The 120093-nt window shown below is 46.9% G+C and overlaps 1 protein-coding gene across 1 annotated transcript; it reads left to right on the forward strand.

Annotated features, from left to right (window-relative positions):
• The first annotated feature begins 22460 nt into the window (after nucleotides 1–22460).
• On the forward strand, nucleotides 22461–119716 carry LOC119978135 (peroxisome proliferator-activated receptor delta-like). Its single transcript, XM_038819558.1, has 7 exons — nucleotides 22461–22562; nucleotides 37069–37303; nucleotides 40708–40856; nucleotides 63369–63507; nucleotides 71157–71359; nucleotides 105550–105997; nucleotides 113548–119716. Exons 2-7 carry the CDS (start codon nucleotides 37180–37182, stop codon nucleotides 113793–113795), a joined length of 1311 nt encoding a protein of 436 aa, XP_038675486.1. The 5' UTR covers nucleotides 22461–22562; nucleotides 37069–37179; the 3' UTR covers nucleotides 113796–119716.
• The last annotated feature ends 377 nt before the right edge of the window (nucleotides 119717–120093 follow it).

Consider the following 120093-nt stretch of genomic DNA (forward strand, 5'->3'; position numbering starts at 1 on the left):
CAAATACTTCTCCTCCTTCCCCCCCCCCCCCCCCAACCCTTTTCTGTCCTTCCTCCCGCCACACCCAATCCATCTACCCCGGCATGTGGCCACCCCCGGCACGCAGCCATCCCAATGGTACATGGTATCTGTCACTTCTTGGTGCATTGGTGGGCCGCCAATTGGGATATCCAACAGATGCCTCCAGATGAGCCCTGGAATGATTCTGAGGCTTAACAGTTAAATGCCATGGTCACCTTTGCTGCATCACATTGGTCTCATATGTTCATAATATATAGGAGCAGCATTAGGCCATTCAGCCCATCGAGCCCGCACTGCCATTCTATCAACTTCTCCAGAGTCCTTCACGTGTCTGCTACCACCTGCCTGAGCAGACCCAATCTTTGCACACGGGTGTTCTGACATCTCCATGAAACAGAACCTCTTTTTTTATTCTCATGAGATGTGAGTGTTGTTGGCTAAGCCAGCATTTGTTGCCCATGCCTAATTGCTCTTGAGAAGTTGTTTGTGAGCTGTCTCCTTGAACCATTACCATCCAACTGCATAGGTACATCCACAGTGTTATAGAATGATAGAATTCCTACAATGCAGAAGGAAGGTTGTTCGGAAGGGAGTTCCAGATATTTGACCCAGTGACAGTGAAGGAACGGGTCGGTGCTGATCCCTTGCTATTTGTAGTGTTTATTGATGACCTACACGTGAATGTGGAATGTATGATCAGTAAGCTCACAGATGATATTAAAATTGGCGGTGTGGTAAATAGCGAGAAGAAAAGCCTTCGATTACAGGACAATATAGATGGGCTGGTCAGTTTGGGCAGGACAGTGGCAAATGAAATTTAACACTGAAAAGTGTGAGGTGATGCATTTTGGGAGGACTAACAAGGCAAGGGAATTTACAATGGAACGGTAGGATGCTAGAAAGTACAGGGCAATATATAAGTAAGTTACTGTACCGATCAGACCAGTAAAGCCGAGACTGCTGGATTCTCTCCGGTTCAGGGATCATTGACTCCTGCTATGTGGCTATCACTGAACAAGTGTGCAAGATGCCCAGGAACCTACCATGACTTGCACATCATGGGACTGTCTGGGGTGCCTCAGCTTTTCAGGCTAACCAATTTACATTGTGCTTGGATATGAAGGAACACACACTGTTAAATATGGAGCTACCTTTGACCTGCTGGAATTTCCTCCCATCTGTATGACTCCACAAGCCACATTAAGCCCCAATCTAATCTCTATTTTGCTCAAATTTGGCCCAAATGCCTCTGAAAATATTGTCCTTTGGATTGGTTCGGGACTTGTCCTTTTATCCAATAGCTTGCTCAACATGTGAAATAATTATTTGGATCAGGTTGGTACTGAACTTTAACTGGGGATGCAAAATTCAACCACTCCACAATTTTGCTCCAATTTGTTCATTCCTGTTATAGATTTACTATAGCTTGAAGAACACAAAGAAGGGAATCATTTTGCGCTCCATTTAAGTATTCAGGGTGAAATAAGACCATTGCAGTTATGTAATTTAGCAGAAAGAAATATTCAAAAAGGGATGAAGGGGATCTAAAATGATTTAACAACATTCAATTTGAATGATCATAAATGATAACATGGAAATGAGTTCATTGCAAGAGATTTAAAGTTATTGATTCATAAAATGTTGATAAGATATTAGTTTCTCTGGAGTGGATTAAATTCCAAGTAAACAGAATGAATATTGTCCTTTTACAGGTACTGTGAGTAGTATAATCATATTTATTCTGAGACAAGCACCGCTGTAACTAAACATGATTATGAGATAAAAGTATAATAATTACTGTCAGTGCTTGTGTAATTGGATATGTATTACTGATTTGTGGAAGTAATTAGTTATAGGTTGCTCTTTTATGCTGCTATAAATGGTTACTTTAGATAAAGTGGAAACAAGAATTCTGTTCCATTTAGCATTGTGCCGTAGTCTTATGAATCCTTTGGTGGAAATTGTACATGTCTAGGTCAAATGTGAAGCTCCATCCTACTTCAACATGTTATATGGTTCTTGAACTGGGTCCAGTAGCTGAATTCACACATCAGTTCAAATTGTGTTCCTTTTTCCAAAAACCCTTCTTAAGTTTGAGTGCACACAGATCAATGGCTGGACTGTGATTTTATGAAATTGACCTGAAACTGACAGATTAGTTGGTGACCTTGGAAATATTGTAGTTTCAACAGAGGAAAGAATTGACATTAAAAAGGCATTTCAAGAATAATTTGCAGTTATTACAACTTTTGCGTTGCACAAATATTTTGACAGTCATTGTTTTCAGTTGTTAAATATAGAATAGGATGGCATTAGTTGTGTATGGCCACATGTTTAAATGTGCTTCTTAGGCAATTTTCTTTTTATCTGAGATATTGTGCTGAAATCTGATTTTTTAAAAAATGTTTAAGGTTTTACATTTTAGAGCATGATGGAACAAAATTACAAAATCATCATCAGCAAGGAAAATACCTTCTCAAGATACATGAGTACAGAGAGACAGGAGGGCATCACAACTGGCTTGATACAATCATAAGACATAGCTAGATACCTATGCAGCCCCACCAGAGACCAAGGGAGAAACAGGATGAGGCCATGAATACATGGTAAAATGGTGTATACCCTCCCATGCCATGTCAGCTTGCAATTACCATGAGAATTTCAGGATCAATTTTCTGCGCCACGTTCGAGTGCACCAACATTTTTTTTAAAAGTTAGAGTACCCAATTCATTTTTATTTTTTTTCCAATTAAGGGGAAATTTAGCATGGCCAATCCACCCAGCTTGCACATCTTTGGGATGTGGGGTGAAATCCACACAAACACGGGGGAATGTGCAAACTCCACATAGACTGTGACCCAGAGCCGAATCGAACCTGGGATCTTGTCGCCGTGAGGCCGCAGTGCTAATCCACTGTGCCACCGTGCTGCCCAACGCACCAACATACATCCCCCTCAACTCTCGTAGCACCAACGACCCATCAGAGCCTCCTTTCCTCCGAGATACCAGATCCATCTGCACCCATGCAGGAGCAAAGCATGGATTCTTCAAATCCACCCTTACAAAAAACAAAGAAAATACACGAAATCCCCAGTTCTAAGGGGAGTTACATATATGCCACACAGCGCAGCTTAACCCCACTCTCAGGCCCCATGCTGAATCAACATCATTCCATACAGTTATGCAGAGAGGACTGGCAACAGCATGTTCGGATTATGATCAAATCTTCAGGGCCACCCAAGAAGGGAAATAAAAACAGGGAGAAAGAGCTTCAGCTACTAGAACTAACCCACAGGATCCAATCTAGTATTTCCCTGATGAATGCTGAGCACCCATCAGTGAAGAAGAGAACCAAGAAAGCATCCCACTCCCAGGGGGAAAGCAGGATATACACCAAAACGCAGGACCCGGCTCATTCCCATGCTTTCCCATGCACCGAAGAGGCAAAACCCAACCTCTTAGGATATCCCTAATAAGTTGCTTTGAGAAGGGACATCACAAGCCCCCAGGGGGAACAGGTTAATAGCTACAGCACTGAACCTGGCCTCGTCCAGCACACAGGAAACTATATCCCCAGCGCACCCCACAATTTGCATCCCAGTCGAATCTACACCTCTCAAGTCCCATCCAGGGCAGTGCACTGCCCCGACTTATACTGAGAAGGAAAGGATAATTACATAAGCCCCCTCCCGAGGAGAAGAAACATTGTCAAGACACCCAACAATAGGGTCCCCTGGGCGGGAGAGAGTTCCTCCTCCTCAACACAACCGGGCGTATCTCCCTGAAATCACTGGGTCAGGATTAGAAACAGTACCCTGCTCACCCTGAAAAAAGAGGGGAAAAAAAAAATGCCAAGGGAGAGATGCCCGAAATGTCCCAGAACCATCCACTACCGCTCCATACCATCCGCCATCACAGGATACCCAGAGAAATACCCTCTCCACAACAAACCAACTACTGATTAACTAACCTTGTTTCAGTGAGTACCATTATTAAATCTATTCATTTGATAGCTCCAAGGGGGAATAGAGATAGCCCCAAAGTAGAAACTCAAACTCAAGGAAGAGTCGGATGGAACCCAGTTCACCCTAGGATACGGAATCTGCCCAAGCCATTGAAAGAGAAGCGCACGGATTCTTAAATTCAAGTAACATTTAAAAAAATATGGCACGGATTTTACTGGAAAGCTATCCTCAAACTCGCTGAGGACTGAACTAACCCTACTAACCCCAACCATCCACCCTTCACTCCCCCATGGCTCCACTCATCATCTTTATAAATGAGACTGAGTGACAAAAAGCACTCCCCTCTCGCAACCTTGAGAATTATATGACATAATTACAGGAGTAAAACTGTGCACAGACCACATTCCACATAATCAACTAAATCTGATTTTGATAGAACAGGATAATCAAGTGACCCCTGAAACCTAATGTTAAAAAAATCCCATTATGTAACTGCTGTTATCTTGTGTAATATTAAATAGTAACATTATATTGCATAAAGTGAGTGTGTCAATCTGAGTCACTTTATCTGGAGCTGAACAGGTGTTTTCTAATGTTTAGTTTAGAAAAAATGATTTTTCAATATTTCTGGAGAGCGAGAGGTGATATTACATCCCACTTACAACGTTTTCTTATTTACTAAGCCCAAAAGCATCGTCGCACCAGAATAGACCAAGTGAGAACTGAAGTCTTAAGTGGGTTTGGTGTACAATAAGGCCTAGATTTGCTTACATGCATGAATGTTCACTATAAAGCTGCTATTATACTGAGACAGCACAAAATCAACTTCTGCAGGTGGTATTTCACCTTCTGCATTCATGTGATTGGGTGATTACGCATATGGATTGCATTATATAATTAGATTTAGTTAAGTTCTGTGACATTCTGAATCAAGCAGCTTAATAAACCTAAAATGTTATATCACAATGATGTGATTTTCTATATTGTACAATATTATACTATGATGTACTGTTAGCACTGAGAACATAATTTTTTCCCATAGAACCAAGTGAATTTAGGCCTCAGCTCAGTGGAGCTTCCCTTGAAACCATTTTTAAACACTTTGTGTGCTTGTTAGTGAACATGCCAACAATTTATGACTCTCATAGGGTTAAAGCTGAGATCTCATTACAGGCTGAATGTGTTTATAGTTTATCTTATGACTTGCTACAATATGCAGTCATGTAAATAGACTCTGCAGTGCCTTTGCCAAATCACATGTCACCTAAATTTGAAGCAAGTGCTTCAGTAAATCTTTTTGGTTTGATTGCTGAATAAACATGCCTTTCTAAGTTTTATTAGTGAATTTGAATCTTACTCTTCCAACTGGAGGAGGGTATGTGTGGTACTTGCAAGAGAGGGAAAGGGAAAATGGGCATAAAATGGAACTTCAAAAATAAAATATAGTTTTCTGACTCCAATTGAGTTCTTGGGTTCCGTCTCAATCTATTTAGAGTTAGTAGATCTTCACCACAGAACAAGGACTTGTGATACAGCAGTTTTAAAGTGACAATGCCCCATGACACTTAAAGGAGCATTATATAAAGGAGGACATTGAGCTAGAGAGGTGAGGGAAGAATACTCGAGCTATGGGACAAGGCCACTGATGGCATGGCCACCAATGGTAGAGCGATTCAAATCAGGGATGCCCAAGTGGTCAAAATTATATAAGCGCAGATATACAGACGTATAAATTAGGGGCAGGAGTAGGCCACTCGACTCTTTGAGCCTGTTCTGCAATTCAGTAAAGTCATTGTAACCTTAACTCCACATTCCTGCCTATCCCGATAACTTTTCACCTACTTTCTAATCAAGAATCTATCATCCTCTGCCTTTAAAATATTCAAAGACACTACTTCTACCAACTTTTGAAGAAGAGAATTCCAAAGACTCTATCCTCTGAGAGGAAAAGATTTCTCCTCATCTCTATCTTTATTTTTAAACAGTGGCCCCCCGTACTACATTCCACAACAAGAAGGTTGAAAGGAAAATCATGGAATTGCAGACCAATTAGCCTAACATCGGTGGTGTGAAAATTCTTGGAGTCTATAATCAAAAATAGGGGGCGGGATTCTCCTGAGCCCTGTGCTGGGCCAGAGAATCGCCGCAACCGCGCCGACGCCGGCACGCGATTCTCCGAGGAGCGGAGAATCAGCACCATTTGCACCAGCGCGTTTGGCGTGGCGCTGGTCGTGGGCCACTGTCTGTGGCCGCGCCGCTGATTCTCCGGCCTTGATGGGCCGAGCGGCCGTGCGCAAACGGTAGAGTCCCACCGGTGCCGTCCACACCGGCTTGCAGCCGGTGGGAACTCTGCGCGTAGGGTCGGGGGCGGCCTGTGGGGGGGGGGCCTTCACTGGGGGGGGTCCTCCGAAGGGGTCTGGCCCGCGATCGGGGCCCACCGATCGGCGGGCCGGCTTCTCCAGCCCCGGCCCTAATTTGTTACGCGGCTGGCCCCGAACCCCCGCGCCATGCCCATGTTGCGTCGGGGCCGCGCATTGAGGAAGTCCCATGTACATGCGCGGGTTGGCGCGGCACCACTGCATGCGCGGGTTGGCGCGGCGCCACTGCATGCGCGGGTTGGCGCGGCGCCACTGCATGCGCGGGTTGGCGCGGCACCACTGCATGCGCGGGTTGGTGCGGCGCCACTGCATGCGCGGTTTGGCGTGGCGCCACTGCGCATGTGTGGGTTGGCGCGGCGCCCAGTTTGCACCGGGAAGGGAGGCTGGAGCGGCGTGGACTGCTCCAGCTCTGTGCTGGCCCCCTGTGGGGGCCAGAATAGTAGTGCCCGCACCCGTTTCGTGCCGTCGTGAAACGCAACGGCGTTCACGACAGCGCGGCCACTCTGCCTCCATTTCGGAGAATCCCACCCAGGGTAACTGAATACTTAAATGTTCTGTTAATCAGGGAGAGCTTGCATGGATCCTTGACAGATAAGTTATGCCTGACAAACTTCATTGAATTGAGGTGACTATGGTAGTGGACAGGGGAATTTCTATGGATGTTGTTCATATAGACTTCCTGAAGGCATTTGATAAAGCCCAACATGTAGCAGCCCACGGAATTGAGGACAAATTACTGACATGGTTGAGAAATTGGTTGAGCGGCATAATGGGTAGGTACTCCTATTGGCAAGATGTGACTCGTGGTGTCCCACAGGGATATGGATAATGGCATAGAAAGTCATATGTCCAAATTTGCTGATGACACAAAGTTGGATGGCATTGTAAACCGTGTAGAATTACATTAAAAATTATAAAATTACAAAGGGATACCGATAGACTAAGTGAATGGATAGGATGGATTTCAATGTAAGCAAGTGAGAGGTTATCCATTTGGACCAAAAAAGGATAGATCAGGATACGTTTTAGATGGCACGAAGCTAAATTCAGTGGATGTCTAAAGAGACTTGAGGTTTCAGATGTTTAAAATGCTATGCACGGTACGATAGTGGCACGGTAGCACAGTGGTTAGCACTGTTGCTTCACAGCACCAGAGTCCCAGGTTCGATTCCTGCTTGGGTCACTGTCTGTGCTGAGTCTGCACGTTCTCCCCATGTCTGCCTGGTTTTCTCCGGGTGCTCCTGTTTCCTCCCACAAGTCCCAAAAAAGACATGCTTGTTAGGTGAGTTGAACATTCTGAATTCTCCCACTGTGTACCCGAACAGGCGCCAGAGTGTGGAGGGAGTGCAACGTAGGTTTACAAGAATGATACCTGAACTTCAGGAGTTAAGTTATAAAGAGAGATTTTGCAAATTAGGCGTGTTTTCTCGAGAATTAAAAGGTTACGGATGATCTGATCGAAGTCATCAAAATATTAACAGGAAAAGACAGGGTAGATAAAGATAAACTGTTTCCACTGGGTGGAGAATCTAGAACAAAGGGGCATAGTCTCAAAATTAGGGCCAGACCATTCAGGAGAGATGCTAGGAAAAACTTCTGCACACAAAGGGTGGTACAGGTTTGGAACACTTCCACAAATGGCAATTGATGCTAGATCAGTTGTTAATTTTAAATCTGAGATAGATAAATTTTTGTAAGCAAACGCATTAAAGAATATGGACCAAAGGTATATGGGGTTAGACCATAGATCAGCCATGATCTCATTGAATGGCGGAGCAGGCTCAAGGGGCTGAATGGTCTACTCTTGTTCCTATTTTCCTAAGAGCAAACAACCTCTCCGCGTTGACCCAGTCAAGACATCTCAGGATCTTGTATGTTTCAATCAAATCACCTCTTACTTTTCTAAACTCCAGGAAAGGATTGTGGAATTGGAGAAGGTTACAGGGATAGGGATGTGTGAGGCCATTGAGGGATTTGAAAGCAAGGCTGGGAATTATAAAATCAAGGTATTACTTTACCAGGAATAGTGTAGCAAGCACAGAGGCGATAGGAGAATGCTGGTGGTACTTTTCCTGTGCTTTGATGTGCTGGCCATAGTTTTGCAACACTCTGAAGTATATAGGACGACTGGGATCACCGCTGCCCTGTAATCTGTGACCTTGGTCTCAAATTTTAGGTCCTCAAATGCTCTCTCAGTCGGTCGAAGGCTGAGTTCGCTCATTGGGGACAATGGTAAATTTTGTTATCTATGTCTGCCATTGTCAAGCAGAGGTCCCAAAAATGGAAAATGATCCACATTTTCAAGGACATTTCCATTGATCTTAATTAATGAGGGGAGGTGTTGTGCTGTGGGAGCTAGATGGAAGAGGAACTTAGTTTTCCTACGGCAGGCATCTCAAAGCACTGGCAAAGTACCACCTTTGCAAGGTCCTCCAAATCTAGTGGCAAGAAAGACAGTCCAACAGCAGTGTCTTCTCGTAAGCGAGCAGGCCCAGCATTGAAATGCAATTCACTGACAACCAGCACTAATGGGAGGGATATTGCCTCACACCAGACTCTTGAAGCAAGAGTTCTACTTGGAACTCGGTCATGATAGGAGACTCCCAGGAGGACAATGACAACATGTTTTGGGTGTATCCTGAAAGCATGTGTGAAGATATTGAACATCCCGCTGACTTGTAGCCCTTGGCTTGCGATTGACCATAATGGAGAAGGTTCTTTCAGGCACCAAACACATCAAGAGACTTTGCGGGCATGCAAATGCAAAGTGCATTGGAGAGTGTACAAACCTACAAACGCTAAATTTGAGGAAATTTCTGTTCACCCAGTACTGGATATCAGATAAGCAGCTGATGATTTAACAACAGTGGCAGAGTTGAATGAGGTGATGATGAGGTAGAGTTGAGCATTGTCAGCATACATCTGAAAACGAATTCTGTGCTTTCTGATAATGTCGCCATGGAATAACATGTAGATGAGGAATGGGAGGGGACCAAGGACAGATCCTCGGGGGACAATGGAGGCAAAGGGGCAAGAAGTAGAGATGATATGGATGAGAATGGAACCATATGGGGATAGTCTCACCTTGCTTGACAACCGTGGAGAGGCATTGGAAGAATAGTGTGATCAGCCGGTGTCATGGACTGCAGATATCAAACACGGCTAGAAACAAGAGCAGGGATGTACTTCTGAGGCTATACAAGGCTCTGGTCAGACCCCATTTCGAGTATTGTGAGCAGTTTTGGGCCTCGTATCTAAGGAAGGATGTGCTGGCCTTGGAAAGAATCCAGAGGAGGTTCGCAAGAATGATCTCTGGAATGAAGAGCTTGTCCTATGACGAACAGTTGAGGACTCTGGGTCTGTACTTGTTGGCGTTTAGAAGGATGAGCGGGGGATCTTATTGAAACTTACAGGATAATGCGAGGCTGGGATAGAGTGGACGTGAAGAGGATGTTTTTATTTGTTGGAAAATCTAGAACCAGAGGGCACAAACTCAGACGAAAGGGACAATCCTTTAAAACAGAGGTGAGGAGGAATTTCTTCAGCCAGGGCGTGGTGAATCTGTGGAACTCTTTGCCACAGAAGGCAGTCGAGGCCAAATCACTGAGGGTCTTTAACACAGAGATAGATAGGTTCTTAATTAATAAGGGGATCAGGTAGGGTTTAACACTCAAGAACTCAACACCATCCAGGACAAAGCAGCCTGCTTGATTGCTCCTCCTTCTACAAACATTTAAAGCCTCCATCACCGATGAAAAGTGACAGTTATGTGTACAAGATGCACTGCAATACCTCACCAAGTTCCTTAGACAGCACCTACCAAATCCACAGCCAAGACCATCTAGAAGGACAAGAGCGGCTACCTGGGAGCCCCACCACCTGGAGATTCCCTCCCAAGTCACTCACCACCCTGACTAGGAAATATATCGCCGTTTCTTCGCTGTCGCCGGGGAAAAACCCTGGCACTCCCTCCGTAACAGTACAGTGGATGGAGCAGGGACATCTCAAGGACTGCAGCAGTTCAAGAAGGCAACTCACCACTCTCTTCTGAAGGGCAACTAGGGATGGGCAATAAATGCTGGCCTAACCAACGCCCACAACCCATAAATGAATTTTAAAAAGTCAACTTTATGGAGTTTAGCCACGCATGACTAACATATGGGAGCGTATGCTTGGAAGGACTGATATGCCTTGCAAGTAACCGCTCTGCTTCACATAAAGTATATGCCTTTACACCATATAGGTCAAACTCAAGGCCCACGGGCCAAATCCGGCCCGCGGTGGAATTATCTTTGGCCTGCGAGATAATATCTAATTACCTTTTTAAAAAAAATTTAGATTAGCAAATTATTTTTTCCAATTAAGGGGCAATTTAGCGTGGCCAATCCACCTACTCTGCACATTTTTGGGTTGTGGGGGCGAAACTCACGCAGACACGAGGAGAACGTGCAAACTCCACACGGACAGTGACCCAGAGCCGGGATCGAACCTGGGACCTCAGCGCCGTGAGGCGGTTGTGCTAACCACTAGGCCACCGTGCTGCCCTAATAATATCTAATTACTATTAAAGCTGGCCCCAGCAATTGAAGCGCCTATGGCGTATGATATGGCTGATGCCGAGTTTATTCAGGTATAGTATGAATCACAAAGTGTTGGCCTGTGGAAAAATGTTTTCATTAGAAATTACTCTGGAAAAGCTCCAGATAAGAAAATAAGAAATAAATGCAACTAATTTTTTTATTTATTTAATATTTAATGTTGTTTTTATAGGCAATAACCTAAGCTTTATTAGTTCCAGGTTCAATAAGTTCATTTCAATAAGTTTTGCAAAAAAACATTGAACCAGTCCAGCCCTCGACTTGTCCCGATTTTTAAATTTTGGCCCACGGTGTATTTGAGTTTGACACCCCTGCTTTACACAATCATTGCCCCAGTCATGAACCAGCCCAACTCCCTCTTGAAGGATGCAGAAAGTCAGCACCCACCATCGGCCATTTAATGTATTCCAGAGACACTCTGGAAGAACTGCCTAACTTCCAGTTTATTCCTATTAATTTTTATTTATTTTTTTTTATAAATTTAGCGTACCCAATTATTTTTTCCAATTAAGGGGCAATTTAGCGTGGCCAATCCACCTAGCCTGCACATCTTTTAGGTTGTGGGGGCGAAACCCACGCAGACACGAGGAGAATGTGCAAACTCCACACGGACAGTGACCCAGGGCCGGGATTCGAACCCGGGTCCTCAGCGCCGTAGGCAACAATGCTAACCACTGTGCCACCGTGCTGCCCTTTATTCCTATTATTAAAGTTAAACTCATGACCCGGTCCTCAGTTTGTTTAACTCGAATAATCAATTAGCACACTATATAGCCCTTTGTTTAATTTATTTACCTCTTAATAGGTCACCTCTAAATCTACAATAGCAAAATACAACAGATGTGGAAATATTTAGCTGGTGAGGCAGTATCTGTGGAGAGCGGAAGAGAGTTAATTTTTCAGCCTGATGACCTAAGTTTATTGACTGGAAATGTTAACTCTGGCCCTGATTTCGCAGTCAGCGGTAAAGCAGCAGTGTTGTCCCCACACTGCACTGAAAAATACTCACCTAGTGAGTAGCTACAGCAAGATTTATAACTTCTGGCTTCAAGATGGAGGAACAGTGAGCCCCTGCATTAAAGCGTTTTCTAGCTGATGGCATGCACCTAGCCCCTGACAATTACCTTAATGGATTTGTCTTCAATTCATGATAATATGTAGATTAAAGGCAGTATAAATTGAACCCCCCTTACTGCAAAGAAGAAATGCTATATTCATTCAGAGTCGGCCTCAATTTTCCATCTTAGAAATGCATGCTTTACTTGCCTTAAGTTGAAGCAGGGGATCAAGTAGGCAATATGGGCGGTATTGCCAAGAAGATGCTCAGAAGCTTAGGACATGCTCAGAAAGCAGACAAATGGGTCCGCTGACAAAAAGAGTGAAATATGAAGCTGGCTTTGAGCTAAAAGTTGTAATTTTTGCCAACTTGTCAAATAATTGTGTTGCAGCGAGGGAATTCAGTGTTAATGAAAAACTGGTGTGAGAATGAAAGGAGGAATCTGTCCTGAAGATGTCCAAGACCAAATCAGCCATGAGAACAGTGAACAGTGACACTCTGCATTTGGAACAATTTCTCGAGGCTTCAAAAGGCAATTTATATGCCACAATCTACTTTAAATGGGAAGTGCATTGGGCAAAGGGCAAGTAAAACTGACCATTAAAGCTTATTGACTTCAGAAAGGGTGGTAGTGCAAGGGACAAGAGAGGAGGAATAGGCGTCATAACTTAAGACCTCAACACATTTGTTATTGAAGTGGGCGGACAGTGTGTTCCAGGATAAATGATGTCAAGTGGTAAAAAATTTCAATTACCTCTGTAGATTGGGCTCACTTATTGCTTGTAAAGATCTCTTTCTGTACAAATTGAGGAAGTGTGAAATTGCCTCAAAACCACCCAACATGCCTTATCCAAACTGACAAAGAAGCCCAAAGTGATGTTTATTTTGCATGTCTGTTTGAAGAAAGCTCAATGCCCAGGGGAGTGAGGTGACATTTCTGTAGGATCTTGATAGAGGGCCAGTCGATGCTCTGTTAATTAATGAAAGTTATATTTATAAATGACTGCTCTGCTTTTCTTTTATTTGTAATTATGTTGTATTAATGCTAAACTATACAAAATAATTTTTTAACAGAAAGATATAACCATTAAACAGTAGAACAATAGCTAATTAGCACATGGCATCCAACGTCTTGCACTAAGCACCTGAAGCTTATTAGCAATAACACTTTTTTTTATCCATTACTTTATCAGAGTTACAAAGCCAGAGCTCAGTGTGGACAAGGGCGAACCCCTAATTCAGCTCCTTGCCTGCTCGAAAAAACAATTCAAATTGAATCCAATTCATGGTCTCCACAAGAGAGACATACCATATCCAGGCATTACACGTGATCCCACGCTCATCTTAGCCAAAAGGCCAAGCTGCGCTAAGCTTGATCTTAGCCAAAAGGCCGGGAAACGATAGCAATAACACTCTTAAAAGACTTGCAATGATACTTTGCTAGTAAAATAGAATTCTCATTTGTTTCACTTTCCATCTACACTGTTCTCTTATCTGGAGGAGAGAGAAGAATTTTGTCACTCTGTCAACATCCAAATTCACCAGCTGTTCTCTAACTGCCTGATGGCTGTAGCTGGGGTTTCCTCAGTTGGTCCGTAAGGCATAGCACAAATGGCATCCATTCTAGAGCCCTCCAGTTTTAGCACAATCCTGAATGCGGGGTGGAGTGTCACTCCTTGCTGCAGGACAAAGGTTTTTTAATAAGTGTTTTTTATTGGGTTTTTAAACAAAGTATATTTACCGCTATGTACATAGAATAAAAAAAACTAATACTCCACCCTATCCCCATAACCCAGTAACCCCACCCAACACTAAGGGCAATTTTGGACACTAAGGGCAATTTATCATGGCCAATCCACCTAACCTGCACATCTTTGGACTGTGGGAGGAAACCGGAGCACCCGGAGAGAACCCACGCACACACGGGGAGGATGTGCAGACTCTGCACAGACAGTGACCCAAGCCGGAATCGAACCTGGGACCCTGGAGCTGTGAAGCGATTGTGCTAACCACAATGCTACCGTGCCATATTGCTAAATTGGCAATATTATTTTAAACACTTAAGTAAGCATCTGTTTGTGGGGTGGGGGGGAACTGGGGAGGTACAATTACAGAGGACAATACGCAAATGGATCTGGTGTTGGTGTTGTCACTTGCTTCTCCTGGACGGATTTCACTGCCGTTGTCGTCTCGCGTTCACCTCCACTTCAGCCGTTCGTCCCGTATTACGCCTGTATTTTCCTTGCTCTTGGTTCTTGATGCCCAGTTTGTTATCGTTTCCCGTGCCCTCCTTCCGGCTATCATTCCCTTGTCTCCCCCCCCCCCCCCCCCCCCCCCACCTCACCTCTGGTTCCCCTCTATTGTTCCCTATCTCCTCCCTCTTCTCCTCCTCCCCTTCTGTGGTTTGCCTTTCTTTTCTCTTAGGTTTATCTGTCCCCCCTGGTCTATCCCTCCTTCTCACGCCTTGGCTACTTTCCTCTGATTCTTGGCTACCTGGCTATTCTTCTGCTTGTTCGTTGGCCACAAACAGGTCCTGGAACAATTCGGTGAATGGCTCCCACCACATGTTGTGGAAGCCGTCGTCTGACCCTCGGATGGCGAATTTGATTTATTTCAATTTGGAGAGATTCTGAGAGGCCGGACAGCCAGTCTGCAGCTTTGGGTGGTGTTGCTGACCGCCAGACGAACAGGATTCTACGGTGGACGATCAGGGAGGCAGAGGCAAGGGTGTCTGTCCTCCTCCCCAGGAATAGATCTGGCTGGTCTGATACCCTGAAGACCGCCACTTTTGGGCATGGCTCCATCCTTATCCCTGCCAGTTTGGACATTGCCTTGAAGAAGGCTGTCCAGTACCCCGCAAGTCTGGGGCAAGACCAGAACATGTGGGCATGGTTGGTTGGGCCTCCTTGGCACCGTTCACATCTATCCTCCACTTCCGGGAAGAACCTACTCATACGAGTCTTGTTAAGTGGACTCTATGTACCTCTTTTAGTTGCATCAGGCTGAGCCTTGCGCACGTGGAGGTGGAGTTGACCCTCTGCAGTGCTTCGCTCCTAGTCCCTATTTCAATCCCCAGGTCTTCCTCCCATTTCTTTCTTGTTGCGTCCAGTGCGGTGTCAGCCCTTTCTACCAGTCGGTCATACATGTCGCTACATTCCCTTTATCTAGGGTGCTTGTGTCCAGTAACTCTTCCAGTAATGTCTGTTGTGGCAGTTGTGGGTACGTCCTTGTCTCCTTTTGTAGGAAGTTTTTGAGTTGCAGGTACTTTAGCTCGTTTCCCCCTGTCAGTTTGTTCAGTGTTGTGATCCTGCCATCCGTGTATAGGTCCCTCCGTCCTGTTCCCATTTTTTCTGCAGGGCAAAGTTGTACATTATTGCTTCCTGATCAGCCTATTGGTACAGAGTCTGACGGTTGATCCCCTGTATTGGGATTTCATGTAACAGAAATTGTACAAAACTGGTGGAATAGGCAAGTTTCCTCTCTTCAGGCGGCATGGTGGCACAGTGGTTAGCACTGCTACCTACAGCGCTGAGGGCCCAGATTCGATCCCGGCCCTGATCACTGTCCGCGTGGAGTTTGCACATTCTCCCCGTGTCTGCGTGGGTCTCACCCCCACAACCCAAAGATGTGCAGGGTAGGTGGATTGGCCACGCTAAATTTGCACTGGAGTGCTGAGGTTTGCACTGGAGTGCTGAACTTGTGGCATTTGAGTGCTACAGTGAGAGTTTGGTGACTGAGGGAGTATAAGGGTTCATTTTTATTTAAAGTCTAGTATTTCTTTTATTTAGTTAATTAACTTAAAAGTTGCTGTTTGGTCTATAAGAAGGTGAATTTTGAATCAGCTTTAAACAAGGTTCTACTTGGACTTACTTGCAGCTGGAGCTTGTTAATTAGTTAATTGCATTAGGCCAGTTTTCAGAAGCTAGAGTCACAGCATAAATAGGAGCTAGTTACAGTGCAGACTCTGTTTGCACTGGAGTGTTGAACTTGTGGCATTTGAGTGCTACAGTGAGAGTTTGGTGACTGACGGAGTTAGGTGAGGAGGGAGTAAGGTGCTCCTTACATTTCATTTCCTATATTTATCAAAGAACGTGAAGGGAGCCAGGAGTTTAGAGTACAGCTGACTGGAAGTAGAGTCGGAGGGCGGAGGTCCAGTTGGTCCAAGGGGCAGCTAATTCTGTAAAGTAAGAGCGGATGGAGGCTAGGGCAGTTGCATGCTCCTCCTGTAGGATGTGGGTGGTGAGGGAAACCAGTGGTGTCCCTGCTGACTAAAACCTGCAGGAAGTGCACCCAACTCCAGCTCCTCAGAGACCGTGTTAAGGTACTGGAGCTGGAGCTGGATGAACTTTGGATCATCCGGGAGGCAGAGGGGGTTATAGAGAAGAGTTACAGGGAGGTAGCCACACCAAAGGTACTGGACAAGAGTAGCTGGGTTACAGCCGGGGAAAGAAAACTAACAGGCAGACAGTACAGGGATCCCTCGTGGCCGTTCCCCTTCAAAACAAGTATACCGTTTTGGATCCTGTTGGGGGGGATGACCTACCGGGGGAAGGCCCCAGCGGCCAGGTCTCTGGCACTGAGTCTGGCTCTGGGGCTCAGAAGTGAAGGGGGGAGCATAGAAAAGCAATAGTAATAGGAGATTCAATGGTTAGGGGAATAGATAGGAGATTCTGTGGTCGCGAGCGAGACTCCCGAAAGGTATGTTGCCACCCGGGTGCCAGGGCCAGGGATGTCTCGGATCGTGTCTTCAGGATCCTGAAGGGGGAGGGTGAGCAGCCAGAAGTCGTGGTGCACATTGGTACCAACTATGTAGGTAGGAAAAAGGGTGTGGAGGTAATAAACAAGTTTAGTGAGTTAGGCTGGAAGTTAAAGGCCAGGACAGACAGAGTTGTCATCTCTGGTTTGTTGCCGGTGCCACGTGATAGCGAGGCTAGGAATAGGGAGAGAGTGCAGTTGAACACGTGGCTGCAGGAATGGTGTAGGAGGGAGGGCTTCAGGTATTTGGATAATTGGAGCGCATTCTGGAGAAGGTGGGACCTATACAAGCAGGACGGGTTGCATCTGAACCAGAGGGGCACCAATATCCTGGGGGGGAGGTTTTCTAGTACTCTTCGGGAGGGTTTAAACTAATTTGGCAGGGGAATGGGAACCGGATCTGTAGTCCAGCAACTAAGGAAGACGATAGTCAGGACGCCAAAGAACGTAGTGATGCAGTGGGGAAGGTAACAATGACAAAGGAGAGTACTTGCAGGCAAGGAGATGGGTTGAAATGTGTATACTTTAATGCAAGAAGCATCAGGAATAAGGTGGGTGAACTTAAGGCATGGATTGGTACTTGAGACTACGATGTGGTGGCCATCACGGAAACTTGGATTGAAGAGGGGCAGAAATGGTTGTTGGAGGTCCGTGGTTATAGATGTTTCAACAAGATTAGGGAGGATGGTAAAAGAGGTGGGGGGGGGGGTGGCATTGTTAATTAGAGATAGTATAACAGCTGCAGAAAGGCAGTTCGAGGGGGATCTGCCTACTGAGGTAATATGGGTTGAAGTCAGAAATAGGAAAGGAGCAGTCACCTTGTTGGGAGTTTTCTATAGGCCCCCCAATAGCAGCAGAGATGTGGAGGAACAGATTGGGAAACAGATTTTGGAAAGGTGCAGAAGTCACAGGGTAGTAGTCATGGGTGACTTCAACTTCCCAAACATTGAGTGGAAACTCTTTAGATCAAATAGTTTGGATGGGGTAGTGTTTGTGCAATGTGCCCAGGAAGCTTTTCTAACATAGTATGTAGATTGTCCAACCAGAGGGGAGGCCATATTGGATTTAGTACTTGGTAATGAACCAGGGCAGGTGATAGATTTGTTAGTAGGGGAGCATTTTGGAGGTAGTGACCACAATTCTGTGACTTTCACTTTAGTTATGGAGAGGGATAGGTGCGTGCAACAGGGCAAGGTTTATAATTGGGGGAAGGGTAAATACAATGCTGTCAGACAAGAATTGAAGTGCAGAAGTTGGGAACATAGGCTGTCAGGGAAGGACACAAGTGAAATGTGGAACTTGTTCAAGGAACAGGTACTGCGTGTCTTTGATATGTATGTCCCTGTCAGGCAGGGAAGAGATGGTCGAGTGAGGGAACCATGGTTGACAAGAGAGGTTGAATGTCTTGTTAAGAGGAAGAAGGAGACTTATGTAAGGCTGAAGAAACAAGGTTCAGACAGGGCGCTGGAGGGATACAAGATAGCCAGGAGGGAACTGAAGAAAGGGATTAGGAGAGCTAAGAGAGGGCATGAAAAATCTTTGGCGAGTAGGATCAAGGAAAACCCCAAGGCCTTTTACACATATGTGAGAAATATGAGAATGACTAGAGCGAGGGTAGGTCCGATTAAGGACAGTAGCGGGAGATTGTGTATTGAGTCTGAAGAGATAGGAGAGGTCTTGAACAAGTATTTTTCTTCAGTATTTACAAACGAGAGGGGCCATATTGTTGGAGAGGACAGCATGAAGCAGACTGATAAGCTTGAGGAGATACTTGTCAGGAAGGAAGATGTGTTGCGCGTTTTGAAAAACTTGACGATAGGCAAGTCCCCCGGGCCTGATGGGATATATCCAAGGATTCAATGGGAAGCAAGAAATGAAATTGCAGAGCCATTGGCAATGATCTTTTCGTCCTCGCTGTCAACAGGGGTGGTACCAGAGGATTGGAGAGTGGCGAATGTCGTGCCCCTGTTCAAAAAAGGGAATAGGGATAACCCTGGGAATTACAGGCCAGTTAGTCTTACTTCGGTGGTAGGCAAAGTAATGGAAAGGGTACTGAGGGATAGGATTTCTGAGCATCTAGAAAGGCATTGCTTGATTAGGGATAGTCAGCACGGATTTGTGAGGGGTAGGTCTTGCCTTACAAGTCTTATTGACTTCTTTGAGGAGGTGACCAAGCATGTGGATGAAGGTAAAGCAGTGGATGTAGTGTACATGGATTTTAGTAAGGCATTTGATAAGGTTCCCCATGGTAGGCTTATGCAGAAAGTAAGGAGGCATGGGATAGTGGGAAATTTGGCCAGTTGGATAACAAACTGGCTAACCGATAGAAGACAGAGAGTGGTGGTGGATGGCAAATATTCAGCCTGGAGCCCAGTTATCAGTGGCGTACCGCAGGGATCAGTTCTGGGTCCTCTGCTGTTTGTGATTTTCATTAACGACTTGGATGAGGGAGTTGAAGGGTGGGTCAGTAAATTTGTAGATGATACGAAGATTGGTGGAGTTGTGGATAGTGAGGAGGGCTGTTGTCGGCTTCAAATAGACATAGATAGGATGCAGAGCTGGGCTGAGAAGTGGCAGATGGAGTTTAACCCTGACAAGTGTGAGGTTGTCCATTTTGGAAGGACAAATATGAATGCGGAATATAGGGTTAATGGTAGGGTTCTTGGCAATGTGGAGGAGCAGAGAGATCTTGGGGTCTATGTTCATAGATCTTTGAAAGTTGCCACTCAAGTGGATAGAGCTGTGAAGAAGGCCTATGGTGTGCTAGCGTTCATTAGCAGAGGGATTGAATTTAAGAGCCGTGAGGTGATGATGCAGCTGTACAAAACCTTGGTCAGGCCACATTTGGAGTACTGTGTGCAGTTCTGGTCACCTCATTTTAGGAAGGATGTGGAAGCTTTGGAAAAGGTGCAAAGGAGATTTACCAGGATGTTGCCTGGAATGGAGAGTAGGTCATGTGAGGAAAGGTCGAGGGTGCTAGGCCGTTTCTCATTAGAACGGAGAAGGATGAGGGGCGACTTGATAGAGGTTTATAAGATGATTAGGGGAATAGATAGAGTAGACAGTCAGAGACTTTTCCCCCGGGTGGAACACACCATTAGAAGGGGACATAAATTTAAGATAAATGGTGGAAGATATAGAGGGGATGTCAGAGGTAGGTTCTTTACCCAGAGAGTAGTGGGGGCATGGAATGCACTGCCTGTGGAAGTAGTTGAGTCAGAAAAGTTAGGGACCTTCAAGCGGCTATTGGATAGGTACATGGATTAGGGTAGAATAATGGAGTGTAGGTTAACTTCTTAAGGGCAGCACGGTAGCATTGTGGATAGCACAATTGCTTCACAGCTCCAGGGTCCCAAGTTCGATTTCGACTTGGGTCGCTGTCTGTGTGGAGTCTGCACATCGTCCCCGTGACTGCGTGGGTTTCCTCTGGGTACTCCGGTTTCCTCCCACAGTCCAAAGATGTGCAGGTTGGGTGGATTGGCCATGAAAAATTGTCCAAAATTCTATGATTAACCTAGGACAAAAGTTCGGTGCAACATCGTGGGCCGAAGGGCCTGTTCTGTGCTGTATTTCTCTATCTAAATTGCCCCTTAATTTAAAAAGCAATGTTTCTCTCTCTTTATCTTAATCTTTCAGAACCTGTTAGAAAACTAGTTTCGGTTATTGTAAAGTTAGAAGGTCAAATTCGCCCTGAGAGGATCGGTGCAAGGGTTCTTTAAACGGTGGCAACCTTTCCTCGACTTTCTGGCTCAACGATAGGGTACTGGGACAGTAGCAGCAGCAGCAACCCGGTGGAGGGGGGGGGGGGGGGAACGTTGATTATGTTTGCTTATTTTATTTAAATTTGATTTATTTAATTTTAATTTATGGTTACGTTCTCTTGTTGGGGGTGGGTGGGGGGAGTGTGATACATGTGATGTTACGGTTTGGGGGGAATTGTAGGTGTTATGGGGCTGTTAGTTGCATATTACTGCTGGTTGCTATACTTGTTATATTTTTATATTTTCTGTAAAAAATTCCAATAAAAAAATTATTTTAAAAAATAACAACCGCGTGGCATAGTCATACTCAACGAATTGTACCTTACCGATAACGTCCCAGACGCCACCATCCTAGAATATATATCCTGCTCCACTGATGGAATAGTTGCAGCACAGGTGGTGATGGCATAGTGGTATGCAATTGGAAGGGTGTTATCCTGACAATCTGCAACATTTGACTTCAGTACCCAAGTGATCTTGTGGCATCAGGTCAAAAAAGGCAAGGATTACCACTTAAATGACCCCCCCTTTTCTCAACTGATGAATCACTACTACTCCATGTGAGCACCAATTGGAAGAAGCGGGGGGAGGGGGGGGGGCACAGACTGTACTCCAGGTTGGGGGACTTTAAATGTCCATCACCAAGAGTGACTCAGTAACACCACTACTGACTGAGCCCTAAAGGACATGGCTCCTCGACTGGGTCCGCGGGAGGTGGTAAGGGAATCAACAAGAAGTTGTTCCCATAACAAAACAAAAGCCTGAACTTCAGAAAGACATTGACTGGAAGTCATCAAGGAACCTTATCCTTTTTATTTATATTTTCTTTCCCTTACTTACCACCCTTTTCTGTTTGTGTGTCTGAGGGGACTGGGAAAGGGTTAGCAGATAGCTACATTTTCTGTCTGTTTAATTATAATACTGTAAATAATAAAAAGTTACTTATGTTAAATTACAAAGCTGGTGACTGTAGTCTATTGGGCTCAACCAAAGACCTCAGGTATTTTAAATAAAATCTAATTTCACCTCTGTTGTGACTCCGGGTTAAGTGGAACTGGAATTGACCAGGCACTAGCACAGGGTGTCGTAACAACGTTATACAAAAAAACAGCTGAATGGACAGGAACTGCACAGGCTATGGGCCTTGACAACATCCTGGCAGTATTACTGAGGACTGGTGCTCCAGAACTAGCCAAACCGTTCTGGCACAGCTACAACATTGCCATCTACCAGGCAATGTGGAAAATTGTCCAGGTATTTTCAGTCCACAGAAAGCAGGACAGTTCCCGTACCAGCCTCCCCGAACAGGTGCCGGAATGTGGCGACTAGGGGCTTTTCACAGTAACTTCATTTGAAGCCTACTTGTGACAATAAGCAATTTTCATTTCATTTCAAATCCAATCTGGCTAATTACTCCGCATACTCTCAATCAGCAAAGTGTTTGAAGTGGTGGTTGACAGTTGTGACGAATGCAGGATTTTAGATATATTGGATTATAAACATTTGATAATTCAAGTTTAAATGCCTGGGTGAGAGTGTGATTGACTGCAGTAGTCATGGGTTTAAAATAATCTTGTTTTGCAAGACCAGAAAGCTTTTAGGAGCCAGAGTTGAAATCGACAGAGTAAAAAGCCTGAGTGAATGCACTATTGTTTGACTAAGAGGGGGGAGGGGGGGGGGGGGGGGAGGTGGGGGTGTTCCCTGGGGAGTTAGTACTTTCAGCCTAGAGAGTTAATTTATTTTCAGCTTGGGGAGATGATATCATTGCTAAGATGTGGAGCTAAGATATTCAGACATTTTGAGAAAGCGTTTTGAGTTGAGTTCAGATCTGGCTATCCTTTACACCACAAGTAAAGTCTTTTGCTCTCACTGTAGGTTAGTAAATAAAAAAGATTAATAGTATTTAATGCAGTGCCGACTTTTCAGAGGACAAGAGGGAAGCTGAAACAAACCAGTTGAAACAGCTTTTTGAAGACATTCAGCCAGAGCCATCAAGAGTTCTATTGGAGCCAAATTTGTTCTGGAAAGCAAGTATTACTTTTTTCCATTGGGTTGTAGGATTGAGAGCTGTATGTCTTTCCTTACTTGTTGTTTAATTTGGAATAGAGATAATAATCAAAGGTATTGCATTCACTATATTGAGTAGTAATGTTTAAGGAATAATTGTGAGCTATTTTCGTGTGTGATCTCAAAGAGTTTAATATTGTGTTCATAATAGTTTTGTTTTTAAAATACCAAATCCCTATTTCTTTTTGTAGTCACTCCTGGAGAAAAGTATTCTTACAAAATAAAACTAAAGTATTGGGGTTTCGGCCAGTATCCTAGCCACTGCTGGGATCCAGTCTGGGCTCGTAATACAGTGCTATCAAGTGCACTTAGCAACGGTCTGCTCACTGAAGCTCAGTTTAGGTTCAATCAGGGCCACCAAACTCCTCACCTCATTGCAGCCTTAATTCAAAAACGAACAAGAGAGTTGAACTCTTTTGAGTAGAGCCCATTAAGGATCACAGTGGTAACCTGTGTGTGGAGCCGGAGGACGTAGGTAGGGTTCTGACTGGATGCTCTGTGTCGGCGTTTACTATTGAAAGGGCTGGTATAGGAATCATGGAGGACTATGATAAAATTGAAGAAATTAGCAAAGTCAGAGAGGAGGTTCTGATTGGGCTGTCATGCTTAAAAGTAGACTAATCTCCAGGGCCAGATGAAATGTTGAGTGAGACAAGGGAGGAAATATCAGGGGCCCTAGTAATTATTTTCAATGTCTCTGACCACAAGAGAGGTGTCGGAAGACTGTACCGTTATTCAAGAAGGGAGGAAGGGATAAACAGGAAACTACAATCCAGTCAGTCTAACCTCAGTGGTAGGGAAACTATTAGAAGCAATTCTGAAAGACAGAATTGATCTGCATTTGGAGAAGCCAGGATTAATTAAGAACAGTCAGCATGGTTTTGTTAAGGGGAGATCATGTCTGACCAACTTGATTTAATTTTTTGAAGAGGTGACCAGATGAGGGCATTGCATTTGACGTAGTCTCCTTGGACTTCAGCAACACTTTTGATAAGGTCCCACAAGGGAAACTGATAGCGAAGGTAAGAGCCCATGGGATGCAAGGAAATTTGACAAATTGGATCCAGAATTGACTGAGTGGCAGGAAGCAGAGGGTGATGGTCAAGGGTGTTTTTTTTGACTGTAAGCCTGTGTTCAGTGGGGTCCCGCAGGGATTAGTGTTGGGGCCCTTGCTGTTTGTGGTTTATATTAATGAATTAGACATGAATGTAGGAGGGTTGATCAGTAAGTTCGCAGATGATATAATTGGTGGGGTGGTAAATAGTGAGGATAGCCTTTGATTACAGGAGGATATAGATGGGCTGAACGGTGGCAAATGGAATTCAAGCTGGATAAGTATGAGGTGATGCACTTGGGAGGACAAATAAGGCAAGGGAATACATGATAAACACCAGGACCCTGGGAAGCACCTAGGACCAGAGGGACCTGAAGGGTAGGTTAATAGTGTGGTGAAAAAGGCATAAAGGACACTTGCCTTTATCAATCTAGGCATAGATTACAAAAGCAGGGAGGTCATGTTGGAGTTGTCTAGGTAAGGGGCAGGAGGTTTAAAGGGGATGTGAAGAAAAGCTTTTTCTCCCAGAAGGTGGTGGGAGTTTGGAATTCACCGCCTGAATGATGGTGGAGGCATAACATTTAAGAAGTATTTAGATATGCACTTACGATGCCAAGGCTGTGGGCCAAGTGCTGAAAAATGTGATTAGAATACTTAGGTGGGTTTTTTTGACCGGCACAGTTGCGATGGGCTAAAAGGCCTTTTCTGTGCAGTAGACCTCTTATGACTCTAACTCAAGGCAAGGTGAGTGTGACTGTCCTTGACATCAAGGCAGCATTTGACCAAGTGTGGCAGCAAAGAATCTTAGTGCATCTAAAGTCAGTGGGAATTAGGATGGGGAAATGCTTCACCTCGGGGGTCATATCTAGCACAAAGGAAGATGGTTGTGTTTGTCAGAGGTAGAGGTCAATCATTTCAGTTTCAGGACATGACTGCAGGAGTTTCTCAGGCTAGTGTCCTAGGCCCAATCATCTTCAGCTGTTTCATTAATGTCCTTCCCTCCATCATAAGGTCAGAAGTGGGAAGATTCACTGATTGCACATTATTCTGCACCATTCACGACTCTTCAGATACTAGAACAGTTCATGTCCAAATGCAGCAACACTGGACAATATCCAGGCTTGGGCTGACAAGTGCCTGGTAACATTCCTGCCATACAAGTGCTAGGCAATGCCAAATTCCAACAAGAGAGAATCTAACCCTTGCCCCTTGACATTCAATGGATTTATCATATCTGAATCTCCCCACTATCAACATTTTGGAAGTTACCATTGAGCAGAAACTAACTGGACCAGCCATATAAATACTATGGCTACAATAACAGGTCAAAGGCTGGTGATTCTGCAGCAAGTAACTCATATCTTATCTCCCCAAAGCCTGTCAGCACAAGTCAGGAGTGTGATAGGACACTTTCCACTTGGCTGAATGTGTGAAGCTCCAACATCCCCCAAGAAGCTTGACACCATTCAGGACAAAGCAATCACCACCACCTTAAATATACACTTCCACCATTGACGCACAATGGCAGCAGTATGTACCATCTATAAGGTGCATGGCAGCAACTCACCAAGGCTCCTTCGGCAGCACCGTCCAAACCTCTGAATATTACCACCTAGAAGGACAAGGTTAGTTGATGCATGAGAACACCACAATCTCCACCACACAACATTCTGACTGGAACTATATTGTTGTTCCTTCACTGTCGCTGGGTCACAATCCTGTAACTCGCTAACAGCAATGTGGGTGTACCTACATCACATGGGCCTGTAGCGATTTAAGAAGGTGGCTCACCATCACCTTCTCAAGGGAAATTAGGGCTGGGCAGTAAATGCTGGCCTTGCCAGTGACCCACATCCTGTCAACGAACAAATAAAAGTTTGTAGTTACTACAACAATGAAGTACATTATCAGATGTCAGTCAGTGTGAATAATACATGATGTGGTCGGCGTTGGACTGGGGTGGGCGGCATAAGAAGTCTTACTCACCTGATGAAGGAGCTGCGCTCCGAAAGCTAATGATTCCAAATAAACCTGTTGGACCGTAACCTGGTGTTGTAAGATTTCTTACTATGAATAATACACGTTTGGTAGTTTTGAAGAACTAAGACCTGTGAAACACTACAACGGTGAGGAAATTAGGGCTTTGAATGCACAGGAGAGTATAGGACAGAGTGTACACACTAACACTGGGAAGTTTTGTCTGCCAGCCATGCGTGCATGTTGGGAATGTGCTGGTTTATTAGTTAACACATGACCATATGGATTTGGCAAACAGGGAGAGACCAGCTGGTCCAAAAACATGCCCTATGCCATGCTGTTGGAGGACCATGACTTAAACCCCCCCCCCCCATCCAAAAGTACTCTTCACTGCTTCAGGTAATTGAAATCAACCAGGGGGATCACATGGACTGGGTTGTTTTCTGTAACATTTTACATCAAATTTACAATGTTTCTTTTTAATTTACCTGTGGGCAAGGATTTACTGCACGACAGCTATAAACAAACACTAATCTAAATATTAATTTACATGTCATTTAAAAAATAAATCTCTGCAACCAATCTTCTTTCATAGAATCGTAGAATCCTTACAGTGCAGAAGGAGGCCCTTGGACAGAGCGCCCTACTTTAGCCTACGCCTCCACCCTATCCCAGTAACCCCACCTAACCTTTTGGACGCTAAGGGGCAATTTTGCATGGCGAATCCACCTAACCTGCACATCTTTGGACTGTGGGAAGAAACCGGAGCATCCAGAGGAAACCCACGCAGACATGGGGAGAAAGTGCAAACTCCACACAGACAGTAACCCAGGTCCCTGGAGCTGTGATTAAGGTGCTGTACCAGCTCAAATAGTCCAGGGCAGCAGGCTGTTTTCCTAAAATCAGATCAGAGCCTAGCTAATCCTAACCTTGCCTAATCTGTACATTATTATGATTTTCCCCATTCACTAACTATCCATAAACAGAAAGGTTTTTTAAAAAAAATAATTTTTATTGGAATGTAACAAACCCCCCCCCCCCACCTCCCCAAACCCAATAAACAACAAAATAATAAATTAAAAATAAGCAAATTAACTTAAACAATACCCCCGTGAGACCCCCCCCCCCCCCCCCCCCCCCCCCGGGTTGCTGCTGCTGCTGACCTAGTTCCTTATCGTTGAGCCAGAAAGTCGAGGAAAGGCTGCCACCTCCTAAAGAACCCTTGTACCGACCACCTCGGGGCGTATTTGACCCTCTCCAGCTTAATGAATCCCGCCATGTCATTGATCCAGGTCGCCACGCTCGGAGGTCTCGCATCTTTCCACTGCAGCAAGATCCTCCGCCGGGCTACTAGGGACACAAAGGCCAAAACATCGGCCTCTTTCACCTCCTGCACTCCCGGCTGCACTCCAACCCCAAATATCGCGAGTCCCCAGCCTGGCTTGACCCTGGACCCTACCACCCTCGACACCGTCCTCGCCACCTCCTGCCAAAATTCCCCCAGTACCGGGCATGCCCAAAACATATGGGCATGGTTCGCTGGGCTCCCCGAACACCTAATGCACCTGTCCTCACCCCCAAAAAACTTGCTCATCCTCGTCCTGGACATATGAGCCCTGTGCAGTACCTTAAACTAGATGAGGCTAAGCCTCGCACATGAAGAGGAGGAGTTCACCCTCTCCAGGGCGTCCATCCATGTCCCCTCCTCAATCTGCTGCCCCAGCTCCACCTCCCACTTAGCCTTCAGCTCCTCTACCGGCGCCTTCTCCACCTCCTGCATCACCTGGTAGATGTCAGACACCTTCCCATCCCCGACCCACTCCCCTGAAAGCACCCTATCCCTTACCCCCCGCGGGGGCAGCGAAGGGACCCCTCCACCTGCCACCTAGCAAACGCCTTGACCTGAAGGTACCTGAACATATTCCACGGGGCGAGCTCAAACTTCTCCTCCAGTTCACCCAGGCTCGCAAACCTCCCGTCAATGAACAGGTCTCTCAACTTCCTAATGCCCACCCTGTGCTACCCCAGGAACCCGCCATCCATGTTCCCTGGGACAAACCGGTGGTTCCCCCGCAGCGGGGCCTCCACCGAGCCCCCCACTTCCACTCTGTGTCGCCTTCACTGCCCCCAAATTTTGAGGGTACACCGGGCTTGTAGTGTACTTCGTTGGAGGGAGCGGCAACGGCGCCGTTACCAGTGCCTTCAGGCTCGTGCCTCCACAGGACGCCATCTCCATCCGTTTCCATGCAGCCCCCTCCCCATCCATTACCCACTTACGTACCATCGAGACGTTAGCCGCCCAATAGTACCCAGAGAGGTTGGGCAGCGCCAGCCCCCCTCTATCCCTGCACCGCTCCAAAAAGACCCTCCTTACCCTCGGAGTCCCGTGCGCCCAAACAAATCCCAGAATGCTGCTGTTCACCCTCCTAAAAAAGGCCCTCGGAATGAAAATGGGGAGGCGCTGAAACAAAAACAAAAACCTCGGGAGCACCGTCATTTTAACGGACTGTACTCTACCCGCCAACGACAACGGCAGCATGCCCCACCGTTTAAACTCTTCCTCCATCTGCTCCACCAACCTAGTAAAATTAAGCTTGTGCAGAGTCCCCCAACTCCTAGCCAACTGAACCCCCAGGTACCTAAAACTCCTCACTGCCCTCTTTAGGGGGAGCCTACCAATCCCCTCCTCCTGGTCTCCCGGGTGTACAACAAACAGCTCACTCTTGCCCAGGTTCAATTTATAACCCGAGAAACTCCCAAACTCAGCAAGAATCTCCATCACCTCCGGCATTCCCCCCACCGGGTCTGCTACATACAACAGCAAGTCATCTGCGTACAGCGACACTCGGTGCTCCTCCCCACCCTGCATCAGACCCCTCCACCTCCCCGACTCACTGAGAGCCATGGCAAGAGGCTCAATTGCCAACGCAAAAAGCAAGGGGGACAGGGGGCACCCCTGCCTCGTCCCACGGTGGAGCCTGAAGTACTCGGACCTCCTCCCATTTGACGCTACACTCGCCATCGTGGCCTCGTACAGCAACCTCACCCATTTAATAAACCCCACCTCAAACCCGAACCTCTCCAACACCCCCCACAAGTACCCCCACACAACCCTATCAAAGGCCTTCTCCGCATCCAATGCCACCACAAACTCCGCCTCTCCTTCTGCCGCCGGCATCATTATCACATTTAGCAGCCTTCGCACGTTAGTGTTCAGCTGCCTCCCCTTCACAAAACCCGTCTGATCTTCATGTATCACCCCCGGCACACAGTCCTCTATTCTAGTGGCCAAGATCTTCACCAGCAACTTGGCGTCCACATTCAGCAGTGAAATCGGCCTATATGATCCACACTGCAAGGGGTCCTTATCTCGCTTCAGGATCAGGGAAATCAGTGCCCGTGACATCGTTGGGGGCAAAACACCTCCTTCCCATGCCTCGTTAAAGGTCCGGACCAACAGGGGGCCCAACAGGTCCGCGTATTTCTTATAAAATTCCACCGGAAACCCATCCGGTCCCGGCGCCTTCCCCGACTGCATGTGGCCAATCCCTCTAACCAGCTCCTCCAACTCGATCGGTGCCCCCAGTCCCTCCACCTGCTCCTCCTGCACCCTTGGAAATCGCAGCCTGTCCAAAAAGCTTTCCATTCCCCCTCCCACCACCGGCGGCTCCGACCGGTACAGTTCCCTGTAGAAGTCCCTAAAGACCCCATTGACCTCTGCCCCCTGCCACACCACATTCCCACCCCTATCCTTCACTCCACCAATCTCCCTAGCCGCGTCCCACTTGCAAAGCTGATGCGCCAGCATCCTGCTCGCCTTCTCTCCATACTCGCAGACCGCTCCCTGCGCCTTCCTCCACTGTGTCTCCGCCTTTCTGGTGGTCAATAAATCAAACTTGGCCTGCAGGCTTCGCCGCTCCCCCAGCAATCCCTCATCCGGGGCCTCCGCATACCTACTATCCACACTCAACAGCTCCCCCACCAGTCTATCCCTCTCCCTCCTCTCCCCCCTCTCCCTATGGACTCGGATAGAGATCAGCTCCCCCCTAATCACTGCCTTCAGAGCCTCCCACACAATCCCCACCCGGACCTCCCCAGTATCACTGACCTCGAGGTACCTCTCGATACATCCCCGGACCCTCCTACACACCTCCTCATCGGCCAACAACCCCACGTCCAGACGCCAAAGCGGGCGCTGATCCCGCACCTCCCCCATCTCCAGATCCACCCAATGCTGAGCATGGTCCGAAATCGAAATAGCCGAATATTCGGCCTCCTCCACCCTCGGGACCAGTCCCTTACTCAGGACAAAAAAATCAATACGAGAATACACCCTGTGCACATGGGAGAAAAAAGAGTACTCCCGAGCCCTCGGCCTCCCAAACCTCCAGGGATCCACTCCTCCCATCTGGTCCATAAACCCCCTCAACACCTTGGCCGCCGCCGGCCTCCTGCCTGTCCTTAAACTAGAATGATCCAGCACCGTATTGAAGTCCCCCCCCCCCCCACCCCCCCCACCCCATGATCAGGCCCCCACCTCCAGGTCAGGAATGCGGCCCAACATACGCCTCATGAAACCAGCATCATCCCAATTTGGGGCATACACATTTACCAACACCACCCTCTCCCCCTGCAGCTTACCGCTCACCATCACATATCTGCCGCCACTATCAGCCACCACCTCAGACGCCTCAAACGCCACCCTCTTCCCCACCAGGATCGCCACCCCCCTGTTCTTCGAGTCGAGCCCTGAATGAAAAACCTGCCCCACCCACCCCTTCCTCAGACGGACCTGGTCCGCCACCTTCAGGTGGGTCTCCTGGAGCATGGCTACGTCCGCCTTCAGCCCCTTCAGATGCGAAAACACCCGGGCCCGCTTAACTGGCCCATTCAACCCCCTCACGTTCCACGTGATCAGCCGGATCAGGGGGCACCCCGCCCCCCTCCCCCGTCGACTAGCCATGGCCCATCGACTGCTCGCCCCTGACCAGCACCCATTCAGCCCGTTTCCCACGGCGATAGAACCTCACCCCGACCCCCCTGACCCACACCAGCTCCTCCCTGGCCAATCCAGCGGCAACCCGGTATCTCTCCCCCCCCCCCCCACACACACAGGCTAGGACCCCTCCTAGCCGCGACGCTCCCTCCATAGTACTCCCGTGAGCCAGCTGACTTCTGCTGACCCCGGCAGCTCCCGCCCTAACTCCGACCCCATCCGATATGAGGTCTCCCCCCCCCCCCCCCCCCCCCCCCCGGGCATCAGCTCCTTGGCACCGCTTCAGCGCGGGAAAACGGATCCGATATCCACGCCCCTTGTCACCAGCTCCATCCCCCTCGTCCCGCAGCGCGGGGAACCAGAGGAAAGCCCGCGCTTTCACACTGCCCCACCCCACCCCCCCAACGCAGCTCTCAAACAGCAGTCCCAACCCTTCCTCCAACCCCGTACAAACAAAAGCAGATCAACCACAAACCCCAATACCCCCCTTAAGACACACAACCATAACCCACATCATCCGACAGCGAGAGAAAAAAAAACAACAAACAGAATAACCAGCAACACCATACACAGTGAGACAAACAAAAACTCCCACAGCCCCCAATCCCTAGTTCGAGTCCAACTTTTCAGCCTGCACAAAGGCCCACGCCTCCTCCGGGGACTCGAAATAGTAATGCTGGTCCTTGTAGGTGACCCACAGGCGCGCAGGCGGCACTGTGCCGAACTTCACTTGCTTGCCGTGGAGCACCGCCTTCGTCCGGTTAAACCCGGCTCTCCGCTTGGCCACCTCCGCACTCCAGTCCTGGTAGATACGCACTACCGAATTCTCCAAATTGCTGCTCCTCACCTTCTTGGCCCATCGCAGCACACGCTCCCGGTCACTGAACCGATGGAACCGCACCAGCACCGCCTGCGGGGGTTCATTCGCCTTAGGCCGCCTGGCCAGTACTCTGTGGGCCCCCTCCAGCTCCAGGGGCAGATGGAAGGATCCTGCCTCCACCAGCGAGTTCAGCATCACGGCCACATAGGCCGGCAGGTCCGACCCCTCCAGCCCCTCCTCGAGGCCCAGGATCCGCAAGTTCTTCCTCCTTGATTGAAACTCCATCTCCTCGAAACGATCTTGCCACTTTTTGTGGAGCGCCTCGTGCATCTCCACCTTCCCCATGAGGGCCGAAACCTCATCCTCGCGCTCAGGGGCCTGCTGCTGCAACTCAAGTATCGCTGCACCCTGAGTTGTCTGGGTCTCCAGCAGCTTACTTGTCGTTACCTTCAGGGATTCCAGCAACTCCCCTTTCAGCTCCGTAAAATAGCGCAGAAGGGCCGCCTGCTGCTCCTCCGCCCACTGCCTCCACTCCTCAGGGGCTCCACCGGCTGCCATTTTGTCCACCTTCCCCCGCTTTTCCAGTGGAGCTGCTGCCGTTTTTCTCCTCGCCCCACTCCGGGTCCGCACCATACATCCCGGGGGGTTTTGCTCCAGACCCCTTTATCCACCAGGAATTGTCGAATCAGCGCCGTTTGGAGCCCTTAAAAGAGCCCACAAGTCCTATTAAAGCGGGAGCTGCCGAACGTGCGGCTTAGCTCCGCATAGCCGCAACCGGAAGTCTCGAAGGCCTCATTTTTAATGATGACCGTTTCTGCGTGCACTTTCAGCCTTTAGGGTGTGCTGTTAAAAAGGACTACAGTTCTTCATGGTCCTTAACACTCCTCTGCTACCTCAAGCTGAGCACGACAGCTTTTATGAAATGTTCCTGGGTGAAGTCCTTCAATTTGTTATGATTCTGGACGGGATACCCCTTCCTTTGTTATGCTCCTGGGTGAGGAAGGATGAACTGGCTCCCCTTCTTTATTCAACCCTCTTGGTTGATCGCAACAAGGTTAATTTAAAAGGGATCTCTTCTCTTGTGGATACCTTTTTCCAATCTAAGCTTCTTGCTCCCCCTCAATGGCATGGCATCCGGGCCCTGCTTGTAAACGCACCAATTTGCATGGGCCGCTGGCGCGGGGTGTGCAACTCGCTGCCATTGCAAGCGGGTTACAGGATCATTGCAACAGTGCTGATCCCATTTTAAGCTCAACGCTCGATTCTCCGCCCAATCGCGAATCTTGCTGCCGGCATCGGGCAACAGAAAGGTTTTTTAATATTCTGATTTCCTTTATGGCCTATTCAAAGGGACGATCGCCATTTGTTGATCTGAGTGAGACCCTTCAATTTGTTACCGTATGGATGGGACACTCCCAAATTGCTGCAATCCCGATAAACAGGGATGAACTGACTCCCTGTTTTCATTCAATTCCTTCTGTTGGTTGCAACAAAATTTGATCTAGAAAGTAATCCTTTTCGTAAATGCTCTTTTTCCTAGGCCCAATAGTTATGTTTTAAAAGGGGTCAATTTAACCAAGCTTTCTTGTTAAAGATAGCATAAATTTATTCATTACTAAAGGCAAAGAAATGGTAAAACACGTGCATATACGTACATACAGATTAGAGGGGTGAATTGAGTTCAAGGTAAGTAAATGGGGAAAAAAAAAAGGTATCGGGTGTAATCCTTTGACTTATGATTAGATGATTAAGCGCTGCGATTTGAGATTCCAACAGAGTTGACTTCAGTAGGCGAATAGTCGGTTTTGAGATTCCAGTAGAGTCGGCTTCAGCAGGCGAATGGTTGGTTTTTTGATGCCAGAGTTCTGTAGTTTGGCGGCGACGTTTCCAGTTCTCTTTTCAGCTGCAATCTTCCACAGTCAGAGAGAGAGAGATTTGATATACACCTGTGAAATGGCAAGTGCAGGGACAGTGTGTGTGTTTGCTGGCCTTCTGTGTCCTTCCAGCACTTGTTTTCACAGCACAAATGGACAGACAGGTATCCTGGGACAGCTTTTAAGTTGGTTTTTAACCCATTCTTCGTATCGTTGAAGTGGGAACGCAGATCCACAAAAGTCCATCTGGGCATTACACAAGGAATCTCATGATGAGATGGCCATTATGTCCCATTGCTTTGACCGGAGATACTTTTAGAAGTACGTTGTCTGGTAATAGGGTGGGGTTCCATTGTCTCTTTGAGAATCACCCTGCAGAAATTCAGCCAGTGGTTTGTGTGTCCATTTTAAAGAAAAACTCTAGTCTTATTTAAAGTCCAATATTTTCAGACTTAATTTGGTGCTTTTTCCTTCATTATTATGACATGGTATTACTAATGAAGACGTATTAAATTGTTCTTAGTTAATTAACAACAGTTAATACTGGTTGAGAACAAGCTATCTGTCTTTCACTTGAAGTCTTTAGCAGTATTGTTATTATTTCTCAGCTTGGCTGCAACTACAGAAGTACACAGATGTATTTTGATCAACCACATATAAAGCCCACAGTTTCCTCCGAGATTTATGTTTTGGGAGCCTAGTGTAATATGTTTGCTGCGACTATTCAGTTCAATAAAACAACAGCTTGTACTTGTATTTTGTGTTTAACTGAAAGCAACTCTCTATGGTCCTTCCCAGGTGCACAAATAAGGCTCCAAGCCAAAGGTGGAGATGTTAAAACAGGTGATCAAAAGCTTAGTGAAAGAGGTGGGCTTTAGTGAGGGTCTTGTGAGGAGTGGGAGGTTAAGAGGGGGCGACATTATGGGGAAGATTTCAAACCTTGAGGGTTAGGCAGTTGGAGACATGTCCATAAATGATTAGGGAGTGGGTTTGGTGTGTGTACGAAGCCATAGTCAAGAGTGCTTGGGTAGTTGCGGAACTGAAGGTGGTTGAAGGTGGTTCGGGATGAAAATGTGATGTCATGAAGATATTTAAACATGAGGATGAGGATCTTAAATTGGTGGTGGCTGGGGCCAAGTGAGGTTTTGGTGATGGAACGCAATGGTGCACCTTGATGCAAAAAAAGATTTTCGTATGAGCTGAAGTTTCAAATTTCTAATAACCTAATCTTTGGCCATCGATTTACTTGTGATTCTTCAGCTGCCTATTTGTTCAAGTATTTCATTACCTTGGCAAAACCTTTTACTGTTTCTCATCACCTTGGTTTAAAACCCTTCATCACTCAAGTCCAAACGGCATAGACTTCAACTTTTCTGGTGTGTGATTGCTGTAACATATCATTGAATTTAGCTGGAACTTATCAAGTGCTTCTGGGCCTAATTATTCCCAATTGCTATGCTAGGTGATATGGTAAATGGTTTCCGCTCTTGGGACACCCTTTCAAAAGTGCCATCCTTGTGCCTTCCCTAAATATAAATTCCTTTCTTGACCCCCCCCCCCCCCCCCCCCCCCCCCCCCACATTGCATACTGTTACCCCATTTCCAAAATGTCATTGCTCTCCAATATGCTGGCGTTTCCTAAATCCGTTACCAGTTCTCTGGCAGTATTCCAATAAGGTTGCCACCCTGCCACAGAACTAAAATGAACCTAACCAAAGTCACTAATGGGAGTTTTTGTGCATGACTGTGGTACATTTTGCTCTTTCATTCCCCTTGATCTCTTGAGGTCTGTGACATATCAGCAACACAAACAACTTTGTAGCATAGTGAAGTGCCCTAAATCATTAAATGCCTAAGTGTCATTGGGACAGATGTCCAAAAGTTTAGAGGTAAATTTTAATGAGCATCTTAACAGTGGTGAGCACTGCTGCTTCACAGCTCCAGGTTGTTGTTACAACTCACACCTCCACCACGTGGCTAAGAGCTAGTCTGGTTCAGTCAGAGTAACCACACTTAAGTTAGCAGAGAGTTAAACTCACAGAGAACTGTGCTATTAGTTCAATAAACCTGATTGAACTAACTTCAAGGTCTGGCGTATCTTTCTGATCTAAACTGCATCCAGTTGCAGCCAGTGTACCTAACACGACAACGATGTGCAGGTTAATTGGATTGGTCATGCTAAATTGCCTTTGGTGTCCAAAAAGTTTGGGCGGGGGGGGGGGGGGTCACTGGGTTGCGGGGATGGGATGGAGGTGGGGGCTGAATAGGGTGCTCTTTCCAATGGCCAAGTCCAGATTCGATGGGCCAAATGGCCTCCTGCACTGTAAATTCTATAATAAAGGACAGTGAAGCATATATTTAGGATGCAAATTCTAGAGCTTAAAGTCACAGCTGTTGTAAATAGGGTCACTCGTGGTGGAGCGATTAAAATTGGGAGTTGTGCAAAAGGCCAGAATCGGAGTGGTGCAGGTATCTTGGTGTATTGGGGGCTGGAGGAGGCGGTTTCAGAGTTAGAGAAAATGGCACTTCTAACAGTGCAGCTCTCTCAGAGTATATCACTGGAGTGTCAGCCTAGATTTTTGTACTCAAAGTCTTTGGAGTAAGATTTGAACCCACAATCTTCTGACTCGAAGGCGAGCTGAGCTACAGCTAACATTGACAAGGATTCAGTATTTTCAGAAACTGAGGGGACAAATTCCTTTTTCATATGTTTGACGTTTGATTTTTGTTTCCAAAATTGGGAGGTAAATGCTGGGTTTCTCCCAAGTAAAACAGGTGTTGTAAACGTCTAATAATATTATTGCTTTATAGAGGTCTCGCTATCTACTTGGGACTTTGTGAGTAATCTGCAGAGCAGATATGTCAGGACGATCTCTGCATGGATATCCTCATACCAACTAACTGTACTTGCTTCACCAAATATGCTCTCTGTCTGCAGATGACACCTTTCACAAAGTTTCTTCATTTCGGCACACCGTTTGTACCACTGCATCCTGTGCAGACAAAAGACAAAAAAAAAATTATTGCTTTAATTTGTTTTAAAGTTGTCTTAAATATTTTAAATACATGCTTTAAAAGTACATGGAGTTAAAGTTTATGCAGAAAAATTTCCATTCAAACAGCAGGACGTACAAAAAAAATGTTCATTTAACTTTCAGCAATATTTTGTTTGTGCCAAATCAGACACCACACAACGTTTTTTGATTAATGGCTGACCACAAAGTCGCCTGTACAAAAATACAAACATGTCACTCACTGCACAACAAAAAACTGTTTGTGATTGACAGATCATAATCTGATCAGGTACGTACAATTTAAGGGGAGCGTACGTTATCTTTTAAAAATGTATATTACTTGGCTTCAGCTGTTCAGAGTTTTAAAAAAAAATGATGTACAGTGTTATGACATGTTGAGGCAATTGCAGCTGCTTTGAACTTCCTCTGTGTGAGAACGTGTGGATATGTTGTCAGCATTTTTACAATGTGATATGAGCCTGTACTTTAATTAAAATGATACATAAGCACGTGTGTGTCGGCTAATTTGTCACTATTATAAATAATGAAATGAAAATGAAAATACTGATAGAAAAGATAATGTCACAAAGTGATCCAATCTAAGAATTAATGTACAAATAATCCTTCCTCGTTTTAAAAGATCAGTTCATTGCCAAAACTAAGTTTCTATGACATTTTTTAAATTCTTGCGGCGAAACATGTTCTAAAATTATATGTTTGTATCTCATCAGGTCCATGAATGTTTTTTATCGGGGCTTTGACTGGTTTGCGTTTGGGCCAACAATTCACACGGAAAAGATATGACTCAAAAGTCAGATTGCTGAGGAAGTGGGTAGTAGGTCATGGAAAAACTACAAGATGCGTCATCAGATTCTAAGGAGGAGGGGGATGATTGGGTGGATTCAAAGACTGCAGAATATGAAACTCTGGGACCAGACACTGAAATAGCTTCCAGTAGTCAAAAAGGTAATTAAATAATGTTGGATGTTTTTTTTAAAGTATTATAGCTATTATATAGTTCTTAGTGCTCTAAATTGGCGAATAGTAACATTTGTTTGCTAGTTATATGTGAGGGGATACTTGCGTCGTGTAGACAAGGCTGAATAATGTACAGTGCCTTGTAACTAATTTTAAAAAAAAATTTAGTGTACCCAATTCTTTTTTTCCAATAAAAGGGCAATTTAGCGTGGCCAGTCCACCTACCCGGAACATTTGGGTTGTGGGGGTGAGACCCATGCAGACATGGGGAGAATGTGCAAACTCCACACAGACAGTGACGCGGGGCCAGGATCGAATCCTGGTCCTTGGCGCCATGAGGCAGCAGTGCTAACCACTGCACCACCTTGCTGTTCTTCCTTGTAACTAATTTAGAATATTTGTTGTTTCACTCTGCTTCTCCTAGGAATATGGTATTTACTGAGGTCAAGTTGTATGTCTACCTTTATTAAAAAATAGAAGCATTGTACATTATTGATCACCACTAATTTTACAGATAAGTTTCCAGCAATTTTGATTATCGTTTTTTCTATTGAGATTGAACTGACAAGAAACACTTTATGGTTGTTAACATTTTTGAATAATAACACAAAAAGACTTTCATGGTGCTCTCAGTTAGCATTCCAATCCCACTTTTGGGATTTGGATTCAAATGTAGCCCATTTTAATTTGTTGCAAACGGCATAGGGTCCTTAATGGCATCAGATTAGACATGTCAAATCCCTTTCATAATTTATCAATATTTTTCTCTATTACATACGATACAAGGAAACAGACAAAGATGGTAACAGGCAAGTAGTTCCATCAAGTCTCAATCTTAGTCGCAGTGGGTTAGCCCTGCTGCCTCACGGCGCCGAGGTCCCAGGTTCGATCCATGCTCTGGGTCATTGTCCGTGTGGAGTTTTGCACAATCTCCCCGTGTCTGCGTGGGTTTCACCCCCATAACCTAAAGATGTGCAGGTTAGGTGGATTGGCCGTGCTAAATTGCCCCTTAATTGGAAAAAATGAATTGGGTACTCTAAATTTATATTCTGAAACTTATATATTAAAAAAAAGTCTCAATCTTTGTGTCATAAATAGCCTAAGTCCATTTTTGGTACTGACTCAGTTAATTAACTTCATTCAAGATTGCCACAATACTTTGTGAAGAGATAAAATCAACCAGACTTTGCACTGTTGGCCACTGGATAGCAGCCCCTGACTGGAATTCTGTATGTGTGGATGCTGACTGGACGAGATAGGGCTAAGATGTTGTTAATAAATAGATAACTTTGCCACTCACTGACAGAACTACTATGAGAATAAAGGCTATTTGATGATGTACTGTGAAAACCATACTCCAATGAGGAGATAAAATTGTTGCTGGGACAGTAGACAGAGTTACTCCACCAAATATGATTTTTATCCTTTTTTCAAAAACTGGGTTTTGTTTTATGGAAGGGAAAACAATGGCACAGTGGGTTGCTTCTAATCATGAATTAAACCAATGAACTGCAAAGGTTATGAAACTGTTATGGAGTTAAGTTCCCTAAACAAGATGGATAAAACTGGCATTCTGAAGCAATTTCTGAAACTAAACATTGACTTTAAAAACACCCTAATAAGGCGTTGCCTAAACAGGTTGATAGTCAGCCTCTGTTATTTTACTCATTAAATACCTATTAAAATAATACATGGTAGCTTATAAAAATGTCTGGTTTTTGGATAGCTGGATTTGAGACACTTCGTAGTTATGTGTCTGTATTGGAATTTCTTTTACTTTCCCCTTCACCTTGTGTAGAGGCACCTTATAGCGCAAGCATAACAGCTTTTAGAAAACAACATGGTTTAAAATTAAAAGTCAGTGGTTTGAGAATTCAGTTCAATTAATAAGAAACTTAATATTCTGTGTGAAGGTAAGAATCCGTATAATATTTGGCAGTTGTCATGACCACGTAAAAGGCAATTCCCCAAAGTGGTCCGTGAGCTAAGAATGTGTTTGCATACATGTAGCTATATTTTGCTTTGTGAGTGATTCAGTTTATTTAAAAAATGACCCAGTATATAAGCTTCAGGGTGCGATTTACTGACCAAACCACTACGTGTTTTTCGGAGGTGGCCCACCAGTTGAATTTACCAACACCGCCGTTGAAAACAGGATTTCCTGGTGGCTGCACCCCTCATTGCCGGGAATCCCATGTGCCGGCATGGGACCAGAATATCCCGCCAGTGTGAACAGCTGGTAGATCGTACCTTTAGTCTTAAACATGATAAAGGTTAGTTTATTACAAAACTACAAGTGGAAGTTACACAAGGAAAAGTGATAAAAATTATTAACTAAAATACAGATACAAAGATTAAAATGCAGATAAAGAAAAGGAGATACCAAGATGACTTTCAAATCTGTGTCTGTGAGATATTATTGCAGGCTCATTGTCTGAATTCCTTCTTTCTGAAGTGAAGGCGATGAAAATTGAGGTGCAGTTTAGCAGCTGAGATGGTTTCTATAGTTAATGAGGAGTTGGAGTTTGCCTTTGCAGGTGGACTCAACAAGAAGAACTGGTCATGGGAGAATGTGAACCTCCGTATTTTACTTTTACTATTCTACAGGCAGTGGCCCTTGGTAGCCTGAGTGAGTCCAATAGCTGTTTCTGGAAACCTTCATCAGTCTCTCCCTGTTGAGAAGCAGTTTCTGTTTCAAGGTGTGTTCATCATGATGCTCAAGGTGGATCTCTGTTTCGGCATCTTCCAAACTTTTCTTATAGCATGAAACCCAATTATAGCAGCTCCCCAACTGAAGAATCATGCTTCCAAATTGGGTATTGGCCATTCAAACAACCTTTCTCCCACAAGGGGTTCTTTTTTAGCTTTTCATTAAGGTCCTTATCATTAAATTGTCTTCATTCTGAAGGAAAACCGGCAAGTGGAAGCATCTAAGTTACACTTGTGGAACACTCACTGAATAATGTCTTTTGTGATCCTTCTTGAGATAAGTCGTTTGACAAGGTTTTGAAACCGATACAGAAAGGTGCCAAATCATCAATCCGTACATCCCTTTTCTGAACAAAGTTTTTTTTAAGCAAACGTGCTTTTCAAAATTTATGATATCATAACTATATGTTTGTGACAACAATCTCTAATTTAGACCTGGACATCTCTTACGCCTCTCAACCTATACTTTCAGCAATCTTCAGACGAAAGCAGTTTGTTTCCCATTATCTTACTCTTTAATGATATGTGGCTGTGAGAGAAGAGGGAAAATAGCTGAAAATTGGGCTGTGAATTAGTAGTGATTTATGGATATTGAATTAATTTATGTCCGATATATTTGCATGTAACAATTTAAAAAATTTTGAACAGTTTTTTTTTTGTAACCAATGTATTCCCTTTGTTAGATGTAATGGAAGCCACAAGTCCATCAGTTTTACAAGCCAAAGTTACTAATGAGGAGGCCACCACGTCTGGAGTGAACGTTGAATGCCGAATATGTGGAGACAAGGCTTCAGGCTTCCATTATGGTGTGCATGCGTGTGAGGGTTGCAAGGTCTGTTTCTACATTATGTACTTAAAATAAAATATGCTATCGTGAAAATGTTCTCTCAAATTTTATGACAAATATAAAGACCTGAAACTTCCTTGAAACTTCCTTCTCATTTTTGATGTTGCATTAATGATCAAATTAGTTAAAATATAAAGATTTCTGTTGTAATCCAAGATACTAGATGGCTTCGGGTAAACATCTGCTACTTTGAAAAATTCATTACGGGATGTGGGCATTGCAAGCTATGCCATGCTGGTGTGAAATCGTTAAGAGGTACGACATCAGAACAAACATGATAACCTGATTCTACGCATATTCCTTAATTACGCCCTCATATTTTATTTTATTTTTTTTGTAAATATTTTATTGAAAAATTTTGAATTACACAACAATAACGCACCATAGTAAAATACCAAAAATAACAATAATATTAACAATCATAAACATTCGCCCCACCCCCATGCACAACACAGCATTTTAACAACAACGCAAATTAACACAATATAAAGTTACAGAATAGAAACTACAATAAGGAACACCCCCCCCCCCCCCCCCCCCCCCCCCGGGTTGCTGCTATTGACCAAGATACCTATCTTTGCGCCAGGAAGTCCAGAAAAGGCTGCCATCGTTTATAGAACCCTTGTATTGATCCTGTCAGGGCAAATTTGACCCGTTCCTGTTTTATAAATCCCGCCATGTCACTGATCCAGGTCTCCACACTTGGGGGCCTTGCATCCTTCCACTGTAGCAGAATCCTTTGACGGGCTACTAGGGACGCAAAGGCCAGGACACCGGCCTCTTTTGCCTCCTGCACTCCCGGCTCTACCGCAACTCCAAAAATTGCGAGTCCCCACCCTGGTTTGACCCTGGATCTGACTACCCTCGACACCGTCCCCGCCACCCCCTTCCAGAATTCTTCCAGTGCTGGGCATGCCCAGAACATATGGGCGTGGTTTGCTGGACTCCCCGAACATCTGGTGCACCTATCCTCACACCCAAAGCCCTGATATTTTATTACATGATATTTGCACTTCGAATGCTTGAATCCGCCTTTAATTCAAAAATGCTTAATTCAAATGATTAAAATTAAATTAGAACATAGAACAGTACAGCACAGAACAGGCCCTTCGGCCCTCGATGTTGTGCCGAGCCATGATCACCCTACTCAAACCCACATATCCACCCTATACCCGTAACCCAACAACCCCCCCTTAACCTTACTTTTTAGGACACTACGGGCAATTTAGCATGGCCAATCCACCTAACCCGCACATCTTTGGACTGTGGGAGGAAACCGGAGCACCCGGAGGAAACCCACGCACACACGGGGAGGACGTGCAGACTCCGCACAGACAGTGACCCAGCCGGGAATCGAACCTGGGACCCTGGAGCTGTGAAGCATTTATGCTAACCACTATGCTACCGTGCTGCCCGTGCTAAATTCTTAGCTGAACCGTTGAATTCGTTATCTACATCACTTAATTGTAATTATTTTAAATAGTTCATTTTAAACACAAAAATCCTAAATTGTCAGGAGCAAACTCTTGCACAGATATTTTATAATTGAAAGTCTTTTAATTAAATAAGTGGAAATCCTAAGCTTCAATAGAAGTATTCTACATTATGGTTTGTTTCAATTTATTTTCAATTTCATATCAATTCGTTATATATCATTCATTCAGCTCAGTCCCTAAATCGTACAAATCATGTGTAACATCTGAATATGTTAGGATATTGACAAGACTGAATGTTCAGTCTTGGCCTTACCTTCAGTGAAGAATAGTAGGCATTACTCCCTATAAATAGAGGGAAGGAAGGCTGGGGCAATCCCAGCATATTATTTGTACACCGTGTAATTAATTTAAGCCCAAATGGTAGAGATTAGGAGCAAGTAAAGGAAGGGAAATAAATGAAGATATCCTCAATTCAACAGAAACCTAAATTAATATTAAATCATTTTACATATTGTTAGCATATACACTAGATTCCCTCCAGTCCAGAAATCTATTATTTGGAAACCTCAAGTTGCCCGGAAATTCTTTGAGCAGACTAAAGCATTCCCTCAATGTCAATGACATTATTTTAGTGTAGTATTTTGGGAGAAAATGGTAAATATTTGAATGAGTAAAACAATTTTTGTTACTGCTCTATAATACTTTATCATTAATACTTTATCACTATTTTATGTTTAAGGTAAGTATACCTACACACTTGTGGTTAGGCATCCTAACATAATTCTATAATCCACAAAATTTCAAACTCCAGAAATGGCCTGGTCCAAGCATTTCATACTGGCGAGATTACAGTGTATAGTCATAAAATGAGATTGTGTTGAGCGGAATGGTGTAAAGCTTTGTATACTGTCTGTGAATACTGGAATTGTAAATTACATTTCAATGCACAGAAATTGCTTAATCGCCTATTTACACTCTTATACCTTGGTTAGATGAACTTAGATCAAACAACTAATGTTTTCCCGCCCTTAAAAGCGATACTTAGTTATTGTACCTCAATATTATTGCAAGAGAGAAATTCTTCATCTGGTACTCACTTCAGCTTCCAGTATCTGTGTCAGAAATGGCTAAGGGGTGATCATTTATTCATCCTCTCAGGTAGTGCTTGACATGGAGATGGAACTAAAGTTAATCTCAACCCTCCTGCTATGCTATGATGTGGAATTGACGGTGTTGGACTGGAGTGAGCACAGTAAGAAGTCTTACAACATCAGGTTAAAGTCCAACAGGTTTGTTTCAAATCCTGAGGAAGGAGCAGTGCTCTGAAAGCTGGTGATTTGAAACAAACCTGTTGGACTTTAACCTGGTGTTGTCGGACTTCTTACTATGCGAACCCTCCTGCTGTGATAGGTAGAAATACTAAAAATTAAAGATGCAGGTAAAGTACCCAGTTAAAGTCTCCAAACATATAAAACAAATTGTGTGGTATCTTTATAGAATGTGCTGTTAATTAGTTACTAGGTTTTCTTTCACCTATTGGAGTTTATTTGAAGAATGTTTTGGAATGAGTTTTTGGGAGATGGATCCCTCAATTAGTGAGATTCAGAATATACTGCCAGAGAATACATATAAGGAACAGGACATCTTGTTTGTTAATCCATAAAAGTAAAAATTACTCGGGGGAATGCTGCTTAATCTATGCCAGCAAATTGACTTGATTACTTTTCTTTCTTATTAATTATTTTGAAAAGTACTTTAGAATGAAATAAAGCAATTATGGGACACAACAGTTGTACAGTGCCTTGAGCATGCTGTTTGCTTTGAAAATGCTAACTTGGCTTTGCCATCTTTGCTTTTTTAAAAAAAATTTAAAGTGCCCAATTCTTTTTTTTCCAATAAAAGGACAATTTAGCATTACCAATCCATCCACCTGCGCATCTTCGGGTTGTGGGGGTGAGACCTAGGTAGGCAAGGAGAGAATTTGCAAACTCCACACAGCTGGAATCGAACCCAGGTCCTCGGCGCTGTGAGGCAGCAGTGCTAAGCTCTGTGCCACCGTGCTGCCCCTATTTTTGCTTGCCTTTAATTTAATCTGTGATTTACTTCCTGATTAGTTCAGCCACCAAACCCTTGATATTGTAAATTCTACTTGAAACCTAAAAGGTGATTATCAGCATTATACATTTTACGTAGGTTGAAAGCACCAGCAGTCAGCAATTTGGATAACATGTAGACCAGGAATGTTCCAGGTTTGACCCCAGTCGCAGCTGAATTTCCTAATCTCAGCTAGTGCAGCAATTGGGAAAGTTGGTGGTTAACCACACCTATGCGCTCGTGAATGTCAAGAGACAGAACTAGGCTCTGCTGTGATGCCCTGCCTGGTTGAGTAGCTTTCTGAAATACACTTTCCAAGTTTTCTATGAACAATGGACACTTTGAGTAGTTCATGGAAGCTGATCATTAGTCCAACCAATCTACAGCCTCAGGAGGAAAGAGGGGGGCAAAAGAGAGAACAAATCTTGCAAGACCAAAGAGACCATGGAATCTAAATGGGTTTTATTGGCTCTCTTTGAGACTCTGAAAATCGTTCCCTCCCTAAAGTCTCTGACTCTCCACTTTCTATTCCTGCTTAAAGGTACTCCTTGAAACCTACTTATTCTGTTAAGAGTTTTGCGCTGACCCGAGTATTTCCAGTATTTTTTGTTTCTATTTCCAATTTTCAGCATTCACAGTATGTGAAGCTTCTGGCAATGTTTTGCATTCTTGCTAATTTACTGTTTACTGTCTTCTTTGTCTCTCTCAGTTGAATTTTTATTCGAGTTCTAACAAGTTAAATTACAAGCAGGTATTTTCATGGACTGTTGGGTTAGATATTAAAAGCTGCACAGCAGTCAATTTTATTTACATGATGGAGAATTATCAAAGAGTTTGACTTGAATGTCACTTTATTTAAGTCTGAGTAAGAAGATTGGTGACCTTTATTGGTTTGCTTTCTCAGAGTAAAATTTGTTTCAATAGATAATTGTGTTTATAATAATAAAAATACTAAGTGGGTAAGTGGTTTGTGCAAATAATCATATAACAGGTGCCCAATGAAAGCTGGTTAAGAACATAAAGCCTTTACATTTAGTTTTTGTTTCACTCTGGACAGGTTTCAGATTGACATCTGGGTCTAACTTTAATTTCACTGCTTTAATGCAGAATAGTTAACAAAGCAGACCTTTTTGAAAAATATTTTATTGAGGCATTTATATATTTACACGTCAAACACAATCACAAAACAAAACAAGCCAACAGGGCAAATAACCAAATCAAGTAAATACTTAACACCCCACCATCCCGTCACCTGCTCTCTCTCTCCCCTGCTGACATCTTTTAAAAAATAATTTTAGAGTACCTAATTCATTTTTTCCAATTAAGGAGCTGCACATCTTTAGGTTGTGTGGGCGAAACCCACGCAAACACGGGGAGAATGTGCAAACTCCACACGGACAGTGACCCAGGAACGGGATCAAACCTGGGACCTCAGCGCATTGAGACAGCAGTGCTAACCACTGCGCCACCGTGCTGCGCGCGCCCGCCCCCCCCCCCCCCCCCCCCCCCAGCTGACACCCTAACTACTCTCAAAGAAGTCTTCCGGGCAAACCCCTCCACAGACCCTCTCAGGGAGAACTTTATTTTTTCTAGCCTGAGAAACTCTGCCAGGTCACTCCCCAAACCTCCGGTCTCGGGGGTCCCCGAGTCCCTCCATTCCAATAATATCTGTCTCTGGGCTACCAGGGAGGTAAAAGCCAAGACATCGACCTCTTTCGCCCTCTAGACTCCAGGGTCTTCTGACACTCCAAAGATCGCCACTTCTGGACTCAGGACCACCTTCACCTTCAGGACCTCTGACATTCAGCGACATTGCCAATGGCTCTATAGCTAAGACAAAGAACAATGGGGAGAGTGGACATCGCTGCCTCATTCCCCGATGCAGCCTGAAATATTCCGAGCTCACCCGGTTTGTTCACACACTCGCTACCAGTGCCCGTACAATAACCGGACCCAATCCACAAACCCCTGCCCAGAGGGTCTGTGAAGGGATTTGCTCGGAGATGGCAGCCATTCATTGACTTCTTCGCCCCAGCACCTCCCACAAATAGTCCCACTCCACACGGTCGAAGGCCTTCTCCGCATCCATGGCGTCCGCCACCTCCTTACTTCGTCTCTCCGGGGGCATCATTATAACATTCAACAGCCGCCTGATGTTGGCCAACAGGTATCTCCCCTTATCAAACCCCGTCTGGTCCTCCACTATCACTCCCGTTACACAGTCCTCAATCCCGGAGGCCAAAATCTTGGCTAGTAGCTTGCTGTCTTCATTTAACCCTGAAATTGGCCTGTAGGGCCCACACTGCTCCGGATCCTTGTCTCTCTTTAAAATTAAGGAGATTGAGACCTCCAATAACGTTGGGAGGAGCACCCCTTGCTCCCTCGCCTCATTGAAAGCCCTTACCAGCAGTTGCCCAAGGTCCCCTGAAAAAGTTTTGAAATATTCCACTGGAAACCCACCCAGGGCTGTACCTGCCTGCATCGCTCCCATACCCTTCACTATCTCCACCAGCCCAATGGGGCCTCCCAGTCTCTCCACCAGGTCCTTCTCCACCCTCAGGAACTCCAATCCCTCCAAAAAATGACTCATTCCCTCCACCCCAGTTGGGGTCTCCGACTCATACAGCCTCCAAAAGCATCCCCAAACAGCCCATTTACCCCCACCGGGTCCAAGACCACCATCCCTCCCCTCTCGTTCACCTCCCCGATCTCCCTCGCTGCCTCTTGCTTCTTCAATTGATATGCCAACATCCTACTCACCTTTTCCCCATATTCATGAACCACCCCTTAGCTCTCCTCAACTGCCCTACAAAATTACCCATGGATATCAGCCCAAACTCCATTTGTAGTTTCTGCCTCTCCCTTAGCAACCCCGCTTCCAGGGCCTCCGAATACCTCCTATCCACCTGCAAGATCTCATCCGCTATCCTCAATATCTCCGCCCGCTCCGTCTTATCCCCCCGTATTGAAATGAACTCCCCTTCACAACAGCCTTTAATGCTTACCACAGCGTGGCGGCCGAAACCTCACTCATGTCTTTGAGCTCCACATATCCCCAAATGGCAGCCTCGCCTGCTCACAAACCACCTCATCCGCAGCTTCTGCTGCGGGCGTCGACCCCCCCCCCCCCCCCCGCCAATTTACCTGCAAGTCCATCCAATGCGGCGCATGGTCCGAAACTACAATTGCCGAGTACTCTGAATTGACCATCCCCAACAACAACGTCCTATCCAACACAAAATAATAGATTCGGGAGTACACTCTGTGAACATGGGAGAAAAACGAGAATTCCTTCACCTTCAGCTACCAAACCTCCACGGGTCCACCATCCCCCATGCGCTCCATAAACCCGCTCAGTTCTCTTGCCACCGCCGATACTCACCGATCCAATTTTGGCTGCAAAACTGTGTTAAAATCGCCCCATATTATCAACCAGTGCGAGTCAGGTCCGGAATCTTCCCCCACACTCTATGTCGTCCCAGTTTGGGGGATAAACATTCACCAATACCACCAGCATCCCTTCCAATTCCCCACTCACCGTAACGAACCTCCCCCCGGAATCTGCCACTATATTCCCCACTTCAAAAGCTACCCGCTTATTTATCAAGACATCTACCCCCTCGTCTTCAAATCCAATCCAGGGTACCTGCCCTACCCACCCTTTCCTAAACCTAGTTTGCCCCAGAAATGCCACATCCACCTATCGGCTCCTCAGATGCGCGAATTTGCGAGCCCTCTTGACCGACCCATTCAACTCTCTCACATTCCATGTGATCAGCCTGGTCGGGAGGGGGGATGTCCAGCACCCCCTCAGGCCCGCCCTCAGATATCCACAGTCATTGACCCCTCCCATACCACATTTCAAAAGCCCCTCCCCTGTCAGCAGTTCCCCCCCCCATAAAATAACAATCCCAACCCCCATCAACACTCTAACCACCTGCTCACCCCCCACAACTAGCCGGTAGCCCCTGCCCATGGCGCCTAGCATCCTACCTCCTACTGATTCCCCTTCCCCGCTCAAACACTATCTTGGTGCAAACAACAACACCAACAATGCAAGACCATAAACAAAAAAAAAAAGCAACAACTCATCCCCCACAAAAGTACACAGGACAATGGCCCCTAAAGAAAAAAGAATACCTCCTCCAAAGTTCAATGTCCTTCTCCTGCAAATCCATTGTCCCTCACAAACTTCATCGCTTCCTTCAGCGACCCAAAGTACACTTCACGGCCATTGTGGGTCACCCAGAGGCGAGCCAGGTACAGCATCTCAAATTTCACTCCCTTCTTAAAGAGGGCAGCCTTCACCTTATTGAACCCTGCTCTGCTCTTGGCCAGCTCCGCACCCAGGTCCTGGTATACTCGAAGATCACTGCCCTCCCAAATACATCGCCTCGTCTACCTATCCCACCTCAGGATCTGCTCCTTGTCCAAAAACAGATGCAGCTGCACCACCATTGCCCTTGGTGGCTCGTTACCCTGCGACTTCCTCATCAGTGCCTTGTGCGCCCGGTCCACCTCCAGGGGCTTTCAAAAGCCCGCTCTCCCAGAAACTTCTTGAACATCCTGGCCATGGACAAGCCCGGATCTGCTCCCTTGGGAGCCTCATAATCCTCAGGTTCTGTCTCTGGGACCGGTTCTCCACCTTCAGGGGCAGCAGGGTAGCATGGTGGTTAGCATAAATGCTTCACAGCTCCAGGGTCCCAGGTTCGATTCCCGGCTGGGTCACTGTCTGTGTGGAGTCTGCATGTCCTCCCCCTGTGTGCGTGGGTTTCCTCCGGGTGCTCCGGTTTCCTCCCACAGTCCAAAGATGTGCGGGTTAGGTGGATTGGCCATGCTAAATTGCTCGTAGTGTCCTAATAAAAGTAAGGTTAAGGGGGGGGGGGGGGGGGGTTGTTGGGTTACGGGTATAGGGTGGATACGTGGGTTTGAGTAGGGTGATCATGGCTCGGCACAACATTGAGGGCCGAAGGGCCTGTTCTGTGCTGTACTGTTCTATGTTCTATGTTCTATGTTCTCCTTTAGCCTCCTCTAAATATCCCGCATCACCCCCATCTCAGCCGCCATCGAAGAGAGCTGCTCCTCGTGCTGCCCCCCCCCCCCCCCCCCCAAACCTCCTCCACCTTCTGGGTTGCCTCACTCTGACACACCAGCCTCATCTCCACATAGCTGATCCCTGCCTTAATCGGATCCATCATCCTCGCCAGGTCCTCCAGAGTCTCCTTTCTCTGCTGGGTGAACTTCTCGTTCAAGAAGTCCACCAGCTGCTCCATAGACCACTGAGACGTTAGGGCCAGTCTCATACCCTCCGCCATCGTCCTCTGTGTCCCAGGTATAGCTTCTCGCTCCAACTGCTCCTTTCACTTAAACCACTTCTGGTCCACAAATCCATCCACCGGTGGAACACCCTCTTCTTCGACCAATCCTGAACCTTTTTTCATCAACAAGTCCGCCGGTTGGCTGGGGAGAAGGTCCAAAAACACCGCTACATGCGAGAGCTACTAAATGTGTGACCAATCACACCATGGCCGCCACCAGAGGTCAACAGAGCAGACTTCTAACAAATATATTGCTGAGGTAAAACGATGAGCAATAGCAAGATCATAAGAGGCTAAAACATATATAAACTTCTGTGGCAATTGCCCAAATTCATGTTTATGCCGAAAGCAGCAATGACTTGGAGTCATATAAAAGTGAATTAGGACTGGTTGCTCAGCAAGTTTATTTACTTAGTAAGTGGGACACATCGGCCAGATAGATTTAATCTCAGATCGCCTGTACTTTACAGAGCTCAGCTGCACTAGTGGTTCAGAGTGCTTCAATTGTCTTCACCCTCTCTGGTAATAAAGAGGAAAATCGGGGGAAGATACGCATTATTGATAATTTTCCAGTCCCTGCTGGAAGTGCTGAATTAATCAGTTCAGTATTGGATTAGTCTAGTCTGAAGAATAATCTAAAAGTCCACCTTTTTCATTCTATCTGTCTTTCAAAAATCTTACGTATCCTGAAATATTTATTTTCCAACCTTAATAACCTTGTAACTGTGTTTCTTTGATGGATATTAGATCTCAATCATTTACCTCTATTTGTGCCACTATTTTATCTGTCTTTTGCAGATGCTTTGTGCTTTCAGATATGGAGCCTTTAATTTCATATTTTTACTTAAGTTCCCTGCAGTGACCTTATTTGCTGTTGTACATTCTTTATTCAACTTTCTGTCTCCTCTTGTCCCATTCTACTTGCCTTTACCCACATCACCATATTGTTCTGATGCCTTAGTTTTTCCCTTTGGATTTCTAACACTCCCTTCACCCAAACCATCTCCCTTTCCCTTTAACAGTGCAGTCCAAGGCGTTGTACAGCCTGCTGCTGCTCCAATTTCTTATGTTTGGTTCTAATGGCATTGCCAACAGCAGAACCTTACACTATAGAAGGAAGTATTCAGCCAATCACCTCTGTGCCAGCTCTTTGGAAGAGCTGTTCAGGTTAGTCCAAAACCCTAATGATTTCCTGCTAACTCTGAAAATGAGTCCTCCTCATAGACATGTCCAATTGGCCTTTAAAAGTTCATATGGAATTTGATTACAACATCCATTCAGGTAATGCGTTTTAGATTTAACTCTATGTGAAGAAGTTTCTCCTCATAGGGAGTTACTAATCAAGGGGGAAAAAATTATTATAGAGCCACCGAAGATTGTCCCCAGGCATTTTCTGCCACAGGATTAAGTTACCAACTTGAAACTTTAGCTAAAGTAATCGTGGGGTTGAGTATAAGTTTCTTTAGTAAAACAACATTTCTAGTTTCTTACACATTTACTACAAATGCTTATTGATCAGAATTCATGTTTTGATGAAAAGAATGATAAGGCTATTGGAATAAAATGCACTTGGCTAGGTCGGCGCAACATCGAGGGCCGAAGGGCCTGTACTGCGCTGTTATGTTCTATGGAGGTGGAAATGGATGCTGACTTTAATTGCCATAGTTTCCAAGATAGCCATTGACCTCCTTTCCTGTGGCAATCTTCCCTCCACAGCTTCCAACCCTATTCCCCCAGCCTGAGCAGTTCAATTCTATCTCCTCCTTAAGATCAGCAAACAGGAATGCCCTGGTGAACCCATCATTTCAGCCTACTCTTGCCCACATAACTTGGCCAGGATTCTCCATTTGGGAGTCTAAGTGCTCCTGCCAGGGATGAATTGGGACTGGTCTCTGCTGGTGCTAAGAGCAATTGGAAAGTTTTATTTTGCAAATACGGTTTTCCGTGCCATTCCATAGCAGACTGGGATCTGCACTGCAACTGAGAGGGGCGCGGCCTAATCTCTTGACCCTTCAGCCTCATCACCCCTTGGTAATGCCAGTGCCAACCTGGCACCTTGCAGTCTGAGGGGTAGCAAGTTGGTAGGTACCCGCCCAACAATTGACACAGGGTGCAGAGCGGGGGTCCTTCATGGGAGATGGCGGCCAGGTGGGCTTGTTCTGGGCTGGAGGGGCTCAGGTCAGAGGTCTTCCCTGGACTGTGGCTCCTTTGGGTGCTCTCTCCATCTGCAGCCTTTAAAACCCATTAACAGTCACTAAATATGTTAAAGGAAAAGTTTCCCCAGAATAAAGTGAAAATGTCCTCATCTGCACCCCAAAACCCTTTAAACAGTAAGTCAGTGTGTAAGAAATAAATATTTCTCATAATCAAGTGAAAGTGATCTCGTGTGTACCCCTAAACCCTTTAAACTTGGTATACTGACAGAGCTTTTAAAGGTCTGTGAGATGAAGGTGAAAGTTATGCCTTTAAAGTGGGGGAAAGTAGTTTTAACAAAGTCAATTTCCCACTTCGACTTTCCCATGCCCTGTCTCTTCACACCTACATCCATAGCTCTTCTAATATGCCCCAGCACTTTAACAGTTTCCACTTGCCTGGTCATAGCTCTACAGACATCCAATCTCTCTACACTTTAATTTCCCCACCAGGACAACCGGAAGACTCTGAATCTTCCATGAATGGAGGCCCAGCCAATTCTCATTCATCACCACTTTCGTCTACCTGGCTGGGCTTGTTCGCCACATTGAAAAACTTCTCCTTTATCTTCATTCATTCCTCCAAAGAAACTATTGCGACAGAAACTTTAAAGGCTCCTAACTATGCCTGCCTTTTCATGAAATTGTGGAACATTCTTTTTTCCAATTCTTCTTGGGTCCTCATCCTCATCTTTTCCAGTTCTTTGATGACTGTCCCGTATCGGCCTCTCCGAACAGGTGCTGGAATGTGGCGACTAGGGGCTTTTCACAGTAACTTCATTGAAGCGATTATTATTATTATTACCAGTGCTGTTTCCTGCTCTCACCCCAAATCGGAAACGTTGAAAGTTATGTCTTTAATTCGCCCCAAACTGGATAATTTCATCAACTTTAATCAAAGTTATGAATTTCAATTCCCACCTTGCCTATACATGGCCCATCTCTGACTTTTCCCTTCCTTGGAATCTCTACCTCTATTTCTGGGGATAAATCCATTTGCCCTCATAGCTGCTTTGACAACATTTCTTCACACCTTTCTTTCTGCAAGGACTCAGTTTCATTCCCCAGTTTCTCCCTCAGCATCCAATCTGATCTAACAATGCTACCTCCCATACCAGCACTTTGATATGTCTTCCTTTTTCCTCAACTCAGGATTCCCACCCCCTCATGGTTGCCAGGGCTTTCAACCATGCCTGTACCATTTCATGTACTTCTACCCTGATCCCTTCACTTCCCCGCCCTCACACTTTACCTCACCAGCCTCCACATTCAAAAGGACATTTTCTCCTCTATTTCTGCCACCTCTAGTGTGATATCACCACCAAAAACACCTTCACTTGCCCTTCCCATTTTAGCCTTCCAAGGGTACACTGGAGATGCAGCACGTGACCCTTGATAGGGTGACACTGCTTCACAGCACCAGGGGCCCGGGTTCGATTCCCGGCTTGGGTCACCTCTGCACCTTCTCTCCGTATCTGCGTGGGTCTCTTCCGGGTGCTCTGGTTTCCTCCCACAAGTCCCGCAAGACGTGCTTGTTAGGTGAATTGGACATTCTGTGCACCTGAACAGATGCCATAGTGTGGCGACTAGGGGATTTTCACAGTAACTCCATTGCAATGTTAATGTAAGCCTACTTGTGACACCAATAAAGATTATTATTATTATCTCCACTCTTAATGCCCAAAGCCCCAAACAGCCCTTCTGGGTGAAGGAACACTTGTACCTTTTAATTGAGCATACTGTATTCACTGATGATATGCAGACTTTACACTGGGGAGACCACCGTAGCTTGGATGAACACTTTGTGGAGTACCGCCATAATCCGGAAATATGATCTCAATCTTCCAGGTTGTTTTAATCACTGTTCCACTTCCACGATTACCTTCCTATCTTCAGCCTCCAACAGTGTTCCACTGAAGCTCACGTGAAGCTTGAGAAACAGCACTTTACCTTTTGATTAGGCTCCTTAAAGCCTTCTGGACTCTATGTCTAGTTCAACAATTTCAATTTTCTTTGTAGCCAATGGTGATGATTTTGCATTTCTCATTCACATCCCCTCTGGACTCATCTTTTCTTTCTTGTTCATTACCATTTCCTTTTGCAATACACTATCACTGTCATTTAATCTCTCCTCCCTTCTACTCTATTCACAGACTTCGCTGTTGTTCACCCTCAGCACCCCCCACCGCCCAACATACTCTACCTCTCTACTTCACTAAAACTGTTGCATTCCGTTACTTCCGTGATGATGAATGTACACATAGAACACGAAGATGTAGTTGCTACAAGTATTTATTCTTAGTGGCAACCATGCATTACAATGTACAATTCTGTCTCTGTTACTGATGTCTGTTATCTTGTCCGTCCTGCTACCAAGTGCTTGGCTCCCGTCCGTCCTCTGACATATACATCTGTGCGGTCTGGTTCCACCTGATGGTGGGAGGGTATAGCTGTCCCTCCATGTGTTGGTCATTGTCTATATACAGTGGCACTGTTATATACAAATATATACATTGATACAACTATGTACAATTATTGATAGATATGCCTGTATGCATATCACCACAAAAATCTGTTAATGTCTGCATTTTTCCAGTTCTGATGAAAGGCCATTGAGCTGAAACTTTTAATTCTGTTTCTCTCTCTACAAATGTCACTAGAAGATTAATATTTATAGTCTTTTTGTTCTTTTCAGATTTCCAGCATCCATGATATTTTTTCATTTGACTTTGTTGGTTAAAAAATTGAGTTAACTTGAGAACAAAAGAAATTCAAAAGTCTTATTGCTTATTTTTTTTAATTCGAAAGTGCATTACTGAATTATGAATAGAGTACCAATGCATTAGGAATAGACAAAATAAATTAGAATGATTCAAGGAAAGGAGAATAAAGGGATATGGGAACAGAATGAGCACAACGGATTAGGATACTGCCTCGTGAAGGATAGGAGCCAATATGGACTGGCTGGGTTAAATGGGCAGTTGCTGTGCTGTAATTTCTTTGTAATTTTTTTTTATAAATGTTTTTTTATTGAGTTTTCATATTTTATATATGACAAATTACAAGTTATTAGAGAGAGAGAAAGAAAAAAAAAAGGAAAACACAAAAATTTTACATGAATATTTACAGGTAAGCATCTTCATAACAATAATTGTGGCCGCCCGCTTTAGCCAGCATACATATTTTACATTCCTCAATATGGCCGAGGCACATGTTTATAGGCATTTATTTATAGTTTGGTTTTGGGCCTTGGCTTGCCATCAAACCCCCATACCGAGCCCGTAGCCCCCTCCCCCCCGGCTACCTTCCCCCGATTCCCGCCCATTTTCCCCTGGTTCTTGGCCACCCGACTATTCTTCCTCATGTACGTTGGCCACAAACAGGTCCCGGAACAGTTGCATGAATGGCTCCCACGTTCTGTGGAAGCCGTCGTCCGACCCTCGGATGGCGAATTTGATTTTCACCATTTGGAGAGATTCCGAGAGGTCGGACAGCCAGTCTGCAGCTCTGGGTGGTGCTGCTGACCGCCAGCCAAACAGGATTCTACGGCGGGCAATCAGGGAGGCAAAGGCAAGGGCGTCCGCCCTCCTCCCCAGGAATAGATCTGGCTGGTCTGAAACCCCGAAGACCGCCACTATCGGGCATGGCTCCACCCTCACCCCCACCACTTTGGACATAGCCTCGAAGAAGGCTGTCCAGTACTCCACAAGTCTGGGGCAAGACCAGAACATGTGGGCGTGGTTGGCCGGGCCTCTCTGGCACCGCTCACATTTGTCCTCCACCTCCGGGAAGAACCTACTCATACGGTTTCTCGTTAAGTGGGCTCTATGTACCACTTTTAGTTGCGTCAGGCTGAGCCTTGCGCACGTGGAGGTGGAGTTGACCCTATGCAGTGCTTCGCTCCAGAGTCCCCACCCTATCTCCATCCCCAGGTCGTCCTCCCATTTCCTTCTTGTTGCGTCCAGTACGGTGTCGTCCCTGTCTACCAGTCGGTCATACATGTCACTACAGTTCCCTTTCTCTAGGATACTTGCGTCCAGTAGGTCTTCCAATAGTGTCTGTCGTGGCGGTTGTGGGTACGTCCTTGTCTCCTTTCGTAGGAAGTTTTTGAGCTGCAGGTACCGTAGCTCGTTCCCCCCAGCTAGCTGAAATTTCTCTGTCAGTTCGTCCAGTGTTGCGATCCTGTCGTCCGTGTATAGGTCCCTGACTGTCAGTGTCCCCCCGTCCTGCCTCCACCTTTTGAAGGTGGCGTCGGTCAGTGCTGGTTTGAACCTATGGTTGTTGCAGATGGGAGCCTTGTCCGACATTTTGTACAGGCCAAATTGCTGCCGCAGTTGGTTCCAGGATTGGAGGGTGGCTGTCACCACTGGGCTGGTGGAGTGTTTTTTGGGTGGGGATGGGAGTGCTGCCGTGGCGAGGGCCCGGAGGGAGGTTCCCATGCAGGAGGCCTCCTCCGCACGCACCCACTCGGCTTCTGGCTCCTGGATCCATCCCCTTACTCGCTCGGCTGTTGCTGCCCAGTGGTAGAATTGTAGATTCGGGAGGGCTAGCCCCCCCCTGGATTTTGTTTTTTGTATGACCTTCTTTGGGATCCTAGCATTTTTACCCCCCCATACGAACGCCATGATATGTTTGTCCAGCGCTTTGAAAAAGGCCTTGGGGATGTAGATCGGAATGGATCTAAACAGGAAAAGGAACCTGGGCAGTACGTTCATTTTGATCGTCTGGACTCTCCCCGCGAGGGAGAGCGGGAGTGTGTTCCATCTTTGCAGGTCCTTTTTAACTTCCTCCGTCAGGCTGGTGAGGTTCCGTTTGTGGATCCCTTTCCAGTCATGGGCTATTTGGATCCCCAGGTAGCGGAATTTATTTCGGGCTTGTTTGAATGGCAGGCCCTTTAGTGCTGCCCCCCCCCCCCCCCCCCCCCCCCCCCCCTTGCGGGTGTACTGGGAAGATCTCACTTTTGCTCATGTTGAGTTTGTAGCCCGAGAAGGCTCCAAACTCTTTCAGGAGCGCTATGATTCCGTCCATGCTGCTTTGTGGGTCCGAGATATAGAGGAGCAGATCATCCGCATAGAGTGAGACTCTGTGCTCTCTACCTCCCCTTCGGATCCAATTTTTTGCTGCCCTGTGCGCGATTGCTAGCGGTTCGATTGCTAGTGCGAACAGCAGCGGGGACAGTGGGCATCCTTGTCTGGTGCCCCTGTGCAGCTGGAAGTATTGGGAGTTGGTATTGTTGGTCCGTACACTCGCCATGGGAGCGTTGTATAGGAGCTTTACCCAAGCGGTGAACCCTGTTCCAAGCCCGAACCGCTCCAGTACCTCTATGAGGTATTTCCATTCGACTCTGTCGAAGGCCTTTTCTGCGTCCAGGGAGACGATCACCTCTTGTGTTCTCTCCCCGGAGGGGGTCATTATCACGTTCAGCAGGCGCCTGATGTTCGCGGTAAGCTGTCTACCTTTGACGAAGCCCGTCTGGTCCTCTGTGACCACCTCAGGTACACAGTCTTCTAGCCTTTTGGCTAGGATTTTGGCCAGTATTTTGGCGTCTGCGTTCAGCAGAGATATGGGTCTGTATGACCCACATTCCGTTGGGTCTTTGTCTTTCTTAGGTATCAGCGAGATTGAGGCCTGTGCTAACGTGGGTGGCAGTGTGCCCCTAGCTAGCGAGTCTGTGAACATCTCCCGCAGGTGCGGGGCCAGCGCTGTCGCGAATTTTTTGTAGAAGTCCGCCGGGAATCCGTCCGGTCCCGGCGCCTTCCCCGTCTGCATGGAGCTAATGCTCTCCATGATCTCTCCCAGTGCTAGTGGTGCTTCCAGATCCCGTTTTCTGCCCTCTCCCACGACTGGTATGTCCAGTCCATCAAGAAACCGGTTCATCCCAGCCTTCCCCGTTGGGGGCTCCGAGGTGTATAGCTCTTGGTAGAAGGCCTTGAAGGTTTCGTTAATCCTCTCTGGTTCTGTTTCCCACGTGCCTCTGGTACCTCTGATTTGCGCAATTTCCCTGCTGGCTGCCTGCTTTCTCAGCTGGTGTGCCAACAGGCGGCTGGCTTTGTCTCCGTGTTCGTACAGGGCCCCGCGTGCCTGGCGGAGTTGGTGTACTGCTTTCCTGGTGGAGAGCAGGTCAAAGTTCCTTTGTAATTCTTTTCTCTCCGCCAGGAGCTCTACGGTCGGGGCCTCGGAGTATTTACGGTCTACCTCCAGTATGGAGTCGACCAGCTTCTGCCTAGCCACCCTTTCCTCCCTATCTCTTTGCGCTTTGTAGGCAATGATTTCCCCTCTTAGTACAATTTCTTTGTAATTTAATTTTATCATTTTCCTTGCATAATTTCTTCAGCGGATAGAGTATGATATAAAAAGCAGTTTATTTAAATCAATTTTATGTTGTCCATATTGCACCTTGATGGCCAAAAATGCAACGTTAAGCTGCTAGCTTCTATTTGAACTATTATTGCACCGGTAGAAAAGGAATCTTCCTTTTAATTTACTTTTTTTTGAAAAAGGTTCTTCCCAATACCTCAGTAGGTAAGTTTGAACTGAGCTGGACAAAATAGGAATTGCCTTATTTCGATTCAAGTCTTTAGTCTGAACTGAATTAACTAATCTTAGCCTGAATGGTGTTAAAGTTGATACAATTGGTTGTCTCTGGTATTGAAATAAAATATTAGCCAGGTTATCACTCCTCGTTAAGAATGACTCCTGCTCGAAATCCTTGAGCAGATGTGTAACTTTTTATCCACAATGAAATACCCTGCTGATGTTCATGACTAGACTCGCACATGATAAATGGCAAAGTGTGTTGTTATACAGCAGCCTGAGTCAGTGGGTTGAAGCTGACTGAAGTTGGAGCCCAATGACCAAAGCTCCATGTACCTATTTGATTCCTTATACTCAATGTTCTGTTGTTTCTCCACTCTGCTGGGATACCAGCTGGTGGTACAGCTAGAGTTCTGTGTTTGCTGCATGTACAAAGTATTCCAGCTGTGCTTAATTGAAATTCCGAATGCAGAATTTGGCCATTCTAGAAAGTTCTTTCTTTGGTTGATTTCCAATCAGTTGAAATTCAAATGTCCTTTCTATGTTATTAACCTTGTACACTGTTCCAACAAAGATTAACTCCAGCTTCAACAACAGTATATAAATTTCCTAGGTCCATGCAACTTTCTCAACAGTAACTGATCTGAACATTATCTTCAATTACTTGTATCTTTTTTCAGCCTGTTTTAATTTAACACCTGATCCTTATGTTTTCCATCTTGTTTCATTGTACTTCCCTAGGCCTTGCGTTGCCTAAGCTATTTACAACAAAAACACATCAAACTGGAAAATCATAACATATCAGTCAACATAAAACGTATGTTCAGAACGGTTGTTAATGTTTTATTGAGTATTGTGACCTCACTAGAAAGCAGCTCCACCCAAGAGGGAACAATCAATGAAAGAATTACATCAATTCAATAATTTGCATACATCAGGAAAATTGCTAAGTATAGCATCAGCCAATGTAGTTTCCAGCTTGTAAATGATCAGAAGTTTCATTCAGACTGCTCCCAAGGTCATAGTTATCTAAACTTCAAAACTTGCATTCGTGTTTGTTCACTAAATTTATGCTATGTATGATAATGCAGGCATTGCCAGACTTGTACACACAGGAACATGTAAACATTTATCAGGGTCATTAGAATGAAGGTTGAGATACTGTGAATAGTCTGGAAACTTTTGAGAATACAGTTTTTTCAATCTCGGCTCATGTGACTCATGACTGTGAAGTAACCTATTTCATTATAGTTCCCCCCACACCCACCCCATACCCACCTCCAGCACATATTCTCGGCATTAGTGCAACTTCCCTTCCTTTCCGTCACAATTGATGGCAGAACCTCGAATGGTTTGGTTCCTACATTCTGAAATTCATTCCCTAAACTTCTCTGTCCTTCCACTTTCTCTCTGTCCCAATAAAATCCCTCTTAAAACCCATTTTTTCAAAGAACAAAGAAAAGTACAGCACAGGAACGGGCCCTTTGGCCCTCCAAGGCTGCCCCGACCATGCTGCCCGTATAAACTAAAATCTTCTACACTTCCGGGGTCAGTATCCCTCCATTCCATTCCTATTCATGTATTTGGCAAGATGCCCCTTAAACGTCACTATCATCCCTGCTTCCCCACCTCTTCCGGCAGTGAGTTCCAGGCACCCACTACCCTCTGAGTAAAAAAAAAAAAACCTTGTACATCTCCTCTAAACCTTGCCCCTCGCACCTTAAACCTGTTCCCCCTAGTAATTGACCCCTCTACCCTGGGAAAAAGCCTCTGACGATCCACTCTGTCTATGCCCCTCATAATTTTGTAGACCTCTATCAGATCGCCCCTCAACCTCCTTCATTCCAGTGAGAACAAACCAAGTTTATTCAACCTCTCCTCATAGCTAATGTCCTCCATACCAGGCAACACCCTGGTAAATCTCTTTTGCACCCTCTCTAAAGCTTCCACATCCTTCTGGTAGTGTGGCGACCAGAATTGAACACTATACTCCTAGTGTGGCCTAAATTAAGGTTCTATACAGCTGCAACATGACTTGACAATTTTTATACTCAATGCCCTGGCCAATGAAGGCAAGCATGCCGTATGCCTTCTTGACTACCTTCTCCACCTCTGTTGCCCCTTTCAGTGACCTATGGATCTGTATACCAAGATCTCTCTGACTGTCAATACTCTTGAGGGTTCTACCATTCACTGTATATTCCCTACCTGTATTAGACCTTCCAAATGCATTACCTCACATTTGTCCGGATTAAACTCCATCTGCCACCTCGCCGCCCAAATCTCCAAACGATCTAAATCCTGCTGTCTCCTTTGACAGCCCTCATCGCTATCCGCAATTCCACCAACCTTTGTGTCGTCCGCAAACTTACTAATCAGGCCAGTTACATTTTCCTCCAAATCATTTATATATACTACGAACAGCAAAGGTCCCAGCACTGATCCCTGCGGAACACCATTAGCCACAGCCCTCCAATCAGAAAAGCACCCTTCCATTGCTACTCTGCCTTCTATGACCTAGCCAGTTCTGTATCTATCTTGCCAGCTCACCTCTGATCCCGTGTGACTACACCTTTTGTACCAGTCTGCCATGAGGGACCTTGCCAAAGGCCTTACTGAAGTCCATATAGATAACATCCACTGCCCTACCTGCATCAATCAGCTTTGTGACCTCCTCGAAAAACTCTTATCAAGTTAGTGAGACACGACCTCCCCTTCACAAAACTGTGCTGCTTCTCGCCAATACGACCACTTGCTTCCAAATGGGAGTAGATCCTGTCTCGAAGAATTCACTCCAATAATTTCCCTACCACTGACGTAAGGCTCACCGGCCTGTAGTTCCCTGTATTATCCTTGCTGCCCTTCTTAAACCAATGAACCAGATTGGCTATTCTCCAGTACTCCGGGACATCACCTGAAGACAGTGAGGATCCAAAGATTTCTGTCAAAGCCTCAGCAATTTCCTCTTTTCAGCCAAGCTTTTGGTTACTGTTCATAACTTTTCCCTCCTCACTCAGCATAATATCTGTTTGTGGCTTGGGATAGTACGGTAGCATGGTGGTTAGCATAAATGCTTCACAGCTCCGGGGTCCCAGGTTCGATTCCCGGCTGGGTCACTGTCTGTGTGGAGTCTGCACGTCATCCCCCTGTGTGCGTGGGTTTCCTCCGGGTGCTCCGGTTTCCTCCCACAGTCCAAAGATGTGCGGGTTAGGTGGATTGGCCATGCTAAATTGCCCGTAGTGTCCTAATAAAAGTAAGGTTAAGGGGGGGGGGGTTGTTGGGTTACGGGTATAGGGTGGATACGTGGGTTTGAGTAGGGTGATCATGGCTCGGCACAACATTGAGGGCCGAAGGGCCTGTTCTGTGCTGTACTGTTCTATGTTCTAAAGACGCTATATAAATGAAAATTTACTCTTCAGAAAAATCGTTTCCATGCAATGATTTAGTGAAATCAGCATTATTTGTTCAAATAATGCAGTTTTATTAAAATAAATGTAGGTTTCCACGGCTTGCTGTTGGTGAAGTACTTGTAAGAAACTCCTTAACTATTAGCCCTGGTATGACATGGAATCCAGACCATCCACCCTGTCTTACCAGTCATAAAGGAATGTTGCGGTTGGTTGGCATTACATTTTTTGGAAACTTTATTTTGGAGTTGGCAAGCAGTAAGAAGTGTGGAATGGCATGCACGTTCAAAGCGATGTTAGAATCAGTGAGATATGGCAGGACAGAGCTGGGAACAGGGTCCAGGTTTGGAAATGGTAAGAAGTGCAGGAGAAAGCACTAAGGTGGGAAGGCACAGATGCCTAAGGCAGGAATTTAGAGGAAGCAGGAAGGAGCAAAGTAACAAGCGACAGGAGGGAAATGGGAAGACTTGGAGAGGTGATGGTTTAGTGGTATTGTCACTGGACTAATAATCCGGAGGCCCAGGGTAATGCTATGGGACCCGGGTTCGAATTCCACCATGACAAATGGCAAAATTTGAATTTACTAAAAATCTGGAATTAAAGTCTAATGATGACCATGAAACCATTGTTGATTGTTGTCAACGCCCATCTTGTTCACCAATGTCCTTCAGGGAAGGGGATCTGCTATCCTTACTTGGTGTAGCCTACATGTGACTCTAGACCCACAGCAATGTGATTGACTTTTAAATGTTCTCTGTCATGACCTAGCAAGCCACTCAGTTTAAGGGTAATTAGGGATGGGCAAAAAATGTTGGCCCTGCCAGTGGCGCCCAACTTACACAAAAAAACTTTTAGTAAATAGAATAGGGCGGAGGAGAATCCTACCTCTACGTCTTACCCAGCTTTGAAAAAGCTAATGGCTTTGCATGCCAAACTGGGATGGATTACTAAACATACATCAAGAGTTCAAGACCACTTGAAGCTAGATCCTGCTAATGGCAGGAACATGAATTTTCTTTAGCATGGGTGTCAGTTTGGATTGCAGCAGCAGTAGGATTGGCCCAGTGGGGTTATGGACCACATAGAGAGGTAGCAGCGGCAAGGTGACCAGGAGGGCTGGTATCGAGTAAGCTTTTAATTTGGTCACGGGTAAGTGACTGGAGATAGGAGCTGGAAGAGCTCGCCCAAAGTGAAGTATGCAAGTTAAGATAGTGTAAGATGGGAAAGTTACTTGAAATAATTAAGATAATTCCAGGGAGTACATGCATACCATTGATGTACATATATATGCAGAAATTTAAAAATTAATCATTCTTTGCTCTCTGGAATTTCAAAAACACAAATGCTTATAAATAACTCAACAACTTGGTAAGACAAGGAATAAAATGCTTTCCAAGCTAGCATTTTATTTATCAGAAATTTGCATGTATTTATCAATGAGCCACATACTCTTAATTTGAAATCCTATTTCTGTCTTATTGCATAGTTTAAAACTAAACTAAAATTTGGCTTCCAGGGTTTCTTCCGAAGAACAATTCGCATGAAGCTGAAGTATGAGAAATGTGATCGTAACTGTAAGATCCAGAAAAAGAACAGGAATAAATGTCAGTATTGTCGCTTCCAGAAGTGCCTGGCATTAGGAATGTCACATAACGGTCAGTAAATGTTGCCAACATTAGCAAATTAAATTTTAAGACATGATAAGTTGAGTCTTATTGCTTTCCAAGTATGGAATTGAGTAATTTCATTAGCAGTTTGCATTAATTCATCTTATTTTGTTTCAGTATTATTATTATTTTTTTTTTTTAATAATTTGTATTGGAATTTTTTACAGAAAATATAAAAATATAACAACAACTATAGCAACAAGCAGTAATATGCAGCTAACAGCCCCATAACACCCACAATTCCCCCCAAACCATAACATCACATGTATCACACTCCCCCCCCCCCCCCCCCCCAACAAGAGAACTTAACCATTAATTAAAATTAAATAAATCAAATTTAAATAAAATAAGCAAACATAATCAACGTCCCCCCCCCCCCCCCCCCCCCCCCCCCCGGGTTGCTGCTGCTACTGTCCCAGTACCCTATCGTTGAGCCTGAAAGTCGAGGAAAGGTTGCCACCGTTTAAAGAACCCTTGCACCGATCCTCTCAGGGCGAATTTGACCTTCTCAAGCTTAATGAAGCCCGCCATGTCATTGATCCAGGTCTCCACGCTTGGGGGCCTCGCGTCCTTCCATTGTAGCAAAATCCTTCGCCGGGCTACTAGGGACGCAAAGGCCAGCACACCGGCCTCTTTCGCCTCCTGCACTCCCGGCTCTACCCCAACCCCAAAGATCGTGAGTCCCCATCCTGGCTTGACCCTGGATCCCACCACCCTTGACACCGTCCTCGCCACCCCCTTCCAGAACTCCTCCAATGCCGGGCATGCCCAGAACATATGGGCATGGTTCGCTGGACTCCCCGAGCACCTGACACACCTATCTTCACCCCCAAAGAACCTACTCATCCTCGTCCCAGTCATGTGGGCCCTATGCAGCATCTTGAATTGAATGAGGCTAAGCCGCGCACACGAGGAGGAAGAATTTACCCTCTCCAGGGCATCAGCCCATGTCCCGTCTTCGATCGTCCCCCAGTTCCCCCTCCCACTTCGTTTTCAGCTCCTCTACTGACGCCTCTTCCACCTCCTGCATAAGCTTGTAGATATCGGATATCTTCCCCTCCCCGACCCAGACCCCCGAGAGCACCCCGTCACTCACCCCCCTCGCGGGGAGCGTAGGGAATCCCTCCACCTGCTGTCTAGCAAATGCCTTTACCTGCAGATATCTAAACATGTTTCCCGGCGGGAGCCCAAATTTCTCCTCCAACTCCCCCAGGCTCGCAAACCGTGCGTTGATAAACAGCTCCCTCAGCTGTCTAATGCCCGCTCTATACCATCCCTGAATCCCCCATCCATGTTCCCCGGGACGAACCTATGGTTCCCCCTTAACGGAGCCTCCATCGAGCCCCCCAGCTCCCCTATGTCGCCTCCACTGCCCCCAAATCTTGAGGGTAGCCGCCACCACCGGACTCGTCGTATACCTCGTGGGAGGGAGCGGCCACGGCGCCGTTACCAGGGCCCCCAGGCTTGTATCCCCACAGGACGCTCTCTCCATCCGTTTCCATGCTGCCCCCTCCCCCTCCATCACCCACTTACGCACCATTGACACGTTGGCCGCCCAGTAGTACCCCGAGAGGTTGGGCAACGCCAGCCCCCCCCCCCCCCCCCATCTCTACTCCGCTCCAAGAAGACCCTCTTCACCCTCGGGGTGCCATGCGCCCAAACAAATCCCATGATGCTGCTGGTCACCCTTTTTAAAAATTCCCTAGGGATAAAGATGGGCAAGCACTGGAAGAGGAACAAGAACCTCGGGAGAACCGTCATTTTGACGGATTGCACTCTGCCCGCCAGCGATAGCGGCACCATGTCCCACCTTTTAAATTCCTCCTCCATCTGTTCCCCTAGTCTGGTGAAGTTAAGCTTATGAAGAACCCCCCAACTCCTGGCCACCTGCACCCCCAGGTACCTGAAACTCTTCACTGCCCTCCTGAAGGGGAGCCTCCCAATTCCCTCCTCCTGATCTCCCGGGTGCACTACACCTCGCTCTTTCCTAAGTTTAGCTTATAGCCCGAGAAGCCCCCAAATTCCGCTAACAGCTCCATCACCCCCGGCATTCCCCCCTCTGGGTCCGCCACATATAACAGCAGGTCGTCCGCATACAGCGATACCCGGTGCTCCTCCCCACCCCGCACCAGACCCCTCCATTTCCCTGACTCCCTCAACGCCATGGCCAGCGGTTCAATCGCCAGTGCAAAGAGCAGGGGGGACAGGGGACACCCCTGCCTGGTCCCACGATAGAGCCTAAAATACTCCGATCTCCTTCCATTTGTGACTACACTCGCCATCGCGCGCCGCGTAGAGCAGCCTCACCCATTTGATGAATCCCTCCCCAAATCCAAACCTCTCCAGCACCTCCCACAGGTACCCCCACTCAACTCTATCAAACGCTTTCTCTGCGTCCAGCGCCACCACTATCTCCGCCTCCCCCTCCACTGCAGGCATCATGATAACATTGAGCAGTCTCCGCACTTTCGTGTTGAGCTGCCGCCCCTTGACAAATCCTGTCTGATCTTCATGAATTACCTCTGGCACACAATCCTCTATCCTGGTAGCCAGGATCTTCGCCAGCAACTTAGCGTCTACGTTAAGGAGCGAGAAAGGCCTATATGATCCGCACTGCAAGGGGTCCTTATCCCGTTTTAGGATCAAAGAGATCAGTGCCCGCGACATCGTCGGGGGCAAAGCCCCCCCTCCCACGCCTCATTGAAAGTTCGCACCAGCAGGGGACCCACCAGGTCCGCATATTTTTTGTAAAATTCTGCCGGGAACCCGTCCGGCCCCGGGGCCTTACCTGACTGCATTTGCCCGATCCCCCTGACTAGCTCCTCCAACTCTATCGGCGCCCCCAGCCCCTCTACCAGCCTCTCTTGAACCCTTGGGAAAAATAGCCTGTTCATGAAGCTCTCCAGCCCCTCTCTCCCCCTCGGAGGTTCCGACCGGTACAATCCCTCGTAAAAGTCCCAAAAGACCCCGTTTACTTCTGTCCCCTTCTGCACTACATTTCCACCCCCATCCTTCACTCCCCCAATTTTCCTAGCCGCATCTCGCCTACGGAGCTAATGCGCCAACATCCTGCTTGCCTTCTCTCCATACTCATATACCGCACCCTGCGCCCTCCTCCACTGTGTCTCCACCTTTCTGGTGGTCAGCAAGTCAAAATTGGCCTGCAACCTGCGCCGTTCTCCCAGCAACCCTTCCTCCGGTGCCTCCGCATATCTCCTGTCCACCTCCAGAAGCTCTCCCACCAGTCTCTCCCTCACCTTCCTCTCCCTCCTTTCCCTGTGGGCCCGGATGGAGATCAGCTCCCCCCGGATCACTGCTTTCAGAGCCTCCCAGACCATCCCCACCTGGACCTCCCCCGTATCATTGGTATCCAGATACCCCTCAATGCTTCTCCGAACCCTCTTACACACCTCCTCCTCTGCCAGCATCCTCACATCCAGGCGCCAAAGCGGGTGCTGGTCCCGCGCCTCTCCCATCTCCAGATGGCTGAGTACTCGGCATCCTGCACCCTCGGAATCAATCCCCTGCTCAGGACAAAAAAGTCTATCCGGGAATAAACCCTATGGACGTGAGAGGAAAAAGGAATACTCCCGCGCTCTCGGTTTCCCAAACCTCCAGGGATCCACCCCTCCCATCTGGTCCATGTATCCCCTCAGCACTTTGGCCGCCGCCGGTCTCCTACCCGTCCTTGAACTGGACCGGTCCAGTGTGGGATCCAGCACTGTGTTAACATCTCCCCCCATGATCAGGCCCCCTGCCTCCAGGTCCGGGATGTGGCCCAACAATCGCCTCATGAAGCCAGCATCATCCCAATTCGGGGCATACACGTTCACCAGCACCACCTTCTCTCCCTGCAGCCTACCCCTCACCATGATATATCTGCCCTTCTTGTCCGACACCACCTCAGCCGCCTCAAATGCCACCCTCTTCCCCACTAGAATCGCCACCCCCCGGTTCTTCGCGTCCAATCCTGAATGATAAACCTGCCCCACCCACCCCTTCCTCAGACGGACCTGGTCCGCCACCTTCAGGTGGGTCTCCTGGAACATAGCCACGTCCGCCTTCAACCCCCTTAGATGGGAGAACACCCTGGTTCTCTTAACCGGCCCGTTCAGCCCCCTCACGTTCCAGGTAATCAGCCGGATCAGAGGGCAACCTGCCCCCCTCCCCCGCCGACTAGCCATAGCTTGGCAGATGTTCGCCCCAGGCCAGCACACCCCGCATGACCCGTTCCCCATGGCGATAGCGCCTCTCCTCTTCCCCCCCCGGCCCCCATCGGCTCCTTCCTAGTCGTTCCAGCAGCAACCCGGTATTCCCCCCCCCAGGCTAGAACCCCTCCTAGCCGCGACGCACCCTCCATGGTACTTCCGTGAGTCAGCTGACTTCTGCTGACCCCGGCAGCTCCCGCCAAAACCTATCCCCTCCCGGCATGGGGTCATCCCCCTCTTGCCACACCTCCTTGGCATTGCTGCAACGCGTGAAAGAAGACCCGTAGAGGCCCCGCCCCCACCGCAAGCTCCACCCCCCTGCCCCGCAGTGCGGGAAACCAGAGGAAAGCCCACGCTTTCACACTGCCACACCCCACCCTTCTGACGCAGTTCCCCAAAATCCAGTTTCCCCTCAATCCCCAGCCCCGCACAGAAGAGAACATATAGAACACAAACCCCCAACACTCCCCACCTAACCCACAACCATGCCCAACAAACAAACCCACCCGTAAACAGAGCAAACAGAAAACCAGCATACATAACACACATGTCGAAGTTAAAAAAGTTGAAACAGTTGGAACAAAACAGCCACAGCGGAAACAACGCCGGCCAAAGTATGTCCCCAGGCCCTAGTTCGAGTCCAGCTTCTCCGCCTGTACAAAGGCCCACGCCTCCTCCAGGGACTCAAAGTAATGGTGCCGGTCCTTGTATGTCACCCACAGGCGCGCAGGCTGCAGCATTCCAAACCTGACCTGCTTAGCATGAAGCACCGCCTTCGTCCGGTTGAACCCGGCCCGCCGCTTAGCCACCTCCGCACTCCAGTCCTGGTAGATCCTCACTACCGAATTCTCCCATTTACTGCTCCTCTCTTTCTTGGCCCAGCGCAACACACACTCCCGGTCACTGAATCGGTGGAACCGCACCAGCACTGCCCTCGGGGGCTCACCTGCCTTGGGCCTCCTGGCCATCACTTTGTGCGCTCCCTCGAGCTCCAGGGTCAAATGGAAGGACCCCGCTCCGATCAACGAGCTCAACATCGTGGTCACATACGCCGGGAGATCCGACCCCTCCGACCCCTCCAGCCCCTCCGCCAGTACCCAGGATCCTCAGATTCTTTCGCCTCGTGCGAATGTCCAGCTCCTCCAAGCGGTCCTGCCACTTTTTATGAAGTGCCTCGTGCAACTCCACTTTCCCCACGAGGACCACGGCCTCCTCCTCTCTTTCAACGGCCTGCCGCTGCAACTCCCGAATAGACTCCTCCTGAGCCGCCTGGGTCCCAAGCAGCTTGGTCGTAGTTGCATTCATGGAGTCCAGCAGCTCAGCCTTCAGCTCAGCAAAACAATGTAGGAGCGAGGCCTGTTGCTCCTGCGCCCACTTCCACCAGTCCTCAGGTGTTGCGCCGGCCGCCATTTTGTTTTTCTTCCCCCGTTTTATTTGGGGAGTTACTGCAGCCTTTTTCACCATATAGTGTGGGGCAAGTTCTTCCAGGCACCTTTCCCCACCGGGATGCGTAGAAACAGCGCCGTTTGGGGCCCTCGAAACGGCCCAAAAGTCCCTAAATAGCGGGAGCGCCGGCTGCTATTTTGTTTTTCTTCCCTTGTTTTTTTGGGGAGTTACTGCAGCCTTTTTCACCATATAGTGTGGGGCAAATTCTTCCAGGCACCTTCCCCCACCGGGATCCGTAGAAACAGCGCCGTTTGGGGCCCTCGAAACGGCCCAAAAGTCCCTAAATAGCGGGAGCGCCGGCTGCTATTTTGTTTTCTTCCCCCGTTCTTTTTGGGGAGTTACTGCAGCCTTTTTCACCATATAGTGTGGGGCAAGTTCTTCCAGGCACCTTCCCCCACCGGGATGCGTAGAAACAGCGCCGTTTGGGGCCCTCAAAACGGCCCAAAAGTCCCTAAATAGCGGGAGCGCCGGCCGCCATTTTGTTTTTCTTCCCCCGTTTTTTTGGGGGAGTTACTGCAGCCTTTTTCTTCTTCCCACTCCGGGTGAGCACCATATAGTGTGGGGCAAGTTCTTCCAGGCACCTTCCCCCACCGGGATGCGTAGAAACAGCGCCGTTTGGGGCCCTCGAAATGGCCCAAAAGTCCCTAAATAGCGGGAGCTGCCGAACGTGCGGCTTAGCTCCGCATAGCCGCAACCGGAACTTGTTTCAGTATTATGCTATACAAGCATCTGACATGGGAGAAATAAGCTAAAAATCAGAGTTGGTTAATAACTTGCCACAACTTCATTCACCTCAATTGTTCAGCTCGTGTTGATTCCCTTTTGAATTATTCCTGTCTTTAAAAATAATTGTGCACATTGCACTGTTGAGTTATTTGTGCTTGCCTGATGTGGCAAATTTGCAATAAGAATTGGTTTCACTGTCCCCAGACTGTGGAGGAAGGATAATCATCCAATGTTTCTGATCCTGATTACTGAATCGGAAGAGGAAAGGAAAGAAAAAAAAATTAACTAGTCACGCCTAGTTTTTAAAAAATTCCATGAATATGTTGGGAGACACAACTTCAGAGTTAATTGTAAACTCTCAAACATTGCCCTCATCTTTTGAGTAACATTTAGACCTGTTCAGGTGGCTGTAACAGATCCCGCAGCTGCAGCGCTTTTATGAAAAAGAGCCATGATGTGGAGATGCCGGCGTTGGACTGGGGTGAGCACAGTAAGAAGTCTTACAACACCAGGTTAAAGTCCAACAGGTTTGTTTCAAACACGAGCTTTCGGAGCACGGCTCCTTCTTCAGGTGAATCACCTGAAGAAGGAGCCGTGCTCCGAAAGCTCGTGTTTGAAACAAACCTGTTGGACTTTAACCTGGTGTTGTAAGACTTCTTACTATGAAAAAGAGGAGGGAGGTACCCACGTGTGCTGGCCAACATTCACTTTCAATCAGTGCCACCACAAACATTATAACTGTTCATTCACCTCATTGCTGCCTTTGAGGGCTTCCTGCATGTAAATTGGCTACCTGTTTTCCTCCAAAAATAGGACCTGAAAGATACTGTGTAAATCTCTTGTCAGTCCTTGTTTGTTTTATAGTGTCCTCAACGCCGGTCAGTTTGTGTTTCACCGTTGTAATATATTCACAGCTATTGTTTCTATAGTTCATGATTATCCTTTGCTATTTCTGGAATTGACGGGACAACAATCGGGAAGAACAGTATGATCACTGGTTCTTGCATGTTGGAAGGTTAAAGTTAAAGGGTTACTGTGTTACAATTGTTACCACAGAGGAGAACTGCCTGTTTTCAATTTGTGCTGACGACCTTGGGTTAAACTTCTATGGTAATGCAGTCTGCCACGATTGATACTTGCTGAAAACAGACTCACTATTCACTAACCGGCCTAATAATTTAAATTTAAGCCAATGTTAAAATACTTAAACAAACTGAATTCTTTGCCAAGCCTAATTTTATTTTTCTTTGGTAACAGCCATCCGATTTGGCCGAATGCCTGAAGCAGAAAAGAAAAAGCTAGTTGCGGGACTTCTAGCTAGTGAAACAACAGTTCAAAACCCACTAATAGCTGATCTGAAATCACTGGCGAAACATGTTTACGATGCATATCTGAAGAACTTCAATATGACTAAGAAGAAAGCACGAGATATCCTAAGTGGAAAGGCGACCAAGGACCCTGTAAGTAATGGGAGACGAGCCTTATTGATCCTAGGCTGAATTTCGTGGTCAATATAGGTGCTCCCATAACACTCAATATTGGCAGCACTTATAAGAAACAAGAACAGAACATTGCAGCAATATGGTGCACTTCACATTCTCTTGTCAGCCCTCAATGCTTCACAGCCAATGAAGAACAGCAACAACAGATTTCATTTATGCAGTGCCTTTAACATAGCAAAATATTCCCCAAGTGCTAATCAGACAAAAACAAATGCTGTCCCAAAGGAGGCTTCTTTGGAAGGGGTGGCTGAAAGCTTGGCTAAATCGGTGGCTTTTAAAGTGGGTCTTATAGGAAAAGATGGAAGCAGTGTGGCAGAGAAGTTATAGGAATAGAATTGTAGACCCTGTGGCGCTAACAATTATACTCAAAGCCGAGAGACTAGTACAATAGAGGCTTTATTGCTGTACGATGTTGTCCCTCCATCCGCAACTGTAGACTGAGGGTCTGAGCAGCTCTCATGCATTTATACATAAGCTCCCTGTGGGCGGAGCTAGCCGGCAGGGGCTGAAACTACAGTGGTTATCTCACCACATTCACCCCCTGTAAAAATGAGTCCGGCGGGGGTGACATGTAACTCTAATACAAAGGATGCTATTTACAAGAGGGTCCAACAAGGAAAATCAAGAGTCCATCCGGTTAGCAGGTTACAGGTTGAGCCGAATTGGTGGTCGGACGTTCCGCTGTGATCGGCGTAGCTGTGGTGGTGACGTCGGCACAGGCGGTGATGGCCCCGATGGTGCTGCCGGTGTTGGTGCTGGCTGCTGGCGGGATGACTCCGAGAGCAAGCCGAAATCTTCCATGTCCTCCAGGGTGGGCAGGGGGATGAGGGATGGACCTGATGGGGACGAATAGGGGGGCGCTGGGGTTGGCGCAGGAAGGGGTGTGGGCATGGGATCGGCACCTGAGGGAGCCAGGTCCCGGAGCGAGACTGTGTCCTGGCGGCCGTCGGGGAACTCCACGTAGGCATACTGAGGGTTGGCGTGGAGAAGGCGTACTTTGTCCACCAGGGGTTCAGCCTTGTGGTGCCGTACATGCCTACGGAGAAGGACTGGGCCCGGAGTCGTGAGCCAAGTCGGGAGCGACACTCCGGATGTGGACTTCCTAGGGAAGGCAAAAACACGTTCATGGGGTGTACTGTTAGTTGCGGTGCACAGTAGTGACCGAATGGAATGGAGCGCGTCAGGGAGGACCTGCTGCCAGCGAGCGGCTGGGAGGTTCCTGGACCGTAGGGCCAGCTGGACGGCCCTCCATACCGTCCCGTTCTCCCTCTCTACCTTCCCGTTTCCCCGGGGGTTGTAGCTGGTCGTCCTGCTGGAGGCGATACCCCTGCTGAGCAGGAACTGACGCAGCTCATCGCTCATGAATGAGGATCCCCTGTCACTGTGGATATAGTCGGGGAAACCGAACAGGGCGAAAATGGAATCCAGGGCCTTGATGACGGTGGCAGACGCCATATCTGGGCATGGGATGGCAAAGGGGAACCTAGAAAATTCATCGACCACACTAATGATGTAGGTGTTGCGGTCGGTAGAGGGAAGGGGCCCTTTGAAGTCCACGCTGAGGCGTTCAAAGGGGCGGGATGCTTTCACCAGGCGCGCGCGATCTGGCCGGTAGAAGCGCGGCTTGCACTCCGCACAGATCTGACAGTCTCTGGTGACTGTCCGTACTTCCTCGACGGAGTAGGGCAGATTGCGGGCTTTGATCAGATGGTACAAGCGGGTGACCCCCGGATGGCAAAGGCTGTCGTGCAAGGCACGGAGCTGGTTCACTTGTGCACTGGCACATGTACCTCGGGAGAGGGCGTCTGGGGGTTCGTTGAGCTTGCCGGGGCGATACAAGATCTCGTAGTTAAAGGTGGAGAGCTCGATTCTCCACCGCAAGATTTTGTCATTCTTGATCTTGCCCCGCTGCGCGTTGTTGAACATGAAGGCTACCGACCGTTGGTCAGTGAGGAGAGCGAATCTCCTGCCGGCCAGGTAATGCCTCCAGTGCCGCACCGCTTCAACGATTGCCTGGGCTTCCTTTTCGACAGAGGAATGCCGAATTTCGGAGGCGTGGAGGGTGCGTGAAAAGAATGCCACGGGTCTGCCGGCCTGATTCAGCGTGGCGGCAAGGGCGACATCTGAAGCGTCGCTCTCTACTTGGAAAGGCAGAGTCTCGTCTACGGCGTGCATCCCCGCCCTGGCTATGTCAGATCGAATGCAGGCGAAGGCCTGTTGTGCCTCGGCCGAGAGGGGAAAATGTGTGGACTGGATAAGTGGCCGGGCCTTGTCTGCGTATTGCGGGACCCACTGGGCGTAATAAGAGAAAAACCCAAGGCAGCGTTTGAGGGCCTTGGGGCAGTGGGGAGTTTGGAGCTCCATGAGGGGGCGCATGCGGTCGGGATCGGGCCCCAGTAGTCCGTTTTGGACTACGTAGCCAAGGATGGCTAAGCGGTCTGTGCGGAACACGCATTTCTCCTTGTTGTACGTGAGATTAAGGAGAGATGCGGTGTGGAGGAATTTATAAAGGTTGGCATCATGGTCCTGCTGGTCATGGCCGCAGATGGTGACATTGTCGAGGTACGGGAAGGTGGCCTGCAATTCGTACCGGTCAACCATTCGGTCCATTTCTCGCTGAAAGACCGAGACCCCATTCGTGACGCCGAAGGGAACCCTCAGAAATTGGTACAGACGACCGTCCGCCTCAAAGGCAGTGTAGGGACGGTCCGATTTACGGATGGGGAGCTGGTGGTAGGTGGATTTCAGGTCAATAGTAGAGAAGACCCGGTACTGTGCAATCTGATTGACCATATCAGAAATGCGGGGGAGGGGGTACGCGTCGAGCTGCGTGTACCGGTTGATGGTCTGGCTGTAGTCCATGACCATCCTGTGCTTCTCCCCGGTCTTAACCACTACCACCTGGGCTCTCCAAGGGCTGTTGCTGGCCTCGATGATACCCTCCCGAAGCAGCTGCTGGACTTCGGACCTGATGAATGCCTTGTCCTGGGTGCTGTACCGTCTGCTCCTGGTGGCGACGGGCTTGCAATCCACAGTCAGATTGGCAAAGAGGGAGGGGGGCTCGACCTTGAGGGTCGCGAGGCCGCAAACGGTGAGGGGAGGTAGGGGTCCACCGAATTTGAGGGTGAGGCTCTGGAGATTGCACTGGAAATCCAGGCCTAGTAGGAGTGAAGTGCAGAGGTCGGGAAGAATGTACAGACGGAAACGGTCGAATTCCACACCCTGTACAGTGAGTTTAACCAGGCAGAAACCCCGGATCGGGACAGAGTGGGAACCGGAGGCAAGGGAGATCTGCCGGTCGGCGGGATGGATCGCAAGGGAATAGCGCCTTACCGTGTCCGGGTGGACGAAGCTCTCGGTGCTCCCGGAGTCGATGAGGCAGGAGGTCACACGGCCGTTGACCAGCACCGATGTGGAAGAGGGTTGCGAGGACGGGACTGGTCGAGCGTAATGGAGGCGAGCAGTGGTTGGTCGGCGGTTGAGTCAGATGAGTCCGACGAGGAGCGGTAGCGACCCGTGTCCCGTGATGGCGGCCCCTGGAGACGAGATGGCGGCATCCGCAGTACCTGTGGGTAAAATGGCGGCGTCCATGGAGCGCACGTTATGGGGTCGGAACAAAATGGCGGCGCCCATGGAACGCACGTGGCGGGGGCGGCAAAAGATGGCGGCGCCCACTGATTGCACGTGGGGTCGGGGGAAGCGGACGGCGGGGCCCATTGAGGGAGCGGCTGAGGCGTGGGGACCGGCGGCGCGATAGCGGCGACCGTCCGGGACTGACACACCGCTGCAAAGTGGCCTTTCTTTCCACAAGCTTTGCAGGTCGCTGTGCGGGCCGGGCAGCGTTGGCGAGGGTGCTTCTGTTGGCCGCAGAAGTAACAGTGGGGACCCCCAGGGGGTGCGGTGCGGCGGGCAGCGCAGGCATGGTGCGCGGGGGCGGCTGCTGGGGGGGGCCGTTTGCGGGGTCCACGAGGGGTGGGACGGATGGGCCTGGGGAGCCGTTTGCGGGGTCCACGAGGGGTAGGACGGGTGGGCCGAGTGGCTAGCGGAGTAAGTGTGCGCACTACGGGAGGCGGCCGTCATGGAGAGCGCCAGGGCCTTTGCGGCCGCGAGGTCGGGGGCGACCCCTTCCAGCAGTCGTTGCCGGATGGGGTCCGATGCAATGCCTGTAACGAAGGCATCGCGCATGAGTAAATCCGAATGTTCCGCGGCTGTGAGGGCCCGGCAGTCGCAGTCTCGTACCAGAGGTATAAGGGCCCTCCAGAAGTCCTGAATCGACTCACCCGGCTGCTGGACGCGAGTAGAAAGTTGATGCCTCGCAAACAGGGTGTTCGTCGATGGTGCATAATTCTCCTTGAGCAGTTCCATAGCTGCGGTGTAGTCGGTCGCATCTCGAATTAGCGGAAAGACACTGGAGCTAAGTCTGGAGTACAGGAGTTGCTTTTTCTGAGCCTCCGTCGGGGGAGGGTGTGCTGAAGAGATGTAGGCCTCGAAGACTGCGAGCCAGTGATCAAAGTCTTTTCTGGCGTGAGGCGAATGTGGATCCAGCTGCAGACGGTCAGGCTTGACTCTGATGTCCATGGTGACTGGGAAATCGTACAGCAATAAATTGTGGCGCTAACAATTATACTCAAAGCCGAGAGACTAGTACAATAGAGGATTTATTGCTGTACGATGTTGTCCCTCCATCCGCAACTGTAGACTGAGGGTCTGAGCAGCTCTCATACATATTTATACACAAGCTCCCTGTGGGCGGAGCTAGCCGGCAGGGGCTGACCGGAGGAACCTGTATTACAGGTACAGGCATACATCCCCCTACTGCAGTACACATAACTACAGTGGTTATCTCACCACAGACCCAAAGGTCTAGATGAGCGACCAGCAATAGATTCAGGCCAGAGTCCAAGGGGTGATGGGGAGTTGTGGGATTGTAGGGCTAAAGAAGGGTGCCATGAGGGACTTAACCATGATGAGAGTTTTGAATGGAGTTTGCAAGCCAGCTCAGATTGTCAAATGCAGAGATGATGGGTGGGATTCTCAATTTCTGAGACTAAGCGGCAGCAAAACCGCTGCCAAACCTGGATCGATTCAGCGAATGTGGAGGGGTCAGCACCGGAGCCACGTGGAACACAATCAATTCCATGAAAAATGGTGCGGGACTTGCCGGGTCCGTAGTTGACTCGGGAGGCTGACAAGCTGCAGACCCACGTACACATTACAATCCCCACACACACTCATCCCAGCCGAGAAGGTGGCACTGGTTGTGCTCGGGAGCGGCCATACAGCTGATGCGTCAGCTGTAGCCAGAGGGCACCCTTGGGTGGCGGGGGGGGGGGGGGGGGCACCAATACGGCCCATGGCTCTAAGTTCACAGTGGGCTGTTAGCGGTGTGTGCAGCTGCATGGCTGCCATGCAGTCTGCGGCAATGGTGTTCCGTGCCCGTCCACCCCGACCCCACGGCCCACCTCCTGGCCACCCCTCACTACTCCCCCTGGCTCAGGCAGATATTGGACATTTTCCATAGCCCCTCTCTCTCCCCAGCAGTCACAACGCCGGTTTCATCAACGATTTTAAAAGCACAAGTGAACCGCACTGTCAGAAACTCAGCCAGTCGGAGGCGGGGGATTGCGGAGGCCCCACAGAATACTGGGTCGGGCCCGCTAATGACATGCAAATGGTGTGTACTTGTATGTGCGTTCCGGACAGCACTTACGCCGCTGTCGATGTGATGGAGAATTCCGATTTGCTGACAATCGGCACCCGCCGCAACTTTGGTGTCGGAGCCTATTCTCCACCTAATCACATTTCACGATTTTGGCGTCAGCCAACGGAAAATCCTGCCCGATGAATGAGTGGATTAGTATTTGTTGGGATAGGAACAAGCAGAGTTTTGGATTAACTGAATTTTGTGTAGGTTGAGAATCAGAGACTGGAAAGCGAGGGGTGAAAGAGGCAAACACTGCAGGTTCAGATAGTTTGAATTCTAATGACACCAAAGTCCAAGAGCTGCAGCTGTTTGAGGTAATTGTTGGTAATGGAGACATGAAGTTAGTACTTTGAAGTGTAGAGGCTGCTAAAATGATTTAAATTTATCCTTGAGACAATGGAGGTGTTTTTTCACAAGTCTCCTGATCTTTACTGAGAAAAATGATCTCTTCAGGTAATTAATTGTACAAACTGTTGTGTTTCAAAGTTACATCATACACAAACACCCTGAGGCACAGCACCTGCGTGGTTGATTCCCTAATCCACTTACTGCATGCAATTGATAAGCAATAAGAGCAGAGGCTATTCGGTCCACTGAACTTGCTCCATCATATAATAAGATCATGGCTGGTCTGATTCTGGCTTTAACTCTACTTTCCTGCCTGTTTCCATAACTCTTAACTCACTCTCGATCAAAAGTCTGCCTAACTTGACCTTGAATATATTCAATGACGCAGCCTCCACTGCTCCCTGTCCAAAGACTAACAACCCTCTGAAATAAGAAATTCCTCCTCACCTCTGACATTTTCAAACAGCATGAGATATCCCAAGTGGAAAGGCTACCAAGGACCCTTAGTTTTAGATTCTCTCACAAGAGCAAATTTCCTTCCAGTCGAGCCCACTCAAAACCTTATATGTTTCAATCGATTTCCCTTTTTAATTCAAAGATGTGTCGATTGGGTGGATTGGTCACTCTTTTTGAGGTCATAGATGCTTATTTTCATAGAATTTACAGCGCAGAATGAGGCCATTCTGCCCATCGAGTCTCCACCCTAGCCCACACCTCCACCCTATCCCCATAACCCCGTAACCCCACCCAACCCTAAAGGCAATTTTGGGCACTAAGGGCAATTTACCATGGCCAATCCACTTAACCTGCACATCTTTGGACTGTGGGAGGAAACCGGAGCACCCAGAGGAAACCCACGCAGACACGGGGAGAATGTGCAGACTCTGCACAGACAGACAGTGACCCGAGCCAGGAATCGAACCTGCGACCCTGCCGCTGTGAAGCAATTGTGCTAACCACTATGCTACCGTGCTGCCGTATAGAAGAAAGGAAACAAACTTCAGAACAAAAAGGGCCGCTCCTGATAGGGACACTGCCAAACGTAACAAAGATGAACGGAAACTTAAAAACATCAAATGGGAGTGCAAATTAAGGGGCCAATGGGGCACCATCCGAGCAGGGGTTCGCTCAGACGGGATACCACTGCACACCTGCGCGTCCTCCAGACAGTGAGTGGCATCAGGTCCAAGCACAAACGTTTTGAGTTCTGTGATGACATTGGCCATGAGCCGGACATTCACCACCGCACGTTGTGCTAACTCGTGGAGGGTCATCCAGCCCACTCCTTCGCCACCCAGGAGGTCCTCGATTCTGGTCATCCGGGCAGCCACAGCTCACTCCTCCGCCAGCCACTGCAAATGGTATTGGTGGAGGTGTGAATTCCTGAGTAGCGGCTCTCTGATGATAGCCACCACTCCTGATGGAGGAGAGCTGCAGCGCGGGGCGAGCATGCTCCAGACTCAGAGAAGGTCCTGGTAAAAGATGGGCAGCGCATGCAGAGGGTAACAAAGACCCTGCAGATCAATGAACAGGAGCTACACGTCATAATTCAGGCTGTGCACCTGGCTGAAGAAATGCGTCGCCAGGGCTCACCATAGTGGAGGGGGCTCAAAGTAAAGGTACCGCTGCAGAGTCTGACGGCGGAAGGTCATCACTTGGGAGCAAAGACGCACCAACACCTGGCCTCCTTCCCCAACCGGGAGACTCAGAACCTCAGCAGTGACCCAATGCAGTCTTTTGTACCAGAAGAACTCTACAAGCATTCTCTGGAGACAGGGGGAGGGGTCAAAGTGACCAGCTGGTACCACAACATGGAGGCTATCAGCTGGTTTATGATGCAAACTTGAATTTTGTAAGACAGCTCTCGGAGCAGTCCTGTCCAAGGTCTCAAGCAAACAGTGACATTGGCCTCCAGCTCCTGCCAGTTAGCCGGCCAAGATTTCTTAGTCAGGGAAATATGGACTCCCAAGTAGAGGAGGTTGGTCCTGATCCAGGTGAAAGGCCTGAAGCTCCTTTGGGAGGGGGTTCATCTGCCACGGGCCGACTTCGGCTGAATTGATCCTGGCAGAGGACGCGGTGGAGTACACACCTGGCACTCTCGCATCTTCTGCAACTCAGCAGAGTTGGTGAACAAGAGGAACACATCATCAGTGTAAGCTGAGCGGACCACCCCAATGCCCAGCCCGTGCAGAACCAGTCCCTCAACAGGAGGTGCCAGAAAGGCTCCATGCAAACAGAATAGAGTTGGCCAGACAAGTTGGCCAGACAAGGGGTAGCCCTGACGCACTCCTCTCCCAAAGTGAAGGGGCGCCGTCAGAGACCCATTAACCTTAACGAGATACTCTGTGACATTGTACAGAAGTTGGATCTGGGCGACAAAATGCGTCCCGAACCCAAATGCTTGCAGAGTCCCGAATGAATATTCGTGATCTACCCTGTCAAATGCCTTCTCTTGATCAAGGGACAGGAAGGCGCCCGACAGACCAGCTCTCTCTGAATGATGGACCAGGCCCTGGACCAGATGAATGTGGACCCGGAATTGTGCATCTCGGTACTGTGTAGGACTGGTCAGGGTGGATTATGTGGTCCAGCATGGTGCCAAGGTGCAAACATGTTTCTTGGCGAAGATCTTATAGTCCGTGCTGAAGAGGGAGACCGGTCGCCTGTTTTTAAGGTGGCAGACATCCCCCCCCCCCCACCCCTTGGCAGTAGAGCAATGGTGGTCCTGCACCACGATAGGGGATACTCCCTGGTCGCGATACTTGTCCCCCAGGACTCCCACGTAGTCGCTCCCAAGGACGCCCCAAAATGCCCTGAAGAACTCCAGGGTCAGCCCATACAGCCCTAGGGTTTTGCCCCTGGACAGGCTGTCGAGGACGCCAGTCAGCACCTCCAGGCTTAGAATTATAGAATTTACAGTGCAGAAGGAGGCCATTCGGCCCATCGAGTCTGCACCGGCTCTTTGAAAGAGCACCCAACTTAAGACCACGCCTCCACCCTATCCCCATAACCCAGTAACCCCGCCTATCCCTTTTTGGGCACTAAGGGAAATTTATCATGGTCAATCCATCTAACCCGCACATCTTTGGACTGTGGGAGGAAACCGGAGCACCCGGAGGAAACCCACGCAGACACGGGGAGAAAGCGCATTATCCTCACAGTGACCGAAGCCAGCAATTAAACCTGAGACCTTGGCGCTGTGAGGCAACATTGCTAACCACTGTGCTACCGTGCAGACGCTTATAGTGGCATGAAGACTCCTGGCGACCTGCTGTAGGTCCTCCCACAAAACTCTACAAGCTTCCTGGCTGGACAGATCTGGGGCGAAAAAGGCACTGTAGAAGCTTCGGATTTTGGCCAGCAGCGTAAGGAGCTGCTGGACCCTGTGCCTTTTTTCCAGCGAGTAGAAGGAGGGAAAGCTGCCGTCCATGTTCCGTGAGGATCTAGCTCTGTGACCTCACATGCGCACCGCGGGACCCGACAAGTTGCAGGATCCGCAGCTCGTCTTTCTTTTCTCTACTTCCGCAGGGCCGGGTCTTCATCGGGCTGACCAAGACGTGATTCCTGATCAAGCAGCTCCTTCTCTAACTCCTTGACCCTGGATTGTCAACCCCCCTCGCATACTCCTGATAGATGGTACGCACGTGAGTCTTTCCCACGTCTCACCATAGCCTCAAGGAGGGTAAACCTCCCCGCTTCCTTCTCCAGCTGGTCCAGAAACAAAACAAGCCCAGGAACCTCTTGTCCTTTAGGAGCAGGTTGTTAAAGTGCCAGTACGTGGACCGCAACTGAGTACGAGACAGGGCGAGCTCCGCCCACACCATGCAGTGGTCCAAGCATGGCACCTGCTGCACAGAGGCCATTGGGACACAGGGCAGGTACACCCTTGAAATGTAGATTCTAGATGCACCGACCCCAGGCATCGCAAAAATGAAGACGCTGGAGTCAGGATGGAGCCCGCCAGATGTCCACCAAGTCAATGAAGTTTCTTCACTTCACCACACGAGAGCTGCACTGGGTACCTAGGTGGTCCGTCGTCCTGAGGGTGCTGTTAAAATCGCACCCCCCCCCCCCCCCCCCCCACCCCTCTCGCAGACGATGTACTCGCCTGTGGTGATGGTGCCAAGATGAGTGGACACTTGCTTGAAGAAAGTTGTCTGCTGCTGGACAGCCTGGGGAGCGCCGACAGTTGCAAAGTGAAGTACCTCGCACCCCCCCCCCCCCCCCCCCCCCCCCCCCCCATCATGGACCGTCAGGTGCAACAGTTGGCCTGGCACTGGCTCCTTGACCCCCAAGATCTCTAGCTGAAAATGCAAGGCCATCAAGATAGCCACCCTGCCTAAAGGTGAGGTCAGGTGACTCATGTAGACCCACCCTCGCCACTCCAGGAGCCATGTGGCTTCATCTCCCAGAGCGTTGTGGGTTTCTTGCAGGAAATATGCCGTATACTTCCTGTCCTGGAGGACCGAGAAGTTCCGGAACCTGCGGAGCGTGTCCCTGCTGCTTATGATGATGCGGCTGGATATGGTCACCTCCATGTCAGCAGTAACGTGCCAGCTTCACTGTCACCTTTTTAGTGCTTGAAGGGAGCAGAGGAGTGCGTGCACCTTCGCTTCGTCTGGAGTTCGGCGAGGAAAGATTTCAGCCAGCTCTGCTCAGTCATATCCGTGTCTCCCGCCTCTTTAAGGTAGGCTTGGGAAGACTTAATGAGCAGCGCCATGTCCGACCACCGGTCGAGGGCCAGCTGCACTCTGTTTCAGCGACCATGGTTGACATGTAGAAAGACCCGGAGGTCCACTCTGGGATGAGAGATCAGTGTAGGGCACCAGGGAGTCCACCGCCTTGTTGCAGATGGACTCAAAATCATCCCCCCGTTGAGTCCCACCACGTTGAGTGTGACGGGCGGCGTGGACCTACCAGCCAGTTCTGGCTCTGCCTCGATCCCACCCCCTGGATCGTCGACAAGACGGGTTCCTCACGGGTAACTAGGCCAGAGGGTGGCTCAGACCCCTGCTCCTCTTGTGATACCGGGCTACTAGAAAGATTCGGAAATAATTCCGGGAATTGCTCAAGAATGGAGATGGAAGTGCCTGACGTCGGAAGTTGGGCAGAGAGTGGGGGGGCCCTCCACGCCACCACGCTCAATGACACTGAGGTCAGGGAGCTGCTATAGCCCTCCGGTGTCGTGAAAACTAATGCCACGAGGGTCAAAATTGCACCGGTTGGAATGAGCCCTCGGAGGGGGTCCCGCTCGCACCCGGCCCCAAGGTATCCTGCTCGGGGGGCTGTGACAGCTCAGAGGTTGAGACGTGCTTCACCTTTTCCGTTTTCTTGCCGCGGCACGGTATGATGTCGAGGGGCAGGGGTCGGGGCGCCACCCTCTCTGCACCAGGGGAGGGTCATGATATTTTTCTCCCTGCCTGCCCCCTCTAAGAGGTGGCGCTGCTTACAAGGGGTGGCCTGCACCGAGGAATCCTCCGTCTTCGCATCACCCCTTCCCTTATCTGGACACTCTGCCCCTGAGGACGTGACTTCGCTGATCCATGCATCGGCTCGGGGTTGGCCTTAGTACCGCTGGTTCCCTTGTTGACCGGGGGATAAGTTCTGTCAGTAGACCTCTGTGGTGAATGTAACTTAGTAATTCACACTGTATTTACCAATATCATTGTAAGCGCAGTAGCGTTATCCGACCACTAGGGGGAGTAGCTCTGGGAATGCTCAGGAGTTTGTACAGGGCTCCACCCGTGGCTCCGCCCACAACTCCCCCCCCCCCCCCCCCCCCCCCCCCTAGACTGCTGTATAAATAACCGTGTCCAGAGCCAGCCTGCAGTTCATCGAGAGTTCAACGGGTAACAGGCTGGCTCTGTAGTGAGTAGATTAAAACCACTGTTCATATCTTAAAGCACGTGTCTCGTGAATTGATGGTTCCATCAATTTAATCTACTTAAGAACAGTCAGGATCGATCATGGAATCAGCCCTCAAGCCTGGACGCCTGGAACTCGACCCACAGGATGCAGAGGCAAAATAAATCTTCTCCCACTGGCTGCGGTGCTTTTAGGCCTACCTGGCAGAAGCGAGCACAGCCGAAACGACAGAGGAACAGAAGTTAAGTCTACTGCACGCGAGGGTGAGCCACAGAATCTCTACGCAACTAAACTCGGCCGGTTCATATACTGCAGCGCTAGCGATACTAGATAAGATGTATGTAAGGCCCATTAACGAAGTTTATGCACGCCATGTGTTCACGACTCGCCGCCAGCGGCCTACAGAATCACTCGCCGAATTTCTAAGAGCGCTCAATAATCTATCAAATGACTGTAATTATCAAGCGGTTACTGCGGCTGAACATAGAGAACTTGCTGTACGCGATGATTTTGTAGCAGGCCTCGGGTCTAATTATGTGCGCCAAAGACTGCTGGAAAAGGGGGCCCAAGACTTAGAAACAACTGCGGAGATTGCTACCACGATGGAGGTCTCCTTCCGCAGCCTCGCCTCGTTCCCCGCGGACCCAATCATGGGCCCCCGACCAGCGACTCCCCCAGGCCTGTACCACGCGGCCGCCCAGCCACCATGCTGCTCCAGCCAGCCACTATTCTGCTCCAGCCTGCCATTTCTGCGGCCAAAATCAGCACCCGCGGCAGCACTGCCCGGCCCGCAACGCGACCTGCAGCAGCTGCGGGCGGAAAGGCCACTACGCGAGAGTGTGCCTCGCAAAAAGGGCCCCAGCTTCCAACTCCCCAGAGGCACAAAGTAATCGCTCCCCAGGCCCGCGGGGCCCGAAACGCTGCGGCCTATGCCCCGACTCCTCCCGCCACGTGCGATCCATGGGGGCCGCCATCTTGGCAAACCTCCACCACGCGGCCGGCCACGTGCAACTCATGGGGGCCGCCATCTTGGACGCCATCTTCCTCGCCGCCCGCCATGTGTGATCCACGGGCCCGACCTGCATCTCCACACTGGGGCTGGTTTAGCTCACTCAGCTAAATCGCTGGCTTTTAAAGCAGACCAAGCAGGCCAGCAGCACGGTTCGATTCCCGTACCAGCCTCCCCGGACAGGCGGCGGAATGTGGCGACTAGGGGCTTTTCACAGTAACTTCATTGAAGCCTACTCGTGACAATAAGCGATTTTCACTTTCACTTTTCACTCTGACAACTCATCGGAAGAGTACGACCTCCCCGTGCGCTCGTCACGCGACCCGCAACTCGGCGCAGTCACCCTGGATCAATCACGCCCGAAGCATCTGCGAAATTCGATGGCAGAGGTCCAAATCAACGGGTAAAAGACGCCATACCTTTTCGACTCCGGGAGCACTGAGAGCTTCATACACCCAGACCTGGTAAGACGCTGTTCGTTCCCCGTGCGGCAAACTATCTCGCTCGCTTCAGGTTCCCACTCTGTCCAGATCCAGGGGTGCACCGCCACGATCCGAGGCGGTAGCTACTCAAAATTTCAACTCTACGTTTTGCCCGACCTCTGCGCGCCACTCTTATTAGGCCTAGATTTTCAATGTAACCTTAAGAGCCTCACCCTCAGCTTCGGCGGGCCCCTGCCCCCACTCACTATCTGTAGCCTTGCTATGCTGCGAATCTCCCCCCCCCCCCCCCCCCCCCTCCTCTCTTCGCCAATCTCACAAAGGACTGTAAACCCGTAGCCACTCTTGGCAGGCGATACAGCCTGCAGGATAGGGTATTTATCAGATCGGAGGTCCGAAGGCTTCTCAGTGAGGTGATTATAGAGGCCAGCAATAGTCCCTGGAGAGCTCAGGTGGTGGTCGTTAAGACCGGGGAAAAATTCCGCATGGTTGTCGACTATAGTCAGACCATAAATAGATTTACGCTCCTCGACGCGTATCCCCTCCCCAGGATTGCAGACGTGGTAAATCAGATCGCCCAGTATCGGCTCTTTTCCACGGTGGATCTGAAGTCTGCATACCACCAGCTCCCAATCCGCCCAGAGGACCGCCACTACACGGCATTCGAGGCCGATGGCCGCCTCTTCCATTTCCTCCGGGTCCCCTTCGGCGTCACTAATGGGGTCTCGGTGTTCCAACGAGCAATGGACCGAATGGTGGACCAGTACGGGCTGCGGGCCACGTTTCCGTACTTGGACAATGTCACCATAGAACATAGAACATAGAACATTACAGCGCAGTACGGGCTCTTCGGCCCTCGATGTTGCACCGACCTGTCAAACCATCTGAAACCTATTTGACCTACACTATTCCATTTTCATCCATATGTCTATCCAGTGACCACTTAAATGCCCTTAAAGTTGGCGAGTCTACTACTGTTGCAGGCAGGGCGTTCCACACCCATACTACTCTCTGAGTAAAGAAACTGCCTCTGACATCTGTCCTATATCTACTACCCCTCAATTTAAAGCTATGTCCCCTCGTGTTGGTCATCACCATCCGAGGAAAGAGACTCTCACTGTCCACCCTATCTAACCCTCTGACTATCTTATTTGTCTCTATTAAGTCACCTCTCAGCCTTCTCCTCTCTAACGAAAACAACCTCAATTCCCTGAGCCTTTCCTCGTAAGACCTTCCCTCCATACCAGGCAACATCCTAGTAAATCTCCTCTGAACCCTTTCCAAAGCTTCCACATCCTTCCTATAATGTGGTGACCAGAACTGCACGCAGTACTCCAGGAGCGGCCGCACCAGAGTTATGTACAGCTGCAGCATGACCTTGTGGCTCCGAAACTCAATCCCCCTACTGATAAAGGCTAGCACACCATATGCCTTCTTAACAGCCCTATTAACCTGTGCCATCTGCACCATCTGCGGCTATGACCAGCAGGACCACGAAGCCAACCTCCACCGTTTTTTCCAGACGGCACAGAAATTAAACATCACCTACAACAAAGAGAAATGCGTTTTCCGCACAAACAAACTGGCCATCCTCGGCTACGTCGTGGAAAACGGAGTCCTGGGCCCAGACCCGGACCGTATGCGCCCCCTCTTAGAACTCCCCCTCCCCCATTGCCCCAAGGCCCTCAAACGGTGTTTGGGCTTCTTCTCCTACTACACCCAGTGGGTCCCTCAATATGCAGACAAAGCCCGCCCACTCTTTAAGGCCACACGATTTCCCCTGTCAGCTGAGGCACGCCAGGCCTTCAACTACATCAAGGAGGACATCGCCAAAGCAGCCATGCGGGCGGTGGATGAATCCACTCCATTCCAGGTTGAGAGCGACGCCTCAGAGGTAGCTCTAGCAGCCACACTAAATCAGGCAGGGAGACCAGTTGCATTTTTCTCCCGTACCCTCTCCGCTTCAGAACTCCGACACTCCTCAGTCGAGAAAGAAGCACAAGCCATTGTGGAGGCTATTCGTTACTGGAGGCACTACCTCGCAGGTAGGAGGTTCACCCTCATCACCGACCAAAGATCGGTTGCCTTTATGTTTGATAATTCGCAAAGGGGCAAAATAAAAAATGATAAAATTCTTCGGTGGAGGATCGAACACGCCACCTATAATTACGATATTAAGTAGCGACCCGGGAAGCTCAACGAGCCTCCGGATGCCCTATCCCGCAGGACATGAGCCAGCGTGCAGATTGACCGACTGAAAGTCATCCACAACGACCTCCGCCACCTGGGGGTCACCCGGCTCGCCCACTACATCAGAGCCCGAAACCTGCCTTTCTCCAACGAGGAGGTAAAAGCGGTCACCAGGGACTGCCCGATCTGTGCGGAGTGCAAACCGCACTTCTATAGACCAGACAGGGCCCACCTGGTCAAGGCTTCTAGGCCCTTTGAACGCCTCACGATTGATTTCAAAGGGCCACTCCCCATAACTAACAAGAACGGTTACTTTCTAAACGTCGTAGATGAGTTCTCCCGTTTCCCATTTGCTATCCTGTGCCGCGACATGACCTCCCACACAGTCATTAGGGCCCTGCATAGTATCTTCACCCTGTTTGGTTTCCCCAGCTACGTATACAGCGACCGGGGTTCGTCCTTCATGAGCGACGAGCTGCGTCAGTACCTGCTCGACAAGGGCATTGCCTCGAGCAGAACTACCAGCTACAACCCCAGGGGGAACGGGCAGGTGGAAAGGGAGAACGCGACGGTCTGGAAGACCGTCCTACTGACCCTCCGGTCTAGAAAGCTCCAAGTCCTCCCAGACGCGCTCCACGCTGTTAGGTCCCTCTTATGCACAGCGACCAATCAGACCCCTCACGAGAGGCTCTTCATTTTTTCCAGGGGCACTACCACGGGGGTCTCACTTCCGGCATGGCTGAGGACACCGGGCCCGGTACTCCTGAGGAAACACGTCAGGGCACACAAAACCGACCCCCTTGTTGAGAAGGTGCGCCTGTTCCACTCCAACCCCCAGTGCGCCTTTGTCGAGTTCCCTGACGGCCGCCAGGACACAGTATCCCTCCGGGATCTGGCACCCGCCGGATCCAACGCCCCCTCTACCCCCACAGAAGGACCCCTCACCCTACACCCCATGCTGCTGCCCCCTCGCGTTCCCGAGCCCACGAGCTCGCTCCACCAGTTCAGTGCACACGCGCTGGCCAGCCCCCAGCGCCCCCAGTCCCCGGTCGAACCACAAGAGTGTGAAGCTCGGACACAACCCTCCCTGGAGTCCGCCATTGTACCCCAGCACACAACACCCATCCAGCCACCGCAAGAGGCTACAACCCCGGTGCTCTGCAGATCACAGCGGACAGTTCGACCACCGGACAGACTTTGTAGACCACAACCCCCGCTGGACTTGATTTTTTTGCAGGGGGTGAATGTAACTTAGTAATTCACACTGTATTTACCAATTGCATTGTAAGCGCAGTACCGTTATCTGACCACTAGGGGGAGTAGCTCTGGGAATGCTCAGGAGTTTGTACAGGGCTCCACCCTTGGCTCCGCCCACAACTCCTCCCCCTAGACTGCTGTATAAATAATCGTGTCCAGAGCCAGCCTGCAGTTCATCGAGAGTTCAACGGGTAACAGGCTGGCTCTGTAGTAAGTAGATTAAAATCACTGCTCATATCTTAAAGCACGTGTCTCGTGAATTGATGGTTCCATCAACCCCGAGCTGGAGCTCCAGGATGGCTTCCATCCTCTGGAAACTGATGGCTTGGTAGGCACCGACGTGGTGTCCCCTCAAGGGGGTTGGGTGGTAACGTCAGGAGAGGGGCAGGCAAGGCACCGCACGCCATCTGCAGACAAAATATACGGAAAGTCTCCCATTGATGAAAGACTTCTAATCCCCCCACTAATACCTCCTCCTGGGACAGCCGGACAAAAACCTAGCGCCAGAAGGAGTAGATGTGCCTGAGGGGGGCATTCATTAGGCCAAGAGGGAGCGGCGCTACCTCAGAATGTACCTCCCCCAGTAGTTGGAGGTAGGGGTACAGGAGATCCATAAGGACATTGGAGTGTATGACCCTCTTGGCGGTGGCCTCAGGTGGGTCCACCGCCACGTAGATCCCGCCACCATGACCCCCTTTTCAAATGCGAAGTGGACTGCCATCTCGGCCCTCAGGAAAAGCACGATCTTCCCGTACACCCGAGTGACGGCCACAATGGCTGCGAGGTTGCCAACCCTGGTGCATACCTCTGTGGTGACGGTGGGGTAAGCGTAGCATTTAACCTGCAGTTTCTGGGTTAGCCACCAGAAGGATTGCGGGGGTAGTGGAGGCCGAAGAGACCACCACCCCAGCATAGGTGACTCTGGATTGCTCCGTCACCAGCGTAAGTCGAGTGGCCATCAGGGCAAGTGCCATGCCCACCCCATTGTGGACTTTGTTGTGTCAGTGTAGATTGGAAAATAGACAAGGGGGGGCAGGTTAGGGGAGGAGCGAGGTGGAACAATGTACCCTCCCCCTAGGAGGTAGGCAAAGGAATAAGGGAAGGAAGGGAAGAGCGAGTAATGGACACATCAGGAGGAGGAGGATAGCGGCACAGGAGGGTGGGACACCATGGATGGATTGGTGCCTGAGGTGGGAGACTTCTGTGAAGCTGGAGGGTGGGAGGATAGGTGAGCACAAGCACATCTTCAGCCCGCAAGGGGGCCCAGCAAAAGCACAGTCCGTGCTCCCACCCAAGGATGGCCACATTGATGCAAGTAGGTACTGGTTTGCGAGGTCTTCAGCCGGGTAGGGCTCAGCAAAAACACAGTCTGTGCTTCCATCCTGGAATGACCACACCAATGGAATATGAATCCACCCTGCCAAAAGAAGCCGCTGGCGTCTGCGGTCTTCAGCCCAGTAGGGGTTCAGCAAACACACTGTCCACTCGATCCCACTGTCCCGGAAGAAGCACACCTGATGGAATCTTTGTCCTTGCTGAAGGCAGATGTTGATGATTGGGAGAACCGTGCCAGGCAGGGCCCTCAGCCCGGGAGTACAGTCCAAAGGGCTCAGTTCCTACCTGGGTGTTGAAGACGTCTTCTTGTCCTTCTTTCTTTCCTCATCCCTCCTTCCTCCAGGCAGCTCAGCAGCAACCAACCTGGGGACAAGCAACAAACTGAGAGCTCAACACTGAGAGAGAGAGAGCTGCAGCAGCAACCACTCTCAACAACAGCAACAACCTCACAACCCCAAAGTCTGCGCTTGGAGTGCTTGCTTCGGACTGGCCATGCTAAATAGTGTCCAAAGGTGTGCAGGTTAGGTGGGGCTACGGGGATAAGGCAGGGATTTGGCCTAGATAGGGTGCTTTTTCAGAGGTTTGGTACAAACGTGATGGGCTGAATGGCCATCTGCACTGTAGTCGATTCTATGGATTCTATTCTGTCATCACCATTTAAATAAAAATCTACCTTTCGATACTTCCTGCCAAAGTAGACAACCATGCAGAATCTTTGTATCCTTACAATTTGCTTTCCTACTAATCTTTGTATCATCAGGAAATTTGGCTACAATACAGTTGGTCCCTTCAAGTCATTAATATAGATTGTAAATAGTTGAGGCCAACCTGGAGGAAGGTATAGGTGGTCTGATTAGCAAGTTTGCAGATGATACTAAGATTGGTGGAGTTGCAGATAGCGAGGAGGACTGTCAGAGAATACAACAAAATATAGATAGATTGGAGAGTTGGGCAGAGAAATGGCAGATGGAGTTCAATCCAGGCAAATGCGAGGTGATGCATTTTGGAAGATCAAATTCAAGAGCGGACTATATGGTCAATGGAAGGGTCTTGGGGAAAATTGATGTGCAGAGAGATCTGGGAGTTCAGGTCCATTGTACCCTGAAGGTGGCAACGCAGGTTGATAGAGTGGTCAAGAAGGCATACAGCATGCTTGCCTTCATCGGACGGGGTATTGAGTACAAGAGTTGGCAGGTCATGTATAGGACTTTGGTTCGGCCACATTTGGAATACTGCGTGCAGTTCTGGTCGCCACATTACCAGTAGGATGTGGATGCCTTGGAGAGGGTGCAGAGGAGGTTCACCAGGATGTTGCCTGGTATGGAGGGTGCTAGCTATGAAGAAAGGTTGAGTAGATTAGGATTATTTTCGTTGGAAAGACGAAGGTTGAGGGGGGACCTGATTGAGGTCTACAAAATTATGAGAGGTATGGACAGGGTGGATAGCAACAAGCTATTCCCAAGAGTGGGGGTGTCAGTTGCAAGGGGTCACGATTTCAAGGTGAGAGGGGGAAGGTTTAAGGGAGATGTGCGTGGAAAGTTTTTTACGCAGAGGGTGGTGGGTGCCTGGAACGCTTTACCAGCGGAGGTGGTAGAGGCGGGCACGATAGCATCATTTAAGAAGCATCTAGACAGGTATATGAATGGGCGGGAACAGAGGGAAGTAGACCTTGGAAAAAAGGAGACAGGTTTAGATAAAGGATCTGGATCGGCGCAGGCTGGGAGGGCCGAAGGGCCTGTTCCTGTGCTGTAATTTTCTTTGTTCTTCGTTCTTAACACTGAACCCTGTGGTATTCCACTGGTTCCAATCTGCCGTCCTGACTTTTTGTTTCCTGCTAGTTAGCTTTGTAATATACGACCCCAACACCATGAGCTCTTATCTTGTGGAGTAATTTTTTACGTGGCTACTTAGAAAGATGCCTTTATCCAATTTTGGAAATCTACCTGACCCCTTTATCCACCCTGCTTGTTACATTCTCCAAGAACTCTTAATATATTTGTCAAACACTATTTCCCTATCACAAAACCACGTTGACGCTGCCTGATTGTATTATGAGATATTCCGACTGTTTGCACCGGCAGGATCTTCTGGTCTCACTGATGGTGCAACCCCACCGCATATTTCCTGGTGGTGTGGCATAGATTCAGTGGGAAAGCCCATTGACAGCAGCAGGACCAGAAGATCCTCTGCTGGCCAATGGCGGGTCACTTCCTGCTGCTGAGAAACTCTGCCAGGGGGTACAAAGAATCTTGCCCATGACTTTGTAAATTACCTACTACTAGTTTCTTAATAAAGACCTCTAACATTTTCCCAATGGCAGATGTTAGAAATACTGCCTTAAAGTGTCCTGCTTGTTGTCTGTCTCCTTTCTTTGTTTTTCTAAATTTAATGTACCCAATTCATTTTTTTTCCAATTAAGGGACAATTTAGCATGGCCAATCCACCTACCTTGCACATCTTTTGGGTTGTGGGGGCAAAACCCACACAAACACTGGGAGAATGTGCAAACTCCACACGAATAGTGACCCAGAGCCAGGATCGAACCTGGGACCTTGGTCCCATGAGGCTGTGGTGCTAACCACTGCACTACCGTGCAGCCCTCGTCTTTCTCCTTTCTTAATGATGGTGTTACATTTGCAGTTTTCCAATCTACTAGCGTTTTTCCTGAATCTGGGGAATTTTAGAAGATTACACCCAGTGAATCCATTATCTCTGCAGCCACCTACAAGACCCTAGGACGCAGATCAATTTGCTAGCCTTTAGTCCTATTAGTTTTCCTATTTTTCTCTAGTGACCATGATTGTTTTAAGCTCCTCCCTTTTTGCCTCATGATTCCTTGGGATGCTTTCTGTGTCTCCTAATGCAAAGATAGTTATAAAATACTTGTTCAAAGTCTACCATTTCCTCATTTTCCATTATTAATTCTCTAGGTCACGCTAAGGAACCAATGCTCACGTTAGCTACTATCTTCCTTTATTTATTTAGATGTATACACTTCTAAAAGCTTTACTGTATGTTTTTGTGTTTCTTGCTATATATTTTATATTTCTCTCGTATTCCAATTTCTCTCTCTGATTTTTTAGTTATCCTTCACTGGTTTATAAAATTTTCCCAACCTCTGGGTTACCAATAATCCTTTCAGCATTGTGTACATTTTTCTTTCAATTTGATACTATCCTTAACTTCCATAGTTAGCCATGGATGGAACATTCTTGTAGCATCATTCTTTTCCAGTGGAAAATGTCTTTGTTGAGAGTTATGAAATAACTCCTTAAATATTTGCCACTGCTTCTTTATTTTCTGACCCTTTTCCCACTTGTTTTACCCAACTCTGTTGTCTTATGTTTGGAATTGCCTTTACATTTAAGATATTAATTTCAGACCTACATTTCTCACCCTCAAACTGAACGTGAAATTATAGCATCATATGATCACTCTTGCCTAGCTGCTACTGCATGTAGCAGCTCTTGTCAGGAGATATGCTGACATGGTATGCCACACTTTTCTGTCGTGTGCTACCCTCACATATTCACTGTAGCTCATCGGCAACCACTTTGACTCTTTTCCCAGAGGATCCTGTATTATGAGGTCATTAATTAATCTTGTTTCATTACACATTGCCTGATGTAAAGTAATCTGTTCCCTGGTTGGTTCAGGACATATTATTCTAAGAAACTGTCCAGAATACACTCTGAACTCCTCCTTCTTGCAAGTTTGATTTATCCAATCTTTGTGAAGATTAAAATCTCCCACAGTTACTGCAGTACCTTTCGTACAAGCCTCAGTTATTACTTGATTTATACTGTCCTACAGTGCACGTGGTATAAGTGGGCCTATTAACCACTCCCACCAGTGACATTTCATTGCTAATTTTTATCTCCACCCAAACTGATTGTTTTTGATCCTCCAAATCATTTCTCAACACTGGACTGATCTCATGCTTTATTAATGGAGCTGCCCCACCTCCTTCCCCCTCTTTCAGTTCTTCCAAAATGCCAAATACTTCAATATTCAGGTCCCAGCCATGATTACTTTGCAACCATGTCTCTGTAATGGCTATCGTACCCATTTGTTTCTCTTTGTATTATCAATTCACCCATTTTGTCACAAATGCTGCATTCTTTCTGATAAAGAGCATTTAATTCTGTCATTTTACTGTGTTTTCCCTACTCTAACATATTTCCTGGTGTGATCTTATATTTAGATGCTCTGTCCTTTCCTGTCACACTCTGGTTATTATTGCCCACATTACCCTGAATTATTGCCTTGTCCTTTTTAATGTTTGATGGACCATCAATTGGACTCGAGACACGATGAAGATCCAAACTGTGGCTTTAATCAGCTAGTTGTTAGCCCGGTGGTCGACTACAGAGAAAGGCCGACCGCCGGGAACTCTGGATACTTATACCCCGTCTCGGAGGCGGGGTCTACTTGCCTCGACCAATTGGTGAGCAGTCACATGACTAGTCCCAACCAATCGGACGAGAGGCACATGACCAGCCAGAGCCAATGGGAAACCCATGCTCTGCACCAATGGCAGTGCTCACATTCATACCACCACAATGTTCCAATCTCCCCTGACATGAACCCTCCCCCATCACTATTTAGTTCAAATTCTCTCTACAGCCGTTGTTATATGATTAGTTAGTATACTGGTCCTAGCGTGGGTTGGGCGAAGTCCGTCCCAACAGTACAGCACTCACTTTAAGTACTGGTGCTAGTACCCATGAATTGAAACCTGTTTCTGCCGCATCAATCTTTGAGACACACAATCAATTCTCTGATCTTATTTTCCTTATGCCAATTTGCTCATGGCTCAGGTAGTATTGCAGAAATTAATACCTTCTGTGGGTTTACGTCCCTAGCTGCTCATTCACCATCTGCTGAGCTTCTTTCTTGGCCCTATCTATTTAATTGGTACCCCCATGGACCATGAAAACTGAATTCTTCCCCCATCCACTCCAAATTCCCCTCTTAAAGATGTCTTTAATTCTGCCACTAATTACATCATAACACAGTAATCCCAGGGCTATTCCCAGAATTGCTCTCTCAGGCTTGCACAGAGACCCATAGAAGGCAGCTGTATAAACATGGGAGCGAAATGCATGGAGGTAATTCTACAAAATGGTATGGAAGAATAGTAAGTGTAGACATAACCCAAACTGTACATGCCCACTGGGAGGAAGTTATGTTTGCACAGTACCAAGTTTATATAGGTAGTTTCCATTAAAAATGTGGATGTAGGAATTTGTGATGGAAAAAGTATGTGCAGATGTAGGATTTATATTATATAGATATTACTTTTAGACAGAAGTGGAATATTCCTAATAGAAATTGCTCTTTCTAGACTTCACTTTCACATTAAACTCAGAAAAGGAGCCACACTTCTTTTGAGATTCAGTGTGTGACTTTAAAAAAAGGTGCAGGACTTCTGATGTCATACTAATCGCCAAAGAATGGCTTCTGAAACTTTTTCAATCAGTTCAATGCAAAATTGAAACACAGCAGTAAAGGTGCTTAAAGTGCTGTTTCTTGTATTGTAGAAACTTGATTTTCATCCAGAATCAAAATAGGATGAGAACTTAATGGTCAACAGTCCCATCTCAGAATGAAGTTAGGTCTGTAAATAATGTATTTCTTGAATTGTGATGTAATGCTATATTTGTGTGGAAATGTAATTTGGTTGGGCGGCACGGGGGTGCAGTGATTAGCATTGCTGCCTACGGCTCTGAGGACCCAGGTTCGATCCCGGCTCCGGGTCACTGTATGGAGTTTGCACATTCTCCCCATGTCTGCGTGGGTTTGTCCCCCACAGCCCAAAGATGTTCAGGATAGGCGGATTGGCCATGCTAAATTGCCCCTTAATTGGAAAAAATAATTGGGTATTCTAAATTTTTTACGAAAGAGAGAAAAAAAAGGAAATGTAATTTTGTTTGATATTAAATATTAGCGCTTCGTGTTTTTGTTCCGTTCACAGAAGTATAAATGAGGTCCTTTAGTTGAAACCAGAGGTGCACCTCACAAACAGATGATGAATTATTTGAGGTTCATTCACCTGCAGGTTACCTGGCCCAAAGACTGTACTGGTACTAAACACATGGGCTTCATAAATGTACGCTCTCCTGCTTCCTGCCCCTATCCCAAGTTAATATAGAAACAATTTAGATTAAGATAGCCTGTTATAATTTTGTTTTTTATTAATTAGAAAGGGAGAGTTTTCTGCTACTGCTGCTGAAAAATATTGAAGTGTTCGTTTTCTTTCCAGAGTCAAGCCTCGGTTGAGGGAAAATAGACATGTTTAAATTTATGTTACACCTTATATCTTTCAGGAATGTCTTGAGTGCTTTATGTGCCCTAAATTACTTTATTAAGTAAGCAAATAGTACTGCCATTTTGTGTTCAGCCAAAATTTCAAAAGCAGTATTGGGATGAATGATAAGTTGATCTGTTTTGGTGGTGTTGGCCAAGACATTGGGAGACTTTCCTGCTTTTCTTCTGAACATCCTCAACATCCATCTGATAACATCTCATTTAAAGCTCCTGTAACATTGAGGTATCAGCCTGAATTATGTGCTGAAGTCCTGACGTGGGGACTTGAATGTGCAGCCCTCTGACTGAGGGAAGAGTGTTGGTAAATGTCTGAATAATATTGACTTCAACGCACAATATTTTTCTGAAGTCAAAGTTGGGGCTATATTTCAGAACGCTTTTAGTTTTGAACTAAACTATGCCCAAAAGGATTACACTCTACAGACATATTAAATTCTTCCTTCAATAATATCAACATCCATGCATGGGCCACAATCTGATTATAAGTTTGTTTGAATAGGTCAACATTGTAATCGGTCTTGTATAATAAGTGTATCCTTTGTAGTTCTACATGTTATTGAGAACACTGCATAGAGTTTAGCAAATATTCTGTTGCAAATTATTTTTTGCAATAACTTTTTATGAAGTGAATTTTGTGTACATACATTTGGAGGGAGGAATAAAGTACAACTATATAAATGAAGAGGTCGTTGCCCTCCATTCCCACCCCTGAGGCAAACACAGAATGGTTAAGAGGAAATCTCAGGACATGCAAATCAAAATCACCCTGTGATAAGGACTGTTCTCTGTACATGTTTTTGTTTTGTTGAAGCTGGCAGGGTAGTACTCATGTCATGTGTACTGACTGGCTGAGGATTGACCTTCACTGAACACATCTGGAAAATATTGGCGATATTGTGTATAATGCACACATTCATATTTTTTCTCTGATCCTGACTTGGCAATAGCCTATTATAATCCTTCGTTAGAGTTAACAGGTGAAATATTTGTTAAACATTTGTTAAACATTGGGGGGTGGGTAGCACTAAGTGAATTGCTCCTTTGGAAAGCCAGCATGACACGATAGACCAAATAGCCTCCTGTGCTGTCACTATTTTGTAGTTCCGTGACATTTGATACTTGGTGGGGTCCATTCTGCTTAAAGTTTAAAAGATTGAATTTCACTCAAGGCTGGACCAAAATACATTTATTCTTTCCAATTGGAGTTAGTTTCCAGCATCAGTCTATTTTTTAACAAATATTAAAGTAATTTCAATACTCTATTTATTGAGAGTTAGGAACTTAAAATGTTGGGATGTACAGTAAATCCTTGTGTTATCCGGCACCCTGTCAACTGGAATTCTCTACTAACTGGAATTTCTGATGTTCCCCAAATACGAATTGCCGTCTTATTAATTGGAAGCAATTACAAGTTATCCAGAACCTGTACCTCCATACTATGTTATTTTGTAATTCAAATTATGTTTTACTGTACTGTTGAAGATTAGAAGTAAAAATAATATTGTTCTTTACTTCCTCAGTACTTGCGCATTAGTTAATGCTAAAGTATTGGGCTATATTGGTAAATGGAATTTTCCATTAACTAACACTTTTGATTAACCTGCATCACCCATTCCCACACATGCCGGACACTGTTTAAAAAAAAATAGTAGGGACCGGTCAAGGAATGTTAAAAGGGCTAGCCGTAAGGTTTTATACCTGAATGCTCGGAGCATTTGAAATAAAGTGGATGAATTAGTTGCGCAGATAGATGTAAAGGGGTATAATATAATTGGGATTATGGAGACATGACTCCAAGATGACCAAGGATTGAACTAAACATTGAGGGCTGTTCAGTTTTTAGGAAGGACAGACAGAAAGGAAAAGGTGGTGGAGTTGCATTGTTGATTAAAGAAAATATTGATACAAAGAGGCCAGTGTTCGGTCTTTGCGTCCCTAGTAGCCCGGCGGAGGATTCTTCTTCAGTGGAAGGATGCGAGGCCCCCAAGCGTGGAGGCCTGGTCCAACGATATGGCGGGGTTTATTAAATTGGAGAGGGTGTAATTTGCTCTAAGGGGGTCAGTGCAGGGGTTTTTCAGGAGATGACAACAATTCCTAGATCTCCTGGCAAAACGGTAAAAACAAAGGTCAGCAGCAGCAGCAACCCGGGGGAGGGGGGGGGGGGGGGGGGGGGGGGGGGTTGTCTCTTTGTTTTTGTTTTGGGTTGAATATCTGTTTTTTTGCCAACAACGGGCATTAATTTATTGTTTCTCTTTTGTATTGGGGGGGGGGGGGGAGGAATCTGGGTTTTTTTGTTCTTAGAATTTTCTGTTATTGGTTTCTTTTTGTGAAAATTTGAATAAAAATAATTTTTTTTAAAAAGAGAAAATATTGATACAATATTTAGGAAAGATATTAGTACAGACAATGTGGAATCTGTGTGGGTTGAGCTAAGAAACACCACGAGACAAAAAACATTCGGAAGGGTTGTATACAGACCACCAAACTACAGTGGTAATGTTGGGAATAGCATTAGGCAGGAAATCAGAGATGCATGTGATAAAGGAACTTCTGTGATTCTGGGTGACTTTAATCTGCATATAGATTGGGTGAGTCAAATTAGTCACAGTACAATAGAGGAGGAATTTCTGGAGTGTGTACGGGATGGTTTTCTGGACCAGTACGTTGAGGAACCAACAAGGAAATCTGCCATCTTGGACTGGGTGTTGTGCAATGAGAAAGGATTAGTTGATAACCTAGTTGTGAGAGAATCCTTGGGGATGAGTGACCACAACATGATAGAATTCTTTATCATGGTGAATTGTGAGGTAGTTGATTCTAAGACTAGGATCCTGAATCTCAATAAAGGTAACTATGATGGTATGAGGCATGAGTTGCCTATGATGGACTGGGAAACATTACTGAAAGGAAGCACAGTAGAGAGGCAATGGCAGGCATTCTAGGAACGAATACATGGGGCGGAATTCTCCGACCCCCCCGCAGGGTCGGGGAGTCGCCCGGGGCCGGCGTAAATCCCGCCACCCGGGAATCGCGCCCACCGATCAGTGTGCCCATCGCGGCGATTCTCCGGCCCGCGATGGGCCGAAGTCCCGCCGCTGTCAGGCCTCTCCCACCGACGTGGTTTAAACCACCTCTGTGCCGGCGGGATTGGCAGCACGAGCGGGCCCCCGGGGTGCTGGTGGGGGGCGCGGGGTGATCGGACCCCGAGGGGCGCCCCTACAGTCTCCTAGCCCGCGATCGGGGCCCACTGATCGGCGGGAGGGCCAGTGCCGTGAGGACACTCTTTCTTCCGCCGCCGCCACGGCCTCCACCGTGGCGGAGGCGGAAGAGACCCCCTCCACCGCGCATGCACCGGTGGTGACGTCAGTGGCCGCTGAAGCTCCGGCGCATGCGCGGACGCACGTTGACCGGCGAAGGTCTTTCAGCACCGACACCGATCGGCGTAGCGCTTTGGGGAGGCCCAACGCCGGAGTGGTTGGCGCCACTCCGCTACGCCGGGACCCCCCGCCCCGCCGGGTAGGGGAGAATTTTGCCCATGAACTCCAAAAGTTGTTCATCTATTTGGCGCAATAGTAGAAAGAGAACTGTGGCCAAACCATGGCTAACAAGGGAAATTAGGGACAGTATTCGATTCAAAAAAGAAATGAAATGAAAATGAAAATCGCATATTGTCACAAGTAGGCTTCAAATTAAGTTACTGTGAAAAGTCCCTAGTTGCCTAGTGCCCCCTCGTCCCTTGGCGCCTGTTCGGGGAGGCTGGTACGGGAATTGAACCGTGCTGCTGGCCTGCTTTCAAAGGTTAGCAAGAAAAAGCAATAGCAATAGGATCTGAGGATTGGGAATAGTTTCAAATTCAGCAAAGGCAGACCAAGGGATTGATTAAGAAGGGAAAAATACAATAAGAAAGTAAGTTTGGGGGGGGGGGGGGGGGAGAGATAAAAATTGATTGTAAATGTTTCTATAGGTATGTAAAGAGAAAAAAATTGATGCAAATGAATGTGCGCCTCTTACAGCCAGAAACAGGGGAATTCATAACGGGGTACAAAGAAATGGCTGAGGAACTAAATTCGTACTTTGCTTCTTTCTTCACAAAAGAAGACATGAATAATGTACCAGAAGTTCTGAGAAACATAAGTTTTTATGAGGAGCTGAAGGAGATTAGTATTAGTAGAGAAATGGTTTTCGGGTAATAGATAGGATTGAAGGCGGATGAATCTCCAGGGCCTGATAATCTTCATCCCAGAGTACTTGAGGAAGTAACCCTAAAAATAGCAGATCTATTGGCATCATTTCAAAATTCTTTGGACTCTGAAATGGTTCCTACAGATTGGAGGGTAGCTGATATAACTCCACTATTCGAAAAGGGAGGTAGAGAGAAAACGGGGAACTACAGACCAGTGAGTCTAACTTCGGTAGTAGGGAAGTTGCTATTTATCAAGGATTTCCTAGCACAGCATTTGGAAAGCAGTAGTATAATCAGACAATGTCAGCATGGATTTATGAAAGGGTAATCATGCTGGACAAATCTACTGGAACTAGTAGACCAGGGAGACCCCACTTCTATTTTCTATGTATGTTTCTATGTATAATAATGATGTGGTTTATTTAGACTTTCAGAGGTCATGGACATGGTCTCACATAGCAGATTATTAAAAAAACATAAGGACTGGCAGATTATTTTTTTTTTTTTAAATAATTTTTATTGAAAGAGTTTTTCCATACAAACATTTACCCCTACTAATTTTTAAATTATTTACAACACAATCCCTCTAGGCAAATATCCCTCCCTCGCCCGCCCTCTCGCGCGCACCAGTCCTCCCCCCCCCCCCTCCCCCAAGCAACAACTTAACAAACAAGGCAGCCTACAGTTTCAGACATGAGCAGCGAGCAGACTTGCCCGCGTTACAGTCGTGCATGTCCCCCCCACGACCATTGCTGCCCCCCCCTCCCCCTCCCCCCCCCCCCCCCCCCCCGGGTTGCTGCTGCCACGACCCCGAACGCCTATCTCTGATCTAAAAAGTCAAGGAAAGGTTGCCACCGCCTGGAGAATCCCTGTACCGACCCTCTCAGGGCAAATTTGATCCTTTCTAGCTGAATATAGCTAGCCATATCGTTAAAGGACTGGCAGATTATTAAAAGAACATAAGAACTAGGAGCAGGAGTCGGCCATCTGGCCCTTCGAGCCTGTTCTGCCATTCAGTGAGATCGTGGCTGATTTTGTGGACTCAGCTCCATTTTCCCGCCCAAACACCATAACCTTTTATTCTTCAAAAAACTGTATCTTTATCTTGAAAACATTTAACGAAGGAGCCTCAACTGCTTCACTGGGCAGGGTCTTCCATAGATTCACAACCCTTTGGGTGAAGAAGTTCCTCCTAAACTCAGTCCTAAATCTATTTCCCCTTATTTTGAGGCTATGCCCCCTAGTTCTCCTTTCACCCGCCAGTGGAAACAACCGCTCCGCATTTATCCTATCTATTCCCTTCATAATTTTATATGTTTCAATAAGATATTACACCCCCCCCCCCCCCCCCCCCCCCCCACATCCTTCTAAATTCCAACGCACACAGTCCTGGTCTACTCAACCTCATAATCCAACCTCCTCAACTCTAGGATTAACCTAGTGAATCTCCTCTGCACACCCTCCAGCGCCAGTAGGTCCTTTCTCGTGTAAGAAAACAAAAAACTGAACACAATACTCCAGGTGTAGCCTCACTAACACCGTATAAAGTTGCAGCATAACCTCCCTAGTCTTAAACTCCATCCCTCTCGCAACGAAGGACAAAACTTCATTTGCCTTCTTAGTCACCTGTTGCACCTGTAAACCAACTTTTCCGACTCATGCACTCGCACACCCAGGTCTCTCTGCACAGCAGCATGTTTTAATATTTTATCATTTAAATAATAATCCCTTTTGCTGTTGTTCCTACCAAAATGGATAACCTCACCTTTGTCAAAATTGTATTCCATCTGCCAGACCCTAGCCCATTCACTTAACCTATCCAAATCCCTCTGCAGACTCCCAGTATCCTCTGCACTTTTTGCTTTACCACTCATCTTCGTATTGTCTGCAAACTTGAACACATTGCACTTGGTCCCCAACTTCAAATCATCTATATCAATTGTGGACCCAACACGGATCCCTGAGAGACACCACTAACTACTGATTGCTAACCAGAGAAACACCCATTAATCCCCACTCTTTGCTTTCTATTAATTAACCAATCCTCTATCCATGCTACTACTTTACCCTTAATGCCATGCATCATTATCTTATGCAGGAACCTTTTGTGTGGCACCTTGTCAAAAGCCTTCTGGAAATCCAGATATACCACATCCATTGGCTCCCCGTTGTCTACCGCACTGATAATGTCCTCAAAAAAAATTCCACTAAATTAGTTAGGCACGACCTTCCCTTTATGAATCCATGCTGCATCTGTCCAATGGGACAATTTTCATCCAGGTGCCTTGCTATTTCTTCCTTGATGATAGATTCCAGCATCTTCCCTACTACTGAAGTTAAGCTAACTGGCCTATAATTATGTAAAGTTAAAGCGCATGGGATTGCGAGTAGTGACTTGAGATGGATAGAACGCTGTTTAGCAGACAGGAATCAAAAGATTGGAATAAACAGGGTAGCACAGTAGCAAAGACGTTAGCATAGTTACTTCACAGCTCCAGTGTCCCAGGTTCGATTCACGGCTTGGGCCACTGTCTGTGCGGAGTCTGCACGTTCTCCCCGTGTCTGTGTGGGTTTCCTCCGGGTGCTCCGGTTTCCTCCCACAGTCCAAAGAAGTACGGGTTAGGTGGATTGGCCACGGTAAATTGCTCTTGGGTTAGGTGGGGTTGCTGGGTTACGGGGATTGAGTGGAGGTGTGGGCTTAAGTAGGGTGCTCTTTCTGGGAGCTGATGCAGACTCGATGTGCCAAATGACCCTTCTGCACTGTAAATTCTATGATTGTATGATTTAAATCGGTCTTTATCCGATTGGCAGGCCTATCGGATACCGCAGGGATCTGTGCTAGGACCCCAACTGTTCACATCATATATTTGTGATTTGGACAAGGGAATTAAATGTAGTATCTCCAAATTTGCAGATGATACAAAATTGGGTGTGAAGATGAACTGTGAGGAGAATCCAGAGATGCTTCAGCGTGATTTGGATAGGCTGAGTGGGCATATGCATGGCAGATGCAGTATAACTTGGATAAATGTGAGGTTATCCACTTTAGTAGCAAAACTAGGAAGACAGATTATTATTTGAACGTATAAATTGAGAGAGGTGGATACTCAGCGAGACCTTGGTGTCCTCGTGCATCAGTCGCTGAAAGTAAGCGCGCAGGTACACAAACAGTAAAGAAGACAAATGGTATGTTAGCCTTTATAGTGAGAGGATTTGAGTTCAGGATTAGGGATATTTTACTACAATTTTAGAGGGCATTGGTGATGAGTATTGTTTGCAGTTTTGCTGTCCTTATCTGAGGACGGATGTTCTTGCTATGGAGGGAGTGCAGCAAAGTTACCTGGCTGATTCCTGGAATGGCGGGACTGTCGTATGAGGATAGACTAAATCAGTTCGGATTATATTCATTGGAGTTTAGAAGAGTGAGAGGGGATTTTATAGAAATTTATAAAATTCTAACAGGATTAGACAGGGTAGATTCAGAAAGAATGTTCCCAGTGGCGAGGGAGACCAGAACTGGGGGTCATAGTTTGAGGATAAGGGGTAAACCTTTTAGGACTGAGGTGAGGAGAAATTTCTTCACCCAGAGAGTGTGAATCTGTGGAATTCACCACCACAAGAAGTAGTGGAAGCAAAACGTGTAATTTCGAGAAGGAATTGGAAGGTGGGATCAGGGTATTGAACTTGATGATCAGCCATGATCTTAATGAATAGTGGAGCAGGTTCAAAGGACCGAATGGCCACCCCACTTCTATTTTCTATGTATGTTTCTGTATGCATAATAAAGAATTTACTGTATTTTTAAACATTTACAATTTATGTACAGCGGAGACATCTGCTGGCTGTAAGTAGTATTGTGTATGCCTTCTAGCTGCAAGGGAAGTGCATCAGACCTGGGATTGTGAATAGTGAGTTTCAAGTCTGTGGACTTTAGACTGTCTGACCTACATTGTTTCCCTGACCCCCAATACTTCAAGATTAAAATCATTGCCCTAGCACTAAAATTCCATTGGTGCCTCCATCCCATACTACCCTCTGCAATTTTCTTGCTAAATATCCCCATTGTCAAAGAGTCATCCAGACTCAAATCATTAGCTGTTTTTTCTCTCAACAGATGCTGTTGAGACCTGCTGAGATATTGGTTTTGTTTCAGATTCCAGCATCCCCAGTAATTTTCTTTTATCCCTATTCCAGACTTTATGTTCACATGCAACCCTCACCTCCATCATCACATGATGAGTAGCAGAGCTGTAAAGCCCTCTGCTTCTCCATCTCTCTCATTAAAAGTTAACAATTATGTCTAAATAATTGGTCACTGTTCATAGAATCTATAGAATCCTTACAGTGCAGAAGGAGGCTATGCAGCCGATCGAGTCTGGACCGACTGCCTAGGCCCACTCCCCCACCCTATCTCTGTAATCCCACACATCTTTGGACACTAAGCGGCAATTTAGCATGGCCAATCCACCTAACCTGCACATCTTTGGACCGTGGGAGGAAACTGGAACACCCGGAGGAAACCCACGCAGACACAGGGAGAACGTACAAACTCTTCACACTCGCACAAGGTCAGAATCATATCCGGGTCCCTGGTGCTGTGAGGCAGCAATGCTAATCACTGTGCCACCTTGCCACTCTTGGCATCCATTTTGCAGAAGCACGTTTGACCTTGTGAAAAAATATGTAGTTTGAAAATATAGTTGAGAGAAAGTGGAAATCGAAAGAGACTCTGAGCACAAGTGACTCAGAAAGCATGCATGCATGTGAATCTGTGAGCACATGCACAATCGAGCCACACAATTCATGCGACTGAATTTGTGACAAAAAGTGCGACAGACACATAAGGATTGTGATACTGAGAAAGCACATGCATTGGGAGAGTGGAAACCTAAGGAATCATGTCTCCCATCAATTTCAGTTTGCACCAAGTGCTATGTAGCATTTCCCCCATGAGGGAAGTGAAGTTGACAACAGTAAATTTAAAAGTGTAAGTGTTTATACTAGCCAGTAGATCCCTCACTCATTCCTGGCTAGCTGAATAAAATGGGGCATTGCAATTTCCAAAATTTAATGGCAATTTTTATATTCCTACCTTTTTAATTGATAGTGTTAGAACTGTAGAAAACATTCATATTTGACTGTGCTTTCAGTTATATCCTGATATTTTAAGACGTCTGGGCAATTTTGTTTACAGCTCCAATATCCAAAATCTGGCATCCTTGGGACCAAGACTGCCGGATTCTGGATTTTCCTGGATTTTGGACATCCCACTCATAAGGTGCTTGAAACTAATAAAGTCTTTGAAATTAATGCAGACCCTTGAACTAGACCAGCAGCCTATGTCAACAATGTCCACTTTTTCAGATGAATCCAGTTTTCAGACAGCTGAAATTTGGCTGTTGCACTTGCAACTATTTGGATGGTAATAAAAGTAAATCCGGTCCTCTGAGCAAATTCTAATTTTTCTATTTTCTCTCCTGAATGTAGCCTTTTGTTATTCACGACATGGAGACTCTCTGGCAGGCTGAGAAAAATCTAGTTTGGAAACAATCGGTAAATGGAATTCCAAACAAAGAGATTGCGGTTCATGTCTTCCATCGTTGCCAGTGCACAACTGTTGAAACAGTCCGAGAACTCACTGAATTTGCCAAGTGCATCCCTGAATTCTTAAAGCTATACCTGAATGACCAAGTGACATTACTAAAATATGGTGTCCATGAAGCCATTTTTGCCATGTTGGCATCGATTATGAATAAGGATGGTCTTCTCGTGGCTAATGGAAATGGATTTGTGACTCGGGAATTCTTGAGGAGCCTACGCAAACCATTTAGTGAAATTATGGAACCCAAATTTGAGTTTGCAGTGAAATTCAATGCCTTGGAACTGGATGATAGCGACTTGGCTCTTTTTGTGGCTGCCATTATTTTATGTGGAGGTAAGGAAATAACCATGATTATCTGTGCAAGCACTGACTCCCTTCCCTTCATAGAATCGTGGAATAGTAAAGTCTGCAGTGGTTCTTTCTAAGAGCCATCCAGTTATTGCCACTCCCATTTTCCCAATATTCCTAATTTTTTTTGTCCTTTACATACTCAGCCAATTTCCTTTTGAAGGTTGGGTAGAGCTATCCAACCCTTGATTATTAATTGCATAAACAAAGAATCATAGAATTTACAGTGCAGAAGGAGGCAATTCGGCCCATCGAGTCTGCACCAGTCCTTGGAAAGAGCTCCACATCCAAGCCCACGCCTCCACCCTATCCCCGTAACCCAGTAACTTCACCTAAACTTTTTGGACACTAAGGGTGATTTAGCCTGGCCAATCCATCTAACCTGCACAATTTTGGACTGTGGGAGGAAACTGGAGCACCTGGAGGAAAACCCACGCAGACATGGGGAGAACGTGCAGACTCCACACAGACAGTGACCCAAGCTGTCGCTGTGGATATAAGCGGGGAAACCAGACAGTGTGAAGATGCTGCGCAGTGCCTTGATCACGGAGGCCAAGGTTATATTGGGGCAGGGGACAGCAAAAGGGAAGCAGGATAACTCATCGATGACGGTGAGGAAATAGATGTTGCGGTTGGCGGACGGGAGGGGCACTTTGAAGTCCACACTTAGTCGCTCAAAGGGCCCAGAGGCCTTTATCAGGCGGGCCTTGTCTGGTCGATAGAATTGCGGTTTGCATTCCGCACAGATCTGGCATGCCTTAGTCATGGCCTTGACCTCCCCTGTGGAGTAGGGTAGGTTGCGGGACTTGATGAGGCAAGCTGGGTGACCCCCGGGTGGCAGAGGTCATCGTGGATGGATCTCAGGCGGTCCAATTGCACGTTGGCGCACGTGCTGCGGGACAGGGCATCTGGGGACTCGTTGAGCTTCCCCGGGCGATATTTAATATCGTACGTATAGGTGGAGATCTCTATTCTCCACCTCAGAATTTTGTCATTCTTTATTTTGCCCCGTTGTGCGTTATCAAACATAAAGCGACCGACCATTGGTCGGTGACGATGGTGAACCTCCTACCGGCTAGGTAGTGCCTCCAGTGACTTTTCGTGACCCTTTTTAAGCCCACCTGACTCCTTGCTTAAGTTCCTTCCTACTTTCCTTATATTCCACACAGGTTTCGTCTGTTCTCAGCCTTCTAGCCCTGACAAATGCCTCCTTTTTCTTTTTGACGAGGCCTACAATATCTTTCATTATCCAAGGTTCCCAAAATTTGCCGTATTTATCTTTCTTCTGCACAAGAACATGCAGGTCCTGAATTCCTTTCAACTGACATTTGAAAGCCTCCCACATGTCAGATGTTGATTTACCCTCAAACATTAGCCCCCAATCTAGGTTCTTCAGTTCCTGCCTAATATTGTTCTAATTAGCCTTCCCCCAATTTAGCACATTCACCCTAGGACCACTCTTATCCTTGTCCACCAGCACTTTAAAACTTCCTGAATTGTGGTCACTGTACCCGAAATGCTGCCCTACTGAAACTTCAACCATCAGGCTCGGCTCATTCCCCAATACCAGGTCCAGTATAGCCCCTTCCCTAGTTGGACTATCTACATATTGTTTTAAGAGGCCCTCCTGGATGCTCCTTACAAACTCTGCCCCGTCCAAGCCCCTAGTACTAAGTGAGTCCCAGTCAATATTGGGGAAGTTAAAGTCTCCCATCACAACAACCCTGTTGCTTTTACTCCTTTCCAAAATCGGTCTACCTATCTGCTCCTCTATCTCCAGCTGGCTGTTGGGTGGCCTGTAGTAAACCCCCAACATTGTGACTGCACTCTTCTTATTCCTGATCTCTACCCATATAGCCTTGCTGCCCTCTGAGGTGTCCTCCCGCAGTACAGCTATGATATTCTCCCTAACCAGTAGCGCAACTCCTCCACCCCTTTTACATCCCCCTCTATCCCACCTGAAACATCTAAATCCTGGAATGTTTAGCTGCCAATCTTGTCCTTCCCTCAACCAGGTCTCTGTAATGGCAACAACATCACAGTTCCAAGTACTAATCCAAGCTCTAAGTTCATCTGCCTTACCTGTTATACTTCTTGCATTAAAACATATGCACTTCAGGCCACCAGTCCCGCTGTTTTCAGCAACATCTCCCTCTCTGCTCTTCCTCAGAGCCATACTGGCCCTATTCCCTCGTTCTCCCTCAATTTTTTCACCTTCTGACCTATTGCTCCGGTACCCAGCCCCCTGCCATACTAGTTTAAACCCTCCCATGTGACACTAGCAAACCTCGCGGCCAGGATATTTATGCCTCTCCAGTTTAGATGCAACCCGTCCTTCCTATACAGGTCACACCTGCCCCGGAGGAGCTCCCAGCGGTACAGATAACGGAAACCCTCCCTCCTACACCAGCTGTTTAGCCACATGTTTAGCTGCTTTATCTTCCTATTTCTAGCCTCACTGGCACGTGGCACAGGGAATAATCCCGAGATTACAACCCTAGAGGTCCTGTCTTTTAACTTTCTGCATAGCTCCCTAAACTCCTGCTGCAGGACCTCATGCCCCTTCCTGCCTATGTTGTTAGTACCAATATGTACAACGACCTCTGCCTGTTTGCCCTCCCCCTTCAGGAAGCCCGCCACCCGTTCGGTGACGTCTTGGACCCTGGCACCAGGGAGGCAACATACCATCATGGAGTCTCTTTCACGTCCACAGAAGCGCCTACTATCTGTGCCCCTGACTATAGAGTCCCTTATGACTATTGCTCTTCTGCGCTTTGACCTTCCCTGCTGAACATCAGAGCCAGCCTTGGTGCCACTGCTCTGGCTGCTGATGTTTTCCTCTGATAGGCTATTTCCCCCCCCAACAGTATCCAAAGCGGTATGCCTGTTCGAGAGGGGGACAACCACAGGGGATTCCTGCACTTGCTGCCTGCCCCTTCTGGTGGTCACCCATCTCTCTGCCTGCACCTTGGGTGCGACCACATCGCTATAACTGCTATCTATGACGCTTTCCGCCACCTGCATGCTCCTAAGTGCGTCCAATTGCTGCTCTACCCGAACCATGCGGTCTGTGAGGAGCTGCCATTGGTTACACTTACTGCAGATATAGTCGATCGAAATGCTGGAAGCATCACAGATCTGCCACATCGCACAGTTTGGGCACTGCACCCCGCTGAGTGACATTTAAGCACTAATTAATTAATTAAAATAAACACTTGAATTATTGTTAGATTGAGTTACAATTAACTATATGGCCCTGATGCTAAATTATTTGTACTGTAAAATTAAATGCTAAATACTGATCTCTGCCCTCTGGTTTAGTTACCCCACTATCTAGTTAATCAATTAGATTTTTTTGTGCAATATTTTTTTCAAATTTAACATATTCCTGACCAGCCAATCAGGTCACAGCTTTACTGTGATGTCACTTACAGTTCCCCTCTCCCCACACACAATTTGAAAAGGTAATAAAAATAAAATAAAAATCACTTACCTTCCCAGGATGCTCTTCCTGCAGATTAACAGTTACAGGCCAGAAGAAAGAGAAGAAAACAGTAGGGAAAAAGCACCTTCTCCCACTCTGCACCAAATTACCTCACTGAACCAAATGACCAAGTTCCAATTCCCACTCTGGATGTGTCTCACTCATTCAGGATGTGTCTCCTTCACCTGCGCAAAGCTTACTGAGTGCGCTTTCTGTCTGTCTTTTATACAGAACTCAGCTAACCAGGGTGACTCGCACTACTTAAGCTTCAAACAGAAGAATACAATGTACACCCTTGTGCCACTAAGCAGGCTTCAGGTGACTGACAGATAACTGCCTCTCAGCAATTGGGGTGGGGGCAGCTTCAGCCAATCAGACACTAAGCTACACACTGTACTTTCAACTGAAAAACAGCAAAATTAGACTTACCACTTACCTTTCCTGATTTCCTCACTGCACCAAATTACCAAGTTCCAATTCCCACTCAGGATGTGTCTCCTTCACCTGCTCAAAGATATTCTTCTTTTGTGTTTGATTCTGTTTGAAGGTCTGAAGTGAATGATCTCACCTTTGCCTACATTAAAATCCATTTGGTACAGTTATGCTGTTCATTTAATCTGCGGCGTGAATCCCGCCCCGCCGCCGCAATGCCGGCTGCCGAGTTGTCCGTTGCCGTTTTTTTGGTGGGAATCGGGTCGGGGTCATTGGCAGTGAGCCCCCCCCCCCCCCCCCCCCCCCCCCGACAATTCTCAGCTCCGCGATGGGCCGAGCGGCCGCCCGTTTTCGGCCTGTCCCGCCGGCGTAAATTACACATGGTATGTACCGGTTAGACTTGGCTCTGCGGATGGCCTGCGGAGTCCTCGGGGGGGGGGGGGGGGGGGATCTGGCCCCATGGGGGGGCCCACCGATCTGCGGGTGGGCCTGTGTCATGGGGCACTCTTTCCTTCCGCGCCGGCCGCTCTAAAGTTCCGCCATGGCCGGCGCGGAGAAGAAACCCGCTGCGCAGGAATCACGCCAGCGGTTCTGGGAACACGTTGGTGCTCCTGCGCATGTGCCAACTTGCGTGGCCGGCGGAGGCCCTTCGGCGCCGATTGGCGCGGCACCAATCACTCCAGCGCCAGCCTAGCCCCCAAAGGTGTGGAGGATTCTACACCTTTTGTGCGGCCCGCGCCGGAGTGGTTCATGCCACTCTTTGGCGCCGGTACGGCCCACCTGCCGGATACCGGAGAATCCCGCCTCTGGTTCTAATCTTCAGCCAACAGAAATAATTTCTTTCTGTCTACCCTGACTGTTCCCATTAATATTTTGAAAACTTAAAACAAATCATTCCTCAGTTCTGTGAATTGCAGCGAATATAACCTTAGTTTATGTAATTTCCTCATAACCTTAATACCCAGGTACCATTCTGGTAAATCTGTGCTGCACCCCCTCCAAGCCAGCATATCCTTCCAAAGATATGATGCCAAACTGCTCTCAGTGATCCAGGTTTGATCTAACCAGGGCCTTCTAAAGGAAATAATTACATTTGCCTTTTTCATTATTTTCTATACTAGTTTATTTCATTTGAATAATTATGTACATAGTTCCCCAAATCTCTTTGGACCTCCACTGATTTTAGCTTTTCACCCTTTAGAAAATACCCTGTTTTATTCTTTTAAGGTCTGAAGTGAATGACCTCACCTTTGTCTACAATAAAATCCATTTGGTACAGTTATGCTGTTCATTTAATCTGTCACTGTCTCCTCGTACGTGTATGCTTCCATCTATATTGCTAACAATGCCACATTTTTTTTGTGTCTATCATTGGCAAATTTGAATATCTAGCATTCTAGTCCATAATCATCAGTTGGCACTAAATAGTAAATAGTTGAGGCTCTTGCACAGGTTCTTGTCAGACAGCACTGTTCAATCTGTCAATTGGAGTATTGGCTTGTTTTCCCAAGTCTCTGTCTCCTGTCACTCACCCAATTTCATATCCAGGAATAATATTCCTTAATTTACGTGAGCTTCAATTTTAGTTAATAGTACAGTATCTCATGAGGAAATTTGTAAGATGCCTTCTGCACATCCATAAACTTTGGCTATCCAGTACTTCAATTAGCTCTTCAAAAAATTCAATCAGAGTTATCGGGCATGGCCTAACCATCAGAATCATAGACTGTTACAACACAGAATGAGGCCATTTGGCCTATTGGGCTGGATTCTCCCCTACCCAGCGGGGCGGGGGGTCCCGGCTGGATGGAGTGGTGTGAACCACTCTGGCGTCGGGCTGCCTCAAAGGTGCGGATTTCTCCAAACCTTTAGGGGCCAAGCCCTCACCTTGAGGGGCTAGGCCCGTGCCGGAGTGGTTCCCGTCCCGCCGGTTGGCGTGGAAGGCCTTTGGCGCCATGCCAGCTGGGGCCGAAGGAGCGGCTGCTGACGTCATCCCTGCGCATGTGCAGGGGAGGGGGTCACTTCCACATCGGCCATTGCAGAGGCTATGGCCGACGCAGAAGGAAAAGTGTGTCCCCACCCAGGACCCCGGAGCCCGCCCGCCTGCCGGTAAGGGAGGTGGTTTGATTCACGCCGGCAGGACAGGCATTACAGCAGCGGGACTTCGGCCCATCGCTGGCTGGAGAATCGCCGGGGGGGGGGGGGGGGCGCCGACTGGCGCGGCTTGATCCCCGCCCCCGCCGAACCTCCGGTGCCGGAGAATTCAGCGGGGGCGGGATTCACGCCACCCCCCGGCGATTCTCCGACCTGGCGGGGTGTGTCGGAGAATCCAGCCCAATGTGTCTGCACCAGCTTCTGAAAGAACTACCTAGCTAGTCCCATTCCGCAGCCCTATCTCTGTTTCCCTCTAAATTAATCACTTTCAAATATATATCCAGCTTTCTTTCGAAACCTCTAATGTAATCCACCTCCACCACTCTCCCAGGTAATGCATTCCCAAGCCCAACAACTCTCTTGAGTAAAGAGGTTTCTCCTCATCTCAATCCTAGCTCTCTTGCTGACCACCTTGAAATTGTTACCCTAGTCACTGACATACCAACTGGTGGAAACAATATCCCTCTTTACCCTGTCAAAATTGTTCATAATTTTGACCACCTCAATAAGGTTACCTCTTGATCTTCTCTGCTCGAAGGACAACAAGCCCAATTTCTCTAATCTTTCCTTGTTTCTAAAATTCATAATTACTGGTATCATTCTAGTAAATCTCCTCTGCACTCTTTCGAGGGTTTTAAGATCTTTCCTCAAATAAGGTGCCAGAACTGGACACAATATTCCAAATGTGGTCTGTTCAATGATTTGTCGAGGTGTAGCATCACTTACTTGCTTTTATCCCTCCTGAGTGTGGTGCGGCCGGTGAATGCCAGGAGAGCCCTCTCGCGGTTTCCCCGAAAGTCTTCATGCCTTGCGGGATTCACCCAAGTCCCGCGAGGACCCAGAGTCAGAAATGTGCCCACAAGGGGCGTGACCAAACTGCGTATGCCAAAGTCAGTTTTAAACCGACTTTGGTGAACTTACCCAGCATCCACTGGCATCATGGGATTAAAATAACATTCTGTATTGGGAAATGAAATAAAAGTACTATTTCTCACATGGACAAGAATTCCAAGAGTCGGCCTACTTAGGATCTTTAAATATGGCAGACTTCAGCGTTACAATCTGTTGCAGCTTAGATTCACTACTGTCTCAGAAAACACCACCCTAGCATGATTTTAATCTCCATGGCATTAGTCTTGCCTTGTTTATATTGCAGCACTACCATCAAAGGCAAGCAAATATAAGATGTACAATAGTCAGTTTATGCCCCCTGCAGCTCCAGTTTCTGGCTAGGATGCTTTAACTTCCAGCATCAGGAAGTTGGTCTCAAATCCAGGTTGACGTCTCCTCTGGCTCTACTACCTTTTCCTGGATTTAGTTGAATGTTTGCCAATAAGGAAGATGTGCGAGGAAAAGAGAGTAAAGAGAGGAAATGAATAAAGAATTGAGCACCACTGAACAATCAGTCCAGATCAGAAAAATGCTAACAAATTGGTCCTTAACAATCATTTTTATTTTAATGTAGACCGTCCTGGGCTGATGAGTGTGAAGCAGATTGAAGAGATGCAAGACAGTATTCTCCAAGCCTTGAGCCTGCACTTGCAATCTAATCATCCAGACTCTCAATACCTCTTCCCAAAGCTCCTCCAGAAAATGGCTGACCTGCGCCAGCTAGTGACTGAGAATGCACAGCTTGTCCAGAAGATTAAGAAAACTGAAGCAGACACTTCATTACATCCATTATTACAGGAGATCTACAAGGACATGTATTGACAAACTTGCACATTCAGTATACAGCTTTATTTCGCACCCCGCAAACAAAACTAACATGGCTCCATTGAACTCTCACCAAAATAGTTCTGCGCAAGTGCGCAAGGATACATAGAGTATCTGTAACTAGACACTCCGCTTCTGAATTTTCTGTTCTTCATTTGGCTGGTTGCAGCTGACTCATTTGACGTCAGCAGAACACAACCATAATGATTAAAGCTGAAAATTGTAGGACAGCATATTAATTTACAACACTACTGACTTACTACAATAAATAATTTTGTGTTGTAATTTGTGATTTTGGTTACAGTACTAAAACCTCCAATTGGTAGATGCAACCTTGGCCAGAAAGAAAATTTTGCAGAACTTTCCAATGGTACTAAGCATGCTGAGCCCAATATATACATCCATTTTGTTGGTCTTAATTCTAATGTAATTAGAGGGTATGGAAATTATATGACCTGCTACAATGAATGTGGCTTATACTATATAACAATCCATAGTAAAAAAGAACATGCTGCAAAAAGTATTTAGTTCAGAAATGTGCATAAATTTACAGGGCTAGCCATTAACTTCATTTTGTGGCATTTTTGGAGTTCGTAATTAACCACCTTTCAAAAAAGCTTTCTGTTAAATGCTTTGAGAGGTTTCATGAAATATGATGAAATGCTTAGATAAATGCAATTCTTTCTTTAGTGAAGAATTTCATTCAAGTTTTTCAGGCCACTTCTTTCACATTTCTTATCTGGTAGTCGCACCTGCTTACCAAACTCTATTGAGGACTCATTTATAAATTCCCTGTTGGTGATTGAAATGTAGGATTGGGAGAATCTGACCCATTGCCTAACATTTTACAGACTGTTTACATTTGTTCTAAGGGTATTTGTACTACGACTATAGTTCTGGACTGTTTATAGGAGCATTCCTTCCTTGCTGTGGTAAAAATCACCTGAGTAGGTTCATTGGGATGAGTGAGGAACTTTTAATGAGGTTCTCCATTTACATAATTGATGACCTTTTAAGAAAAATAATACAGCCATAAGCTCTGTTAAAGAGTGAAATATTACCATAAATGGAAGCTTTAATGTTTTTCTAATTAGTAATGAAATCTTTGGTTGGATCTTAATTGCCAAATCTGTGTTTTCCCTTAACATTGAAAATTGTTAATTTGGTATCCCCATGGGGAACTGATATGTCCTACCAGTACTACTGTGTTCTGTTTCGCTTCTCAATGGAAGACAGGAAAAATCCATATTTATTTATTGCCTTTCTCCCATTTCTATGTTGCAGCAACTTTCAAAAAAGATTTTTGCATGTCTGTGTTCACTATTTTTCCCTTTGAGTGCTGAATTCCGATAGACAGGGAATATCTGGAATTTTATTCTCTAGTAGCCATTTTAACAAAGGATTGTTTCAACAATTGGTAGAAGGGGCAAAAGAAGAGCAGTAGAAGAGCGACTCCAAGCAAATTGGTTTGTGATTCACTGGCAGATACCAACCTCAGCTACTGCACTGATAATGATGTATATCAGTACAAAACTGTTATATTCAGAAACTGATGACATTGGAAATACTCAGCAGGCTTATCAACATTTGAAGAGAAAAAACATTTCTCTTGTGGGTCCCTTGGTGTCATCATCTACTTTTCAGACAATAGTGAGTCTGCTTTGCATTTTCTGGTTTTATTTGAAATTTCTGGCATTCAGCATTTTGTTTTCCATCTGCATGACCAGCAAGGTTTACACCTCCAAACATAGCCCATACTAAATTTAGTTCAATGCAAATTTAACATTGCAAACTGGATAGTCTATGTGTCATCCATTAAGTAATGTAGGTTAAGCCATAAGTGGAAATTCTTCCGTAAGTCCACAAATATGCAGTATTACATTTACATGATTATATTTTGCATCCAGTGTAGTTTTGAGTTAACTGTTATAATTTTAAAATTAGTATTTTGCTGGGTCTCTTGAAGGGAATTTGGGGAAGTTTCTGATGTGTCCTGGTGGTGCTCTGAGTTGGGGATGCCTGCTGGAATTGGCTTAGTTTAGTTGTTGCGTAGCATAGCGTGAACAGAAACTGATTGATTGACCAATGGAATGTGCTGCAGGACAGAATGAAGATTGACAAGTACCAGTTCTGGAGCTTAAAAGTGGGAAGGGCAATTACAGGGGACTTTGTAATATTGATATGTGATTAAATCATGGAACCTGAATCCAGAACGAGTTTTGCTACTGTTTCAAATAGCTATACTCTTTGTTTTTTAAAACAGTTATTTTAGTGATTTTTTATCTGTTTTCCTTTTGATGCTGTGAGATTTTTTGTTTGAAATGTTTTCCTCCCTTGCCAGTGATCTAGTCCTCTCCTAAAGATAGTCACTCCTTGCTTGGGGTGTAGTTCCAATTAGGTGCCCTCCACTACCTTGTGAAAGTGGTCAATTGTTTCATATGAGCCGTGACTGCAACGGTTGGCTGTAGAGGGTGGATTGAAGCTGAGGCCCATCCTCTCCCAACTTATCGTCCATATGTGATCCTGCAACAGGAGTGTTGAATGAATATTAGGAGTGGGAATTACTTTGAACTTTACCCCTGATATTGCTGAGGCGAGTTGCCAATGTACTCTACTTGAGATTGCCAAAATCTTCACTTCAGAACAACAACTTGCATACATTATACAACACTTTCAACATAACAAAATGTACCAAGCTGCTTTACAGGAGAGCTATGGATCAAAATTTGACAATTTGAAGATTGGACCTGATGTTCTTTTGGTCGACAGTGCTATTCACTATATAAAGCACAGAGATGTAGGAAAAGTGTCCTTATGATGATTTATAATGCGTGGGACCAATGTCACTGAGCAGTAAAATAGGTAGCAGGAGGAAATAAGCAATGAGTATCGGTAATTGCACCACCAATCATGACATTTGCAGGGGTATCCAAGTATGTAGTGTGCAACAATAGTGCAATGATGGATTTCTCCTCTCAAGACAGGACGTTATTGTCAATTGCCATTTTCTATTACTTTAGATCAGCAGATACCCATACTGTTCGCATAGCAAATTATTTTCAGGGCTTTACCACAAAATATAGATAATTCATGCTCAACACTAACAGATTCTGCAGGTAGATTGCTGGAAAATCTGAATGCAGATTCTCATTGGTAAAATAATTGCTGTGAATACAGAAAGCTGATATTAAAAAAATCTTCAAGTGAAATTCAGGTTTTGTTTTTAAATCACTAATTAGTTTACTTGGTGATTCAGTGTTGAGCAAAATAAGCACTTGAATAGGCAAACAAGAATATTCCCTTTTGGTGAGCTTAAGAAGGATAACGCAGGAGAGCTTGTTGATTGGTAGAAATGATGAAGCCTACATAGTGAATAAACTAATGATTGTTGATGTGACAGCTATTCTCAAGCCTTTAAATACACTTTATCTGGAAGGGATTGTACCCAGTTAAATTCACAAGGGAATACTGAATAAATGTGTGGTTTTCCTCAACTATTTAATTGCCAGTGATCCTGATAGATTTCAGATGTGACATTCTAAAGAAAACCAGTGTGATCTATTCATGTGAGGTCGGTATTTTACCATCCCAATATCACATATTGTGTGACTTCCTTTACAATGTCAAGCATATTTATTGAATATCACTTGTTGGCAACAAATAATCATAACTGATAGCAAGGCAGAAGAAAATGAAGAACATTAAAAAAAAGTCTGAAATTGATTTATGCACTTTTTGACTATTTGCTTCAGACTCTAATGGTGTTATTAGTGTGTTAGTGCCCTCCAGGTGCATTACCAACTGTATTTGTCTTTGAATTGTCTGTTACATTCTTAAACTGAAAAAGATCTTCCACCAACTGTCTTAGATTTTTTTTTACATATGTGATAAGCCTAATGCAATGATTGCAAAAGGCAACTGGGAAATGGATTTAAGTTTTTAGTCTAATGGACTCTAATACTAATTTAAATATAAATATCAAATTTATTAGTTTTTGAACCCAATAGTTATAATCTTTTGAAATCATTTGTGTTTAGTATTAGGGTATTCTATCTGTGGAAGATGCAATAAATAAGCTTTTATCATGTATGTTTTGCTAAACTAACGTATTTTTCCAGACTGTGTCTTGTTTAAGATTGTCTTTTTTGTCACCAAAACAGAATGCCTCTGGTTATTGTGTTATTTTGTTAATAAGATTATTTCCTTTCATTACTTTTGTTATATAGGCTATGCACTACCTGGTCAATGTGGTTCTAACATTGTGCTGTTTGCACTGATAGTATTTTTGTACTAAAAGAGCTTCTTAAAAACTCCAGTGTAAGGATGTGTTTTATGTTGGAACCCAGAAATGTTTAAAAACTGTTCGTAACCAACCCAACTCTAGTAATAGTTGAGGTGGAAAATGAGTTAAAGTCGCCTTATCGATGTAGTCAGATATTATCTGCAACTGTACCATCTTACCCAGGCATTTTCCTCCAATATGCTCATAAAACTGATGAGTTACCTCCAATCATTTACTTGCACCAGGAGTTTCCTGCTCCGGTTACTATACACTCCTTGCTAGCTAAACCTACCATTGAAACACTACAAAACAGGAATAAATTGCTGGCCACGAAGCTGAAAATGCATCATTCGTCATCTACATATAATTCATTTTTTCCAAAACCAACAGATGGGATTTCAGATCCACCTGTACACAAAACAGTTGCACAATTTAAATAGTTGTCCTTTTATCTCTCGATGGAGACCAACACTTGTAATTCTATCTCTATACTTTGAGGTTTTATCTTAATCAGAGTACTATACATGACAAATTCTACTTGTCCCATGGACAGGTAATTGTACATTTGCACTTTTCCCTGTTTTTAGATCTGCACAGACATGTGAATAGGTGGGATGTTACGTTCACCGTGTCTTCAATATAGTACATACAGGAAACACAGACACAAGTGTCTACTCAGGACTTTAAAGCACTGTGCCATTTATTTGAAATATTTCAATACCATAATTTGATTTGTTTATTTTATCCCAGGCAAGGATCCTTTGTTTACATAGATACTGTGACCATATCTGTTGAAAGGTATGTGTATATTCTATGTTCAGAGGTTAGGCACAGATTTAGGTATTACCTCCATAGGAAAGGATTTCATATGGTTGAACAAAACAAATAGGGTTGGTACCGAGACATGCAAGGTGCTTTATTCATCCATTCATGTTCTAATTATACTGATGTCTCGAAGAAGACATGGGCATCATTTTTGTCACATCTCAGGACAGTAAGTTTTTTTGATACTGTATGTAGGTTGTGTATTATGCCCTAAGAAGCATGCAATAAATTTCAAAGTAAAAGCTGGAACAATTAAATATGTGAAAACTGCATATTTTTAACTTGAAATATGATATTTTTGTGGCATCATTCATGATTTCTACAAAGCATTCAATGGCAAAGATGTTACTAAAAGTTACTATTAAGGACAGCCCATATGTAATGTCTTTTGCTGTAATTCTGCAGATATCAATCATTCAAGGCCAATTCTCAAATTTATTACATTGTTCAGTGGAATACACCTTTTACTCAGCCGTATTAACCAATTTACCCAATTATTTTTCCACCCAAAAGTTGTTCCTTACAGGTTGAGGTTTCTATTGAAAATGAAATTTCTGAAGGGAACCTCAGCTAATGTAAATCAGTAGTTCAGGTTTAATGGGGCCAACAACAAAAAACTTGGAAACACAGGGAAAATACAAGGTGGCTTTCTGTAACATGTGACGATAATAAATGGCGCTGTGACTTGTGGGATAAGTTGGGTTTGCTTGTCCTGTGCCTAATGTTTAAAATATTTCTTGAAGCCTCTTACCTCAAAAGACCAGGCAATTGAAATAAAAATTAATCCAGAATAAAACAAGCAGTTGCAAGTTTCTGTTGTATGAACTGGTGTAAATGATTTTACTGGAAAGAGCAACCTCGAAAAAACTACAGTTATCATGAAGAAGATTTTGGCTCACTGTAGCTTGTGGAACTGGGCGGTTAGGGAGTAGAAATCAAAACTGTAGACTTACTGCTGGTTTAATAGGCTATAAGAGGCAGAGTGTGCGGGTCCAGCATTGGGTATTTTAGTCACCTAAGTACTCAATGTCAGTGTGGAAGAAAGTCATCCTTGATCCAGGTGACTAAGAAGCAGTAATAGGTAATAGATTATAGATGTGCCTGACTGATGCAAGAGGACGGGGAGGTGGTGGCATTTCTTAGCAATAGATCTCTATCAATTAGTCTACAACATACCCAGACATGAGT

The sequence above is a fragment of the Scyliorhinus canicula genome, chromosome 15 (genome assembly GCF_902713615.1).
Source record: "Scyliorhinus canicula chromosome 15, sScyCan1.1, whole genome shotgun sequence".
Lineage (NCBI taxonomy): Eukaryota > Metazoa > Chordata > Chondrichthyes > Carcharhiniformes > Scyliorhinidae > Scyliorhinus > Scyliorhinus canicula.

Excerpts from the sequence above, each read along its gene's own strand:
- LOC119978135 (XM_038819558.1), top strand. The coding sequence starts at position 37,180 with ATGGAAAAACTACAAGATGCGTCATCAGATTCTAAGGAGGAGGGGGAT. Across the intron at positions 71,360-105,549 it reads GAAAGGCGACCAAGGACCCT|CCTTTTGTTATTCACGACAT; the intron begins GTAAGTAATGGG and ends TCCTGAATGTAG. Across the intron at positions 105,998-113,547 it reads TGCCATTATTTTATGTGGAG|ACCGTCCTGGGCTGATGAGT; the intron begins GTAAGGAAATAA and ends ATTTTAATGTAG.